This window comes from Callospermophilus lateralis, chromosome 10 (assembly GCF_048772815.1).
Source record: "Callospermophilus lateralis isolate mCalLat2 chromosome 10, mCalLat2.hap1, whole genome shotgun sequence".
Lineage (NCBI taxonomy): Eukaryota > Metazoa > Chordata > Mammalia > Rodentia > Sciuridae > Callospermophilus > Callospermophilus lateralis.
In genome coordinates this window covers 86,529,859-86,674,037 of record NC_135314.1, presented here as the reverse complement: position 1 = coordinate 86,674,037, position 144,179 = coordinate 86,529,859, and the positions used below count along the sequence as shown (strand labels likewise).

At 35.2% G+C, this 144,179-nt stretch overlaps 2 protein-coding genes across 3 annotated transcripts; one reads left to right on the top strand and one right to left on the bottom strand.

Annotated features, from left to right (window-relative positions):
• Positions 1-37,625: 37,625 nt before the first annotated feature.
• Pik3ca (phosphatidylinositol-4,5-bisphosphate 3-kinase catalytic subunit alpha) lies at positions 37,626-115,820 on the top strand. 2 transcript variants are annotated; one of them, XM_076867203.2, is made up of 21 exons: positions 37,626-37,782; positions 84,380-84,807; positions 85,341-85,550; positions 86,894-87,144; positions 87,894-88,139; positions 88,998-89,083; positions 92,582-92,687; positions 93,214-93,366; positions 93,493-93,627; positions 97,439-97,563; positions 98,487-98,568; positions 98,886-99,050; positions 99,260-99,363; positions 100,478-100,649; positions 102,866-102,966; positions 103,479-103,600; positions 105,025-105,103; positions 107,136-107,306; positions 107,699-107,816; positions 107,930-108,081; positions 108,818-115,820. In XM_076867203.2, the coding sequence occupies exons 2-21, from the start codon at positions 84,456-84,458 to the stop codon at positions 109,086-109,088; spliced, it is 3,201 nt and encodes a 1,066-aa protein (XP_076723318.1). In that variant the 5' UTR covers positions 37,626-37,782; positions 84,380-84,455; the 3' UTR covers positions 109,089-115,820. The 2 variants fall into 2 exon arrangements, with proteins under 2 accessions (XP_076723318.1, XP_076723317.1); XM_076867202.2 differs by having other exon boundaries at positions 102,860-102,966; positions 108,818-115,819.
• Positions 114,819-130,036, bottom strand: Kcnmb3 (potassium calcium-activated channel subfamily M regulatory beta subunit 3). Its single transcript, XM_076867204.1, has 4 exons — positions 129,975-130,036; positions 123,145-123,336; positions 119,202-119,400; positions 114,819-114,887 (listed from the first exon to the last, which is right to left on the bottom strand). The coding sequence occupies exons 1-4, from the start codon at positions 130,034-130,036 to the stop codon at positions 114,819-114,821; spliced, it is 522 nt and encodes a 173-aa protein (XP_076723319.1).
• Positions 130,037-144,179: the final 14,143 nt, after the last annotated feature.

Here is a 144,179-nt window from a genome sequence, read left to right as displayed (position 1 = left end):
AAGCTAAGAGAAATGTTTCCTCACTCTAATTCACCATCTTTCCCCTCCTCAATAATATTGAATCTTAAAATTTGGTCTGTGTAGTAACCATCTACCAAGATAGCCCCTAATGATCCAAACCTCCTGAAGTTCATATTCTTGTCTAATTTCATCCTATAGTGTACCAACAGAATATTACAGAAGGGTTGGTATCTCGTTTCCAAAGCTTGATTATAAAAGGCAGTAGAACTTCCTCTCTCTTCTTTCTTAACTCTCTCACTCAGGAAATCCAACTACCATATTGTAAGGACACTAAAGCAGCCCTGTGGAGAGGCATGGTAAAAAACTTGGACCTTCTCAAGAACCAGCTCTGTGAGAAGGAAGCCCATTAACCTCAATCAGCAGCCATGTGATGAACCATCTTGGAGGTGGATCCATCAGCCCCACTCAAGGCTTCATGTAACTGCAGCCACATGAAAAATTCTAAGCCAGAACCACACAGCTAAGCCACTTCGAGAGTCCTCATTCTCAGAGAAAATATTTGCTATTTTAGACAGCTAAGTTTTGAGTTAAATTGTTATACAGTCCTAGGTGACGGAAAAATCTGCTTCCCTTTTTCTTTTGGCTCCTAGCAACCCTAAATTCAAATATAAGGTTTACCTCTCAAATACATCAGGTTGAGTATTCTTTGTCTAAAATGTTTGGGACCAGTGTTTTGAATTTCAGATTTTTTTCAAATTTTGGAATATGTATTTGCATATACACAATGATATATTTTAAGATGGGACCCAAGTGTAAACACAAAATTAATTTCTGCTGCAAATATACCTTATACACATAATCTGATGGAAATTTTATACAGTGTTTTAGCATTTCTGCATTTTTGCTGGACCTGTTACAGGAGCAGGTATAGTTTTCCACTAGTGGCATCAAGCCATCATTCAAAAGGTTTTAGACTTTAGAGCAATCCAAATTTCAGGTTTTCAAAGTAGAAATACTTACCCTATACAGGATTCATGCATTTTTCAACTTTCACATTATATATATATATATATATATATATATATATATATATATATATATATATATATATTTTTAATTTTACTTCTTATTTTTATTTTTCTCTTATTTAATTTCTCCCTTTCTACTTATTTAACTGTACTACAATATATGATATAAGCCATCTCAAATAGCTTTTGGGAACAAAGTAAAATATTTTTATGATAAAATATAATCAGAGAAAGTTAATAGGATGTAAGCAAAGAATTAAACATAGGATTTTAGACCCAATTTTGAGGATTGCTTCATCATGGAAGAACTATGTTCTTATGTAAAGCTTTCCTAAAAGATTTGAATGTAAGTTCTATGTGTGAAAAAAATACAATTTAACAAAATTATATTTTATTTGAAATAAAGATTATATTTTTACCCTTTGATTGGTGATTTCCAATCACCAATCCCTAAAAATATTTTTACCAGTATGCTGAAAACAATGCAGTCAAGTTTCTATTAAATATATTGAACTTAAATTTGACCACTTATGTTGACTTGTGTTCTTCCTAATTTGGATGTATCTTCTTTAAATATGATGATACTGGTAGATAGTGGTTGCTTCTTCTGATGTTTGTAATCACACAATTTCCCCACTTTTCCCAGAATTTATGTTTTTGTTGAAAAGTTTTCTGTGCATGAAAACACTAAGTGCAGGCACCACTGCTGCTAGAAAAGTCCTGAGGGATGGCAGGGAGGTAACCAGGCAGGTCACAACCCTTAGGACATGTGAATGTTTGAAGGGGACTAAAACAACCTCTTCCTTCCATATACCCTTTATTTTCATAACACTAACTACCAAGGGAAAGTGCAACTGCCTTGCATCTCAGGTCTTTCCTTCCATCTCCTTGGTGGTTGCAATATTCCAGAGCAGTAGACAAGTTCTACCATGGTACTATGGAGACGATTCAAGAGATCCACTGATCCTTTCACATGCTAATGTTATCTGTAGCATGAAGAGTATATCCAGACAATATATACACTTTGTTTCAAATGCATAGACCATTAAAAGTGGTCTAAATTCATGGCAGCTTTTATATATTGTATCTTCTCCCAATTTCTAGATCCAAAAATAAGTAATTGCTATGAGATGGACATCTTTATGGGTTGTTGTTTTGTTTTGTTTTTGCTTTTAAAAGGGTGCCCTTGAGCCGATTTGAAGTCACTGGTGCTACATATATGCTTTTTAAATAGATCACAGGGGTCTGAAAGAAAAAAATAGAAAAGAAATTTTAATGAATGCTTTAAATCTTCTTTCCCATAATGTGAGACGCTGGAAAGAGTACTTAGCAGAGACAGACTTTCAATCTGACACAGAACCCTTTTTTATTTTCTTTATAAGGTACCATGGTTTTGATATATGATATTCCCCCAAAAGCTCTTGTGTTGATATGGAAATGTTCAGATGTAAAATGATTGGATTGTGAGAACTGAAACCAAATCAGTCTATTCCAGATTGAATGAACTGACTGGATGGTAATCTTGGGCAGGTGGGGTGTGGCTGGAAGAAGTGGGTCAATCAGGGCCCACCCTGGAAAAGTTCATCTCTGTGGCCCCTTCCAGACTTCCTCTCTCTGTTTCCTGGCTGCCACGAATGGAGCAGACCTCCTCTAGCATGCCCTTCTGCCATGATCTTCTGCTTCCCTTGGGCCCAGAACAATGGAGTTGGCCCACCATTGACTGAATCTCTAAGACCATGAGTCAAAATAAACTTTCCCTCCTCTTAAGTTGTTCTTGTCAGATATCTCAGTTACAGTGATGCAAAGCTGGTTAATACATAAGGGTAAGCAATTCCTTGTTGCTATCTCCAAGTGAAGCTCTATAGCATCACTTAAATAAAGTCTTTCTTTTTCTTATTTTCCCAATATTTTCAGTATTAAGTTTAATATCTTATTAGAAAATAGTAAGACCAGTAATAATAAACCACTCGAAACTCAGTAATTAGTTTATGAAAAAGAGCTCAAATTTCCATTAGGAATGTACATAGATGGCTACAACTGACAACTTATCACTGAGGAGTCATTTATTCTTTATCTCCTGCATGTTGAGTATTTAAATAATGACTGCAAGACTTCACTGTGCTTTTCATTACATTTCATCTGACTTGACCTTTATGTTCCCCCTGTGGAAAACTGTTTTCTATGAACTTGTGTCTTTCCCAATACTGGATATTGTATCCTTTTTAGCAATAGAATCACATGTTCAGACTTAATTTAACCAGTGTTTATATTTTGGGAAGATGAGGGATATATGCTTGAAAATATTTTGCTAGCTTTTAACAAATGGACCTAAAAAAAAAAGAAATGGCAACAAGTTAACCTTCCTGTATCTCCAATTCTTTCATGATTTTTCTGCTTCTTTAAGGACTGTCTTCCAGACATGGTTTGCTTCCCCCTAAAATCCAGAGGTTAAATAAAGCTAAGCAAATATCAGGGGGGGAAAAAACTATACCTTAGATACAGAAAGAAAAACAAAACAAAAAAACATACTTAAACACAGTGGTTAAACTTATTTAAAAAAAAAATGTAGCCCAGAGTGGCCTATGACCCTTAACCAATGTAACACCATCACTTAGAGTAGCAGCCAGGATTGGAATTCAGGTATCCCAGCACCAGTATAGTGTTTCTTACATTTAAAAATTCATGATTTTAGGATTCAAGATGGTGGGCAAGAGGGAGGCTACATTCTGTGTCATGCCAGGACCTAGGATTCAAGTAGTAGGAATCCTGTTTCTCTGCAAGTGATTAAAGGACCCCTGACAGCTGCTCCCATGCAGGAATCCCAGCCACCATGCCCATGCAGGTCTCCAGGCCTCAGCGACAGCGAAGAACTCCCAGCCATTAGTCCATGTAGGACCTCCAGGTACCTGAGCAGGACCACCAGCATCAGCACTTACAGGGCTCCTGGCCTCCCACCCATGAAGCAATCCTGGCAACCACTCCCACACAGGACACCCAGCCACTGCCCATGCACAGGACCTCTGGCCACTCCTCCCACCGGTCTACCAACATGGGGCTCCCCCAGTCGCTTCCATCGTGGGACAATGCAACCACTGCCATACTCCCCCATACATGGTAGCCTGCACCTGGGGATGCTGCACAGGGTCTGGAGACAGCTGCCAGCCACAACACTGCATGCCAGAGAGCTGCATCTCTGAACACACCACCCAACCCAAGCAGACACCCCTTTGCTGAAAGTAGCCACTTCCATCTTGTGACACCTGTATCGCCATCTTTAGTTGGGGCAACTCCCAGCTTGGGACACTTGATGGGGCTTAGAAACAATATCAAGGAGAGGTATTAAAACCCTGCATGGACACTATAAGCCTATAGGTTAAAAATGGTAAACCCTTGGATCTGCAGTGCTGGAAGGGAAGACACACAAACAACATGAAAAAACAAGGGAAGAAAGTATCCCCAAACAAACCAAGATACTACATTATTAGAATCCATGGCCAACACAACAGAAGAAATTACAGAGAAGGAGTTCAGGATATACATAATTAAAATGTTCTGTGAGTTAAAAGATGATATATGAAATGAAAAACAGGTGGCAAACGATAATTTAGATAAAGAGCTACATAAGCAAATACAGGAAACAAAAGATTACTTCAATAAGGAGATAGAAGTTCTGGAAAAAAAAAAAACACCCAGAAATTCTTGAAATGAAAGAAACAATAAACCAAATTAAAAACTCAATAGAAAGCAGGACCAACAGATTAGATCACTTGGAAGACAGGGCCTCAGAAAATGAAGACAAAATATATAATCTTGAAAAGAATGTTGGTCTGCCTGCCCTGTGCCACTGCAGCCCAGAGTTCCAGAGGCAGAGCCCACCCACCTGCCCCTCGCCACCCCACACCTGAGTTGAGAGCCACCCCACGATGGGGTTCCTTATTCACCAAAACGTGGCTCCACAGCCCAACATCAGGAAACATACAGGCTTGAGGCTGCCACCACCATGAAACTGAGGCAGCACTGTTTCCATTAAGAGACAACAATAAGAACCTGGTAAGACATCATCAAGGTCCCTGTGGCCTGGCTGCACCAGAGGTTTCTCTACTAGGGGTGCTAACAGTTATCCTGTTGCTGAGGTAACAGGAAGTCTTGTATAGGTTGCCTATTTCTTATTTCTCCTACTAACAGCCAACTTCCTATGATTATTCTCTCACTAGTCATACAATCTAATACCTCTATATTCTCACATCCTACCTCATAAACATCTCAGCCAACCCTCCAGGCCCCTCTTCCACCATCAGAAACTGTAAACCATTATGCAAACCTGTTGATTATATGGTTGAAGATAACCGAACTAATCATTTCTGTTTATAGTGACAAAATTGTAAATGTAAAAATAGAAGCTAACTGATATATGGCTGCAAGTTGGGTATATTGAGTGCTATAATATTGATCTCTCCCTTAAAAGAGAGGTATCGGTAACCTGTAGGCACACTATAAGACAATAGGGAAAAAGCTGTAATACCTCAGATCTACACTGCAAGAGAGGAAGACACATAGACATCATGAAAAAACAAGGGAGGAAAGTGCCCCAAACAAACCAAGACACTACAATAATGAATCCATAGATAGTGAAGTAGGTGAAATGTCAGAGAAGGAGTTCAGAATGTACATAGATAAATGATTTGGGAATTAAAGAATGAGCTAAGTGAACAGAAACTGGCAAAAATCAATCACTCCAACAAAGAGATAAGACAGCAAATACAGATTGCAAGAGATTACTTCAAGAAAGAGACAGAGATACTGAAAAAAAAAATCCAAACAGAAATCCTCAAAATGAAAGAAACAATAAGCTGATTTAAAAAACACAATAGATAGCATCATCAACATACTAGACTACTTGGAAGACAGAACCTCAAACAATGAAGACAAAACATACAACTTTGAAAATAAAGTTGACCTCACAGTGAAGATAGTAAGAAATCATGACAGAACACCCAAGAATTAAGGAATACAATCAAAAGACCAAATTTAAGATTTATTGGGATAGAGGAATGTTCAGAGATTCAAACCAAAGGAATGCACAATCTCTTCAATGAAACAATATCAGAAAATTACCCAAGCATGAAGAATGAATTGGAAAAGCAAATACAAGAGGCCTATAGGACATCAAATGTGCAAAATTACAACAGATATACACCAAGACACATTATAATGAAAATGCCTAGCATATAGAATAAGGATAAAATTTTAAGGCTGCAAGAGATAAAAATCATATTACCTATAAGGGAATACCAATTTGGATCTCAGCAGATTTTTCAACCCAGACTCTCAAAGCTAGGAGATCCTGGAAAAACATATATCAAGCTTTAAAAGATAATGCATGCCAACCAAGAATCTTATATCCAGCAAAATTAAGTTTTAAATTTGACCATGAAATAAAAACCTTCCATAACAAACAAATGCTAAAAGAATTTACAGCAAGAAAGCCCACACTATAGAACATTCTTGGCAAAATATCCACAAGGAAGAAATGAAAATCTGAAAAAGGAAGAACTACAATAAAAGAAAAGCCAACCAACAGAGAAACCAAGTCAAGCTAAATAACAAAAATGACCGGTAATACAAATCATATCTCAATAATAACCCTAAATGTTAATGGCTTAACATAGACATAGGCTGGTAGATTGGATTAAAAAAGACCCGACAATATGCTGTCTTCAAGAGAATAGTCTCATAGGAAAAGACACCTACAGACTGAAGGTAAAGGATTAGGATAAAATATACCATTCACATGGCCTATGTAAGCAAACTGGTGTTTCCATCCTCATATCAAATAAAGTAGACTTAAGCCAAAGTTAATCAAAAGGGATAAAGATGGACGTTTCATACTGCTTAATGGAACCATACATCAACTAGACATAAGAGTTATAAATATATATGCCCCAAACACAGGAGCATCTAAATTCATCAATCAAACTCTTCTCAAGTTCAAGAGTCAAATAGATCACAACACAATAATTCTGAGTAACTTTAACACACTTCTTTCACCACTAGATAGATCTACCAAACAAAAGCTAAATAAAGAAACTATAAACTCAATAATACAATCAATAACTTAGACTTAACTGATATATATAGAGTATATTATCCATCAACGAGTTAATACACTTTCTTCTTAGCAGCACATGGATCCTTCTCTAAAATAGACCATATGTTATGCCACAAAGCCAATCTTAGAAATACAGAAAAGTATAGATACTACCCTGCATTCTATCAGACCACAATGGAATGAAATTATAAATTAATGATAAAATAAAAAAACAGTAGCCACTCCAACAACTGGAGACTATATAATATGCTATTGAATAAACAATGGGTTGCAAAAGATATCAAGGAGGAGATTAAAAAATTCTTAGAAGTAAATGAGAACACTGATACAACATATCAAAATCTTTGTGAAGGCAGTGCTAAGACAAAAGTTCATTGCATGGAGTTCATTCCTTAAAAGAAGAAAAAGTCAACAAATAAATGACCTAACATTACTTCTCAGAGCCCTAGAAAGAAAAGAACAAATCAATCCCCAAAGCAGTAGGAGACAAGAAATAATTAAAATCAGAGCTGAAATCAATGAAATAAAAAAAAAAATTGAAAAAAATGACAAAACAAAAAGTTGGTTCTTTGAAAAACTAAATAAAATTGATAAACTATTAGCCATGCTACAAAGAGAAGGAGAGAGAAAACTCAAATTATTAACATCCGTGAAAAAGGAAATATTATGACAGACACTACAGAAATATAGAAGATAATTAGAAATTATTTTGAAAATTTGTCCTCCAATAAAATAGAAAATATTAAAGACATCAACAAATTTCTAGAGGCATATAATATGCCTAAACTAAATCAGGATAATATACACAATTTAAACAGATCAATTTCAAGCAAGGAAATAGGACGCCATCAGAAGTCGACCAACCAAGAAAAGCCCAGGACCGGATGGATACACAACTGAGTTCCACAAGATCTTTAAAGAATAACTAACACCAATACTTCTCAAACTATTTCATGAAATAAAAAAGAGGAAACACTTCCAAACACATTCTATGAGGCCAATATCACCCTGATTCCAAAACCAGACAAAGACACATCAAAGAAAGAAAACTTCAGATCAATATCTCTAATGAATATAGATGCAAAAATTTTCAATAAAATTCTGGCAGATCAAATACAAAAACATATCAAAAATATAGTGCACCATGATCAAGTAGGGTTAATCCCAGGAATGCAAGGTTGGTTCAACATAAGGAAATCGATAAATGTAATTCATCATGTCAATAGACTCAAAGATAAAAATCATATGATCATCTCAATAGATGCAGAAAAAGCATTTGATAAAATACAGTGTCCCTTCATGTTCAAAAAGGTTGAAAAACTAAGGATAACAGGAACATACTTCAACATTGTAAAGGCTATCTATGCTAAGCCTCAGGCCAACATCATTCTAAATGGAAAAAAACTTGAAAGCATTCCCTCTAAGAACTGGAACAAGACAGGGATGCTGTCTGTCACCACCTCTATTTAACATAGTTCTTGAAACTCTAGCTAGAGCAATCAGGCAGACAAAAGAAATTAAAGGGATATTGATAGGAAAAGAAGAACTCAAATTATCACTATTTGCAGACAATGATTTTATACCTAGAAGACCCAAAACATTCCACTAGAAATCTCCTAGAACTAATAAATGAATTTCACAAAGTAGCTGGATATAAAATTAACACCCATAAATCAAAAGCATGTCTGTACATCAGTGACAAATCCACTGAAAGTGAAACTAGGAAAACCACCCCCATTTACAATAGCCTTAAAAAAATACTTGGGAATAAATTTAACAAAAGTGGTTAAAGACATCTACAATACAAACTACAATATATTAAAGAAAGAAATTCAAAAAGACCTTAGAAGATGAAAATATCTACCTTGTCCTTAGATAAGCAGAATTAATATTGTCAAAATGACCATACTACCAAAAGCATCATACTGATTTAATGCAATTCCAATCAAAATCCCAATAACATTTCTCTTAGAAATAGAAAAAAAGCAGTCATTAAATTCCTCTTGAATAATAATAGACTCAGAATAGCCAAAGCAATCCTTAGCAAGAAGAGTGAAGCAGGTGGCATCACTATACCAGACCTTTAACTATACTACAGAGCAATAGTAACAAAAACAGCATGGCACCAAAATAGACTTGTAGACCAGTGATACAGAACAGAAGACACAGAGATAAACCCACATAAATGCAGTTATCTCATACTAGACAAAGGTGCCAAAAACATATTTTGGAGAAAAGATAGCCTCTTCAACAAATGGTGCTGGGAAATCCATATGCAGCAAAATGAAATTAAGCTTCTATTTCTCATCATGCACAAAACTAAACTCAAAGTAGATCAAGGACCTAGAAATTAAACCACAGACACTGTTCCTAATAGAAGAAAAGGCAGGCCCAAATCTCCAGCATGTTGGATTAGGCCCCAGCTTTCCTAATAAAACTCCTGTAGCACAAGAATTAAAAACAAGAATCAATAAATGGAATGGATTAAAACTAAAAAGCTCCTTCTCAGCCAAAGAAACAATCAGTGAGGTGAATAGAGAGCCTACAGAAAGGGAGCAAATTTTTACCACACACACAAGAGATACAGCACTAATCTCAAAAATCTTAACACCAAAAAAAAAAAAAAAGAAAGAAAAATAACCCAATCAATAAATGGGCCAAGGATCTGAACAGACAATTCTCAGAAGATGATATAAAATCAATCAACAAATATATGAAAAAATGTTCAGCATCTCTAGCAATTAGAGAAATACAAATCAAAACTACTCTAAGGGGGCTGGGGATGTGGCTCAAGTGGTAGCGCGCTTGCCTGGCATGTGTGCGGCCCGGGTTCGATCCTAGCACCACGTACAAACAAAGATGCTGTGTTCGCCAAGTATTAAAAAATAAATATTAAAAAAATTCTCTCTCTCTCTCTCTCCCTCTCTATCTCACTCTTTAAAAAAAAAAAGAAATATACATTAAGGGCAACCCTCCCATTGGGTCCCCTCTCACCCTGTGGGAGCTGTGTCTCTTCTCATTTAAATAAATCATACTCTTTAAAAAAAAAAAAAACTACTCTAAGATTTTATCTCACTCCCATTAGAATGGCAGCTATTAAGAATACAAACAACAAAAGTGTTGGCAAGGATGTAAGGGAAAAGGCACACTCATACATTGCTGGTGGGACTGCAAATTGGTGCAACCAACATGGAAAGCAGTATGGAGATTCCTTGGAAAACTTGGAATAGAACCACCATTTGACGCAGCTATCCCACTCCTCAGTTTATACCCAAAGGACTTACAAACAACATGCTACAGTGATGCAGCCACATCATTGTTTATTACAGCACAATTTACAATAGTTAAATTGTGGAACCAACCTTCAGTAGATGAATGGATAAAGAAAATGTGGTATATATACACAATGGAATATTACTCAACATTAAATGAGAATAAAATCATGACGTTTGCATGTAAATAGATGGAGTTGGAGAATATTATACTAAGTGAGGCAAGCAATCCCCAAAATCCAAATGCTGAATGCTTTCTCTGATATGTGGATGCTGACTCATATGGGGATGGGGCAAGGAGTATGGGAGGAATGGAGGAACTTTAGATAATAGGGCAAAGGGGAGAGAGGGTAAAAGAGGGGAAAGGGGTAGGAAAGATGGTGAAATGAGATGGACATCATTACCCTAAGTACATGTATAAAGATACAAATGGCGTAACTCTACATTGAATACAACCAGAAACATGAAAAATTGTACTTTGCATGTATACTATGAATTGAAGTGCATTTTGCTGTCATGTATAACAAATTAGAATACATAATTAAAAAAAAGAATTCATGATTTTAATGGTAGAAATGGGAAAGAAAAAATGGGTGGGGTGGGGGAACAGATAAAATATTCTACCATCCCAATTCTAATTTGGTGGCTCTTCTTTCTCTTCTGAGAAACCCTGAAAGGGCAGAAAGTCCTCCATTCAGAATCCTTTCCTTCATGGCAAGGGTTGGCTTTAAACACAACTTAATTTTGCTTTTGCTTTAAAAGTCTAGGAATTATACTATGGCAAACCTACCCAGTTAACATTTCTTTCAGAACCACAAAATAAAAACATATTTTCCTTATTACAAAATACAAAAAGAAAGGGAAGAGGGGAGGGAAAAAGAAAATAACATTATGATAGGCATATATGACAATTGTCTTATTCCATTCAGACTACTAAAACAAAATAGCTTAAACTAAGTAGTAATTTGTATACAACAGAAATTTATTACTCATAATTCTGAAGGCCAGGAAACTCAAGATCAAGGCCCCAGAAAATCTGGTATCTGTTGAGGGCTTGTTCCTCCCTAAATGGTACCTTTTTATATGTCCTGAGATAGAAGGATCAAACAAGTTCCCTTACGCCTCTTTTATGAGAATATTAATCTCATTCATGGGGGCTCTACTCTCATGACCAAATCACATCCTAAAAGATCCAGCTCCTAATACTTTTGCACTAGAGATTTTGTCTTAAAACAAATTTGGGGAGAATATAAACATTCAGACCATAGTACCAACAAAACCCAGTGAGTACATTAAATATCTTCTGATCTTATTTTCTTAGGGTTTAAAAAAATTTAATAAATAATATTATCTATCCATCTCATTTTTATATTTGAAAACTCATCATGAGGAAAACATTAATAAACTTTGAGCAGGTGGAGAAAGGAGCCCAGGACACAACTCACAGGGGAACAAATTGCACACATTCCATTCTATTACTTTAGAGTGTTTCTAATATTTCAAAAATTATTTTAATTACCTTTACTAGATCCACCATTTTTATTTTAATTACCTTTACTGGATCCACCATTTTTTAAATTTTATACAGTTTCTTTCAGTGAATTAGCTTTAACACCTAGTATCTAATCTCAAAAGTCATGTATTAAATAGACCATCACATGGCACTGTCCCACTTTTTATTGAAATTTTGATTATGTTTTAAATTTTTAAATGCACTATGAATGGGAGTAGCCCTCAAAAATCAACAAAATATTATTTTCATTAAAACAGCATCATTGGGCTGGGGGTATGGCTCAGTGGTACATGCTCGTGTAGCATGCATGAGACACTGGGTTCGATCCAGCATCACTATGGTCTGGGGGTGTGGCTCAGTGGCAGAGTGCTTGCCTCGCACATGTGAGGCACTGGGTTTGATCATCAGGACCACATAAAAATAAAGAAAGAAAGATATTGTGTCTATGTATAACTAAAAAAATTAAAAAACAGCATAATTATAATGCACTAATAAAAAAAGTGGATGTGTAACGGATGTGATTCTGCAATCTGTATACGGGGTAAAAATGGGAGTTCATAACCCACTTGAATCTAAAGTATGAAATATGATATGTCAAGAGCTATGTAATGTTTTGAACAACCAATAAAAAATAAATAAATAAATAAATATAAATATAAATAAATAAATAAAAATATAAACCATATACACAAATAAGTCAGCATCACAACTTCAACTATACTACACTAGATGGCAGCAAACAATTAAAAGGGCTAAATGAAAGGAATGCTTGCATTACCACATAAATATTGAAGCACCACAGGGAATAGAGAGATAGTAATATTTGGTAAAGAGAAATAAAACTTGTGACTCCTGAACACATTTCAAGTTTTATTATTTATTTACTTCTTCATTCAATAAACATTGGCAGATTATTAAAAAAATACTTAAGAGTTTAACAAAGGGCTATGAGAGTATTTCTTCTCTGCTGATTTGACAATTCTCATATACCAAGTAAAGATTTAATTTGCTGCTCTTATACACACAAGAACTGTATTTTTGTCTTTGAACACTCACATGTTTCCAAAGTTATAACTTCAATACATGGTAAATTCTCAGATTATACACTCAGCTACTTGCTGGTCTCCGGTTGTAACATGTACTCTCATACCTGGGCAGGTGGTAGATATAATTCTCTACATGAGCAATCATGGCCCAGTCCCTCCACACCCTCCCCACACACCACAGAGTCTATTCTTTTCAAAAGCTTTTGCTTTCACCAAGCCTTCCAGTGACCATCCTAACCATACCTGAACTCCCCCTTTCAAGTTTCTACAACCAATTGAGAATGCCTATAACAGTGGGAAGTTCAATGTTCTATATGACTGCCTCTTCCTCTAGATTATGAACAATGTGTCATGTTTTGACACATTTTTTCACATACTAGGCTTTCTATAAGACTTTATTGTGTGAGTTAAGTGTGTTACAGGAAATCAAGTCTCCAAGTGACAGATCTGATTATGCCTTACAAATGTGGGTGCCAATATCTTATAATTTGATGCACTAGAATACACATAAGTCTTATGAAATTGGCCAGCAATCCAAAGTAGAAAACTAGGCACTATAGTGCAAGCCTGTAATCCTAGAGACTAGTGAGGCTGAGGCAGGAGGATCCAAGTTTGAGGTCAGCCTCAGCAACTTACTGAGACCCTCTCTCAAAATGTAAATAAATAAATAGTGCTGGAGATGTAGGCCAGTGGTCAAGGTCCCCTGGACTCAATCCCCAGTACCAAAAACAACAAGACAAAAATAAGTAGATTCAAGATCTCCAAGATAGAGTCAAGGTTCGTGCAATACATTGATAATAAGAAGAAATAAAAGGTAGAAGAGAAGGAGAAAGAGAAGAGGAAGGAAGAAGAGGATCACTATGTCAGACACTATTCTAAGCACCTTTCCTCATTAAATTGTTATACTTTAAGATGGGCTTAATAAGTATTCATATTTTATAAAAGTGCCTCCTAAATTTTAAAAAATTTACTTAAGGTTATAGACAATTCATGATGGGATCCACAAAGATTCTACTGACCTTTAACTTTGAAAACTACTATTAGATTAATTAAACACTAAGTCCATTTATTGTCCAAAAATATGTAGGTTTTCTTAACATGGTCTTGTAACATCTTGGTTTACTTATCATATAGCATTAGGAACAGGAAAATTCAAGTAAAACCATATAGAACTACCATTGATTACTTTTTTTTTTTTTTGCAGGGATTGAACCCAGGGGTGCTCTATCACTGAGCTACATCCCCAGTCCCACACACTCCTGCCTTTATTTATTTATTTATTTATTTTTGAGACATGGTCTCACTAAGTTACTTCAGGCCTCACTGACTTGCTAAGGCTGACCTCAAACTTGAGATTCTCCTGCCTCAGGTTCCCAAGACATAGGATTATAAACTTGCACCACAGTGCCTGGCTATCACTGAGTACTTCTAATGTACACTCTATTAGAAGTCTTCATAGAAGTCTTTAGATTCAGATATGATGGTGCACACTTATAGTCTCAGTGACTCCAGAGGATAAGACAAGAAGATTCCTAGTTCAAGGCCAGCCTGGGCAACTAAGAGAGACCCTCCTATCTCAAAATAAAATAAAATAAATAAATAGGGAGAGGGATGTAACTCAGTGGTAGAGTACCCCTGAATTCAATCTCTAGTACAGAAAAAGAAGTCTTTGCCAAAGTTGGTGTGAATTAATGAATTTGAGTGCTGATAATAGTTGATTAAATCAGGTAGAAAGACTTTATATACTTAATGCTTTCCTTTATTTATGAGTGAGCCAAATCAACCAATCTCTGGAATATATTAATAGCTATCTTTCTGTTATGAGATATTTCTCTTTTCTTCCTACTTTATCTTTCTTGACTCCTGTAATAGGCATTTGCCATTCGTTTGTGTCCTATCCTCCCACCTCAGAATCTGTATGCTCTTCTCTATCTTTGACTTTTTGTCAATTAACTAGGAAGGAAGACAGGCAGGCAGGAAGGAAGGAAAGAAGGAAGAAACTTACTCAGTAAGCACTCAGTCTAAGGAGGGCTGAGGTTGTGGCTCAGTGGTAGAGTGCTTGCCTAGCATGTATGAGACACTGAGTTTGATCCTCAGCACCACATAAAAATAAACAAATAAAATAAAGGTATTATGTCAGTTAGTCTAAGGAATTAATTCAGTGAGCAAAAGAAATCTTTTAAAAATAAAGACTATTTACACCCAAAGAAATAAAAGAAGGTAGGTCATCTATGAAACAAGAACACAATACTATAAAAAGGAGCACTTGGTCCATCAACTGATGAATGGATAAAGAAAATGTGGTGAAAGGGAAGATGGCCGCGAAGGGAGTGCAGTAACTCCGAGTACTGCATCACTGTGAGGGAAAATGATGAGTTAGAACGGCTAAAAGCTATCTGGTTAGGAATTTCCAGCAAAATTGGGGTGCTCCAAAACCTAGTGGAAGGATTTTCATCGCACGAGGATCAGCTTCAGGGGCTCAAAAGCGAGCGATTTGTCCGTACGGAGCGCTTATTGTTCGGCAGATCGCCCTGCGGCTGGAGTCTGCGGAGCGCACTGGGAAACGACGGGCTGGTGGCGCACTGGGAAACGACGGGCTGGTGGCGCAGAGATACAGCGATGCTGATTCTGCGGGCTCCTGCCAGCTAGGCATTTGCTGAGCTTGGAGCTGAATTCTGGGTTGGAGACGGGGAAGGAAACGGTCCAGTTCGGTTCTCCACACCGGTCAGACCACGGAGGAAGCCAGCGGCCACCATCTTGGAGAGCTGACGTCACCATCCTTGTTTTTGACTGATTGCAGCTCTTTCAGCTATAGAACAGGTAATTTCAGGCTGACAATTGTCTGCGTCTCGCAGACAAATTGCTCAGACTTAGTGCTAAATAACACGCGGAAACTGCTTCTTGGAGCCTGCTCCTATCAGAACACGCACCGAGCCCAGAGCGGCGGAGCTCCGGCTACCGGAGCTGCTCTGGCCCAGGGCTATAGAACCCGCGGAAACTGCTTCTTGGAGCCTGCTCCTGTCGGAGCATGCACCAAGTCCGGAGAGGCCGAATTCTGGCTCCCGGAACTGCTCTGGCCCAGGGATAAAGAACCCGCGGAAACTGTCTCTCGGTCCGGGTCCTGCTGAATACTGTGAAGGCCAGAGGGGCGGAGCAGAGCTGCCACCAGAGCCCGGAACAGGCACAGCGACCCGCCGGCATGGTGTCGCGTCGCTCCGGCTAGAGCAGGGGCCGAACAGAGCCACCGCCAGAGCCCGGAACAGGCACAGCGACCCGCCGGCGTGGTGTCGCGTCGCTCCGGCTAGAGCAGGGGCCGAACAGAGCCGCCGCCAGAGCCCGGAACAGGCACAGCGACCCGCCGGCGTGGTGTCGCGTCGCTCCGGCTAGAGCGGGGGCCGAACAGAGCCGCCGCCTGCGCCCGGAGCAGGTCCAGAGACCCGCCGGCGTGGTGTCGCATCGCTCCGGCTCGAGCAGGGGCCGAACAGAGCCGCTGCCAGAGCCCGGAATAGGCCCAGCGACCCGCCGGCGTGGTTGTCAAGAATCCCCAATTGGAGTAGGGGGAAAGCAGATCCTCCACCCGCGTCCGCAAGGTAGGCAGGCCTGTGACAGTCTGGCAGAACAGCCCCAGCGGCCTGCCGGCGTGGTAGACACTTCACACCACTTGGGGGAGGGGCAGAGCAGAGCCGTTCCCCGAGCCTGGATCAGGCCCAGCGGCCCGCCAGCGTGGCAGTCACATCACTCCATTTGGAGTAGGGGCAGAGCAGAGCCGCAGCCCGCGCCCAGAACAGGCACAGCGACCTGCCGGGGTGGTAGTCACGACAACCCAATTGGAGAAGGGGCAGAGCAGAGCCGCCGCCCACGCCTGCAAGGTAGTCAGATCCGCGACTAACTGGTGGAACAGGCCCAGGGGTTCACGGACGTGGTGACGTGGTAGACACGTCACACCAATAGGAGGAAGGGCAGAGCAGAGCCGCTGCCCGCGCCTCCAAGGTAGGCAGACCTGCGACCGACCGGCAGAACAGTCCCAGCGGCCCACCAGCGTGGTAGACAGATCACCCCAATTGGAGGAGGAGCAGAGCTGCCGCCCGCCCCTGCAAGGGAGACTTTTCAACTATACAAGAGCAATATAAATATATAGGGGGAAAAATTTCAAAAACACAATAGTTTCACTAAGCAGAAAGAAACACGAGCAATATGAAAAGACAAGGAAAGAAAGGACCACAAGCAATGCAGGTCAACTCAACTTTAGAAGAGGTTATAGCTGCAGCAGATGGAATGTCAGATAAAGAATTCAGGATATACATGCTGCAAATGATCTGGAGTCTCAAGGAAGACATTAGACAGCAAAATCAGACAATGAAAGATCATTTCGACCACTTCGACAATGTATTACATAAACAAATCCAAGAAGCAAAAGATCAACTATACAGGGAGATAGAGGTAATAAAAAACAAACAAACAGAAATCCTAGAAATGCAGGAAGCAATAAACCAACTTAAAAACTCAATTGAGAATACTACCAGCAGAGTAGAACACTTAGAAGATAGAACATCAGACAATGAAGACAAAGTATTTCAACTTGAAAAGAACATAGATAGCTCAGCAAAACTGTTAAGAAACCATGAGCAGAACATCCAAGAAATATGGGATAATATAAAGAGACCAAACTTAAGAGTCATTGGGATACAGGAAGGTATAGAGGTCCAAACCAAAGGAATGAACCACCTATTCAATGAAATAATACGAGAAAACTTCCCAGACTTGAAGAATGAGACAGAATCCCAAATCCTAGAAGCATACAGGACGCCGAATGTGCAAAATCATAAGAGATCCACACCTAGACACATTATAATGAAGATGCCCAACATACAGAATAAGGAGAGAATTTTAAAAGCTACAAGAGAAAGGAAGCAGATTACATTTAGGGGTAAACCAATCAGGATAACAGCTGATCTTTCAACACAGACTCTGAAAGCTAGAAGATCCTGGAATCACATATTTCAAAAACTGAAAGAAAATGGGTTCCAACCAAGAATCATGTATCCAGCGAAATTAAGCTTCAGGATGGAAGATGAAATTAAAACCTTCCACGATAAACAAAAGTTAAAAGAATTTGCAGCTAGAAAACCATGTCTTCAAAACATCCTCGGCAAAACATTACAGGAAGAGGAAATGGAAAATAACAATGAATACCAACAGTGGGAGGTAGGAGAGTAAAGGGGGGGAAAATAATCAAAAAAGGAAAACAAACCATGTTTAGTAACATAAATAAACAATTATGGCTGGAAGAACAACCCATATCTCAATAATAACCCTAAATGTTAATGGCTTAAACTCACCAATCAAGAGACACAGACTAGTAGAATGGATCACAAAACAAGACCCAACAATATGCTGCCTACAGGAGACGCATTTGATAGGAAAAGACATACATAGACTGAAGGTGAAAGGTTGGGAAAAATCATATCACTCATATGGACTTAGGAAACAAGCAGGAGTGTCCATACTCATATCAAATAAAATAGATTTCAAGCCAAAGTTAATCAAAAGGGATAAAGAGGGACACTACATACTGCTCAAGGGAACCATACACCAACAAGACACAACTATCATAAATATATATGCCCCAAACAATGGTGCAGCTATGTTCATCAAACAAACTCTTCTTAAGTTTAAGAGTCTAATAGACCAACATACAATAATCATGGGAGACTTCAACACACCTCTCTCACCACTAGACAGATCTTCCAAACAAAAGTTGAATAAGGAAACTATAGAACTCAATAACACAATTAATAACCTAGACTTAATTGATATATATAGAATATACCACCCAACATCAAGCAGTTACACTTTTTTCTCAGCAGCACATGGATCCTTCTCAAAAATAGATCATATATTATGTCACAGGGCAACTCTTAGACAATATAAAGGAGTGGAGATAATACCATGCATCTTATCTGATCATAATGGAATGAAACTGAAAATCAACGATAAAAGAAGGAAGGAAAAAACATGCATCACTTGGAGAATGAACAATTGGTTACTAAATGATCAATGGGTTATAGAAGACATCAAGGAGGAAATTAAAAAATTCTTAGAGATAAATGAAAGCACAGACACAACATATCGGAATCTATGGGACACATTAAAAGCAGTTCTAAGAGGAAAATTCATTGCTTGGAGTTCATTCCTTAAAAAAAGAAAAAACCAACAAATAAATAATCTCATACTCCATCTCAAAATCCTAGAAAAAGAAGAGCAAAACAACAGCAAAAGAAGTAGAAGGCAAGAAATTATTAAAATCAGAGCTGAAATTAATGAAATCGAAACAAAAGAAACAATTGAAAAGATTGACAAAACTAAAAGTTGGTTCTTTGAAAAAATAAATAAAATCGACAGACCCTTAGCCATGCTAACGAAGAGAAGAAGAGAGAGAAATCAAATTACTAGCATACGGGATGAAAAAGGCAATATCACAACAGACACTTCAGAAATACAGAAGATAATCAGAAACTATTTTGAATCCTTATACTCCAATAAAATAGAAGATAGTGAAGGCATCGATAAATTTCTTAAGTCATATGATCTGCCCAGATTAAGGCAGGAGGATATAGACAACCTAAACAGACCAATATCAATTGAGGAAATAGAAGAAACCATCAAAAGACTACCAACTAAGAAAAGCCCAGGACCGGATGGGTATACAGCAGAGGTTTACAAAACCTTTAAAGAGGAACTAACACCAATACTTTTCAAGCTATTTCAGGAAATAGAAAAAGAGGGAGAACTTCCAAATTCTTTCTACGAGGCCAACATCACCCTGATTCCTAAACCAGACAAAGACACCTCAAAGAAAGAAAACTACAGACCAATATCTCTAATGAACCTAGATGCAAAAATCCTCAATAAAATTTTGGCAAATCGGATTCAAAAACATATCAAAAAAATTGTGCACCATGATCAAGTAGGATTCATCCCTGGGATGCAAGGCTGGTTCAATATACGGAAATCAATTAATGTTATTCACCACATCAATAGACTTAAAAATAAGAACCATATGATCATCTCGATAGATGCAGAAAAAGCATTCGACAAAGTACAGCATCCCTTTATGTTCAAAACGCTAGAAAAACTAGGGATAACAGGAACTTACCTCAACATTGTAAAAGCAATCTATGCTAAACCTCAGGCTAGCATCATTCTGAATGGAGAAAAATTGAAGGCATTCCCTCTAAAATCTGGAACAAGACAGGGATGCCCTCTCTCACCACTTCTGTTCAACATAGTTATCGAATCACTGGCCAGAGCAATTAGACAGACGAAAGAAATTAAAGGCATAAAAATAGGAAAAGAAGAACTTAAATTATCACTATTTGCAGATGACATGATTCTATACCTAGCAGACCCAAAAGGGTCTACAAAGAAACTATTAGAGCTAATAAATGAATTCAGTAAAGTGGCAGGATATAAAATCAACACACATAAATCAAAGGCATTCCTGTATATCAGCGACAAATCCTCTGAAATGGAAATGAGGACAACCACTCCATTCACAATATCCCCCCAAAAAATAAAATACTTAGGAATCAACCTAACAAAAGAGGTGAAAGACTTATACAATGAAAACTACAGAACCCTAAAGAGAGAAATAGAAGAGGATCTTAGAAGATGGAAAAATATACCCTGTTCATGGATAGGCAGAACTAACATCATCAAAATGACAATATTACCAAAAGTTCTCTATAGGTTTAATGCAATACCAATCAAAATCCCAATGGCATTTCTTATAGAAATAGAGAAAGTAATCATGAAATTCATATGGAAAAATAAAAGACCCAGAATAGCAAAAACAATGCTAAGCAGGAAGGGTGAATCAGGCGGTATAGCGATACCAGACTTCAAACTATACTACAGAGCAATAGTAACAAAAACAGCATGGTACTGGTACCAAAACAGGCGGGTGGACCAATGGTACAGAATAGAGGACACAGAAACCAACCCACAAAACTACAACTATCTTATATTTGATAAAGGGGCTAAAAGCATGCAATGGAGGAAGGATAGCATCTTCAACAAATGGTGCTGGGAAAACTGGAAATCCATATGCAACAAAATGAAACTGAATCCCTTTCTCTCGCCATGCACTAAAGTTAACTCAAAATGGATCAAGGAGCTTGATATCAAATCAGAGACACGGCGTCTGATAGAAGAAAAAGTCGGCTACGATCTACATACTGTGGGGTCGGGCTCCAAATTCCTCAATAGGACACCCATAGCACAACAGTTAATAACTAGAATCAACAAATGGGACTTACTCAAACTAAAAAGTTTTTTCTCAGCAAAAGAAACAACAAGAGAGGTAAATAGGGAGCCTACATCCTGGGAACAAATCTTTACTCCTCACACTTCAGATAGAGCCCTAATATCCAGAGTATACAAAGAACTCAAAAAATTAGACAACAAGATAACAAATAACCCAATCAACAAATGGGCCAAAGACATGAACAGACACTTCTCAGAGGAGGACATACAATCAATCAACAAGTACATGAAAAAATGCTCACCATCCCTAGCAGTCAGAGAAATGCAAATCAAAACCACCCTAAGATACCATCTCACTCCAGTAAGATTGGCAGCCATTAGGAAGTCAAACAACAACAAGTGCTGGCGAGGATGTGGGGAAAAGGGTACACTTGTTCATTGTTGGTGGGACTGCAAATTGGTGCAGCCAATCTGGAAAGCAGTATGGAGATTTCTTGGAAAGTTGGGAATGGAACCACCATTTGACCCAACTATTCCCCTTCTCGGTCTATTCCCTAAAGACCTAAATAGAGCATGCTACAGGGACACTGCTACATCGATGTTCATAGCAGCACAGTTCACAATAGCAAGACTGTGGAACCAACCTAGATGCCCTTCAATAGACGAATGGATAAAAAAAATGTGGCATTTATACACAATGGAATATTACTCTGCATTAAGAAATGACAAAATCATAGAATTTGGAGGGAAATGGATGGCATTAGAGCAGATTATGCTGAGTGAAGCCAGCCAATCCCTAAAAAACAAATGCCAAATGTCTTCTTTGCTATAAGGAGAGTAACTAAGAACAGAGTAGGGACGAAGAGCATGAGAAGAAGATTAACATTAAACAGGGACGAGAGGTGGGAGGGAAAGGGAGGGAGAAGGGAAATTGCATGGAAATGGAAGGAGACCCTCAGGGTTATACAAAATTACATACAAGAGGTAACGAGGGGAAAGGGAAAAATAATACAAGGGGGAGATATGAACTGCAGTAGAGTGGGTAGAGAGAGAAGAGGGGAGGGGAGGGGAGGGGAGGGGGGTAGTAACGGATAGGAAAGGCAGCAGAATACAACAGACCCTAGTATGGCAATATATAAATCAATGGAAGTGTAACTGATGTGATTCTGCAATTTGTAAACGGAGTAAAAATGGGAGTTCATAACCCACTTGAATCAAAGTGTGAAATATGATATATCAAGAACTATGTAATGTTTTGAACAACCAACAATAAAAAAAAAAAAAAAAAGAAAATGTGGTACATTTATACCACAAAATACCATTCAACCATGAAAGGAATAAAATCCTGTCATTTGAAACAACACAGATGGAAGCAAAAGTAATAAGCCAGGTGCAAAAGACAAGTACCACATGATCTCACTCATATGCAGAATCTAAAAGAGTTGATCTCATAGTTAAGCTTAGAATGATGACGATTATGAACTGGGTAGGGGGCATGAGAGGAGGTATGGAAAAAGCTTGATCAATGGGTGCTAAGTAGGATGGCTACAGATAACAGTAACGTACTGTATATTTCAAAAAGCTAGAAAAAGGAATTTTAAATATTTTTACCAAAAAGAAATAATGTTTGAGAAAACGTGTTTACAACATTATACAATGTATACATGTATCAGAAAATTATATGGCATCCATAAATATGTATAATTTTTATATTAGTATGTATAGTTAAAAATGAAATTGAATTTAAAAAGGAATACTCAATAGTAAGATGTGTTAGCTATCTGTTACTGTAAAACAAACTCCCCCAAAGTTCCAACTTTTAGCATTTATGATCTCACACAATTTCTGAGTCAAGAATCTGTCTAGGAGCGACTTAGCTAAGTGGTTCTGGCTCAGGGTCTCTCATGAAACTACAGTCAAGCTGTTAGCTAAGTTTCAGTTTTCTGAACATTCGGATGATTCTCTTTAAGATGATTTATTACATGGCTATTGGCAGGATACCTCAGTTTCTCAACACACAGACCTCTCTATAAAAATAGTTGTATAGTCTCACAACGTGGCAACTGGCTTCCCCAGAGCAAATAACCCAGAGAAAAAGCAGTCAGAAAGCCACAGGGTTCTTTATAACCTGCTATCCAAAGTCATACCATTACTTCCTCTCTTTTTTTTCCCCTTATTCATTAGATACAAGTCACTAAATCCTGCCCATACATAAGAGGAAGATTATTAGGCTCCACTTTTTGATGGAAGCATCAAAGAGTTTGTGGATGAGATAAATATAGCCCTAGGAAATTACAAATATGATCAAAGTATAACCATCCAAACAAAAATTCAATAGACATATTAAAAGGTAAAGTTTAAAAAGTTACCCCAAAAGTCAAAGATGATTAATATGAGAAAAAATAGAAAGAAAAATAGAGTTTTAATTCAGAAGCTAAAACTCCCAACTAATTGAAATTTCAGGAAAAGGGAATAAAGAAAATAAAAAGGGAAATAAGTAAAGGAAATTTTTCCCAGTACCAAAGGACACAAATCTCCAACTTCATAAAAAAATTTGCTACTACCAAGATGTATGAAAAATTATCCAGACCAAAGCACATGAATACCAGGAATAAAGAGAAAATTCTAAAAGCTTCCAGAATGGACAAACGAGTCATGTGCAAAGAACTAGGATAAGAATGGCACAGGATTTCTCAACAATATCACATCCAGGGAAAAAGAAAGAAAAAGAGGCAATGTTCTCAAAATTCTCAGAGAATACAATTTCTATCTTAATTCTGTTATCAGGTAAATTATTTCCTATGGATTGGGTTGTCTTCCTCTCCAAATTAATATGTTGAAACCCTAACCCACTCAGTCTCCTCATTTTCCCCCTAGTCATGTGAGGTCACAGCAAGAAAGCAGCAGTCTACAATCCAGGAAGTGAACCTTCATCAGACACCCTGGTGATTGGCACCTTGACCTTAGACTTCAAGCCTCCAGAACCATGAGAAATAAATTTCTGTTCTTTAAGTCCCCTGGTATAATTTTTGTTGCAGCATTACTAGACTAAAGCACTACTAATCATATTGTGTGCTAAAGAAAAATACTTTCAGACATGGAAGTTCTCAAAAATTTATGTCCCATCCTTTCTTTGGTTGTTCTAGAGATGAGTGTCATTAAAATGAGATGATAAGAAAAAGAAAAAGACAAGAAATACAAGAAGCAGGGGATTTGATATAGGATACCCACAAAGTTAAATCTCAGTGCAACTACTGTGCAACTAAGTTGATTAAACTAAAACATTTCAAACTGGAGGAGAAAGGAGGGCTCTGGGGAAAAACAGTGTAAGAGATAAATCATCTGACAGATCTTGCTGTGTATATAGTTGACTGAATGTGGGAAGAATTAGTAACAGATACACTTAAAATGAAACAAAACATGGAGTAATTTTAACAAAAACACAAAGGGTATGTAAAAATAAAATAATATACTCTATGGCTCAATGTAATCAATATTTATGTTATTTAGATGAGATTCTGACGTTAGGATATGATCAGTGAACACAGCCATGATCACTGAACATAGCCATTCACCTGAAAAATTATAGTTATGGGGTTTTTGTTGTTGTTGTTGTTTAATTGTATTGCAAGTTTCTTCCAAGCACCACCTAGAATTTCAATTCAATTCACTTGAGGTGAGGACTAAAGTTTTGTTTTTGTTTTTTTTTTACTAAGTTCCTCAGTTGTATTTAAAGACTGGACAAGTTTGGAAAACATTTGTATAAAGAATACTGAGGAGAGTGAGATAAACATCTTTATCCTTAAGTATCAACTTTCTCTAAAATTATGAGACATGTTTTTCTAATCTTCTGAAATAAATAAACCTATTTTTCCTCTGGGTGCCATAATTAATTAACCTCGTTTTATAGAATCTTGGTAGAGAAAGAAGAAAAGAAATTTTTAAGCAAACCTTTAACTAAATTTTGAGTCTCTTGTAGTGCTCTTCTCATGTTTGTACACAGGAATGGTAACCTGCTCTCTAGAAGTACTAAGGAAAGAATAAAAGGAAATGACTTAAACTACAGCAAAATAGCCTTAGGGTAAGGAAGTTTCCTGACATTGAGATTTGTTAAACACTAATATGGGTTTCCAGGGATATTATGAAATATTCACATTGGAGAGTTTTTAGAAAATGTTCCCCATATGTCTGGGTTTAGAGAATTAAAACTGCGGGGAAAAAAAAAAAAAAACAGCTGGGAGGGTTGAATACATTCATTTAATAAATAATTATTGAACTACTTACTAGGTACCCAGTACTATGATAGGTATTGAATATTTTAAAATAGAATTTTTCAAATTTTTTATTAGGGAATAGTGTATGAATTGATCTTCATCAACAACTTCTAATATATAATGTTTATTTGGATAAAAAGAATAAATCTCCTGGGTTAATTACACAACAAAATAAATTGTATTTACTAACAAAATGCATCAAGCTTAGAAAAATGGCTTAAACATTACAATTTATTATAAAATACACACATTTGCAAATTACATTTATAAAAATTTTCTGGAAGAAATGACTTCAATTTTCAGAACTTGCAGGAGTTCATCAAGGTGATAAGATACAGACAAATATACTAATTGGTAGCTTATTTTCTATACTTAGAAAATACAATGAGGAAAATAGAGTAGGGATCTGTTCCAAATAGCAGTCAAAATTATGAAATATCTACCAATAAGATTACAAGAAACATACCTTATGTATATGAAGAATCTGGTAGTAATTTACTGAAATATCAAATAATATTTGACATAAATGGAGAATTCCTAGAATGGAAAAATCAGTATTATAAAGATGTCATTTCTCCACAAATTAACTTAGAGATATAATCCAATTCCAAATAAATTCCTATGAGAATAGTATTGTGCTTCTCAGCTTTCTGCTGCTGTGACAATATACCTAAGATAAACAACTTGAAGGAGGAAAGGTTTATTTTGGATCATGGTTAAGAAGGAAAGATTTATTTTGGATCATGGTTTCAAAGGTTCAGTCCATGGTTGCTTGGCCTTGTTGCTTTGGCCCTATGGAAGCATAATATATCCTGGCTGGAGCAAGTGGAAGAGGAGGTTACTCACCTCATGACAGCCAGGAAATAAAGAAAGAAGAAAGGGGCCAGGGTTCCAATATCCCCTTCAAGGTCATCCCGCAATGGTCTAGCTTACTTCCACTATTCTCCAACTCCTAATGGTGCTACCACCTCCCAGTAGCATCACAGGCTGGCAAGCAAGGCTTTGTCATGGACTTCTGGGGGATATTCAAGATTCAAACCATAGCAGATAATTAGGTGAGATGATAAAACATAGAAAACCAATTTTAAATTTCTTTAAAAAGAATAAATATGTTAAAAATAGCCAGAAACAGGGCAACTTCCATTGGGTCCCCTCTCACCCTGCAGGAACTCTGTTTTTTTTCCTCACACAAGCCAAATTCAGGAGGTCAAGGGTCATATGTTTTCTCTCATTTGTGGAAGTTAGACAGGAAAAAGGAAAATAAGGTAGAGGGGGCAGTGATCCACATAAAAAGCAAAGGGAGATCAGTAGAATAGAGGAAAGAGACCAGGGAGTGGGAAGAGGGAAGGGATGGAGGAAGGAAGTGCTGGGGAGGGATATTGGTAAAATTATATTGTTATATTGTGTGCATGTGCTAAAATGTAACAGCAAATTCTACCATTATGAACAACTATAATGCACCAATTAAAAAATGTGGAAGAAAAAATATCCAGGAATAGATGTTATACTGACCATAGTACAATTTCTCTCCCCCCAAGGTACCACCCCAAAATTGCAATAATTGGGCTCTTGGATAAATTGACTCTTGGAAAGAAAATGAGAAAAATTAAGAATACCAATTAGGAAAAGAGAACAACAAATTTCTGAAAGATTAAAAACAGAGAGATAATAACAGAAAAGAAGAGGATGCTATAAGTTAAGATGACAACCAAAGAAAAGACATTGATTCACTTCACTGAACCTCTTCCAGGTTCAAAATATGGATAAACCAGGTACCCTAGTTGTGGGAATCCTAATAACTCACCACAGTGCAATGCAGCCTACTAGTCAAATAATACTATTCATCTTTTTTAGGGCCTCATTCTAAAATATAAATGGGGGCTGAGGATGGAACTCAACAACAGATCACATGGTTAGCATGCACAAGGCTCTAGGTACAATTGCCAGTAAAGAAAAGAATAAAAATATCCAGTATAAATAGACAGTTTGGGTAACCAAACATTTGAGGAAATCTTCTAACACAAAATGCGTGTTATAATTTGGACCTGGAATGTTCCCCCAAAGGCTCATACCTGTCCTTAGTGCAGCAATGTGCACAGGTAACACTTTTGGGGAGTGATTGGATCATGAAGGTTCTGGGATCATCAATGGATTTAATCCACTTATGGGTTCATAATTAAATGGACTATTGGGAGGTGTTGAAAAGTGAAGGAAATGGAACGTGGTTGGAGAAAGTAGTTCACTGGGGGAATACCTTGGAAGGACAAATCTTGTCTCTGACTTCTTCCTTTCTCTCTTCTTGATTGTCATGAGATAAGCAGCTTCAGTCTACCATGCTCCTTTTTTATGACATACTACCTCACCAGAACCAATGCAACCAGCTGGCCATGGACTGAAACCTCTGAAACCATATGCCAAAGTCTTTCCTCTTTTAAGTTGTTTTTCCTCAGGTATTTTGTTACAGTGATGAAAAACTAACTAATAATAATATACTGAAACAAACCAAAAAATGAGGTGGGGTGGGAAGACTCAGCTCAGATAAGAGAAAATGAATAAAGGAAAATATCCAGATATTTTGTTAGACTTCTTGGTAAGAAAAGGGAAGCCATAGCATATAAGAACAGAATGTTGTGTGTGTTTTTTCAAAGCAACAATTAGAAAACAAAACAAAAAATCTCTATAAATTTAAGAACCTAGTAATAAAGTTAAAAATTCAATATACCACTATTTATTAAATTCCAATTGTAGAATTGTAAAATACTGGTATACATAAAATAGATATCCTAGGTGTTTCCAGAGAAAATCAGCAAATGAAGCAATTGATTAAAGTCTTTAAAAGGGGGACAATTGATTTAGGCAAAAATCATCAGAGAATCTTAATATTTCAGGTGAAAATAATTTAGGAACAGAACAATCACATAATTAAGATTTTCTCCATATTCCAATTATTAATTGTGAAAAGGAAAATAACTTTCAGTAGAGAACTTTGGTAGATATCACCTAAATTAAGTGATCAAAGTTAATATCACAAATAGTGAAACAAACTGGTACTATGTGCCTTCTGGTGTGATGTATTGAAAGAAAACAGCATTTATGTAGTTACTGCTACAATATATATCCAGAGTCTGAGATGTGAGAAAAAATTAGGAATATATAAGAAATATCAGACAACCCCAAACTGAGACATGGTCTACAAAACAAATGGCTTATAGTTTTCAAAATGTCAATGTCATGAAATATTAAAAAAAAAAAAAAAGGAAAAGATCTGAGGAACTGTTCCAAATTAAAAACAAAATGCAATGTATAACCCTGGATTGGACCTTGGTTTATCATTTTGAAAATGTTATAAAGAGGGCTGGGTTTGTAGCTCAGTGACAGAACTTTCCTCACATAAATAAGGTCCTGGGCTCAATTTCAGAACTACCAATAAAGAAAAAGTTATAAAAGAAATTATATAAAAAATTTGTGGAATTTTAATAATGTCTGAGAATGAAAATACTGTAATGATGTGAAATTTTTAGATTTTCATGATTGTGCTGTTATATAAATGAATATATTTGTTTTTAGGAAAGACCCATTTCAATATTTAAAGGTAAAGGGATATGTTATGAAATTTACTCACAAATGGCTCAAAATTACAGGCACCGGAATGGCTTCTAATTTCATATTAGCAACATAGGAAGCTAAAAGCTGATGGAATAATGCCTCTAAAATTCATACAGAAAATTATTTTCCTCATAGAATTCTATACCCAACAGGTTCATTCTTTTTCTATTGTTGCATAACAGATAATCATTATTTCAGGCACCCATTTATTATCACATACCTTCCATGGATTAGAAGTCTGAGCACAGAGTGGCTGGATTCCTTGCTCAAACTATTACAGAGCTACAATCAAGGTCAGTTGGATGTATGGTGTCATTGGAGTTCCAAGCCCTTTTCCAAATTCATTGGGGTTGTTAATGGAAGTTGGTTGTTTGAGGTTGTATGACTGAGGTCTTTGTTTCCTTGCTAGCCTTCAGCCCAAGCCCAAGACTGCTCTTGGCAACTAGTGGTTATATTCAGAGTCTTGCCATGTGGCCCCCTCCTCTCATGACAAAACAATTTGCTTCATTCTAAGCCTAGCAGTAGAGAATCTTTAATCTTTAATGTTTCATCCTCTCTTGAATGGCTCACCTGATTAGGCAAGGTTCAGATAGGATAATCTGCCTTTTGATTAATTCAGTGTCAATTGATTAATAACTTATTCATGGGAATAATATCTCATAAAAGCACTATCCTCTCAAAGGAAGGGTAAATTCTTTGAGCTGTGGAATACCCAAAAACATTTTTATTTGATTCCAGTTGTTCAAAGCCTTAGTTGCAAACTGGAATTTACTTCATAATCACTCTTTCTCAGGAAGCTACTCAAAGAATATTCCTCTGAAATAAGGAAGCTATCAAGAAAGAGAAAAGGATAGGATCCGGGAAACAAGGATTCTACATAGGAAAATAGCAAAAGGAAGTCCAAGATGACAAACAGCAGGAGAATAGAAAGAAATCAGTCTAGTCTGGAGCAGGAGGAATGAAAGACTTCAGGATATGGTCTCCGAAAAATAAAAAGTAGAATTAATAGGTTATCTACTACTTATGAGCATTGGGGGAAGAAAACTAGTATAAGGAATATGACAGAATTGAATAAATTTTAAAAAACAGATACACAGAAAAATTATACATGTGATAAATGATGCCATTATTTTGAGAAAAATTAAAAGCTTTTCAAGAAATAAAAGTGTGCACTACTTGGCTCTGCGGTTAAAAATATTAATGTAGTCATATAAATATTGATATAGTCAAATAAATGTGTTGTTACATTTACATTTTACTTCAACAGCTTTTTCCCCTCAACATTATCTCTGAGCTCTAGCCGTGTTGCTATAGGTTGATTTACATGATCTAGCACACTCTTCTCCTCACACTAATCCCAATATTCTCTTGGCTTACTCCCACACTTCTTTCAAATCTTTACTCAAACTTCAATATGGATTTCCCTGACCATCCTTTTAATAATCAGCACCCCCAGCTTCCCAGTATCCTAACATACTATGTGCTTCTTTATTTTCCCTTAAAAAAAAAAAAAAAAAAGAAAGAAAAGAAAAGTAAGCTTCATGAAGGCAGGGATTCCTTCTCCTTTTATTACTTTATCAACTGTTTTCCAGTCTCTACATTGCTTAAGAGTATTTATTTTTTGTAAAAATAATAAAATAAATTTTCTGTATGTTGCCGCAGCCTGGCTGGGCACAAATCACCAGCCACTCAAGCAGGAACAAACTTTTATTTCGGAATTCACATGAATGCCACCCACGTGGCCCTCCCAGGAACACCACACACCAACCGGAACTCCCACCACCTGAACTTCACCAACCAACGCGAGCTCTCTGAGAACTCCAAAGTAGTGGGTGCCCAAGACAGACAGCAGGGGTCTATATACAATTGAATCAATCCAGCATCATCTTAATGGCTCACCTCTCAACCATTACTTCTGGCAAAATGCCAGGCATCATCCCACTCAGCTGTGGCCCTCAACAGTATGTATATTGGGGAAAAAAGTCTAGAAAGATTGTGCCAAAGTAATGATAACTACCTTTTACATTTTAGAAAGTCTTTTTCCCCCTTTAAATATTTGTATTGTTTTATAATAAATGTGTATTATTTTAAAAAGATTAAAGTAACATTTGAGTGAAGACTTTATATAATTACATTTGTCAAAACAATACTTAAGTAACAAAAGTGTTTCTATCTTATTATGTAATACTAAATATCAGGAAAGATATGGCTGAAATGTATACTCATACTACTGAATTACCAAAGTAAAGAAGAAAAAATGAACTTGTACATTCTTTGATATTCAGGTCCTTCTGTTTGGGGGTACATTAAAAAAGCACTTGGTTAAGTTCAAATTTTTATATTACCTCACATTGAAATATCCTTTCCTTCCAAACCTCATTATCCTACCCTTCTTACAAAATTGGCTGATTAACTATGAGAGGATTCAAACACAAAGTCTTGCTATTTCTTAGAAATATTTTAATAACAGCATGCAAATCCTTGGACTATACTGGGGCATTGGTACACTACAGGATTAATTTCAACCATTGCTACTGAGCATAAGAAAATTATTCTCTTTTGTGGTCAAGGTCAAAATTTGCTTTCTTGGAAATGTTAATTTTTTTTAATACAATAAACTGGTTATTCTTAAGAGTTTCACTCTATAAAAATATCTGCAACAGGGCTGGGGATGTGGCTCAGGGGATGTGGCTCAAGCGATAGCGCGCTCTCCTGGCATGCGTGTGGCCCAGGTTCGATTCTCAGCACCACATACAAACAAAGATGTTGTGCCTGCTGATAACTAAAAAATATTAAAAAATTCTCTCTCTCTCACACTCTCACACTCTCTTTTAAAAAAAAATCCGCAACATGTAAAAATATCAACTCACAAAAGGCATTTGTAAATCAGATAATCAGAAAACAGGAATTCATGAAAATAAATAGTTCACTAGATAGCTCAAATAAACTCATAAATTTTACTTGTGGAATTTATTCTATCTTATGTAAAAGAAAAACTATTTGCAAATGACCCATTTCTTCACTCCAAAATAAAATGTATTAAATTTGATCATACTTTTAAGAAATTATATGCACTTAATTGTGGGAGGCCATCACGTCACGTGACCACCATTTTTCTTTTCCTGATTGGTTGAACCTCTGTCAGTCATCCCCCCAACACTCCAATGATCTGGCTACTCTTCGTTGTTGAAGCTGAAGATGGTAGCCCCATCTTGAGGGTAGAAATAATGCAACCAAATGTGTTTTCATGCATGGGCGTGCCTTCCTACATCCCCAAGGATCAAGCTACGCTCACCTGATCCTTTGTGATATTATCCCTTGCCCTGTTTGGGATAGAATGTTTCATGGAAATGTCCTTTGTGTGTCCTCTTACTCTGCCCTTGGGTGTGGCCTTCCTAGATGTCAGTCAACTTGCTGAGAGCAGACATCATGAAGCTAGATTCAGCCCCTTAAAACCTGACCCCTTGCCTCATTTGTATGGCTTCTCCTCAATAAAAGGGGTCAGCACACTCTCTTTCTGCGGACCCTTAAGGTCAGAGGAGCCATCACAGCACCCTGAAAGAAAAAGGTATTTGTCTCTTGTGTGGTTTTTTCGCACAGCCCAGTTCCCGTGGAGTGACCCCTGAGTGTTTTTGTCGCATGGAACGCGACAAGTGGTGTTCCTGGGTAGGCAGGTTTGAGTGTTTAAGTCGCTGGGAACTCGACACTTAATGGCTGGGAAATGCAGATTTTATTTTCAACACATGACTACAGGTGACTTCTGGTGCCACACACTCCATCTGTATTATAGATCTGTTCCATTTTTAACAATTAATACATATATCAACATGTTTTTCCCACTGAATTTGATGCTAGAATGCAAAGTTGATGTAATACTTCATTCATTCATTCATTCAACAAATATTGAGCCCCTGTTATACATCTGGCACCTAAGTGATAGAAAAACAACATTGCTCTCCTACATCTAGTGGTATGACACATACTAAAAAATTACAAATAAACTATTTTTAAAATAATTCACCTCCTACATGGTATAATAGCCTAATTCTTCCTCTACAGCTCTGGATAAATAAAACAGCAATTATGTGAGGACTCTGAAAATTAAACATAAATGAAGGGTTCACAGAAGGTATCAAAACTTTGGAGGTACAACCAGTAGTTCCAATTTTCTCTATATTTTATTTTTTTAATCTCATGGTTTTTTCTCCCAGGAAAGGCCCTACTCCCAGAACTGTGCAGCAGAGTAGCAGCATGGCGGGTAGGGGCAAAAACTACAATGGAAACACATCTTTCTGGAAAAATAGAACCAGGAAAAAAGGCCTCTAAGGTATGGGGAACTTCCAGAGGAAAGATCTGTAGAGGGGGAATCCCCTAATTCTGTATGGAAACCTTCACAAGTCTGGAGCTCACCCAGAGTTTGTAAATGTTGAACAGATCAGAAGAAATATAGCAAAGATTTTGAGACTTGAACTAAAATGTAAACTACAGCTCTAGTGTCAGACTACCCTCTAAGTAACACATGCACAGGGCAGGCCCAAAGCAGAATAGAAAAGGCATTGAAAACTGAACTGAGATCACAAGATTCACTCAATCATGTTGATTGCCTACTAAAACAAACAAAACTTTAGCATTATCCAGACCTCAAGAGGACCCAGAATGAAATCAACATTACATTCAAATTTTATAATCCAAAGTAACTTGACACATTAAAAGAACAGGAAAATGTGCTCAATTCTAAAACAACAACAACAACAACAACAACAACAAAACCCACACAATCAACACACGCCAATACTGAGATGCCCCAATTGTTGACATTTTCAGAAAAAGAAAGATTGTAACAGCTACTAACTGTGGTCTCTAAGGTAAAGTCTAACAAACCTCAAATGAATGGAAAATACATATTCCTAGCACGCGCGCGCGCGAGCACACACACACACACACACATACACACACACACAAAGAACAAAACACCCAACATCATCATCAACAAAACAAAACAAACAAACAAAAAAACCCTAGTTAAAAATCTAACTTAAAAATGAAGAATTGAAAAATAATATTTTAAAGATAACTTGGTGGGTTCAGTAGCAAAACAGATATCAAGAGTCAGAAGTGACTTAGAAGATAGATTAACACAAAATATCCAGTAGAGACAGATATGAGGAACAATAAAGAGGAGAAAGTTGAAAAAAAATTAACAGTGCTTTAGAGCCATGTAGGACAATATCAAACCATCTAATACTTTGTCATTAGATTCCTGAAGAAAATTGGGGAAGAAAAAAATATTTGAAAAAATAATTGCTAAAAACTTTCCAAATTCGTTGAATTACATAAATTTATAAGCTCAGAAACTCAACAAACCCAAACAGAATAAATCATAGAAAATAACAACTAGAAATATAACCAAACCACTGAAAACCAAAAAAACTAAATCTTGAATTAATATAGAAAAAAAAAAAAAAAACGAATTGCATCCTATTTGAATGACCACAGACAGGTCCTGAAGATGATGAGGGAAAAGTGTTAAAGTACTGAGATAGAAAAAAAAACCAAAAAAACAGCAACAAACAATCCTTGTTACCCAGTCTTCTATAATCAGTTAAACTATCTCAGGAATTACAGTAAAATTTAAATGTTCTTAGAAAAATGAAAACTAATAAAATTTGTCAATGCTAAAGTTCTTTAGATTAAAGAGAAATTATAATAGAAAGAGTATAGTAAAGGAGTGGTAAGAGAAATGGAAAGCATATATGGTTGCAAGCATTCTTTTGACATTTTATTTGTATAATATTAACACAAGTAGACTTTGAACATTTATGTACAGTAGAACCCATGAAGCAACTACTAAGGAGAAGGAGAAAGAAGAGGAGGAGAAATATGTCTATCTCTCCAAAAGACAATATATAAAGTGTTTAAAAATGTTCAGCTATTTCAAAAGAAGGCAGAAAAGTAGGAACATTAAAACAAAAACATAGGGGACAAATAGAAATCAAATCACAAATAGTAAGCCTAAATCCTATACCAATAATTACAGTAAATGCAAATCATCTAAATACAGCAATTAAAAGGCAGAGATTGGAGGTTCTTTTAAAAAAGACAATATATGCTACCTACAGATAATCCACTTTAAATACACAAAAAAAGATAGGAGAAGATATAAAATGCAAACAAATCAAAAGAAAGCTGGAGTGGCTATTTAACATGAGACAAAGTAGATTTCAAAAGAAGGATAGAGAATGTGGCTCAATGGTAGAGTGCTTGCCTAGCACACACAAGGCCTTGAGTTTTGTCCTCAGCACCACAAAAAAAGAAAAAGAGGAAAAAATTGCAAACATTTCTTAAAATATGATGAAACATGTAAGATCAACAATCACTAAAGAAGCTAAAGGCATAGACTGTGAATTAAGTAATAAATGCTATTCCCACACCAGTAAATACTTTCATGTACTTTTTAAGAGGATGCATTCTATCCCGTGTTTACTCCTAGTCTGGAGGAAGGCACTGGTCTTGCATGGGTATGTGGGGAAGGCTCACTGGAATCCATATACAGGTGTGTAAATTTTTCCTCTTCGTGGGCATTTCTTTCTTGAATTTTCTTTACCTGCTCCCCTAACATATCATCCAATCATTTCAATTGCAAAACGACAGTAAATAACATATATATAATCTGTCAGTCATTGCTTCACAACAGGTATGCATTCCAAGAAATCTTTAGGCAATTTTGTCATGGTGTGAATACATAAGAGTGCATTTACAGAAACAAAGATGACTACATCACAATATGATAAAAAAAAAAAAAAAAAAGTCATACGTTCAAGTACCAGATACGGCACTTTCTGCTTTTAAGACATGATTTTATAGCAAAAATTATATAATTAGCATTATCTTACTTATTAAAAATAAATTTTAGAAAAATTTCTTTGGCGCGAATTTTCCCCACCAAGCACTAGCTGTTAGTATCTCCTAGAACTTTGTGCTTGAAAACACTACCTTAAGATCCTAAGATTTACCTTGACTATCAATTCAGTGTTGTTTTTAATTCTCTGCTCCTGAATAACGCAATGTTCTGAAACTACTGAAAACACTAGGTCAAGAAAAATATCGAGAAACATAAAACCCTAGAGTGTGAGATGAAAACCAGTGCTTAGCAAGAAAGAAAAAACAGGAAATACAGAAATATACTCAAGTGAAACTATGACCACACAGAGGATTGGGTCTCATATAAGATTGGGTTACAGACATGTCGTGTTCAAGAAGACTGGTATTGGTCGTTTTTGCTTCGGATGCTGAGTAGACTGTAACATCTCTAGAGCGGGACACTGCCAAATCCTATGGCCTTAAAAATTCAAGGGGGACGAGACGCGGGAGAACTTTTATCTCAGACTTCTGATCACCGCTCCTACCCCTTTTCAATACAATAAAAGACCACTAGAGGGAGAAAACTCAGAGAACAGGAGCCTTAGCAGTAACCTCAAAAGATTCCATTACTGTACTCTCACACAAAAAGAATGCTATGGTACGTAACACCGAGACACCAAACACCCGGAATCTAGTCTATAGCCAACATAGCTTTTCTGAAGCTTGTTGACTGTATGTGGAAAACAAACAAACAAACAAAAATTTTTCTGAATAGTCAAGGCGAGAATCCTAAAAATTAACTCAAATTAGGAGAAAAAAAGAGCGGGGGCACAGTAAAAGGTCTTCCCAAAGCGAGTCAAAGGATTGCAGAGGCCTGTGGCAGTGCGTTCTACCTTCGGGATGGGCTACAACCTAAACTAATGTTGGCAGAAGGACGCGCAGCAACTCTGTAATAAGCCTTCTTTACAGAATCGACAGTCACTTTTGGTTAGCCACTGACAGCGGAGGTTAGTCACCGCGCTCTCTTCGTTTTCCCCCAACTAATCTTTCCTCTATGGACATAAAAGTGAATAAACGCACTCGCTCCCAATAATCCTTTCTATACCTCTACCATAGCCTGCCCGTCGCTTGTAGAAACAAATATATGACACATACGCTGTCCTAGGATGACACAACACCCTCACTACTGCAGAAGACCAAGAGATACACGCCAAAAAACCCAGCCCCTCTGACACCCCCACTCCGGGCGGAAAAGCATAGCGCAGGCGCAGTAGCACGCTGTTGGCTGCTTTGCCCACTTCCCCCGCCTCCTCATCTCAATTTCACTTCCGTTCTGTTGCACATCTACTTCCGGGGCATTGCAGGCTCGGCCCCTCCTTAGCTCTAACCCTCCTCTGCCCGAGGGGGGGAGTCGAGGGGGTGGGGAAGAGTTCGTTGTTTGTTTACACGATGTGAGCGGAAAAAGAAACCAATAAAGTTTATTCTGGAAACAAAAGGAAAAAAAAACAGGGGCGACAGAGAAAGGAGACGGGGGCGGGGGCGTGTGGCGGGGGCTAGCGAGAACAGCGAGCAAGAAGGAGAAAGCGGCAGTTCCGGTGCCGCCGCTGAGGTCTCGGGCTGCTGCTACCGCGGCCGCTGGGGCTGGGGCTGGGGCCGCCGGCGAGGCAGGGCTCGGGCCCGGCCGGGCAGCTCCGGAGCGGCGGGGGAGAGGGGCCGGGAGGCGGGGGCCGTGCCGCCCGCTCTCCTCTCCCTCGGCGCCGCTGCCGCCGCCGCCGCCGCCGTCGCCGCCGCCTGCGGGGCTGGGACCCGATGCGGTTAGAGCCGCGGAACCTGGAGGAGCCCCGAGCGTGAGTATAGCGCGGACTGGCCGGGAGTGGCGCGGTGGGGATGGGGACCGGGTGGGTGCCGGGGACTCCTGGGCGCGCCCGCTGTGTTGGGCGGGGGCTACGGCCGGTCGTCTGCCAGCGTTGGCCCGCGGCAGAGTTCGCCTGCGATCGCCGCTCCCTCTGCCTCGTACGCCTTGCCTGCCCCTGGCCTCTCCCAGCTGCAGAGGCTAGGGCTCACCGCTGCCTCTTCTTTCTCCCTCCGGCCGCCGCCTCGCTCCTCGTTTCCTTCCTCTCCCATTTTTGGGGATGGGGCGGCTGGAGGCAGAGGAAGTGCACCCAGGGCCGCCGCCCCGGCCACAGTGGCTGGGTCTCGAGTGCCCCGCACGCCCACCCGGCCCGCGGGTGGCAGGGCTGCCGCGAGCACCGCGGCGTGAGGGAACTCTGAGCTCTTCAGAGGGGCTGTCACGCCCGAGTACTCTGGCCGCCCAGCCCGGCGACCCTGCATTCTCTCTTACTGGGTTTAAATCGCCCGGTAGGTGTATGGAAGGAAAACCTCTCCCCCCCACCTCACAGTTCCCCTCCCACCCTTCCTTTCGAGGTTGTTTTTTCCTTTTAACCAGTCAAACGTTTAGATCTTTCATTCATAGACCTGAGACATTGTCTCATGTGACTTGTGTCTTTACTAAGTCTTTTATGTGATGCCTGTTTCTTAGCTCCTAAGTGGCTCAGAAAGATAGGGTAGCGCCCAGGATTGGGCTATGTAAACAGCAGACGTTCAGCCAGTGTGTTTTGACCGCAGCTTGAGGGATTTATTTTAGGATGCTAGAGGAATAGTGGTGGTGGTGGCCAACCATGTTACTAGACTTGGGAATCGGAATCGAAAGCTATTTTCTTAGATGTCAGTAATTAGGGAACTGTTTACATAGTTATATAAAGGGTAAGGGGAGCACAACACAAGGGGGCTTTGTAGAACAAGTCTGCATGTTCTTTAATGAATTGGAGTTGTGATTTCATCTTCATGAAGCTTCCTCATTCCACCACTGCGCCTTTGTGCACATGCAGGGCATGGATTTGTGGGACGATGTTTTGTATCATAGTTTGTGGAGGCCCGGGGGGGGGGGGAACCCTAGAAAACTTGGGTAGGTAAATTTCAGGTAATCGGGTGATTTTTTTTACTGCGATTTCTGAACCACTTTCGACAGTGTTGATCGTATGTTTTCGTGCTTAAAAACTATATTCTCTGGGTATTTGTTTACTTTGCACTGTACAGAATTCGTTTATATGTCAGACTGCGTATTCTAAGGAAGGTCCTGGAAAATACTTAAGATACTATGTTGCTAAATTAGTTTCGTTAATCAAAACACTTTGTGTTTTTACTAATGGACCCTCAAAGAACTACAGTGTAAGATTTTCTTAGCATGACTGTATATGTAAATTTTAAAAAATTTTAACTGAAGCATTGAATTCTGGTTGGTAGCATAGATCACCATCTAAACATCACATGTTCTGGAAAATTATAATTATCAGATTAACTTTTCTTCAGTATCATCAGTCAGAATTATCTCGAGAGCCGTGTGTGTGTGTGTGTGTGTGTGTGTGTGTGTGTGTCTCCTAATGCACAAATGTGTGTTCAGTGTTTGTTTTTTTGTTTTGTTTTGTTTTGTTTTGTTTAACTTATGGTTTGGGACAGTGTTTGGGGGGAAATAAATAACTTTACCCAAGTTACTTGTGCAGTTTTCAAAACAGAATGTTTTTCCATTAAAATTACAAAATTGGTGATTGAAAGAATGGTAGCATGACAAAATAGAAATAACAACATGATGGAAATAAGAAAATAATGAATATTAATATTTTATAATCGATTAAGTATGAATTGAAAGGCAGTCCTACCAGTAGTAATTAAAGAATTTAAAATGAAACATATATAAATGCACAACAGTGATTTTATTTATCTAAAGTTCTTTTTAATTAGGCTAATTGGATATAACATTAAAGAAGTGAGGTTAAATACAAATAGTGTATGTAAACTGAAAATATACTCTATGAGAGTGTATATTCTCATGGAGCTAAATATATGTAATAGAAGAACAGTGACTCTGCCTGGCTCTATGCATGGAACAGTCCTGGAGGCAGAGCTTCCTTCCTGTCAGGATAAACTCCTCTCCATCCCAAATCAGTATTCCTTTAAAAAAATAATAATAAAATAAAAAACACCTACATTTAGAAATAAAAAACTTATGTGATATAAAGTAGAGCATAATAACTTTTTTTTTGCTTGAAAAGTTTACTTTGCAGCTTATTCCTTATTGTGCCCTTTACTAAATATTTTTAAACAATTGAGATTATCATGTAAAGGGCATTTGCTTTGTTGATCTGTTTATTTGAAGAGAGCTAACTTAGTCCCACTTGATCTTTTTAGCAACTAGAGTAGCATTAAAAGGATCAGTTCTCCATTTTATTTTTCTATAAATTCCAAAGTAGGGACAACTCTTCAAATGAAATGCGTTTCTTAAGCTTCATAAAAGATTTCATCTCCAGTGAAATCTTAAAATTTATGATCTTAAAATTTATTCTATTTTAGAATCATAAGTCTTTGGATATTGTGGCTTATGTTTTATTAGAACAATTGTCAAATACTGTAAAAGAGTTTTTTCTCTTGAGCTATATAACAATCCCATAGACGGGTATTACTATCCCTAGGACATGATATTCTAATCTGAGGTCGGACAATTAGCAGGTGACAGAATCATTGACAAAAGTAATGTTTTCTTACTCCTTTCATTCTGGTATACTACCTCTAGTCAGCTCATTTTTAGAACTGGAGAAACTAGGACCCAGAGAGGTATAATTACTTAAGATCACCTTTTCTGTTTTGAAGTAATAAATATGCATATGTAATTCCCTTTATAGTTTAAGAGTGCTTTCCAATCCTAGCTATACATTAGAATCATCTTGGGAACTTTAAAAAAAAAAATACTAGAACCAGGTCATCCCTAGAAATTCTGATTTAATTGGTCTGAAAAGAAGTCCAGACATCTGTTTTGTTTGTTTTAAAGTTCTGGTAATTCTAATAGATTGTAAAGCCCTGATATTCAAGGACCTTTATATGATTTGGTTCTTGCTTCTCTCTCTAGTTTCCTTTTACCTTGCTCCTCCCATGGCGCCCCTGGCCTTTGCATGTTGTCGTGTACAAATGTTTGTCATGTACATGTTTGTCATGTACAAATTTTCTGAAATATTTGTGCATTCAATTCTCCTTCCTTAACTATCTGACTTCTACTCATCTTTCACATCTACTCTGAAAAATCCAGGGTTAAGTGTCCCTGCTTCCTGTTCCCATGGCATCTTATACTCTCACTGTCATATCATTGACCTCACTGCATTGTAATTGCCCATTTATTTGTCTGTATCCTTCACTAAGCTGTAAATTCCATGACAGGGACTCCTTTCTATCTTATATGTGGCTGTATTTTTATAGCCAATCATGTCAGTACATTATAGGCTTTTGGTTAAATAAATAAATATTTTGGAGACAAGATTTCTCTCTATAATATGTGATAATTCATAAGCATCAATTAAATATTTATTCTTACCAAATACATTTAATATTTTTAGTCACTAAAATGTATAGCTTCAAATTGCCACACACATGAATTTCATTTGAAGACATTTGAGATGTTATAAATTATATCAAGAATGACGCTCTATCCCAGGCACAAATGCACACAGCCAAACACAAGAAGTGTTATTAGACACAGTACTGCACAGGAAATTGGGACATTTAAATTCAGATCCCCATTTCACCACAAACATTGTGTCTTTGGCAAATCTCATCCTTTTCAGGCTTTATCCTCATTTGTAACATAAAGGGATTATACTAAAATGTTCCACTTGGTTCTCAAAGATCTAGCCTTAAAATTCTGAGTACTAACAATATTAGCTTTGAAATCTGGTATGTCTTAGTTCAAAATCTGGTCCTTAAACTTACTGGCAGGATTTCCTAATCTGTATAATGGGGGTAATTGCTACTCAATAATGTTGTCATTGATGAATTAAATAAGATCAAGTTAGTTCTTGACCTGGATCAGGTACTTAGTAAGTGTTCATTTCTTTTCCCTTTAGGAGATGTGAAATATCTTAAATAGTATTTAACTGGGATAAAAGAAGATAGTTTATGTAATAAGTTCTGTTTTTCACCTTGCTAACTGCTAACACTGCAGGTGTGACTAGGGAGCAAAAACCACTTGACTTTTGGTTTCATTTTCTTAGAACCCTATTCTATTGCCAGACACCCTGGTGTTGGTCATCTTGCTTAGGAAGTAATTAAACCTGGAAATTTGAACATGACAGAATAGCAAGTACTAAGCCGTTGATATATGTATATAATGGGGGAGAGGAGAATCTAAATTGATGACCTTATACCACCTCCAAAGATAAGTAAAATCATACTTGATCATTCAAAAGAAGGACACAGATTAAAGTGATTCATTAAAAAAAAAAAAAAAAACCCAGAGACTGGTGAAATCTCTGTTTACCAAGCCTTAAAATTTGGATACCATTATTAAGTCATTTCCAAGCAATAAGGAAATATAGGAAAAAATGGTCTTCTGATTAGAGCCAGTTCCAGAAGATAGACACCAAAAGGGTTCCCATTGTCAGATTAGCAGTTGAAAGATATCAGCAAAGTTGCTGAAATTTTTTTCTACTTTCAAGCTATTCTTAGTTTTATATAGTGATTTTTAGCCTTTATTTATTTGGTAATATTGAGAGCAATTTCATGTAGAATGTATTTTTGCCTTGCTGATGTTCCTTGTTATCAATATTATTTCTCTATAAATTAAAATTACTTGCCTGAGTTTCCCTTTAAATTTATGTGAAAAGTGAATTTTATTAACACCTTTTTGGAAAAATATTGAAATAAAAATTTAAAACCATGGGTAGGAAATACTGAAGTATTAGGATGTAAAAGAGAAATAGACAACATACAGTGAAGTATAAGGTTCCAACTTGAAGACTGGAGGCTTCCATCAATCAAAATGGTCATTCGGGGCTGGGGCTGTAGCTCTGTGGTAGAGCACTTGCCTAGCATGTGTGAGGCACTGGATTTGATTCTCTGTACCACATATAAATAAATTAATTAAATTAAGGTCCATCAACTAAAAAAATGTCTTATAGCTATATTTCTTATTCACATTTAAACCTGTATTATGTGAAACAGTTGATCCTAATTAAGGAATTTTTAAGTGTTTTTCTTCCCCTCCCCACCTATATAGTTTAGGCAGTTTAAAGTTAAAATACTCCAATGAAGAGTTTGTAATAAAGTGGTGGCTTAGAGCTATCTTTTTTTTTTTTTTTTTTTGACCAAGGATAGAACCTTTGAGCATTCAACCATTGAGCCACATCCCAGACCTATTTTGTATTCTATTTAGAGACAAGGTTTCACTGAGTTGCTTAGGGCCTTGCTAAATTGCTGAGCCTGGCTTTGAACTTGTGATCCTCCTGCCTCAGCCTCCCAGCCTCTGGGATTATAGGCATGCACCACCACGCCCATCTGGCTTGGAGCTAACTTTTTCCTCAAACTTAATATTTCTCTAAATGAAGCGGTTATTATTATTATTAGCCAGCTCATGTCTAAATACTTGAGATGAAATTCCAATCCCAGACTGCTACTTTGTGTGTGTAGAATATATTTAGTAAAAAACAAAGAAGTCAGCACTGTGACATGAAAAAAAGCTGTATAGGATAGAATCATTGTGCTGTGATCATAACTCTTTCCTAACTCACCAGGAGTTAGAAAGATACAATGGTGTCTTATCAAGTACTGCAGAAATGTAGGGCAATTTTATAAAGGGGGTGTTATGCATAGATGTTTGAATGTTGTGTTCATTCTTATATTCTCAGCTCCTAGCATGGTACCTGAATATAAGCATTTTTTAATAGATTTATATTGGAAATCAAAATACTTTCCTTATATTTCTATCAATAGCTATACACTTTTTAAAAATAGTTAAAAAAAAAGGTAAAGATTAATTGCTGCATACTAGTCTTAGTTGATTATTTGTGAGTATAAATTTGAAGTATATAAGGAATGCTTTTCTGTAAGTTGTTTACTAGTTGCATGTTTCTTTTGATATTTGGTAACTTTTTAAACTAAGATTTATAAGTGAAGGAGAGGCTGTGTGTTATTTTGAAAAGAACATTGTATCAGATATCAGACAGTGTGGATTCTGTATTCGGTTATTTATTAGCTATTTGGTCTTAGATCTTGACCTTGCAGGACTTATTCCTCACCTACAAAATTCTAAGGTTTTTTACAATTTCTAAACTCTATAAGACTTCTAGTATGTAAAGTCTGTTTCTGATTTCAGAGAATAAGCAAGCCACTCCCTGGAGGGAAGATAGTTTATATCAGTTTATTGTATTTTCAGAAGCTAATTTTGTCTGCCTATTTGTACATTTTTGCGTATTTTAAAGATTTTGTGTGAAATTCTATGTCAGACAAAACTGACAATGGAAAAAAATAGAATGAAAGCTTTTTTCTTTCTTTTTGAAACTATTAGTGACTTTGGAAAACCTAACTTTCTTCTGCAGGTATAGTCATTTTGCTTACTGGCACTGGGAACAGTCAAATGACTGACAACATTGAGAGTAGGTCATCATTCCCTCCACACTAGCTGCCAGGGTTATGAAGGTCAGCAGACCTGTCATAGCACCCTTAATAGCCACTGGACATCTTCCTTGTTAAAGACTTCTAGGAAAATATATCCATAATTCCCTTGATAATCTATTGTACCACACAGTTTTCAGAGAATGTGTTGCAATTTTAGAAACATAATTCCAGAGGCACAGTAAACTCTTTTTCTAGGTCTGTCCTCAGAAAAATGTATGTAAAGATGACAAAAGTCATTGTCTTTGATCAAAAAGCATTGATGTTTATGCTGTTGATTTGTTGTTTTTATTATTGTTTAAATTACTTTCGACCTTTGAATATTTTTTTAACCAGCAAGCTGCTCAGGTAATGAGTTATTTTGAGTTATGTATTCATTTTTCAGCAAGCTAAGCAGATTTTTATGGCTTATTTTTCTTTGAGAGATCTTGCTTTTCTAAGTACTTTTCATGATGGACTTATTACAGTTCTAGACCTGAAAATGCTATTGTATTTCAAAACAACTGACTGCCATTAGCCTAAAAGTGAATTGTATTTTTTCCCTCTTAGGAAGTGAACTGGCTGGCAAGCTCAAAAACTTTGGAGTTTGTTTTTGTTTTGTTTGTTTGTTTGTTTTTGTTACTGGGGATTGAATCGAGCTACTTCTTTCAACCCTTTTTATTTATAGTTTGAGACAGGGTCTCTCCAATTTGCTTGGGGCCTTGCTAAGTTACTGATGCTGGCCTTGAACTTGTGATACTCCTGCCATAGACTCTCTAGCAGCTTGGATTATAGGCATGTGCCACCACCTACGTGCTGTAGTTATTTTTTGTTGTTGTTGCTTCTCAATCATCTAATCTGTGAATATAGATTTATAGAATATATCATCAAATGTAAAATCAGCATTAATGGGAAAAATATTGAAATTGGGCACTACTTATAAACTTTAATCTGAAATGAAATCATGCATGACAACAGAAAAAGAAAATAATTATATTTTGACACTTGTTATTTTTATGCTTATTAATAGCAATATCATTTTAAAGTTATTTTCCTTATGAAGGTTTTCTAAAAATCTAATGAGAATTAAGACCCTCATAGGCACGTCTTAAAGTATTTATGAAAGTAATGTTTGTATTCCTTTTTGTAACTATGTACTAGTTGTAAAAGTTGAACGTTACTTTTTAAAGCAATATTTATACTTGTTTTGATAATAACAATGGTAGTAAGACTCAGTGATTTACAGTATTAGTATTTTATAGTGTGGAAACTGGTTAGTTGTTTTTTTCTTCATTAGAGAGACCAACTCTAGCTTTCTTGGTTTATATTAACAGGACCCCAAATTTCCTCAAAATCATTTTGGATAGATCTAATGTATAGCTATAAACATACAGCTACATGTATTATGCTCTTCGCTTGTTGAGTATAAGTATCAGATACATAAGTTAGTACATTCTTACAAATATATTTTTCCCCCAACCAAAATTGGGGCAAGTAGTCAGATAACAGGAAAGAGTATTTGAAGTCTTACATAATCCACAAAGTACACTCAGTAGGCTTTTTAAATTTCTTTTTCTTCTCTTAAATGTATATCAATGGTTAAGAGCATGTGCTCTGGAGCCAGACTATTGAGATTACTAGTTTCATAACTTTGTGCAAGTTATTTAACCTGTCTGGGTTAATTATTATCTGCATGATGCATATTTTCTCATTTGTAAAAGAAAAGAATAATAACTAACTACATTATAATATTGTAACGATGACTGAATAATACATGAAAGCATTTAGGACAGTGTCTGGTATGTAGTACTCAATAAATATTTTTAAACACCTTGACAGTAAGAATTATGTCATATTCAACAATTTATTTTGGAGCTTTCACATTATATAGTAAATTGAATTTTATTTATTTTGAGAATTTAATAATGGATCCAGTATCTAGATAATGAATAATAAGGTTGCCTTCTGACAGGTTTAGAGTAGTCAGTCAGTTCTTCAGGGTTTTGTGTGTGGGTATGTTTGTAGTTATTGGTTTGTTTGTTTTGGTACTGGGGATTGAACCCATGGGTGCTTTATCACTGAGCTATGTCCCCAGCTTGCTAGCTCTTTCTTTCTTTCTTTCTTTCTTTCTTTCTTTCTTTTAATATTTTGTTTTTAGCTGTAGATGGACACAATATCTTTATTTTTATTTATGTATTTTTATGTGGTGCTGAGGATTGAACCCAGGGCCTCATGCATGCTAGATAAACATTCTACCACTGAGCTACAACCTCAGCCCCCCAGTCCTTTTTCTTTCTTGAGACAGGGTCTCAATAAGTTTGAGACTAGCCTTTTGATCTCCTGAGTTGTAGGCGTGCATCACTGTGCCTGGCTCGTTACACAGTTCTCTTAAAACTTTTAAAAAATTCATTTTAGCTCTGGGAATCTGAATTGGATTTCATACGTAATACTTAGAAAAATTATCATTAGGAGATTTAACTTGATAGAAATGAAAAATTAATGGAAGGTATTAAATAAAGGAGTGTGCATTTTTCACATCTATTCTGAGCTTCCTATGGTTTGATTTTTCTCCGTCTACTCTTGAACTCTCAGAATCCCCAGCATATATTTTAATAATACTCTACCACTGGAGCAGTTCTTGTTTTGTGCTACTAGGTGTTTTCTTTTTCTTTCTTTGGGCACTAAAGACAATACTCATGTCATACTGTTGCACAGTAGGTGTATGATGTTGCTTTTATACAGTTCTCATGTTCTTTTTAAAAGCTGCTTGTACTTATTTATTCCACTAGCTGTAAAGTCAATATTAAAGGTTTTTACTTTAAGGTGTACATAATTTTGGTTGTTATACAGTGCATATTGACTGGACTGCATACAAATTTTACACTTCATTAATGTGAAAATAAGGAATGCAGCCATGAGTTTTGATTATTAACTTGAGTACAGCCTTTAAGTTTTTGCCTTTGATAACTAAAATAGCTTACTGGTGCCACTGATACAAGTTTCTATGGCATTGTTACCTGGTTTCAGTTCTGTTGTTGGTACTTTATGTAAATGAGACTATTAGCTCATATTTAAGTTTATGGTAAACATGTTTATTACATATATGGATATATATGACTATTATATATGTGTGTATATGTATGTCTTCTTACCTTACACTTTTTAGCAGTTTTGGCTGGTGTTCTTTTGATTTTTTTTTTTTTTTTTAGGTATACATGACAGTACAATGTATTTTGACATATTATACATATATGGAGTGTAATTTTATATGTGTTATAAAATATACACACATATATATACATACACATACACACACACACACACTTTTTTTAAGAAATATATTTTAAAGAGAGAGGTGAGAGAGAGAGATAGAGAGAATTTTTAATATTTATTTTTTAGTTTTTTTTGGCGGACACAACATCTTTGTTTGTATGTGGTGCTGAGGATCGAACCCGGGCCGCACGCATGCCAGGCGAGCGCGCTACCGCTTGAGCCACATCCCTAGCCCACACTTTTTTTTTTAGTTGTTTAGTTTTTTGGTGTTAAGTTGATGGACCTTTATTTAATTTATTAATTTATATGCAGCACTGAAAATCAAACCCAGTGTCTCACACATGCTAAGCAAGCACTCTACCACTGAACCACAATCCCAGCCCATAGATCTCATTCTTATAGTTGTACATGATGTGGCATTTCACTGGTTGTGAATTCATGTGTGAACATAGAAAAGTTATATCTAGTTCATTCTACTGTCTTTTCTATTTCCATCCTCCCTCCCTTCCCTTCATTCCCCTTTGTCTAATCCAATGAACTTCTGCTGCTCTCACACTCCATAATGTGTGTTAACATACACATATCAGAACATTCAGACTTTGGTTTTGGGGGATTGGCTTATTACACTTAGCATAAAAATCTCCAGTTCCATCCATTTGCTGGCAAATGTTATAGTTTCATTCTTCTTTATAACTGAATAATAGTCTATTGTATATACATACCACTTTTTCTTTATCCCTTCATCTGTTGAAGAGCACCTAGGTTGGTTCCATAGCATAGCTATTGTGAATTGAGCTTCTATAAATATTGATGTGGCTTTGTCAGTGTACTATGCACTTTTCACATCCTTTGGTATAAAGTGAGGAGTGGGATAACTGGGTCAAATGGTGGTTCCATTCCAGGTTTTCTAAGGAATCTCCATACTGCTTTCCAGTATAGTGGTTGCATCAATTTTCAGTCCCACCAGCAATGTATCAGCGAACCTTTTCCCACACAGCCTTTTCCCACAATACAATTCACTTGTATTCTTGATAATTGCCATTCTGACTAGAGTGAGATAGAAACTCAATGTAGTTTTAATTTGCATTTCTCTAATGGCTAGAGATGTTGAACATTTTTTCATATATTTGTTGACCATTCATATTTCTTCTGTGAGGTGTCTGTTCAGTTCCTTTGTCCACTTATTGATTGGGTTATTTGGTTTTTTTGGTGTTAAGTTTTTGAGTTCTTTGTATATCCTGGAGATTAGTGCTATATCTGAGTTGTTGGGAGCAAATATTTTTTTCTCATTCTAAAGGCTCTCTCTTTATGTTCTTGTTTCCTTTGCTGTGAAAAAGCTTTTTAGTTTCATCCCATTTGTTAATTCTTGATTTAATTCTTGCACTCTAGTAGTGCTGTGGAAGAAGTTCGTTCCTGAGCCAACATGATAGAGAATTGGGTCTGCTTTTTATTCTAGTAGGTGCAGGATCTCTGGTCTAATGCCTGTGTCCTTGATCCACTTTCAGTTGCTTGGTGCAGGGTGAGAGCTAGGGATTCAGTTTTAATCTACTACATATGGATTATCAATTTTCCCAGCACCATTTGTTGAAGAGGCTATCGTTTCTCCAGTGTATGTTTATGGCATCTTTGACTAGTATAAGATGACTGTATTTGTGTGGGTTTGTCTCTTTGCCTTCTGTTCTATTGGTATTCATGTTCGTTTTGGTGCCAATACCATACTGTTTTTGTTGCTATATCTCTGTAATATAATTTAAAGTCTGGCATTGTGATGCCTCCTCTTATCATTTTTCTTGCTAAAGATTGCTTTGGCTGTTCTAGGCCTCTTATTTTTCCAAATGAATTTTACAGCTGCCTTTTCTATTTCTATGAGGAACATCATTGGAATTTTAATAGGAATTGCATTAAATCTGTATAGCACTTTTGGTAGTATAGCCATTTTGACAATATTAATTCTGCCTATCTAAGAACATGGGAGATCTTTTCATTTTCTAAGGTCTTCTTCAATTTCTTTCTTTAGTGTTGTGTTGTTTTCATTGTAGAGGTCTTTTACCTCTTTTGTTAGATTGATCCCCAAGTATTTTATTTATTTATTTATTTTTGAGGCTATTGTGAATGGGATAGTTTTCCTGATTTCTCTTTCACCTGATTTGTCATTGGTGTGTAGGAATGCAATTGATTATGGGTGTTAATTTTATAACCTGCTACTTTGCTAAATTCATTTATGAGTTCTCAAAGCTTTCTGGTAGAGTTTTTGGGGTCTTGTAAATATGGAATCATGTCATCGGCAAATAGGGATAGTTTGAGCTCTTCTTTTCCTGTTCATATCCCTTTAATTTGTTTGTTGACAAATTTCTCTGGCTAGGGTTTCAAGCACTATGTTGAACAGGAGTGGTAGAAAAGGGCACCCCTGTATTGTTCCAGATTTTAGAGGGAATACTTTGGCTAATGTTCTTGATGTTCACAGTAACTCATTCTTCTCAAGTTCATGATCCCATAATATATATCTGTCATAATCCAGGATAATTATAAAACCCACAGGCTTTTAAAAACTATGTAAAATGTTTCTGTTATTACTTTACATGGAGATTGCTTCAGAAAGCATCAGTAGTTTTAGGCAATAATCGTTAAAAAATTTACATTGTTATTTGATATATATATATACACATATATATATATGTATATATATATACATATTTATTTATTTATTTTAAGTTGTTGATGGGCCTTGATTTTATTCATTTATTTATATGTGGTGTTGAAAATCAAACCCAGTGCCTCACCCATGCCAGGCAAGTGCTCTACCACTGAGCCACAACCCCAGCCCCCATTGTTATTTGCTTTTAAGAATGATTTTTATTAAGCATATTTCCAAATAAAACTATAGAATCTTATTGCATAATAAAACTATAGTGGTGCATGCCTGTAATCCCAGTGGCTTGGGAGGCTGGGGCAGGAGGATCACAAGTTCAAAGCCAGCCTCAGCAACTTAGCAAGACCCTATCTCTGAATTAAAAAGGGAGGGAGCTGGACATTTGGCTCAGTGGCTAAGCACCCCTGGCTTCAATGTCTGGTAACCACCCTATCCCCCCCACTCCTCCCTGCCCCCATAAAACCAAACTATAGAATTTTGTGTCCTCTTTCTGAGATGGTATGCACAATAAAAAAAAAATAACATGACTTTGGACTGCCCTAGTACTTATCAAGAGTTTTTTTTCCATATTATGGAATTACGACTAATCTAGGCATTGAAGTTAGAAAGTAATAACTTACATTTGAACGTCATCACAAAGAATTATATCTAAAAAACTATGTGAGAACATTTTCTTGATTTTTCTGAATATATTACTGAGTATATTTTGAGTCCCCTCAAACCCAAACTTTAATATGAATCTGAGGAAGGGAAATATCATGGGTATTTAAATTAAAGGATTATTTCCCTTACTCCTCATAATAATACTTGAAAACACATGTAGTCTCTCCATTTCAAAGATTAGGAAACTGAAGTCCCACATCAGTACATAGGATTCCCATCACATTTAATTTACAGGAAATCATTTGCATATACTCAAACATATGACAAAACAATAATTTAAGTATTATAATCACATTCTACTAGTGAGCTTTTGCTTCAAAGTAGACAAGAATTTGCTGTCCAATCAGTTTGTCTTATTGCCTAGGTATGAACATCTCATTGTGTTGAATGTGATTCTGTTACCAAGACATGTAATGTTCATACAACGTGACCTCTGTTACACAGCCCAAAGTGCTCAATCAAAGAAACAGCAGTTTGTTCCTGGAAGAGAAATTGCTATTTAGGCTTGCTCAACCATTTTGTTTGTCTCCTAGGTGGCCTGCAGATATATGCCTCTAACAGGCTATCATCCGTGCATGTATATTCCCTTTGATACACACACCTTCACTCATGCATAAACCACACCCTTTTAAATACATATATTTCATATACTTCACATGTAACTTTGTTGTTTTTAGATTGCTGTATATACATTGTGTCTATGTACAAAATATTTGTGTACAAAGTAGTATTCAAAAACCTTATACATCTACTTTATGGGTGATTTAACAGATTTTTCAAGGAGAAAGTTGACCCTAAATATGCACCAACTGTATTTGCACAATCTCATTTCTAGAATGTAATACCCTGAAAATATCTCTTTCAGTCACTAGCCATTCATTAACAAATTTTCAGGCTCCTAAAACAGAAGTAGTTTGTTCAGTGTCACATAATTAGTAGACGGGTTAGTATTCTGGTTCTGGTCTAGAATCATAGCAAGCCTCATTAATATATCAAACCTTCCTTCCTCCCTCCCCCCCGTTTTGGAGAGATCATGTCTTCTTGGCCCCCTATCCATGTCTTTGATCAGCAAGCAAAAATAGCACATAGTGGCTTTTCTCTTTACAAAGGGAAGTTCTTGTCCACACAGTTTAGATAAGACATAAACTGGGTATACATATGAAGGGAATGAATATCATCTAAGGAAGTGAGAATAACTTATAGATTTGTCACATTATTTACATTTTCTGTCTTTAGTCTGTTTCTCTAGACAAAGGAATTAGCAGCACTGCACTCAGTGATTTCATATAATAAGTTCTGCCTGGTAGTGTTGAGGGTTTTTTTTTTTTTTTTTTTAAGCAAATCCATAAACTTAAGAATAGGCAGGAGAGAGAATCATAAATAATGGCAGGTCCACCGGATGAGATGTTATGAGATATTTACGATTTCTTAAATTCTGTTTCCATTTTGTTATAATGTGACTCAAGACTATTCCATCTGGGGAATGAAGCAGATTTTTCTAAAGTGCCTTTGAAATTTGGGCTGAGAAAATATTGTCGTTCTGTGTATATTTATATTTTTAAAAATAAGTAATTGAATTTATCCTATTTATTCAATATACTTCATGCTTGTCAGTATGCTAGACCCTTGATATATAATGATGAACAACACAAATATAGTCTGTGGATATAAGAGTCAACATTTTCCTTGAAAAAATTTGTTCAGTCACTCACAGCCAGGTATGGTGCTGTACACCTATAATAAAGTGACTCAGGAGGCTGAGGCAGGAGGATCACAAGTTCAAAGCCAGCCTCAGTGAGGCCCTAAGCAATTTAGTGAGATACTATCTCAAAATTTTTAAAAGGGCTAGGGACATGGCTCAGTTGTTAAGTGCCCCTGGGTTCAGTTCTTAGTACCATAAATAAATAAATAATAAGTAAAGTATTTTTAAATCATTCACAAAATACAATGTACATGGATTTTATATACAGTATTATACAGAAATGTTTTTGTACCAAGATATGTATACTTAACAATCTTAAACACGTAAGTTACCATTATGCATTATATTCATGCACTGAAAAGGCACACTGTACCCCACAAATATGTACAGTCACCATGTGTCAATAAATTAAAAGTAAAGAATAAACAGCCCTGTACTTCCATCAACTTGGGAGGCTGAGGCAGGAAGATCACAAGTTTGAAGTCAACTTTAGCAATTTATATATATAACTCAGGGGTAAAGCACCCCTGGATTCATTATCCACTACCAAAACAATAAAGGGGAAGGAAGGATTATAGAAAAAATCATGATAAAGTTATATATACAATATGTAAAATAGTTATAGTATTTAAGAGGATGTGGGTTTCTGTGTGAGGTGTACATCTGTGTATCATAGAAAATACACATGAACAGAAACTAATTTGTGGTTATATTAAGCCATTTTTGCATTGTTAGTAAATTTTACTTGGTAATCATAAAATATACCCAATATACTATTGAATTTTTTTGCTCCTATTTTACTTAGAATTGCCATTTTGTGTGATCTAGGTACAGTTTGAATCAATACAGGAAGATATGAATTATAAAGAAGAGGAATACTGAAAAAAAAATATAGTTCCCATTTTTGGCGTAATATGATTGCCTTCCTAGAAAAACCAGGAAATTATTGGAGGGAATAAGAAAAAGTTTGAAAATCAGTAGTTCTCCTTTGATAGTAATAATTGATAGCAAATATAATAGAAAATCATTTATAACAGAATTTTTAAAATTATAGTGGTGAAGAATTCATGAATCTTTGTGAAGAAACCTAAAAATTTTTATTAGAACACTGTGGGTTAGGGAGAGGAATATCATGTCCCTGAATGGGAAATTCAAAATATCATTTTTTCTCATTAATTTACAAGTATATAACATAATTCTCTTTTTAAAAAATATTTGAGAAATTAACTAGATAATTATTAATTTTGAGAGACTAAAACAGATGAAAGTGAGATAACTTTTGACTAAAAAACCAAGACCATTGACAGAAAGCTCACCCTATAGCCCTATCAAAAATCAAAATAGAATGTAAAATTAGAGTAAATAAGAGTTTGAGACTGGCATAAGCATTGATAGAAAAAAAATGATAAAAGGGAATAGAGATCCTAGAAACAGAAACCCTGTATATGAGAAAATCATAAGAAATCAGGAGGACAAGGGCATGGTGGTGCATGCCTATAATCCCAGTGACTCAGGAGGCTGAGACAGGAGGATCACAGTTAAAGCCACACTCAGCAATTTAGCGAGACCCTGTCTCAAAATTAAAAAAAAAAAAAAGAAAAGAAAAGAAAAAGAAATGTGTGAGCATGTGGTTCAGTGGGTGAGTGTTTCAGGGTTCAATCCCTGGGACAGAAAGAAAGAGGGAGGAAGGGAGAGTGGGAGGGAGGGAGGAATGGAGGAGAAAGAAAAGAAATGGGAGACTTAAAAATGTTTGGGGGGAGTGTCAGATATTTAGAAATATGAAATTACTTGAATCTTTATCTCATATACCAAAATAAAGTTTAGGTAGATTAAAGAATCAAATGAAAAAGTAAATATCCTTATATTAGTGTTTTTAAAAGTTGGGAGTTATTTGGGGGTTTTTGTTGTTGTTGGTTTTGTGTGTGTGTGTGTGTGTGTGTGTGTGTATTTTTTTTTTTTTTTAATTTCGGTTCCAGGCATTGAACCTAGGGGTGCTTAACCACTGAGCCACATCCCCATCCTTTTATTATTATTATTATTATTATAATTTCGGGACAGGATCTTACTAAGTTGCTTAGAGCCTTGCTAAATTGCTTAGCCTAGCTTTGAGCTTGTGGTCCTCCTGCCTTAGCTTCCGAGTTGCTGGGATTATAGGCATGTGCCACCATGTCTGGCTCATTTTAAAAAGATATTTATCTGAATTTGAAGTACTTACAAGGGGAAATTTCATTGTATTTGCCTGTTAAAACAGTGACAGTCTCTTTTTGCACCCCCATGCAAATGAACAAATTAAAAGACGTGCAAAGCAGAATTAGAATTCCCATAAAAATGCAACAGACAGATGTTCATCTATAATTTTAAAGTGTAAATACTTTCAGAAGTACCAGTTCTTTATAGACAAAAGAGCAAAAACTGAGAAGATGGGTTCATTTGCTAATGAGGAAATACCATCGTATAAGAAATGTTTTCTCCCCAACAGGTAATTAAAGAAGTAGAATTTTAAAATATATTGATATGATATTTTTACTTTTTGAATTAACAAGAATATTTTTCTAATAGTGCTTATAATCAAAGAGTACCATGAAATGTGCTTGTTTATTTAATTCCATTGATTGCCTAGATCGGTTCAACTCTTTTGGAAACCAAGTGGGCAATTTTTAGGCCTTTAAAATTAGCATACCTTTTGACCCAGTAATCCTATTTACATCATTATATAAGCAGTAATTTATGACTGCTGAAGTATTTAACACAGAAACTGTATTACATCTTCCATATAACTAGGTAGTCATAGAAAATGTAAATGAAGCATTTACAATAATTTAAGGAAGTGTTTTTGAAGCGAAGAAAGGAAGATACCAAAATATATCCGCTATATGGGTACAGCTATACAAAGGAAGAAACCAAAAAATATAAGCAGAAAAAAACTTTAAAAGAATATATCAAAAATGTTGATAATGGGGGGGGCGGGGTTGTGGCTCAGAGGAAAAGCTCTCACTTAGCATGTGTGGGGCACTGGGTTTGATCCTCAGCACCACATTAAAAAAAAAAAAAAAAACTAAATAAAGGTATTGTGTCCACCTACAACTAAAAAGAATAAATGTTTAAAAAATGCTGATAATGGTTGTCTTAGGCATATTTTTACTCGGTTTTGTTCATTCGTTTAATGTGCTGTATTTCCATTACATATAGGACAGTCTTGTGCTCATAATAGGCACTTCAGTCAGCTTAAAGTGAATGAACTTCTATAACATTCATAATTTACTTTCTCATTGAAAAGAATACAGTATAGGGGCTGGAGATGTGGCTCAAGCGGTAGCGGCGCTCGCCTGGCATGCGTGCGGCCCGGGTTCGATCCTCAGCACCACATACAGACAAAGATGTTGTGTCCGCCAAATACTAAAAAATAAATATTAAAATTCTCTCCCTCAAAAAAAAAAAAAGAATACAGTATAATTTGCATCTGTTAAGTGTAATAAGTACTCTAGAAAGTAATCTTGTTAATAATACTTAACGTTTAAATTTTGGTTTTGGAGTGTTTTCACAATCATCTCACCATTCCCGCCCCTTATTTATTTATTTACTTTTTTCAAAGTGCTGAATATCAAACCCAGGGTCTTTCACTTGCTGGACAAGCATTCTATTCTTGTGCTGTAGCCCCACCTTTTTTGTGACCTTTTTCTGTTCTAGTATAACAACATCATTACTTACTTAAATTAGAAAATCCTGCTAATCTTGACTCTGTCTTCCTTGACTTGCCAAATCCAACTGATCACCAGATTTTAGGTATTCTTTCTTAAAAATGTCTCTTGATTTTTTCTTTATCTTTTCTCATAATCATTCCCTTGGTTTAGTCCTTTCCTATATCACTGAAGTATCCCAACCAGTCTGTACATTTTGTTATCTCTTTTATACTTTTCACACTGCTGCCAAAATTATTAGACAAATAAATAACTAGCAGAATTTTATGTATGTGCTGTAAGAAATAAGCTTTAAGAAAGAAAGCCAGGGAGAGACTGACATGGCTTCTATACTGTGCTACAGTGATCCCTCTAAAAGACAAAATTGATCTGCTTAAAGCTTCTTAATTCCTTATGGCCTATATTGCTCCTTCTCAAACTTGTTATTTATGAGAATCACCTAGAGAACTTTTTAAAATACAAATTCCCTGGGTCCTAGAAATTCTAATTCAGTGGATCTATAGCCTGAGAACCTGAATTTTAATAAGTGTTTCCTTTTATGATCTCAAGTACATGAGGACAAGTTGTTAGGGACACTGACCTTGGGATGAAGTGAATCCTGATTAATTTACTATAATGCCCCTCACAAATTGGCATCAGCCCACTTTTTTATAGTCATTTTCTGCAGTTTCCTCTCATATAACATCATATAATCTAGCCACTGTGAATCACCTCAAACCCACCTAGATCTTTCAGAACTTCTGTTTGCTTAGAGACCCCTTTGCTATGGCTGTTCCTGCCCAGTAACTTGTTGACCTGGCAGCAAACACTCTTCAGTTTGTATGTGATCTGTGTAAGGTCTTTCTCTATGCACTCACAGGCAGAATCCATCTCTCCCTCCTCTGTCACCACTATTTATTACAAATACATGTGTTAAATTATGCTTACTTATTTACATATTTTCCTCATGAGCCTGAGGGCCTCTTGATTGTGAGGGATGCTACTTTATTTATCTTAGACCTCTAGCATAAGCCTGGCACATAGTAACTGCACAGTGAATATTTTTTCACGTGATTAGCAATTCAGTAAAGAAGGCAAGGGAGAAGTGAATTGTCTCATTTTCCATTGAGAACATTGGGCTTTTGAGAAATTATGAATTTGTCAGCCGTTATCCAGCTTTTTTTTTTTTTTTAATCTTTTCAGGAAGTCTGTAATAGCACAATTATGCCCCTCTTTTTTTTTTTTTTTAACATTTTGTGGCTCACATGTAACTGATCCATCATGTTTAAGGGAGAAGGTGTTTATTAAACTTTTTCATCATATTCACATTTTATAAATTAATGCCCATCCCTCCAGGACAAGAGCTGATTGCTGAATATTAAGCTGTGAGTATCTCACTTTCACATTCAACCTCCTGCATTCAGCTTTGTGCTGTTTATTTGTATCCTCTGCAGAAAACATATTGTGGGATGTCCACAAACACTTGTTTAATTAAATCAAACTGATACTTATATAGGGAACATTCGGCAACAAAACAAAAAGCTTTGTTATGTATAAGTATTCAGTTGGGTTTCCAAAGTAGTTTTGAAAGCTCAGTTTCCAAAGTTTAGATGTGGTTAGCCTTGCTGTAGACTTCTTTCTTAAGGTGTTGATGGAAGTCAGTGACCAGCTGCAAAGTTCGGATTCTGTATGCCATGGAATACATGTAGCTAGGGTTGAAACCAAATGTTAGCAATGAAATATTTAGTCCCAACTGTTCTTTTAAAAGAAACATTTTGGATAATTAGAGTCATCTTGTAATGTACTTATATCCAGCTGTCAGCTTTTTAATTTTTCTGCCAATATTTCTGGAACTGAAACCAAGAAAATGAAAGTTGGGGTGCCATGCTTTGAAATAAACTAAACACTTGGAAAACTATTATATCTTAGAAGATTTCCAAAGTTCCTCAGTGCCTTTAAAGATTTTTCTCAAAAGTAGGTATCTAATAATCATCCCCAATATTAAACTGAAATATATACTTTAGTAAATGATAGCTTTTGAGAAGTAGAAAATTGCCTCTATTAGTAGTCACTAGACTTGAGGATTATTAAAGTAAATTTGAGCATTCTAATTCTAGTTTTGAAATTATCTGCTACTCTTTCTCAGTTTTGTTACCATGTTTAATCAACATCTCACTGTCGTCCTATTCTCCGTTTCTTTAGCTTTTGTTATCTTTCTACTTTCTACTTTTTCTACTTTTGTTATTTTTCTACTTTATATTCAATTTCATTTCCTGTCACATTGGCTTTCAGAAATATTCCTGATTTCTTACTGTCAAGTCTTCTCCCACCCTTCCAGGAGAAGTACATCCTTTTTACATTGTCAAGAAACAATAACATTTACATTCTGTTGCATGCCTATACTGAAATCCTCTTATATTTTGACCATAGGTGAATTTTAATAGTTGAAACTAATAGTATCCATATAATTATGAAAACTTGTTTCACTTTACAACCAAGTGAACTGTTGTGCTTAGAATTCTTTGAATCCATGTTCAGCATCACAAAAAATATTCTTAGCATTCAGGTCACATGGTTTTGTCTTTTCATATACTCCAGATATTTCTCAAAATTATGCTGTTTTCTTCATTTTAGGTAGGATTTTATTGTATATTTCTTGTTGTTTCCTCCTGACTTTTTAATTGTCTTCCTTTTTTTCCTATTGTGAGATTCTTCACATCCTTAGTGCTGTCTGACTCCTCAGTTCTTTCATCTGTTGCTTAGAATCTGTTGAATTATTTTTCCTGAACACTTTCTAGTTTGGGCACAGATTTTGGTTTCTAGTTTGGGCTTATTACTTTTTATGATTAATCAATGTAAAACTATTCCAGGATTGCCTTTTCTAAATTATTTACCTGTGTTATTTGGCCATTGGGCCAGAATGTGATATTTTTCTCTTTCTTGACTTACCTTTACTAATAATTATTCAATTAAGTGCTTTAGAATTGGACCTGGGAAAGTAAAGCTTTGAGAACCTAATTGTCTGGAAATATCTTTACCCTTTTTTTTTTTTCTTTTTTCATTTTACATGATAGTTTCCAGGGTGTGAAATTCCTGGTCAGTTATTTTCCAACAGATTTTCATTACTGCATAGTTTTGTACTTCTGTTATTGATGAAATTAGTGTTGTTGTCTGATGATTTGTTCCTTTGCTTTTTACCTGTTCCCTATCCCTTGAATATTTTTAGGCTCTTTCTCATTTATTGTTCTGTATAGATTCTTCTTTTTCTTAGCATTCTTCTTAGTGGCCCTTTGATCCTAAACATGTCTCTTAGACTCTGAAATGTTTTTCTTTATGTCTTTAATGTCCCTTCTTCCATTTTTTTCTTATTTCATAACTCCAGGAAATATAAGGACTTGGTTATTGGACCTTCATGATTCATCACAGCCTTTTCCTGATTGTTTTCTTTGCTTATGTCTTGCAGTGTTCTAGCAGGTTGTGTGTGTGTGTGTGTGTGTGTGTGTCTAATTTTACAAATCTAATAGGTGACATGCTATATCATTTAATTTGAATTTTGATTATGAATAAAGATGTGCAGTTTTTAATTGGTCATTTACATTACTTTTTCTATGAATTCTCAATTCATGTGCTTTTTTTAAAAATTGTAGGTAGACACAATAATCTTTATTTTTTTATTTTTATGTGATGCTGAGGATCAAAACCAATACCTCCACATGCTAGGCAGGCCCTCTAACACTGAGCCACAATCCCAGCTCCTATTTTGTGCATTTTTAATTAGGTCCTTACTATTTACTCAGTAGAGATTTCTCCCTTCATAAGTGAACATGAGGATCACACAATTTTTACTAGTTCATCTTCTGGTTTTGTCTATGATAGTTTCCCCTTACATACAGGAGTTCTTATTGTATAGTTGCATTTATCAGTCTTCTTTTTACTGCATTGTTACTTAGAAAGGACTTTTTCATACATTATAAAAAGAATCATCTCATATTTTCTTATAGAATTTTTATGAATTTGCTTTTATGTAGTTTTATTATTTTAAGTAGGCTTTAGTTTCATGTATAAATTAAAAACCCACCCTTACATTTTAGGTGTGTAGCTATTCTAAAAGGTATTTTTCCTGTTGATTTGAAATTATCTTTATCATATATGTGTCTGTTTTTAAATTTTCTGTTGTAGGTTATTAAGCTGATATTTCATAAGCTGTATCTTATCATTGTACTCATTTTAGTTTTATGATATGTCTTTTATCTGTTAGGACTAGACCTTTCTCTTCCCCTACTTACTCCCTTATTCTAATTTTTCTTGGGTTTCCTACAGATTTTTTAACATTATACTCAGCATGTTTAATTCTACACATATGAAACCCAAACACACTGGAATTTTATTGGGATTATATCAACTGTATAGGTCATATAAAGAAGTCTTGAATCTTTGTGAGTGTATATCTTTCTGCCAAGAATGTGGTATTTGTTTTTCATTTCTTCAAGTATTACTTGGGAATATTTACAAATTTTCTTTGTTTATCTTAAAGCTTAAATTTTAATTTTTTTTCTTTATGTGACTAGTTAGTTCTACCAGGACCATCTATTAAATAATCCTTCCTTTTACCCCAATTAGAGATTTGTAGGGTTTTCCACTATACAAAATTGTATCAACAACTTGAGTTCATATCTGAACTTAGTTTTATTTCCTGGATCTGCATGGGTCAATACTATGCTGTTCTTTATTAAATAAGGTCTTAAGATCTACTAAAGCTAGCTTTTTCTGATTAGTCTTCATTAAAACGTTCAGTATATTAAAAGTTATTATGAAACTCCTTGCATTGTTTTAGAAGCTGACAGAGACCATATATACACTCAGAAAGAAAACCATAAACCAGTCTCACTTAAAATATTTGTTATTCTAGATTAAATATTAGCTAATAGATTTAGTACACACACACACACACCCACAACCAAATGGTATTTACTCTAGAAATACAATGGTATTTTAATATTAGGAAATCTGTAAAAGACATATTCTCTTCTCCCACACACAGTCTTAGTAAAATAAGAATAGCTATTTTTTTTTGACATATTAATTAACAGACATCCCAAATCAGAAAATTTAAACAGGTTAAATAATGAAAGACCCACATTCTTATTAATATCATGAATAATGCTAAGAATAATCAGTATACAATGCTAATACAGTTAAATAAGAGAAAATAGTCTAATAAAAAATCATGATGTGCAAATTTTGCATTCCATATCCATTTTTATTTGTCCTGACTGCCTACTTACCTCCTTCCCAAAGTGAAATCAATATTATTAACCTGACTAATTTTAGGAGAAAAAGTGTGAAGGAGGTGTAGGAATATATATTTATTTACATATACTTTTTAAGCCAGATTCTTAATTTTTATTTATTATATCTAATTTAAAATATTATCTGAGTCTGTAATTATATTCCCCTAATATATTCTTTTTCTTTCATCATCAAAATAAATGTGTCTTCCAGTTTTGTTTTGTTTTTTAAATACTTTTGGTTGTAGATGGACATGATACCTTTATTTTATTTATTTGTTTGTTTATTTATGGTGCCAGAATTGAACCCAGTGCCTCACGTGTGTTAGGCAAGCGCTTCACCTCTGAGCTACAACCCCAGCCTCCATCTTTTACCTTTGACATTGTGAGGAGGTTGGGTGGTTCCATTCTTCAGAAAGCAAACATCATACTATTGGAGTAGTCAAAATAATACTGTGTGTATGTCTGAAGATAAAGAGAGACATTTCAAAATCATAAAGAAATAGCAAACCAGGAAAATGTAAAAACTCTAAGTGTACTTAATAGAGGCATTAAATACATGGAAACAAAACTGATAGAATTGAAAGGGGAAATAGCCTATTCAACATTTTTACTCCTTTCTCAACAGCTAATAGAATAAGTAGACAAAAAAAAAATATGATACAGAAGACTTAAATAATGTCAGTCAACCAATTCAACATAATTGACATCATCAGAATACCTAGCAGCAGTAGAATAGACATTCTTCTTAAGTGCATTTGAACTCCATCAGGATGGGCAGAATAATGGCCCTCAAAAATTAAACGTGTTAATAAATATGAAAGATATGAAATAATGCTCAGTGTTCTGTAACTACAAAGTAGTTAAGTATCATTAATGGAAAGAAATAAGGAAAATTTTAAAATGTAGATATTAAACTATATATTTCTGAGTAACCATGTGAGTGCAAAAGGAATTCACTGGAGAAAGTAGAAAATATGTTTAGCCGAAGGAAAATGAAAATGGAACATATCAGAATATTTGGTATGTATCTAAAACAGTACCAAGGAAGAAATACAAAACATTAAATGCATATACTAGCCTAAAATCAATAATTTAAGCTACCTTGTGAAACTAAAAGAGAGAAAAGTAAACGTAAAGTAAGTAGGAAAAAAATAATAATAAAGATCATTACAGAAATCAAGCAAATATGAAAAATCAATAAAACTAAACACTGGTTCTTTGAAAAGTTTAATGAAATTGATAAACCTGTGGCCAAAATGATTTTAAAAAAGAGAAATGGGCTAGGGATGTAATTCAGTGGTAGAACACTGGCCTAGTATGCATGAAACCCTGTGATTGACTCGCAGAAGGGAAAGGGGGTGGAGAGAAAGAAAAAGATGTAAATTAATAGTAGTAGGAATAAGGGGCTGGGGCTGGGGCTCAGTGGTAGAGTGGTTGCCTTGCCTTGCTGGAGGCACTGGGTTGGACCCTCAGCACCACATAAAATAACTAAAGTAAATAATTTGGTGTTTAAAAAAATAGTAGGAATGAAATAATGAATATCATTGTATATGTATTAGGTACTGAAAGAATAAGAAAGGAGTATTATGAGCAACTTTACAATAACCAGTTTGACAACTTAGATGAAATGGACAAATTCCTTGAAAAACACAAATTATTGACATAGACTCCAAAGGAAATATAGAATCTAAATAGAACTATATAGAGAAAATAAATTGAATTAGTACATAAATCCTTCCAACATAGAAAATTCGGCTCCTAGTGGCTAGTTAGTAATTTCATCAAACACTAAAGGAAGAAAAAAAGTACAAATTTTCAGAAAATACAGAAGGAAGGATATTACAGTTCAGTTTATAAGGCTAGTATTACTAGATTCCAAATCCAAAACAAAGGCATCACAAGAAAAGAAAGCTAGTATCTTGTATTCCTCATGAAAATACACACACAAAAAAAAATTACTCATAAATTAACACAATTTAGCAGAATAGTATCAAAAAGGTAATACATCATGACCAAGTGGAATTTGTTCTAGTAATGCAAGGCTAATATAATTTTAAAAAATCAATTCAGTGTAATATACTGTTCTAGTAAGATAAAGTTGAAAAACCACATGATCATCTCAGTAGAGGTAGAAAAAGTATTTGATGAAACTCAACATAATAAGTAGAAACTCTTACAAATTAGGAATTGAAGGTAACTTCGTCAGTCTGAGAATGGATGTCTGAAAAAATCAACTAACCATTCATGGTGAATGGTTTTATGCTTTTCCACTTTAGGTCAAAATCAAGGCTAGGATGTTCGTTCTTATCCTTATAATGAACATCCTATCCTAGAAATTTCTAGCCAGTGCATTAAGAAAAAGAAAGAACATGCAGAATGGAAAGAAGAAAAAAACTAAACAGATGGCATGTAAATAAATCAAAAATTCTGAAGAATTGAAATACCCCCCCAAAAAAAACACCTACTAGAATAAGTAAAGTTAGCAAGACCATAGGATAAAAATAATAATTCTGTATTCTAACATTGAACAATTCAAAAATTAAAAACAGAGTCATTCACAATATTACAAATGAAATAGTTAGAAATAAATTTATCAAGATACGCAAAACCTATACACTGAAAACTATAAAATATTGCTGATAGAAATTAAGGACCATGTTTGTGAATAGTGCTAGAATGGCCAGTCTCATGAAATCAATCTGTAGAATCAGTGTAATCTTATTAAAATCTTGTCTGTTTTTTTTAAGATATTGACAAGTGGGTTTCTAAAAGTCAAAGATATAGCCATTAAAAAAAAATCTGAAGACTTATAGTTCCTGATGTTTTAGAATTGTTGTACAATTCAAATCATCAAAATAGCACAGTATTAGCATAAGGATAGACTTTTATAGGTGAATGGGAAAAAAATTTGAGAGTCTCAAAATTAGAACTATACTTAATGTAGCAATGTTTTGTGGGTTTTTTTTGTTTTTTTTTTTTTTTTTCATTTTGTTTCTTCCTTTGGACAATTGGTACATCCCATATGTCTTTTCCCTATAATTTTTTTTTTACCATATGATTTATTTTTTTTAGTCATACATGACAGCAGAATGTATTTTGACATATCCTATAATATTAATGAAATATGGCATAATAATTTTCTTACTGAACATTTTGCTTTGTATACTTGTTACTTTATTTGCTAATAAAAAACACATAAGTAATCTAAGGTATTTAGTAATTTTTGACAAAGGTGTTGAAGTAATAAAATGGCAGAAAGAATAGCCTTTTCAAAAAGTAGTGCTAGAATAATTGGCCATCCACATGAAGAAATTTTTAAGAAGATCCTGATGCTGTCTCCACAACAAGCCTGAAAAAAATCATTCAAAATGTGGCTGGGCACCAGTGGTGCACATCTGTAATTCAGTGGTCCAAGTCTGAGGCCAGCCTCTGCAACTTAGCGAGGGCCTAAGCAACTTAGGGAGAACCTGTCTCAAAATAAAAAATAGCAAGGGCTGGGGATGTTGTTCGGTGGTTAAGCATCCCTGGGTTCAATCCCTGGTACCAAAACATAAAATAAACTTGATTTTTGTGATGGTTTGTGCAACTGTATACATTTATCACAATTCATCAAACTGAATTTTAAATTATATCTCAAGTAAGACTGAAATAAAAAACAATATAGGCAAGTAGTTTTAAGTCAGGACCGAACATTTAATTAAAACAGTAGTTCATTACTGCACTTTCCCCCTAACTTGCCTTTCTTCTGGAAAAACACTTTCAACTACTTTAGCAGCTACTTCTGGTGTTACCATCTTAAAATAATGGACGCACTGCTCTCTGTTGGTCCACATTATCCATTAATTGCTTCTTATTTCACAGTTTCAACTCATTTCTATATCTTCCTTTGTCTTATCATCCTGATATATTTAATCATTATTGATTGGTTAAATCAGATTTAGCAGGAGGTTTTGTTATGTTTTTCTTTTTTGTTTGCTTGTTTTCTGCTGTACCTGGGTATTGATGCCATTGAGCTACATCCCCAGCCTTTTTAATTTTCATTTTGAAACAGAGTCTCTGGCAAGTTGCCCTGGCTGACTTGGAACTTTGGATTCTCCAGAGTAGTAGTGGGTCTACAGGTATGTGTTTCACCCAGCTTAGATTTTGTGTTTTCATTATTATGACCATATGCTATGAAGTAAATACTGCATAGGCTTATATTTTTTGTTACAACTTGACAATTAAATAATTGCCTCACCTTAAAATTTTGCTTAGTTACCATTGCAATTTGAATGTCTTCCCATAGGTTTTTAATCCATCTTCATCTTCTCAGTAACTATCACCTGTGAGATAACCAGTTCATTTTTTTTCCTGAGGTATCCTTGCTGGTACCTCAGTGTTCATGATTCCTCTCTAGGTCGTTTTATAGCTGTTACCTTAGACTTGTCTTTGATCTCATCCTGAAACTTCCTTATACCTACTTCCTGTGTAAAGAAGCTTTGATTCCTGTGCCCTATACCTTCATTTTACAGGAGCATTTCCTGTAGTTGCTTTCTGCAATGAGATAACTGGGAAAGTAAATTTTTGAGATTTTTACATACCTTAATATGTCATTTTCTACTCTGATAATTATACGACACTTTGTAAAATTCTAAGTTGAAAGTCATTTTTACTAAAAATTTTTAGAGTATTGTTTGCTTGGTGTCTTCAGGCTTCCAGTTTTGCTTTTTAAAGGTTCAGTGCCATTTTAATGGTTCAGTTCCTGATCTTTTATTTTTGTATTTCTTTTTATCTGTCTAGAAGTGATTTTTTTTTCTCCCTTCATGCCTGGTGTTTGAAAATTTTATGGTAGTGTACCTTGATGTGCGTCTTTTTTAAGATTTATTGTGCTGTGTACTCAGTTAAGTCCTTTCTGGACACTTGATCTTTAATTCCTGGAAGTTTTCTAGCTTTTTTTTTTTTTTTTTTTAAATTTTTAAGAATTTTCCCCAGTCTATTTTAATCCTCCTTTCTAGAACTACTAATTAGATATTAGACTTTCTGGTCTAATATCTAATATCTAATAAATACTAATTAGATATTAGACTTTCTTTCTGATTTTTACCTTTTCCTCCTATTACTCATCTCTTTCTTTTTATTCTGACATCTGGAAAATTGTTTTGTCTTTACCTTCAAACTTGGGATTACATTTTTTTTTTTTACATTTTATTCTGTTTGTTTTTGTTGGTTTCTTAAGAATGCAGTATTTTCTCTTAAAGTGTATTTAATATTACAGTTTCTTTGACATTCCCTCTTTATCATCTTTCTCTCTTGTGTTTTCTTTAGTCTCAGACTTTAATATTGGAAATTTTCTTCAAATGCATTAAGATGCTTAGTTTTCATTCATATTTGAAAGGCAGTAATAGATGATTAAAAACTCGATTTGGGGTCAGAGTTCTTGTCTATTGGTGAACTATGCCATCTGAAATCCCTAACTGTCATGATCCTTCTCTCTAGGTTGGTTAGTTTGGGATCCCCTTCTGAAGAAAATCTGGTCTCCAGTGTGGGCTCCTTATGTTTTGGAGCTAGCCTGAAGAAAATAAGGGGGGGGGGGGGAGAGGTGGTCATGGTCAGGTCTCACTGGATTTCCACATAATGCTCTGGTTTTAGTCACAACTTTATCTATGCCTACTTCTGTGCCTATTAAATTTTAAAGCCTCTTGGGTTTAGTGTTTCCAGAAGTTGCACATTAATTTCTAATTTCTGCAGGGCTGGGAAGTCTTTAACTATACCAACTGGAATTAGAGACCTGGAATTCCGTTGTGCTACCACCTCTCTAGAGACCTGGAATTCTAATCATTCTAGGAATCTCCCAGTCCTAACTCTTGGAATTTTGTGACAATTTACATTCTTCTTATCTACAAGCACTTAAATTTTAGTATTCTTAACCTCTGCTCAGTGATTTTTTTCATTCTCTGTCTCATCCTGCCTCCATACATTATGGCTTAAGGATTATAGGTTTTTTACTTCATCAGAAAAGGTGTTTTTCTTTTTCTCATCCTCCTTGTTTAGAAATAATTGAGGACACAAAAGTCTTTATTCCGGTATTTTAGAACCAAAGGTCTTTTTAAAACTTTTTTTTAACACACTGTTGTACAGCTTTTTCCCATCTCCTAACTGTGTCTTAGAGATGTGTTTCTGTCAGTACATTCTTTTTAACAGCTATATTATTCTACAGAATGCTTTGCTTTCATTTATGCAAACATTTCTCTTAGGAATATTCTTGAGTTTAAACTAAATGTTTAAACTAAAAGTTTAACTTTATGAACATTAGTTCTCCAAAGGGCTTACTGTTTTGCAATCCAACGAGTAGTGAGAGTTCCAGTTGCTCTACATCCTCATAAATATTTAGTGGTATCAGTTTTTTTCTTTTAAACTTTAGCTATTCTATTGGTATCTCACTATGTAATGAGAGTCACAACTTTACCTATATCTACTTGTGTTGGTGGATATTTTGGTTGTTTCTACTTTTTGTTTTCAGTGAATATTGCAGAAGTGAACATTCTTTAGCCTAATTTTTTATTAATTTTTTACAAATATACCCATAAGGCTTTATATCTAGGACTAAGATCAGCTAAGTCTAAGAATAAGTGTATTTAAATTTTGAGTCATATTGTCAAATTGTCTCTCCAAAAGTTTACATCCTCGCCAATGATCTGAAAGAGCTATCTTTGCAATGACTGGTTTTCATCAAGCTTAAATTGTTTTTTTCAATCAGATAGGGAGAAAATGGGACTCAGACATTGTTTTTATTTGCATGCTTTGTTATTTTCCTAGGCTTATTGTCTACTTAAGCTTTTTTCCCCTGAAAATTGTGTATTTGTAACCTTTTTACTCTTGCTGATTTGTCTGAGCTATTTGTAAATTACAAAAATTAGCCCTTTGCCACATGGGTTACAAATATTCCTTCCCAGTTTGCCAGTCTAATTTAGTTTATGGTACTTTTTCCAGACCAGAATCTTCAACATTTAATTGATAAGGTTAAAAAATCATTTTCTGTATGGCTTCTTTATATTATAGCATTAATATATAAAGCACAATTTTCCTTTTTATGAAGAATAATCAATTACAAGGTACAAAAGAAGAACCCAGGGCTGGGGCTGGGGCTCAGAGTGCTTGCCCAGCATACCTGAGGCACTGGGTTTAATCCTCAACACCACATAAAATAAAATAAAGATATCATGCTCACCTACAACTAAAAAATAAATATTAAAAAAAGAACCCAGTCAGCAAATTAATAAAAGAAATCAGTTATATAGAAATAAATTTAAGTCATAGAACTTATGTGAAGAAATCTTTTTAAACTACTAAGAAGGAAAATTTTCTTGGATAGGACACAAAATATCTAAACAAAAGAAAAATGTAGGATTTACTCAAAATTAATACATTTTGCTCATCAAAAGATAGTATTAGGAAATGAAATGCCTTAGAATGGAGGGAAAGTATTCGTACTTATAATAATTGATATCCAAAATGTATAAAGAACCTTTGAAATCAACATTTTTTAAATGAACTAGGTAATAAAAATAATGAGAAGACTCAGATGTTTCACAGAAGATGTACAAAAGACCTATAAGCACTTGAAAATATTTCAAAATTATTAGTCATCAGTATGTAAATCATAACCATAATGAGGGCTGAGAGGGTAGCTAAGGGTAGAGTATGTGCCTACAATTCAGTTTCCATCACCAAAAAACCAACAAAACACCAATGAACTCTAATTACATAGTGAGATACCAATAGAATAGCTAAAGTTTAAAAGAAAAAAACTGATACCACTAAATATTTATGAGGATGTAGAGCAACTGGAACTCTCATTACTGGTTGGATTGCAAAACAGTAAGCCCTTTGGAGAACTAATTTTCATAAAGTTAAGGATAACATTTAGTTTAAACTAGAGAACGTTCCTAAGTTTGCTGGTTTCCTAAGAGGATTCATAAATATGTTTTTATGTCTTACTATAACTATAGCAAAAGAATACAGAGCACAGTCAGCAAAGGCAAAAGTGAAGCAAAATCCAGGGGAACTAAACACAAGTTTCCAAGGGTCCTTTGCCAGTGAACTCATGCTTAATTCCCCTAGCAAATAATTTGACAACCACCTGTGAAATATTACATAAGTAAAGCAGAAAAGCTCATTAGAGATTCAGTATCCAGGGATTTTTCTGAGGCCAGATCACACCCTCTCCCTGGCACAAACCCAAAATTCCAGACTTCTAAACAAAAGCAGGTATTTAGCATAAATCACATTTTTGTAATATATCATTGAGCAACTCTTACCAGATTGGTGGTGGGGTGGGGGAAGAAATCATCCCCAAATCCAAAATTCAAGTTTCCAGACACTAAGGCCAGTCTTGCAATTAGACTCTTTTCAGGATATAACCAGTTCTTTTAAAGAATGTTAACTTGTTTCTGAACATCTTACAACCCAGTATTTGTCTCCCTAAGTATTTATCAAGAGTACTTTATTCACCTAAAAGAATTTCTTTTAAATGTAAAAACGTTGATAGCCAAAGCTGAAAACCGCCCATATCTTGGACAACTAGAGGTTGAATAAACAAGTTCTTGATATTTTGGAATACTACTTAGCAATTAAAAAGAAGTAATTACCTGAATGGAGATGTACTGTGGCTGTAGAATATCCTGCCATGTGTGAGCACCTGAGTTCCAACCCCAGCACCAAAAAAAATTAAAAGAACTAACTGTTGACAAAACTAACAGATTAAAAACATGAATGTAGTCACAGCATCACAAAAGAAAGTAAACAAAAACAACATACCAAGCAAAAGAAACCAAACACAAGAGTGTACATTATGTGCCTCAATTTATATTAAAGAGTCAGCAGACTAATATGTAATTATAGAAACAAAAATTTATTTGGGGAGGGGGTGACAGAAATTAATTGGAGAAGGGCACCAGGGAGGGAATGTTCTAGGGTAATAGAAATGGAATGTGTGTTTTGTGGTGCTTTTATAGGTATAAAAAGTTGTCAAAATCTAAGTATGTTCAGTTCATCAGATGTTAACTAAGTATAGTTTTTTAAAATAGCTATGAAAGAACACTGAAAATAGATAAGTGGATATACTAACTTGGCTAGGAAAATATCTAGCAAAGATGTCAGTTTTCTTTAAATTAGTATAAAGTGTACTCAGTCAAAATACTACAAGCTTTGCTTTGATCTTTGTTTTTGAATTTAACCAAGTGTCTCTGAAGTTCATCTGGAAAGATAAGCCAAATTTAATGAGACTGAAGGGACCTTAGAGAAGGCATTAGAACTGAATTTAAAGGATGAGTATGACTGAAATGGCAGCAAATAGAAATAGAGGTAAAAAAAGAACATGGACTCTGTTTACCCCCGACCCACCCAAAAAAAATCCATTAAAATTTGAGCTTAGTGGGAAAAAATAGAACATAATTAAAATGGTTGCTGAGACTTTGAATGTGAGGCATATTCTAGATATTAAGAGATTGACCACACTGATTGAGTTGAGTAATGGTATAAGTAGGTATGTGTTTTAGGTCATCAATTCCAGTGACACTGTGGGTAATAAAATGGGGAGTGGGAAAAATGAACATCGTCTGCTTTTCAGGCTTTTGGCATAGTTCTTACTTCTCATTTAATATGTGGTGCCGTTCTCATTCACGACCTGTCAGAAATCCTTTTCATTCATTCAAAGTGTACCTCACCCTTTCTTTTCCATCACTTACCCCTCCGCCTAAGTTACCAGTATCTTATGGAAAGCAATTTGCTTACTGAATACTTTATAGGTCACTTTTTCCATATCAGAGCTTGTTAAGTGAGGTCTAATAGTGATAGAGTGGGAGGAAAAAATGATGAATTTAAGAATGACAACGAGTGAAAGTGATATCACACAAGAGTTGAAAATGCTAAAGGTTCTAATCTTGAGAACTGAGAAAGATGATTTCATGGAGAATGTCCACATTTGAGTACTCAAGCGGAGTAAGAGGTATCAACAAAATAAATAATTAAAGGAGGTCTTAACATTATTGATTATTTTAACTTTTTTAATTGGGAAAATTTGAAGTAGGAGCTGTAATTAAACCATTTACAACATCAATATTTCCTTAGTTTAGTAAGAAGATATCTTTAAGATGAAATATAAATATGAATCTAAGAACTTTTGTTGGTTGGTTGGTTGGTTGGTTTTTTACTTGGTGCTGAGGATTGAACACAGAACTTCTCACATACTAGTAAGTCATGTTCTACCACTGATCTGTACTCAAGTCCCTGAGTCTTGAGAACTTTTTAACACTTAACATTATGGAAATAAATATCCACTTTTAGAATGATCTCTATGCAATTATTACAGTGATTTTGTAATAGATGCTCAAACAGGGAGGGAAAGATCAGGGTGAAGGTTGGCCTGAGAAAATGATATCCTGGCAGGACAGAACAAAAGAGCAGTACTGAAATAATTAGACTAAAGGTTGTTTTCCTGTCACCACACACCAGATATGGAGAGTAGTAAAAGCAGACAGATGGACAATTCTGCTAGTTTTGGAATGTGTGAAAAAAGAAAAGAAACATTCTGTTCCTTTTACTTAAAAAAGGAATTCCTAGGCTAAATTGCTGGTCTCAGTAATGAGTTTCATATTCTGACCAAAGAAACATTTTTTTTTTTTACCCTGGGGATAATGATTCATGCTCTTCTCAGAATTTTGCTTTTGTGGATACTAAAATATAGTTAAAAGTACTGCACTGTTAGGTGGAGCTAATGATATTATTGAGTATTCTAGTGATGGTTAGGAATGTTAGTATTGTAAACCCAGTTGTAATAAAGGAACCAAGCACATCTTAGTTAACTGATTCTAGGAGATTAAAAAGTACATTTAAAAAAAAAAAGCTAATTACTATAATTTGGTGGATTATGCAATGAAACTAGGACCTCTAATTACATTTTTAAAAAATACTTTATCATTTTGATAGGTTGGTGTCAAAAGGCAAATCTTCTTCCAATATTGGATGGGGTTGGTTTTGTTTTGTTTTGGTGGTGCTGGGGATTGAGCCCAGGGTCTCATGCCAGGCAATCTACTTCACTGCTGAGCTACATCCCCAAATCTCTCAACTTCCAGTATTGACAATATAGATACCTTTTCCCCCTGGGCCTTTTTTTTCCCCCTTACATCTCTCAAAATTAGTATGAGATTTTAAGAAATAGAGGTTTTAATGTGCCTTTTATGGACCATAATAAGTCACTCTTCGCTCAGAATTTTCACCATGTCAGGATATTGACATCACATGTTCATCTGCATAATTACTGTTATTGGACACATACACAAAAGGCTTTGTTAATGTCCCTTATAATGTCTTACTCCAACATAGGTACTTTCCCTTATATCTTCACTTGAATCTTTGCAGTCACTGCCTTTTCTTGGGTTATCTTGTTAGCCTCTCTATAGCCAGAGCTTAGAACTTTAGCTCTTGAAGTTCCCATTTTCAAAGTTCCTTACATCTCCCTTTGTGCCTTTTTCAATTTTAGCAAAAGTTAGCTGATGGATCATAATATGTGAAGCAGTTGGAAAAATAGCCTAAAGACATGTTGATAAGTTTTATAAGGAAGCAGTTCATGTAAGTAATTTTTTGACTCTATGCTTTTGGGTTGTCAACTGTTGGACTATAACACATCATTAAATAAAAACAGAAATATACTACTTACTTAGCACGTAAGTTGTTGTTTTTACTCAGTTACACTCATTTCAGTTCCTCATTCTCACTGTGTTCTTTTTTAAGGCACAGTATCTATAATTTCCATAAGATTTGGTACATTGTACTATAACAAGCATGAGTAAACAGTAAATGTTTGAAAAGGCAAAGTAAAGAAAATCTACTAATATGTCTCTCATGTTTAAAGGGATTCTGAAGTACCTCACCCATAGTGCATTGTCTTTAAAAGTCTGATTTTTTAAAATATCTATTCTTAACATGACTCCATATTGTTGTTGCTATCATTCATAGAACTCCTTTTCATATCTTGGCTGGGTGATGCTTGTGCTAAAATTATGCTGCCCTCTGTCTAATGACACTTCTGGGAGATCTTTCTTCCTTCGCTTGCCAAACAGCTATCCTCCATTACCTCAAGTTTTACTTTAGTGAAGTGCCTTTTTTCATAAGAAATCAAATACTGAAGAATGATTTAATCAGTATTAAAGTTGGTCAGTAATTGGTGACAATAGAGTTTTTCATTATTAGTAATACTGGGTTCTTCTGTTACTAACAGAAAAGGGGGCAGATGGCAAGCATTTAAATCAGAATATGATGTTATTATTTGATCTTTGTCATTTAAAAAGTATTTTTTTAAATAAAGTTTCAGTATATTTCATGTCTTTTATCCAGTGATATAATATACCTCTTGAAATGTATTTTTATCCATGGGTAGGTACAGGACATATTCACTGAGCAAATAATACAACATTTTGTATTCATTAGAATATAATTTGAAGAAAATGGAACATTCTTGATGTGAGCTCCTAATGGGTTTATGTCATTAAGTAAAAACTGAAAAAAAACTTGTTTGGGCCAATTAAAATAGACATTAAGTGCTCAGCTTAAGTAAAATGAAGTTTCAATGCACTATATATTTTGTGCTTTGTATCTTTTGTAAGAATGGCAAAAATGTAGTACGTATAATATAAGAGGAGAGGATAATAAGAGATTACAATAATAGCCTTTAAGAAAGGAAATCAGTTCAAGGACATAAGCTGAGATTGTGATATGGGGCAAAAGATAACAGCAAGGATAGGTAAATAATTAGACAAGAATGTAGGGGACCTAAATATCGATGTGGTAAATAAAGATACTCGGTACATTTACAGCCACGTTTTTTCAAGGCTAGAATCTAATCCTGGTTGTATATTAAATACTTCGTAATCTAAAATGTGTCCTAGGATGCTGAATACTCTGTTGCTTAATTATGTAATGCAGGTACATCAAGGACTATGCCTTGGGATGAATGAAACTAAAAGTAAGTTCCTAATATTTTGATACAAATTCAATAGATAGTGTCTGAAAACAGGTTTGTTTTCAGGCAGTATTTACTAAAATTGAAATGACAACAGAAAACTGGCATGACTCCTCCCTGTGCAGTATTGGTAATACATGTTCAAGAAGTACTTCATATTTTAAGCTAATCTTTTTATTTGATTCACTTACCAGCAGGTGGTTGCAAAGCAAATTGATGGGGAGTCCATTTACACCTCCTCCTTAACCTGTCAGGATTGGCAGAATCATCACCTTGATCACAGCAGCACAGTTCAGACCTTGTCATTTGATTTTGAAAATATTGTCCTTGCATCAGCCAATTAGGGCAATGATATATAAATCTTTGCTTTGCTCATTATTTGTGCCTTGGAGTATATAATCATAAACAGAGACACTGATAGCTGCCAGTCTGTAACACTTGGCCTCAGGAAATAGGGAACTCTATTGGAAACAGTAGACCAATAGAGTTTTATGACTGGTCCCTGCTTCTCTTCTCACAGAGTGTTTTGGCCTTCTGACAGATATTGCAGGTAAATCCTGTAAGTTTGAAATGTTGAATTAGAAAACAAAAGTGAAATAATAGTCCAAAACAAAAGAGATTTTCTGTAAAATATCTGGATGCAAATAGGTAAATATATTGTGTGTACTAGAGCCACCAATCAAAGGAGCTAGCTCTATTGAACCAGACTAGACTGAAAATCTTCTGTGGTTATAAAACAAACTGTAATATGCAAGGAAGTCACAGGTTCTACTGAGAAACCTGTAGCTGACCCAGGTTTCCCTTTGCTAGAATGGCAGCATAAGACTGCTATGCCAGAAAGTCTTTTCTTCATTATCAAGATCATAAGGTTAATCAGTGGGATGCAGGCAAATTTTAATGCATGTAGATATTAGTGTATCAGAAGAAATGGTACTTGAATATGAGTCACAGTACAGTCTGATCTATGTCCTCATGCCATGACGTAACAAAAATAAGGCAACCATTTTTGATGAAGAACTAAGGGAACAGTTTGAAACAGAGGAGGACTTTGAAAATGACCGTGTTCTTCCTCAATGCAACTAAGGATGATGTATCACTGATCTGTATTAAAGCAGAAACACTCTAGTTAGACCACTAACGCTAGTTAGACCACTTTGGCTTAGAACAAATATACATTGGGTTAGTATACATTGTTCTATTTGCTACTGAATACTAATTTCATATTATTAATTCTAGGGGTTTCCAAAGTGTTTTTAGGATCGTTTTGTATGCATTTGCTGTAGGTGGTGTTAAAGATGTTACAGCCGAAGCACTGGTTACACTCTGTGGAATGGTTAGCTTTTGCTATAAAGAGGAATCAAAGAATATTATATTAGAATAACAAAGGCAGAATATTGATGTATTTTTCCATTTGAAGTATTAGTCATTCTTCTAGTCTGTATTTTAAAATCATAATTTACCAAATACTCTCATCTTGATCTGCAAATGTAAATGGGGTGTCTAGAGTTCCCTGATTTACCATTTATTTCTGACTGCCTGTTCTTAGTTTTATGTGAAACTATGATAAACTGCCTTGTCTCAGGAAAATGAGAAAAGAAATATTTACTAGAAAACTTTTATAACTATGAAATTGTATGTTTTAAACTATATAATATTATGAAATATCTTGTATTTTCCACGTTGTAGAACTACATTTGTTTTTCCTCATATTCCTTTTTAACCTTTACTAATGTTTAATCTCCATTGGAACTTAAGTTTCAAGAAATTTTGTTCTACAATTACACACTAAAATTTGAATTTTTAAAGACCAAGTTAAGAAAAATAGTGATTACATAATTAAAGATTTTGTATGTTTTTTTGTGTGTCTACATAAAATTTTAAATTCATGATTTATCTAATAACCTTTTATTCTGCTGTTCTCACTGGTTTCTTTTAAGCCACCTTGTTTACATTTACTGATAATCAAAAGTCTACATTGTTACAGACATTACTCACCTAGGTCTTAATTATTTGTCATTATTTTTTAAAAAATTCATTATCACAGATCCTCCCTAAACCCATTTATGAGCCTCATATTAGGGAACCTTTGTCTTAACATGATGCAGTAAATTATTGGAGTGTGTTTTCATAATACTTTTCATAGCACTGTGAATATGAATTTAACAGTGAAAATAAACTGCAACTCTTACTAAAGGAATTTGAATTTTCTACATACTAGCCATGAGAACTTGATTTTCTACTGTAGGGTTGTAAAGGTCTTTCTGTCTCATTGAAGGCATGAGTTAAATCTGTTTTCCTCATGGTTGATTTGTAAAGGTCAGTGAAGGACAGCACTTTGAAAGAAATGGATAATATGCATCCTTCCAGAGCTAGTGTATATTACAGCTGTCCCTTTGGACTTACTCCAACAACAGCTCAGTGACTCTTGGAAAAGAATTTTAGAGGCCCTAACAGGGGCTTAGAAAATTGTATTGAAGGACACTTGTTTCCCATGTATCTCCACAGTAGTGAAATTTGTTTAAAATTATGCTTCTTATCTCCCAAATCCAATTGGTCTCATTATTTTTTATTTTTCTTTGCAAGGTATCTTCATCCATTTATGTCTTGCTATTCCTATTACTGCCTCTTTCTTCAGGCCTTTGTTGCATTTTCCCCTGGGATAATTTCAACAATTTAATTTTCTGTTTTCTCTTCTATGCTCTTAAAATTTTAGTATACACCTCCCCTATCCTGTTTTATACATATATGAATTTAGGTTGTAGTCAGAAGTCAAAAGTGAAGGTAAGAACATTTTGGTAAGAATGTGGTAGGCTACAGTAGAAATACCCCATAAAAGGCTATAACAACATTAAGGAGTAACTTATTCTAGAAATATTTTAAGTAAGAGTAATCAGACCATTGAATTATTAATCCAGGTATTAATAACATAGTTTCTGTAGCAAATATAGAGGAAAGTTTTTGTTCTCCTGCTCTAAAGATTCACTTGGCAATTTAAAAATTAACTAAAGCTTATTTTTATTTTTTATCAAGTAAAAAGACACAACTGAGATACAAAACCAAGTATTAATTTTTCCTATTGATCTGAGAATGAGGGCAGAAAGTATCTCCTCAACATTTATCTAAATATGAAAAAAAAAATCAGAAACAAGTATTTGTTTAAACAAATTTGTTTAAAAAAAAACCAAACATTTAAGCAACTTCTGTATTTGTGAAACATTGATATCTAGAAAACACAAGCTGATTGTTTTAGCCAGTTGTGACCTGTTAGGTTACCAATTGAGTCAGCTAGATATATCCCCTAAACTTGCAGATATAGGCTTCAAAATAGCCTTTTTATTTTTAATGACTTTATGGTGCAGATACAATAGTGATGTTTTAGAAACATAACTTTTAAATGTACTTCTGAAGTGAGAAAAGTCTCTGCTATCTTAGACTACATTTGTACGACCTTATAATCTTCAGACAGAAGCATATCCAGTGATGGCAGAGATGATGATTTAAGCTGTCTTGCTTGAATTATGGTCAAAGGAATTAGGGGTGAAAAAGAGCTAGGGAAAATTCTAACAACTGTCAAGTATGTAATGAGATAGAAAAAAACAGAATTGAGGGAATGAAGAAGATAATTTAGGAGTAATAATATTAGGAAGAAATTTAGAAGTATTTCAGAAAAGTTTGATATCTAAAGGAGCTCCCAGCACTTAGTACCCGATTAATTGATATGTGAAGTACTTTCAAGATTTTATCTTCCTGCCTTAAAATTAATGCTTTTCTTTTCCTTCTCCTTCTACAAAACTTAGGTCAAAAATGTAGACTTGTCATTGCAAAGAGAAAGGATTAGGGATGACTTCTTAGCCAGTGTACATTTAGAAAATTCTCCATTTGACATCAAGTAATTCTGATATCTTTTTAGGGATCAGCAAACTTTTTTTCTATGAAAGGTAGACAACAGTGTTAGGCTTTGCAGGCAATATGGTCTCTATAGCATCTGCTTATTCCACTGTTACAGTGCAAAAGCATCGTTGGCAGTGTGTGAAAAAAGTTTGTTGACTGTGTGTATATATGTGTGTGTCCCAGTGAAACTTTATTTACAGAAGCAAGTGGTAAGCTGAATTTGACCTGCAGGTCATATTTTGACCACCTTTCCCTTAAATGATGAAGTCTAGAAATAGACTTCTAATACAAATGGAGAAAAGCTATCAATTTAGTGATTAAAATTCAAGCTGTCAAGATGTTGGTCTTGAACTGAGAGTGCACATCAATGTATAAAATACTTGGATTGCATATTGCATTAAAAAACCTTCCATTATAAAAGTCAAGTGACAGTGGATAATCTGAGACTATTTTCTACTCTTCATGTCTGCCATTTGTTTTATTTTATAGAGTCTATTCCATCTGAGTAGTACTGTCCACCCTTCTGAGACTACTGATGCATACCCAACCATTTCCAAGAAATAAATGTAGGGTCAAGCCTTGTAACACCAGAATAAAAAAGGAAACAAACATCTCTCATTATCGAGGCATCTTGTCACATATTTTGTGCTCTTAGGTGGTATGGCAGAGTCTCACATCTAGTTATTTCTCTTGTTGGTCTTTAATTTATAAACTCTTATGCAGAGGTGTTCAAGTGTTGATGATGACCAGATATAAGTAATGGAAGGAGATGCTGCAGGTATTCAGGCAAACTGGCCTCAACTGAGAAGTGACCATTGACTGCTAGAAAGAAAGGAAATAGGGAACATTTTTTAAAGTACCATATTCACCCTGGGGTCATTGGTTTTAGGGCCAGAAGGACACTCCTCTACCCCATGTCTCATAATCATGAAGAGTTTTGTTATATTGAAAAGAGCATGGTAATTGCTATTTATAATGAGGAGTGTAACTTATAAAAGGAGTAAATTGTGAATTATGTGTACTTCAAAGAAAATAAGAATGAACTAATTGAAACAATTATTTAGATAATATAGAAAATTAGGATAAGCAAAACCAATTTATTTCTTGAGTTCTGGATAGTTGTGATTTGTTAGTATATGAATATTTAGTCCTGGAATTATGAACCAATATAGTGGATGCTTGATTTTTAATGTTTTAGTAAGTACATCTTTTATTCTTTGACCTCAAACCTCCCAGTTATCTAGATTAGTATTTCAAAAATTAATTTTATAATGATGTATTCTCTTCTGTTGCTTTTCAGTAAATCTTTTATAAGTAGAATAATATGCATTTAAATTTGTTAATTCCATCTTCTCTATCAGCATTAATTTTTCAATAGTCTAATTTAGGTCTTTTTATTTTAAATGTTACATACTCAGATTTTAATTTTAGGGTGTTTTCTCTAAATTTAGAGAACTGAGAACATATAGTTATTATACTACATTAATTTTTATAACCTATATCTGAAAAGCAATTTTTAAAGAAATCTGAGAAAATTTTAAAATCATGGGAAAATGTAATCTTTTTGCTTTTTTAAAAAATACTTTGGCTCCGGCAGTGGCGCACACCTGTAATCCCAGTAGCTCAGGAGGCTGAGGCAGGAGGATTACAACGTCAAAACCAGCCTCAGCAACTTAGTGATGCCCTAAGCCACTTAGCAAAACCCTTTCTCAAAATTAAAAATAAAAGCCAGCTGGGGATGTGGCCCAGTGGTTAAGTGCCCCTGGGTTCAGTTCCTGGTATCAAAAAAATAAAAATACTTTGGAGACTCTTTTTGACTCTTTTGTATGGTACTTTAGTGTACATCATAAAATTCAAACTCTCCAACATGGTTTTATTATCTGGCCCCTACCTGCCTTTCACCCCTTCTTCCTTGTCACATACCCCACCTGTTTCCATGAACTTTAGACTCAAGTAGTTAAAAAAAAATAGCTTATATTGCTAGTAATAGGCTGCATTCTTCTTTATGGTTTGTGACTGCACACTCAACTCTGGCAGCCATCTCGCTTGCCCTCCAGATCTAGCACTCCCACATTCAAGCCACTCCTGCCCTGTAAAATTCTGTAATCTGTAATGTTGTACTGAAACTTTACGCTCTGAAGCTACCCCTAACCTACTCAGGCTTTTCCATAATTCATATTCTATCTTGTAACAGTTACCACATGGTTAAAATTGTTTCCAGTACACCATGAATCTCTAAACAACAGAAAAGAACATATCTTCTTTACCTTTAATACTATACTTAGCCTAGAGCCTGGCATAAGTAGGTGCTTCTCAAAAAGAGAGGGAGGGAGTAGGATGCAAAAGGAGAGAAGAGATTCCTCACACCAAGCTGTAGCTAGCTGTACTATTTAGGAACCTGGGAAACTGGAAGCAGCTGTAAAAGCATCATGTCTGAGCCACTCTATATTTACTATTTCAGGCCTGTGTGCAAACCTTGCATGACCAGTGCTACCTTCAAGTACTAACATCTGAAACCAACATTGCTTTATGCAGCTCCTTCACTAGCATCCCCTAGTGAAAGAACCCAGCCTCTTTTTCCTATCTCTACCTGGTGCTAGCTCTGAATAATTCATAATAGCTTTAAAAGATAATGTTGACATTCAGGTTTGTTAATAATTATTTAGTATTTATTGAGTGCTTACTCTGTGCTGATGAAAAACACAATGATAAATGTGTTTTTCATACTACCTCACCTAATCCTCAGTGGTCCAGTGAAGTAGATGCTTATTATCCCAATTTAACAAGTGGAGGATGAGTTTCAATAAAATGAACTAAACTTCCCAGTGCCACACTGCAATTAACTAAGGAAAGTAAAATTTGAATCTAGTGAAATTTAGGGCTCATTCTCTTATTTACCACCATTGATTTACCCAGCCATAACTAAACTCCAGATAGTATCATGGTTATAGTAGATGCTTTAAAATCATCCAGACATGGATTCAAAGTCTATTTTCTGGTGGCAAATAATTTCATTTCACTCACCTTCAATTTCCTCATAAGTAAAATGGTAATATCCCTAAAAGGGGTATTACCTGAGTAAGTGCATGGTATATACTAAATAATAAAATGTTAGGGGATGTAGCTCAATGTTAGAGAGTTTAGCTAGTATGCATGCGGCCCTGGGTTCAAAAAAAAGTTAGCTCCATTTGCCTTTTCTATACTTCTGTATGCAAGCTCTGAGATAATGGTTTGTACAATGTAAGGCTTGGCACAAGAAGGCAAATAACCATTAGACAAGTAAGAAATTTAATGTACTCTGTCTTTTATGTAATTATTTCCATAGTGACCAACAGTGCTTGCCTTTTATGATCTCCAAATGTTTTATAGCTGTGATTGTATTTATTGTCTTTATGAAAAGGGTACATCTTGAGTATTTAAGACCTTTACAATGTTAGGGTAGAAAATCAAGTACTCATGGTTACTATGTGGAAAATTCAGGTTGCAGTTCATTTTCACTATTAAATTAATATTCATAGTGCTATGAAAGGTATTATGATGACAAATATGCTATAGTAGAATAAAGAATAAAATCAGTAATCTATCCAAGATGTCTCCTGCTTATGGAACAGGTGAGACTCTCTGGGTATGAAATAGTTGCCCCAGTAGTTCTATAACATAAACTTCTTAGCACTATTAAACAAAGAAAACCATAAACACAGCTGCTATTTTGGTGTGGCTTGTGGTTTTGGATTTGTTTTTTATTTGAACTTCTTTATGCAGGCAGATCATCATTTAAAAGTAGTCATTTGGCATTTTCCCTTGCATTCTTGAAATTTTTAATGTTTTAAAAAGCTTAGTTCAAGTCTCTTCTGAAATTGTGCACACAGATTGATCCATCTGGTCTTTTTACTAACCAGTGAGGTTTCTTTAACTTAAGAGGAAATGATTATAAAAATCCTGTCACGTCACTGTATTTTTTGTGTGTGTAAGTTTGAAGAAGAATATTTTCAACGATCAAAAAATAATTTTCTTATATTCATCATTGTCTTTTCAGTTAATCTTGCTTAATAGAGGTGGGAAGACAGCTAGAAAGTTCTGCTATTCCAACTCCTCACCCCCTTCATATTATTCATGTTACAACTTTGAAGCATATCATAATTACTTGTTTGCAAGTGAATATTGGCACAGCAGAAATGGGATCAAATTAGGGACTATTGCTTTCTTTAGATTACACTGTCTGTGAGGAGGAAGATGGATTATAGGAGTGAACAAAAATGCACATACACCCTTGCTGTGATCCAGACAAGAAATAGTGGTGGCCCAACCCAGGGTACTCCGAATGGTAATGAAGAAATATAGACAAATTAAAGAGAATTTATTGATGGGTTAGATATTAATAGGTATGGTATTGGGGAGTCAGGGATTGCAGGTTTCTGGATTGCATTATCCTTCTCAATGCTTTTTCATTTTGTTTGCCCAACTCCTGCTTATCCCTAAAGAATTTAGTTCATGTGAGAGTGCTTCCGGCCCCAACCTCAATTGAGGTGAATGACCACACTGTGTTTTTATACAATCTGGCACTTCTCTGTGATAGCATGTATTCTGTTGTATAACTATGAGTTTACCCCACAGACAACATACACATAACCTTTATACTCTTGACTTTGGTTATCTCTTGCTTGACTTTTGTTGTACCCTTATAGTTTAGCTTACCCAATAAAGGAAAACATAAACAGCAAGAAATAAACTTAAGTTTTGTGGGTTTTGATTATATCTCTCAAAAGAACCCCAAGATTGTTGAAGTCTAAGAATATAAGGGCCTTCAAGTTATAATAGCACTTAATAGTTTTTAAAATCATACGAGTTCTTCACACAGGTGGTTGGAACTGACAGAGTCATGGGTCATAGAATAATTCATTTCAATCAGAAAGAAGTATTAGGACTGAGATATTTGGGAAAGTGCGTGCATCATTGCAAATTCATCATAATACTCAAGGAAAATAAATTGATTATAATTTATTGTGAATATATACCTACATCATACTTTAAAAAATAGAATGGTATATCACCTAGACAAGAATCAGTACTCTCTAGTAAAAAGGAAGAAATTACAGATTGATTTTAAAAAGAAAGAGAAAGCTGGGTGGGCATGGTGGCCTCAGAAGGCAGAGGCAAGAGGATTGCCAGTTGGAGGCCAACCTCATCAATTTAGCAACACACTGTCTCAAAAAGGGTTAAGAATGGTAGAACACCCCTGAGTTCAGTCCCCAGGTTGGGGGAGGAAGGAGGGACAAAGAGAGAAAAGAAGAAAGGAAAGAAAGACCATATAATTTTTTATTACTGAAGATTGAGGTCTGTAAGAGTGGGAAAAGGATAAGAATTTGACTTCTGTAGGCTTTACTTACTTTTTTAAAGTTAGAGCAATGGATCTATGACCTAAAAAAAAAAAAAAAAAAAAAAAGATCCTTTCTGGTCCAAATTCTGATGCTCCATAAAATAATACCAAGTGATAAAGGTGTTAATAGGTGATGGGAATTTGGGCTTGAATTACAACTTATTTTGCATTCTTCCCATGGCCTCAACACTGTCTTCCTCAAATATAATGTTTTTAAAATTACTTTATTAGATTTAACTAAATACAAGTGGTTTTTATGACTTCTGTTGAAATCTGTTCTTTAAGCCCTAATTTAGGGCAACAGTCTTGATTAAAGTATTTAAGATTAATTAATACTTTACCTATTCAAGTCAATCTATAGAAAATGTGAATTTTTGCATTTAGCAATACTGTAACAGTATTTCTCTACAGTTGTTTCTCTTTTAACAGAAGTTTTCCTTCTTTCATTTAGGTTTTTGCTTTGGAACAGCCATACATCTAATTTCTTAAAGTAATTTTATATGTAAAACTTGTAAAGGATCAGAACAATGCCTCCACGACCATCATCAGGTGAACTGTGGGGCATCCACTTGATGCCCCCAAGAATCCTAGTAGAATGTTTACTACCAAATGGAATGATAGTGACTTTAGAATGCCTCCGTGAGGCTACATTAATAACTATAAAGCATGAACTATTTAAAGAAGCAAGAAAATACCCTCTCTATCAACTTCTTCAAGATGAATCTTCTTACATTTTCGTAAGTGTTACCCAAGAAGCAGAAAGGGAAGAATTTTTTGATGAAACAAGACGACTTTGTGACCTTCGGCTTTTTCAACCCTTTTTAAAAGTTATTGAACCAGTAGGCAACCGTGAAGAAAAGATCCTCAATCGAGAAATTGGTATGGTATAATTTTCAACTAGATGGCATTGTCATCCTATTCTAAAATGCAAATAACTGTGGAGCCTAACCATTGTCTCATTATTGAAATATCTTTGTCTGAACCAGTATCTGTATAATCTTAAATAAATAGCTTTCGCTATAAAAAAAAATCTTTTAAAATCTGAAGTATTTTTGACTATTGAGCTATAGAACTATTTTTAACACCTTGATATTCTTTAAAGTTTTATTTATGAAATACCATTTATAGGAGGACTTAAGATTTATTATATCCCAGTACAGTATTGTGTTGTTTTTCTAAAATAATTGCCATAAATATCAATATATTTATATGTATGCATATATATATATTTATATATTTAAAATATTAGGGATTTTATTGGCTATTGCTTTATGTATTCATCAAGATTTTTTTAACCGAGATAAATTCAATTCTTTTGTGACCTTTCTAATCTATATAGTCCATATTTGTAAGAAACTTGTTTATACTGTGTGCTTAATAAAATGTTACATCCTTTATATAATATTTCCAAGGTTTTGTTATCGGTATGCCAGTGTGTGAATTTGATATGGTTAAAGATCCAGAAGTACAGGACTTCCGAAGAAATATTCTGAATGTTTGTAAAGAAGCTGTGGATCTTAGGGATCTCAATTCACCTCATAGTAGAGCAATGTATGTGTATCCTCCAAATGTGGAATCTTCACCAGAACTGCCAAAGCACATATATAATAAATTAGATAAAGGTAAGATAATTTTTGGTCTACTGTAATTGTTACTAGAGTTAAATCTTCTACCGGTGTCTTTATTTCTTCTATACAGCCCTTTTTTTTTTTTTTTTTAAACCTAGTTAGATAATAAACTTCTTGAAGGAAGGGATTTCTTGTACTGACAAAATATACTTGAGTACTAAATATATAACTTGTATACAGTAAAAATTTATTGATTGAAATAATTGTATGGATATGATGCTGATCTGTTGGTGAATTTTCATCTCATTGAAACTGAAGAACTTTGAATTTGATATTCACTGTTTTTTAGAGTACTAACAGAATTAGAGCTGATTATCTTTTGATAGATAAAAGCAGGTATAACTAGAAACTTAATAAAAAAAAACTTCACACATTCTCATCATCATGTATTATATATACAAAGAAAAAATTTTAATATTAAGCATAATAATTAAGTCTTATCATAGTGATTGATAATATATAGGTGTACTGGACATTTAATGAACCCCTTTCTAGAATTAAGTGAACATGAAAATATGCAAGCTGTTTTAGAAATAAGTATTCTATCAGATAAATAATTGTTTTTCAAGGTAACAAAGTAAAAGTTCAGTTTGAAGTCATAGAATACCTTGCATGCTTTTATTAATGTAAAATTCTATTAGTAGAGTTAATTTAAGACACCTTATTTCTGTCTCACCCATATTATTCAAAGTAGTTTATTGCAGTGTAGCATAAGATCTTTCAAAATTCTTTTCTCCTGTAGCAAACTTTGTAAAATAGAGTGCTCTTTTCACTTGAAAATTTTCACCATATAGGAGAGTTGAAAAGTTGGACTCTGAACATAGATCTCATATTTTTAATCTTTTCATTTTCACATATTTTTCGCGGGGGTGCGGGGGAGGAGTACCTCCTGACTTTTTATCTTACCATCTTTCCTCCCATATCTTTTCCAATACTCTAATTCAGCATCTATAAGTCAGTTGTGCCATTCTTTCTTTACTTCCCATAGTCTTTCACCTTAGGAACTGTTGAATCTTTGAAACCATCATGAACTATTCTTCACAGGGATTGAACCCTTGTCAGGCAGTTTAAAATGTAAATTACCTTAGACTTAGGTGCTTGTGACCCAGTAGTTCCAGCTTTGTATGCTTGCTTTGAACAGAAGTCATGATCTGGTCTAGCATCCTGATCATACATGAACATTTTTTGTTTCTAACAGATATTTACCTGTATTTAATTAGAATGATTAGAAATCATATATGATTATGTTTAGAGTAATGGATAGTACATACTTGAAATTTGTCTTGAAAAATGAAATAGACATGATGATTACATCTAATAATGTTTTCTTGTTACAGGACAAATAATAGTGGTGATTTGGGTAATAGTTTCGCCAAATAATGACAAGCAGAAGTATACTCTAAAAATCAACCATGACTGTGTGCCAGAACAAGTAATTGCTGAGGCAATCAGGAAAAAAACTCGAAGTATGTTGCTATCCTCTGAGCAACTAAAACTCTGTGTTTTAGAATATCAGGGCAAATATATTTTAAAAGTGTGTGGATGTGATGAATACTTTCTAGAAAAATATCCTTTGAGTCAGTATAAGGTGAGTAACAAGTTTCAAAAATATTGATTTTAAATTTAAAAAGTAATCACAGAAGAATTGGCTTCTTCTTTTTTTAAAGGCATACCTCTTGAAAATTAGATAATAATAAATATTGGAAAATATCATTTGTAAGTTTAACTTTTATACTATAATTATTTAACAGAATGAAAATTTGGGTGGTTACCTAACCTCAAAATATGAAGTATTTTATAATTTTTATCCTCTCCCAAGTAATGGCAGTAGAATATAATTAAAATAGATATTTCGGGAAAAAAATTCCATGATCTATTATTAAGATGTATTAGTAATATGTCCCTACCCTTTCTGTTTATTAAGAAACAACTAGAGAAGTACATACCAAGTACTGATTTATAGTCCCAAGCAAAACATGGTTCTAGCCTTCAAGTTACTTACGGTCTAGTGGGGATTATAAGTAAGAAAATAGGCTATTATAATATGTGTACCATAGCATTTATATTAAAAATTTCTATCCTAACTACCATTTCAATTTAGTATCCTACTAATATTTGGGACTTAGGTGCTACAACCTAACTGCATTTAATTCCCCAATGTTAATATTTTAAATGTTACAAATAAGTAACTGGAAAGAAATGTGGTCTACAATGTTTGATTTTTTAATCACTTTTGCAAATCAATATGTAAATTCTCATAATACTCTTGCATATTGCTTTTAAAATGGAAAACCTTACAGGAAATGGCTTCTTTTCTCTTTTCTTAATCTCTTACAGTACATAAGAAGCTGTATAATGCTTGGGAGGATGCCCAATTTGATGCTGATGGCTAAAGAAAGTCTGTACTCTCAACTGCCAATGGACTGTTTTACAATGCCATCTTATTCTAGACGCATCTCCACAGCTACACCATATATGAATGGAGAAACATCTACCAAATCCCTTTGGGTTATAAATAGCGCACTCAGAATAAAAATTCTTTGTGCAACCTATGTAAATGTAAATATTCGAGACATTGATAAGGTAAGGTCAAAGGCTGATGTTATTATTTTATACAAGTAATTTTATATAAAGTTTTTTATTGAACTATACAATAGCCTGTTGACCTACAGTATGTTTTCAGATGACTAGAGAAAAAAAAACACTCAAATCTCAGAAAATAAAAATATATAATAATTTCTGTTTGAGTTTCCATCTACTCAGTTTTTGCATATCTCTCAGTCCTAAGTCTATAATTCTAAAATTGATAATTCTGAATTCTTAAAACCAAAAGTTTTATAGAACTAGTTTAGCAATAAAATCTAATCCAACCTAAAGTAAATCTTCTTATAGTCACTATTAATCCCACTTAGTGCCCAGTGTGGTAATTAACACATGCCTGCAATCCCAGTAACTTTAGATGCTGAGGCAAGAGGATTGTAAGTTCAAGGCCAGCCTCAGCAATTTAGTGAGACCCTGTCTCAAAATAAAAATACATAAATAGCAACCATCAAAGATGTAGCTCCATGGTAAAATGCCCCCGAGTTCAATCTCCAGTACCAAAATGATCCCACTTCGTGTGAATATTCATGTGATTTATTACAAAACATGTCTTTATAGGGTGCTGTTCCAGCCACCAAAGGTTTTAAGAAATACCTAATGTATACACCAATTTCTCTTTCTGGAGTACAACAACTCTGAATTAACATATCTAGCTAAAAGTGACTATGGGTCTTGGTAGCCTGATGTCTCCATCATTATTAATGGATGAAAACAACAGCAAACTTTGATCAATCTATATCAGTATTAATTTCTACATGTGAAGAAAAGGAGAACAGAAAAGCTTTATCTGAATACAAATTTTTATACATACTTATTTTCTTGCCCCCCCCTCCCCCACAGATTTATGTTAGAACAGGTATCTACCATGGAGGAGAACCCTTATGTGACAATGTGAACACTCAGAGAGTTCCTTGTTCCAATCCCAGGTAAGGGAATATTTGTGTATATTTCCAAAGTCACATTAGTATTTAGCAAGGTGATTAATAAAGTGAAATATTTTACGTCATTAGTTTTATGCAAATAGTATCAATTGAATATATACATACAGAACATAAAGACTTTTTGTCAAATGAGTATCGCTTGTAGGATCACTTTATTGATTCTAAAATTTCAGCCAAAGGAATTTTCTGATTCTCTTTTCCCATTGTTTCAAGGAGAAAACAGAATGTGACTACTGTTTAGTTCTGATGATTCTCCACATTAGATCAAAAACTCAGCATTTTATTTTATTTTCTCCTTTGCCATTTATGAGAAGAAATGAGAGTTGGTAAATAATTCCAGAGCCAGAATACTCTGAGGCAGTTTTCTTCGGATCAGTCCTAAGAATAGATACTTATGCATTCAGTTAAAGGGTCTTTGAGAACAAACCAATTTCTTAAAGGGAGAGTTATTGGAAATATTTTAAATTATTAGTGCCAAGAAGTATTGAAGAAATAAATGGTAGTATAGTTTAAAAGCTTATCATCCTTTTATTTGTCTGTTTTATAGAGTTTGGAAATAACAGTGTACCCCTAAATATAATAGTAGTAATATTTTAAGAGAACTCAAATTGGCACTGAAGACAGATTAAAGAGGATATTATAGAATAGCAATAGCACTAGCAAGTGACTACTCCAGAAGTACATCTCATAATGAGTTTAGACTTGAGTTCTAGAAAAATGAAAGAGAAAATTCCAATCTTGTAATTAAGTAATCTTTAAAAGCCCAGGTGATGTTTAAAGAGATAGTAGTCATCTTTACTAGAGGGAATAGATGTAGTTCCTCACCCTACCTGGACTATTATAGTCAAAAAATACATTATTCAGGTTAGAAGGTACATTGTAGCAACAGACACCACAGGATCTTTACAAATTTCTGCTAAAACAGTAGTTAATTTCCTATACATACTGCATGTCTGTCACAGGTTGGATGGAATTGTTATGAGAATAGAAAAATAGTATTTTGAGGAAATAATGGCCAGAATTTTTCCAAATTTGGTGAAAACTGTTAAATTTACCCATCTAAAGAGCTCAACAAGCTCCAAGCAAAGACCCCTAAATACAGTAACCCAAGGTACATTTATTCTAGTTATTTCAAGTACCAAAAATAAAGGTTAGTAAAATTAAAGGCAGGTTTACTTAATATAATATGATTAAAATGTTGAAATTTTAGCAAATTAAAGTAGGTGTTTAGAAAGGGCTATATTTGATTATCTTTTCTTCAAGAATTCTCTAGTCTAAAAGGTAAAATCCCAATGGAAGTACTGTGAAATTTTAAGTAAAAATTTTTTTAACTTTTTTGTTTACAAAAACAAAAAAGCAGAGGTATATGAACTTATTAGAAAGCAGATACTTAATGATTTCTTCATAAATGTACTAGTTATCCCTCAAAATTAGAATCAATTTAGACTGTATATATAAAACCATTTTTAAAAATAAAGAAAGTGATTTGTATGTATTGAATTTGGTTTATGTGTGTTGTGGAACGGATGGACTCTAGAAGAATAGAAAAATGTATTTTATTCTATTAGCTTAGTGCTAAAACTAGATTTCGAGGCTATAACTCTCTTAGAAAATGTATAGAATACTCCCCATTAATTTATGAGCAATTCTAGGAATTTAGAAGTGATAAAAAAATCATATGTGAATTCAAGTAGATATGCCTTTAATTTTTCTTAAATATTGTGGACTTTCTAAGTCCCACATTTCTTCTTCCTGTATTTCTGTAATAGTATGTATGTATGTATGTATGTATGTATTTGCCTTTAGAATTCTTGCATTTTAAATGTAAGTCTTCTACTATAAATGGATGATTTTGGTGGGGAGTGGGTACTGAGGATTTGACCTAGGGATGTCTACCACTGAGCTACATTCCCCAGCCCTTCTTATATTTTTATTTTGAGACAGAATCTCATTAAGTTGCTTAGGGCCAGCCTCAAACTTGCAGACCTCCTGCCTCAGCCTATCTAGCACCTGAACTTTTTATCATGGACCAATGTGCTGTTTTAATCCCTTCATTCAAATTATGTCATTTAATTTTATTAGATAGGTACTATTATTGGTTTTATTTCACAGATAAGGCAAAAAACAAGGCTCACACATTCGGTGGAACAGTAGAAATAAGGTCGTCTTCTAGGCAGTCTTGATTTTCAAGTACATATACTTTCCCCATTGCTTTTAAAATATTTTTTTAAATCTACTTATTATACATGGGTCTTTGCAAAAATGTTTACCAAATATAGACATAATTTCATTCATAACATCCAGTAAATTAAGAGAATTTGTTTTGAGTAATTTTTACCTTGTTATTTTTTATAGTGGTTTTTTCTTTCCATTTTATGAATATTAAGTTTTATTACTTCTTGTGAAGTTATTATTTTCAAATTCAAATATGTTCTTCTCTGTATTCTTCATCTTGTTTATATACTGACTTATTTAGACCAGTAGGTTATTTTGTATAAAACTACATTATACATAAAAGTAATTAAATACAACTATAATCATACTAATAAATTCTTGTTTTGTCTAATTTCTCTTTTCTATTTGATTTTTACAAGCAAAACTTGGATTTTTTACTGAAGTATAGCACACAAACATGCATGAAAGTATACAAATCAGACTTGTGTAGTTCAATGAATTATCATACTATAAATATCATATTCACTATACTGGTCAAAAAAACAAAACATTTACTAGCACTTGAGAAACCCTTCCTCAATATATTTATTGACTTTCTATCCTTTCCAAAGGTAACCTTGATTTCCCTGACTTCTACCAATTTAGGGTTAGTTTTGCTTATTTTCCAGTTTTGTATAAGTGCTATTCTTTTGTGTCTAGCTTCTCTTACCCAATAATTGTAGGATTTCATCCATTTTGTTCGTAACTGTTGTTCCATTTTTTTAGTGCCATATAATATTCTATTATGTGAATATAAAAATTTATTCTACTGTAAAAACATTTGGGTTATTTGCAGTTTGAGTATTATAAATTATTTTTCTATAAACATTCTGTGCACAAATAGACACAGTTTTATGGTTTCATTCTTAGAAGTAGAAATGGTTCATTGGGTGTAGTATGTATGTTCACTATTAATAGATTATGCTTTCAAAATTGGTTGTAGCAAATTTTACCCCAACTCTTAGTGTGTAGGATTTCCTATTAGTACTTTACCACCCCATAGTATCATGAGTCTTCATAGTTTTAGGCATTCTCATGTATAATGATGTCTCCATAAGATTTTAGTTTCCACTTTGTGTATGACAAATAATATTGACTACTTTTTCATGTTTATTGACCATTTAAATATAATCTCACAGATTGCCTATTCCAATCACTTTCCTATTTTTTGTTTGGTTTTTCTTTTTCTTGATGCTCTGTAGGAGTCATTTATATATTCTGGATAAAACTTTTTTGGTAAATTCTATTTTTCTTTAAAATTTTACAAAGGTGGAATGAATGGCTGAATTATGATATATACATTCCTGATCTTCCTCGTGCTGCTCGACTTTGCCTTTCCATTTGCTCTGTTAAAGGCCGAAAGGGTGCTAAAGAGGTAAAGTATTTCAGAAGGAACAATTAATTATGTTTACCTCCAAAAGCTCCTAATTATACCTCTGATGGAATAACATTATATAAAGTTAGAATTTTTCATTTTTAAAAAATCAATAAATCAAACCTATTTTAAGACATTAATAAATAAATGGATCATAGAAAAATAACATGGGAGAGCTTTAGAAATTTATTTATGATGGATAAATATATCCTGAGTTCATATTGATATAATTTTTAAATACACAAGTGACTAAATAATAGTGACTGAATCCAAATAATTGTATCATGCCTCCTGGATCATATTTCCTATTTATAATTTTTAAAAACATAATTTCAATGGGAAAGGAGGAAATAAACACATATGGGAAAAAGGAAAGAAACTGCTTAAATTTTGAAAAACCAATATGATTTTCATATTTCTGTTATAGAGACAGCCATTAAGATCTCTTTTCCAGGGGGAAAAATGTTTTGAGATTCACTTTATAATTTAATCTGTAGAATAGTGAATATTTTTTTTTCTTTTTTAGGAACACTGTCCATTGGCCTGGGGAAATATAAACTTGTTTGATTATACTGACACCCTAGTATCAGGAAAAATGGCTTTGAATCTTTGGCCAGTACCTCATGGATTAGAAGATCTGCTGAACCCTATTGGTGTTACTGGGTCAAATCCAAATAAAGTAAGCTTTTGTTATAAATTAGATGGTTTTTTTTTTTTAATGCAGTAAAGCACAATATTTATGTGCATGTATAGATACATATATTCTCACACATATATACATACTAATTTTTATTCCATCTCTTAGGAAACTCCATGCTTAGAGTTGGAGTTTGATTGGTTCAGCAGTGTGGTAAAGTTTCCAGATATGTCAGTGATTGAAGAACATGCCAATTGGTCTGTATCCCGAGAAGCAGGATTTAGTTATTCCCATGCAGGACTGGTAAGGGAAATAATTGAGTTTTTTAAGTAATTCCTTGTTAATATAACTTAGCATACTTATATCATTTTCTGCAAATATGTGTACATATTCTTTGTGTGGACAAGATTTTATAAATTTTAGTTATACTAACAAATACTATTGTGCTCTAGAATAATATTACAATAGAGAAAAAATTTCTTCATGTTGATATTTTTCCTGCAGCTCTGTTTCCTGTATTCAGAGCCCTAGCCCTCCTTCATTTGTTTAATAAATATTATTGAATACCAACTCTGTGTAAAGCACTGGAATAGGCAGAGGTAAAGTTGTAAACTAAGCAAACCCCATTAAGTATTTAGTCTAATGTTAATAACAGACATTAAAGAGACATAAGTAGAAATATAAGATTAAAATTTATGGTAAGCAGCATGAAGGAATAAAACAGTAGTATGATAACAAAAACCAAGGGTTGAACAAGGGAAAGGCTAATGTTTATTGGGTTCAAAAAAGATCCCTGAGATAGTAGCCTTGAAGTTGAGACTAAGGTTTAAATACTTTGTTAGTTGACCTTGGAAGCACAGGAAATAGCAAATCTTCACCACATTAGTCCTGGTTCTCCAGAAAAGAATGAATATAAAGTAAGTGGAACTTAAATATTGATCCAGTTGTTTAATCTTGGCCATAACTTTGAAACCACAAGATAACTGCATTCAAGGACCATTAACTGTCCCTTATTTCTCAAGGGCAAAGGTGTTAGAGTGAGAGGAGATATTTTTGTTCGTTGGTGTCTCTTTCTCCCATTTTCCAAATTTATCACTTTTTTTTTTTTTTTTTTTAAGCCTTGTTGTAGGTTATAGATAGACCAGCCAATGAATAATGGGCCAAGAGGTCCTGAAATATGCCCATCCTGGGCACAGTAACAGCAGCACAAAGATGCACACTTTATCAGTTTGTATCTCTGGTCCTAGTAAGGAGTTGATTAATTGCTTTTGTAAACTAAGTATTATATCTTTCCTGCATATATGATTTAAAAGATATGCGTTTCTTTTTTTAGAAGTTATAACTATTTATAAGGATTGATATTGTGTCCCTTGTATTCTTTATTACTAGAATTTTTCTTTTTAAAAAGTGCTTATTTTTATAATAGAATTAAACCTACCCTTTTCATTTACCATTTGGATCTGTTGGAAACTTTTTTTTTAATTATGTTTCAGAAAATGTTTTACTATTTCATCATCCTAGGAATTACTTCATCCTTATTCATTATTTTCATTTATACTAAAAAAGACTAAAAGGTATGAAAATACAGAAAGATATAATAGCATAGAAAGATAATACAGTAGTGATATAAATTATAACTATTATATAAAATAGACCCTTCTGTTTTCTTATGGCTTTGCCCAATGTCTTGCAGCATCTTTTTCATAGGTATAAATCTATAGACATTGTCTTTGCAGGATTTTTGTTCATTTGTGGTTTTTTATGCTTTCGTTGCACATAAATTTTCACTTTCCACCCACAATGACAAAATTAAAGAGAAAAATATTTACGATTACTAGATAAATCATAATAGGAATGTAGAGACAGACAGTAGGACTCTATAGTACTATTTTTTAACCTCAGTCCTACATTTTAGACCAAATAATTCTTTGTTGTGGGAGCTATTCTGTGTATTATAGTATGGACAGCAGTGTCACTGGCCTCTGCCCTACTAGATGCCAGCAGCATCACCACACCTAGTTGTGGCAACCAAACATGTCTCCAGACCTTACTAAAGGTCCCTGGGAGGTAGGGAGTTCAAAATCACCCCAATCGAAAAATACTTCTCTAGACTCTAATTATAATGGCGAAGTTTATCATATAAATGAAATGTCAGATGACAGATTCCTACGTGAATTTTCTCAAACTCAAGGCAACAATGAATAAACAATGTATTTTTAAGCACAAAAAGGAAGTTTGATATTCACATTCTGTTATTATTCACTGGTAATGATTTAATCTCGATATTCTGTGACAAGAATCTAAACACTCTTATATTTTGCATTATTATTTTTATCTTTTATGATGTTGAATACCAAAATTTACTTGAAACACTTTCTAATTGGACAAATGCAGAAGGCAGGTGACTAGAAGGAAAAGGGTAATGTAAAAATTTTTAAAGTTCCTTGAATTGATCATTCTGATGGTATTTATAAGTAATTATTTTGCAATTATTGAGCAAAGATGACCAACTTCTTCAACAAAATTACAAGCCATCAGTTTTCAGTGATTTTCATTTTGACAGTGTTGTTTATAATTTGACAAAGTTGTATTTCAAAACAAGGAAAATGTGGATAAAAATGGATAAAATATTAAATTGTTTTTATCATCACTACAAATTATTTTGTATTAAAAATATAAACAAAAATAAGTAAATAAAATAATCCCTTGGATGCAGATGATAAATGGAAATGATGACTTTTCCTAGTAAGTTGAGAGTTAAATAGTGTCCCTTGCCTGAATTATTGTAAATAGTCTTCTAACTTCCACACAGTGGCCAAAATAATCTTGTATGAAACATAAATTATAGCTTTTATAACTTAAATAGCTGTCACTAAAAATAAAATCCAAACTGTTTAGCCAGAACCATATATTTTACATGCTGTGAACTCCACCTTCTATCTATCTGAGTCTCCCTCATTTATTAGACACTAAGCTTACTGGCTTTCTCCCAGTTCTTCTATCAAACCATTCCTCATTCCCTCCTTGGGGCCTTTGCACTGTTTCCTCCATCTGCAATTGTCTTCCTGCTCAAAGGTGGACAGTTTCTTTTTGTCATTTGAATCACAAATCAAATATTATGCTCTATTTGAAATATACAGTCAACAGTAGCTACCCTGTAATTCTGTTATATAACTCAGCATACTTACATCAAGTATACAATATTTTTTCTTTTCTATTTATTTGATTTCCCACTTGAATGGAGGCTCTGTTAGTGCAGGGTCTTTTACTGTTTTGTAACTCCAGCAGCAAGAACAGGACAAAGCACATAGTACATATTTAGTAAATGCTTGTTGAATAAATATGTACAAATAGTATTTTTTCACACTGTTCAATAAATCAACAAGGTAAATACATAAAAAGCCATGTATCATGAATTTCTGCTTTCATTTGTAGCTTTGGAAGTTACTGTGGAGTGTATATTTGTTTTGAGCAATATACTAGTGATATGTATTCATAATTTTTAATTATCCAGTTAATATATTTTTATGTAAAGAAAACAAATATGTTACTTGGAATTATACAAAAAGTTACATTATTTTCTTTCCTGACATTCATTGTACAGTATTTTAAAAGGGTATTGCATCTCCCTTTTTCTCTTACTTATTTTTACTTTTTATATTTGAAACCTTTGCAGTAATTAAGGGTATGCTCAGGCAAGAAACATAAAAAAAAAAGTTTACATTTTTATTTTATCATTATACTATTTCTTATTCTTTTTTACCAGAAATATTAGATTAGTTCATCAAATGCTACTAAGAGAGCTCATCAGGAAAAAGGCTGAATGGTTCACTACTATACCCTAGTATTCCATTTTGGTCTTCCTTACTAACTTTGGCAGTTATTGTCCTAATTGTGATTGGTGGTAATATTAACCATGTTAAGTGACTGCATTTGTTCCACAAATACTGTCTTAGATTGGTTCTTCCCTGTTGCTGAAAATGCTGTGTTTGGGGAGAAGAAATTTTTAGTAGTTTATAAGTAGTGTAAAGTTTATTGAAAATTAATTTGCTTTTTGGGGGAATCATTAATGAATAAAGCAAAGAAAATCATCAGATATTGCTTTATTTTACAGAGTAACAGACTAGCTAGAGACAATGAATTGAGAGAAAATGACAAAGAACAACTCCGAGCAATTTGTACACGAGATCCTCTATCTGAAATCACTGAGCAAGAGAAAGATTTTCTATGGAGCCACAGGTAAATATTAAGATGGAGTTTCTCTGTTTTGTTTTTTTTTTTCTTTTATTACAGAAGACAGGACTGACTTTGGTTGGTCTTACTATATTTTTATCATACTTAGTACAAAATAAAGCATACATAATTTTTTTATGATTTTGAATTTTTTTAAACTTATGGGTATACATATTGTACTTACAGAAAAACATGCTATGTTAATACTTATTGTGGACTTTGAAGACTTTTAAAACTTAAAAAATTCTTTATTGGCTCTGGAAATTGAACAAGGCCCTATATATGCTAAGCATGTATTCTACCAGTCAACTAACTCCTCAAGGCATTTTTTAAACTTTTAACTGACTTTCCTAGGGGTTTTTAAAATTCAAGAAAGAAAATAGTTGTGATTTATTTGGTGTAGATATTATGATTTTTAGGAATTTACTTTTCATTGTTTTTTTCTTGAAGTCCTCAAAGTAATAGTGTAATACCTTATTTTCATGTAGGCAGAAATTACCTTGCTACATGTAAGTGACGTTGGTTTATTTAACTGAAGCAGTTGCAGTGAATTTCTGCAGAAAGTACATTAAAACATATTTTGTCTAGTAACCTCAACAGAAGTGGTAACTCTGTGGTGCAAGTTGTATAAGTAGGTGAATATGAGTGACCTAAAGAGTGATAACACATATACTTAATTTTTCTTAAATGTCAGCTAAATGTAAATACTATCCCATTTGGATTTCCTTTTGTCTTTGCCATTTTTATCATGTCTAAGTATGTAAGTAAATATGTATACAATTATTGTGTTAAACACTAGTTTCTTTTGATTTTAAAAAGGTATAGTAGTAATAATAAGTTTGGAACTTAAAGATTGAAGAGTTAGACACCTAGGCCTTTTGAATAACATGGAAGAACGTTTTTTTATTTTGTTTTGTTTTTCCCAACAGACACTATTGCGTAACTATACCCGAAATTCTACCCAAATTGCTTCTGTCTGTTAAATGGAATTCTAGAGATGAAGTAGCCCAGGTAAATGCATATTTAAGGTTATTAAATAAATGTTGCACAAAATTGGTACATTACTCAAATTGTTTTCTTTCAAAAAAACTACATAAATTTAAGAGATGAAATGGACAATTGGTTAGTTATGGTATATAGTAGAGGAAAAAACACTATTCACATTATTTTCACAAATAAAACTTGCTAGAACAATGAAAATTTTAAGCAAGTTTTAAGGTTTTTTATCCAAATGAACCCTAAAATCAACGACTAGATAGTGTTGAAGAAATTTTATTCACAATTATCCTTACTTTTAAAATATGATATATTGTCTTTCTCATACACAGATGTACTGCTTAGTAAAAGATTGGCCTCCAATCAAGCCTGAACAGGCAATGGAGCTTCTGGACTGTAATTACCCAGATCCTATGGTTCGAGGTTTTGCTGTTCGATGCTTAGAAAAATATTTAACAGACGACAAACTTTCTCAGTACCTGATTCAGCTAGTACAGGTAAAATAATATAAAATAGAAAATAATGTTTTATTCTAAAATTATACAATTTCCAAAATTACTGTATCAACTAGTTTTATGCTTTTAAAACAAATTCATTTTATTACCAATAGTATGTACTTTGTTTCTAAAATTTTTTCTTTAAATCCAGCTATGCAGAAACAGACCCTGATTCATTTGAGTTTTTGTTTGTTCTTTTAATTAACCAGGTCCTGAAATATGAGCAATATTTGGATAACCTGCTTGTGAGATTTTTACTCAAGAAAGCATTGACAAATCAAAGGATTGGGCACTTTTTCTTTTGGCACTTAAAGTAAGTCAGATTATTTCTCCACTGAATTCTTTCACTGTTTGTTACTTGTTTTCTATATATTTATATATTATACATCTAATAGATGTATAAATATGTATTACTAATGCACTTTTAGTTTTGGGTGGAATCATTTTCTATACTGAAAATGTATTACAGCAGTAATGAACTCTTCAACCTTTTCTCTTTGAAATTAAACAGTAAAAGTCAAAACTGAATTTTTTACATGAATGAAAGCTAAAATATTTTTTAAGGTTTTGATTCTACTTTAAGTAAAATTTGCTAGATGCAGATTATTGTTTCTATAGGTTTCACTCTATTATAGATTAAAATATTCCAAAATAAATAAAAATCTTAACTTGGATTCAGAACAATAATGTCAGAATCCCATGTTTCTTGCTAGAATATAAGGTTAAGTAAGAATAACAGGGCTGGGTTTGCGGCTCAGTAGTAGAGTGCTTGCCTAGCACATGCAAGGACCTGGGTTCAATCCTCAGCACCACATAAAAATAAATAAATAAAATAAAGTTACTTTGTCCAACTACAACTAAAAAATTTTTAAAAATTAAAAATATTTTTGTAGAAGGCAGTGTATTTTGTACTCAGAGTTAGAGGTCAGGAGCCATATTCTTTTAAATAAACTTAAATCTATGTCTAATGTGATTTTTTTCAAATCTTCAAATAAAAAAATGGGACCTAGACATTAGGTTAGAAATAACTTAAATTTTGAGACAGTGTAGAAAAGTGTGAATTATGTGCCAGAAACATCAAAGTACTCACTGAACTCTTGTATTTTGTTATTTCTGATCATTTTATTATTTTTTTTGTTCAATTTTTTTTGTGTGTGTTTTTATGTCTTTTGCTGAGGTTGGTGAATGAAAAGTAGTTTAAAATAAACCTAAAAAATGATTGTTTATTAAATGACATGTTCAGGAACTACTTGAAACTTGATTATATTTTTTAAATGATAAGATTTTAAATCATTTTATTGTGAGTAGGATTGTAACATTTATTGGACTTACAAAATGGGTTTCCTTATTTTTTAAGTTTATATATACTAATTTAATGCACACACATATATGTACATATATATGTATTTTTTTCATTCTTCTTTTAGATCTGAGATGCACAATAAAACAGTTAGTCAGAGGTTTGGCCTGCTTTTGGAGTCCTACTGTCGTGCCTGTGGGATGTATTTGAAGCACCTGAATAGGCAAGTTGAGGCTATGGAAAAGCTCATTAACTTAACTGACATTCTCAAACAAGAAAAAAAGGATGAAACACAAAAGGTGTGTGACTTTAATTTGTTTTTGAAACTTGAAATTTTCATTGCAATGTGTTAGGGTGGTTCAGAAACTTAGTGCATCTGTAGATTATGGTCCTTGGCATCAAGCCAACTAGGATTTAAATCCAGATTCCACTCTCTCTGCTGTGTAATGTTAAATAATGTTGCATACATTATTTAGGCTCCTAAGATTTCATTTTGCTCATCTGTAAAATGGGAGTATTACTTTTGAATCATAAGGTTGTTGTGAGAACTAAACTATATGCTCTATGCAAAGTACCCATTAGAGTTCCTAGAACCTGAGGTGCCCAATAAATGTAAGTCCCTCTTTTTTCCTTCCTTTCTTTTTATATATTCCTACGTATTTAAAATTATTCTTTCCTTATTCTTCCGTTTATTATCTTAAAAATGACTCTGAAAATGAGTGGAAAGAAGTGAGTTTTGGCATTTTTAAGTTTTAAATGGACTCAAAGCCGTTCAGCAAATATGTCACATACACTAATCATCTGCACCCTGGCTTAGTGTAGCTAAGGAATATGAAATGAAAAGGTTTTTCATGACCTTTTCCTATTCTCTATTCTTTGTTCAATCTAATCTATCACATCCTGCAGTGAAAAGTGAAATCATTCTTCACCTCTAGCAAAGTTGGGGTTGGAGTTAGGGTTAATCCCCTTTATTAGCAAGTCCCCAAAGGGCAGAGAACGTAAATGAATGGGTTTTTCCAATATCTTCATCAATATTACTGGAAGGAGAAAACAATTTTAAAAGAAAGTTGCTGTATTGAAAGTTACTATATTAATCTAAATATCATGTAGCATATAACTTAATTGGTTTTGTTGAAGTTCTGGTATATAAGTTCAAATATTAGTATATTAGAAAATAATTGTACTATTTCTGATGCTGCAATTTATAGATGAGGGACTGGACTGATTTGTAAGTACAAAATATATTTATTGTAACTGAGCTAAGAGGAAAGAAAATAGGTTTTAGATATATTTATAAATACAGGCATTTATTTTGTACTAGAGTTTTCTTATCCAAAATTGGTAATGATACAATAGCTTAGAAACATGAAATTCATTACCTTATATCATTATTGCCTTAAATGAGTTTGTAATAAGTAACTAAAATTGCAGTTCCAGAAACAAAATAGTTTCAAAATAGCAATGAGTGATAAAGTATGGGAAACACAGTGCTAGCAATAGAGTTGGCAGTGATGGGAAAAGAAATATCTTTACATCAGCAGTAGCTGTCTATTTTGTGATGAATAGATTTTCCAGCTATTTACGTATATATAGTAAGAAGGAAAAAACTTTAAAATTGCAGCATGAAGATTAATTTATTATGAATTCCTAGCTCCTAACATCTTTTTCCTAGCACACACTTAATGTTTTTTATATAAAATATATTTTAATGTAAAATTATTGGAATTAAAACAAAGTTGCTGATTAATCTGTTAGATGAAGGCTTCCTGAAATAAAATGCCTTGTATTACATGATAACTGAGCAGTTTGTACTCTGGGTTGAAAGGGTTAAAAAATGATATTTCTTTCTAGATACTTACTAGAACCTGAGTATAGTGTGAGACTCCATGTAGCAAAAGTTTTTACAACTTCAAGTTTGTTTTAGCATCACTAGACCTTTTTTCACCCAACAGAGAACATGAATGTGATGTTTTCTGAAAAGCCTAAAAGAAAGAATATTAAGGTAGCATGGTCTCCTCCTCTAGAAGAAGAGGCAGCAGATTTTTTTTTTTTCCTTAAAGGGCCAGATAATAAGTATTTTAGATTTTGCAAGCCATGTGGTCTGGTCTTAACTATTCAACTCTGCTATTCCAGTGTGAGGGCAGCTGATGTGTGATGAATGGGCATGGCTATATTCTAATGCAATTTGATTTACAAAATGTGGCAGCTGATCTGTAGGCAGTGGTTGACTAACTATGCTCTGGAGCCAAAGCATTGCCACCGTCACACACAGAGTTCATCCTCTCATGGGAAGGGTGCAAGTGCTGCCACTCTTTTCTGTCTCCCTGAGTTACGCTACTCTATGTCATAGAAATCCTTTTCATTATAATGAAGCCAGTCCAGAGCATGGATTCAAAGACTATGCAATACCGAATTTTCAGTGTATAGAAGAGATTAGAAGTTAGTTTCACCTTTACAAACTTAGTTTCTAAATTTGATTATGCTTTTTTTTTTTTTTTTTTTTGGTCAGGTACAGATGAAGTTTTTAGTTGAGCAAATGAGGCAACCAGATTTCATGGATGCTCTACAAGGCTTTCTGTCTCCTTTAAACCCTGCTCATCAACTAGGAAATCTCCGGTAAAATGCTTTGTTGGAAATTTTATTGATATATTAGAATAAGTACTTTTTGGATAAAATTTTGAGAAAAGTCAAAATGTCCCATAAAATAAGAATGTCCAATTATATACTCTTCCTTTCCCATTTCCTACCCTGAAAAATAGAAATAGAAAAATAGAAATAGTAAAATTATCTTAAATTAGAACTGCATTTATTAGAATAAATTTTTACTACTTTAATAATAAAGTTCAAGACCTTCTATGGTTAGAATTTCTGGTATCATAGTTAAGAAACTGAATGTAATATCTGTAAAATTAATGTCTCCCTGTATTGATTGAAAATTCATAATTACATAAACATTTAAAAAAGTATTTTTCTTTGTCTTAGGAATGACTTCATACTTAAAACTTAAGAAATTTTAAATTTTTTATATTTCAAAAAGTTATACTAGATACATCTTTTAGAGTAAATTTGAGAGTAAAAAGAATAATGAAGCAAAGGTGTACTAGTAAAGTGTTTTAATGATTTCAAAGGCTTGAGGAGTGTCGAATTATGTCCTCTGCAAAAAGACCACTGTGGTTGAATTGGGAGAACCCAGACATCATGTCGGAGTTACTGTTTCAGAACAATGAGATCATCTTTAAAAATGGAGATGGTAAGGAAAAGTATTAATGAGTTTATGATGTATGAATTTAGCTATCTTTTTATGCACAAAGTATTTATGAACCATGAAAATTATTTTTCAGATACACGTGTGATAAAATATAGAATATTGAGCAGATCTTCTAACTTTCATAATATATATAAAGATTCATGAAACGTGACCTCAAATATGATAATTCGATGTGCAGATGACTTAGAGCATAGGGAAACAGATGCAGGCAGATGCTTTTTCTCAGCTCCCTTTTTCTGCCTAAAGGTGGATCCTTCAAAAAGAACTCATTGGTCATGAATCTTATCAACCAGCTGGAGGTTGATCCCTACAGTTCTAAGTATGTGTAAACATTAAAAAAGAGGAAGTAGTTTTGCTCTACTAGACACGTTTTCTTGTTAATGATTATATGTCTAGAGGAGCTAAAAATGGCTTGCCTAACCTTTCTACATTCCTGCACTAGGCTTCAAATTAAATCAACATAAAACAGATTAACAAGAAAAAATATTTAGTTATGTATACCATTACACAAAATATGAACTTGAAAAAGAATCGGATGGATGAAATTTATGAGCATCCTGAGCAACAGAAAGGAATAGGAGGTTGGGGTGTCCACACAGTTATGGGAGGGTAGGAGAGCAATGGTATTATGAATAAAGGTTGTCTTGATAGGCAGATAAAAAAATATCTCTGTTAAAAAGTAATTTCAGAGTAACCCTCAGAAGAATAGGTGGTAGTCTATCTAGGCTTGTTGTCAACCTCTAGTTGTTCCCCTGGTTGAGGTGGCATTTTTTGAACCCCTTTAGAATCAGAAGTCCTGAAATCATTTTGGCATTTGCTGAACCATCATTTGAATGAATGGTGTGAGCATCCATTTATTAAATGACAATTCTATGTGGCAGTCCCAGGGATTATAGCAGTAAGCAAAACAGAGTCCCTGCCCTTTTAGAGTTTACAGTCTTAACAGAAAAAAGGGACATTAATAATAAATAATTACAAAAATAAAATTGCAACCATGGTACAAAGAAAAAGTGTAGTCTGCTAAGAATATAAAGAATGTCCCTAATTATGTAGAAAATAGGCTGTAGGGGGAAATGGAAAGATTATAAAGGGCTTTGCATTCTGAAATACAATTCAGTGGTAAATTCTGTTATCTCAGAACTTTAATGTAAACATGTTCATGTTTAAGGATTTGCAAAAATATTTTAAATATGTTTAATATTTTTGTGAAATATGTGCTCACTTATTCTGTTATACAAATATGGTAATGCAGGTACTTTGGAAGTGGGTTAAAGAATCAAAATATTGCTGTCTTATAAATTATTTTGAAAAGTAAATGTAGCTCTTAGTTTTCCATGTGAAAACAATGTAATACCCTCATTTCTACTGATAGCTTTAAGTGGTGAAACATATAATTTGAATTTCAGATTTACGGCAAGATATGCTAACACTTCAAATTATTCGCATTATGGAAAACATCTGGCAAAATCAAGGTCTGGATCTTCGGTAGGTAATCAGTAAGATAACCTGTATGTTAACTTGGGAAAAATACTAATAAATATTAATAATAGAACGATATATACACATACATATGTAGTAGTAATTAATGGGTTGATTATGCTTTGGTACTTTTGTTTGTCCTCTTACATGACTTAGACCAACTTATGATATTTCAGCAAAGTAAGAACCATTTCTAATAAAGCTAGTAAAGACTCTGCAGTTGTCCCTGGAAGGTCATCATTATGAAAAGGAAATAGGTGACACAAAAGCCCCCTGTTTTTATTCAGAAGTTGAGTTTAAATTTTCTAATCTTGAATCAGTTTTTCAACAAAGTTTTTGAAATAGACTAAAATTTTTACCAGTTTATTGGTTTCTGTCCAACTTTCCACAGTTATCAGATTATCTCCAAATTTTGTCATGCTTCATAAAGTGGGCATGAACCAAGTCTAGCTATAGCAACATGATAGATGAGATAGAAATAGCCAGTAATTCCAAATGAGGGCTTGTATATCTAATAGATAAGAGTAGCTAGTAAATAAAAGAGTATAAGTAACAAATAATAGTAATACCCTTTTATTTGCAAAAAAGAAAGTGGACATTTCAAGTAACCTGCTGAGGCACAAAATTAAGTAATCAATTTTGATTCTTAACTCTTTTTTTTTTTTTACTTACTAGTTCTTTTTAGTTATACGTGACAGTATAATCCATTTTGATACAATTATACAAGCATGGAATATATTTTATTCTATTTAAAGTTCCATTCTTATGGATGTATGTGCTGGTGGGATTTACTGATTCATTGCTTTCCTTTCCAAAGATAATTAATGTTATATGAATCACATTTCCTTTTTGATAATAATTTCCTGTGTCATGAAAGATGCCACCAGTACCACAACTCTCAGTATAAACAGAATGCAGAACTTCAAAGAGTAAAGGATCTAAGTAAATATCTCTGGTAATTATCACACTTAATTGTAAATTAGTAATTGCAAGAAAAATAGTTATTTAAAATACGAAGGAGTTTTCATTTATAATATTTTCTGAATACTTAAGTGAAATTTTTATTTGAAGTTTAATTTTAGTTAAAATTTACTTAATTTAAGTAAAATAGCATTTTTACTTGACAAAAGTATAATTCACTGATCCATATCCCCAGCTCCCCGCACCCCCCCTTTTTTTTCCGTATGTATGTATGTATGTATGTATTTTTTGAAATGAAAACTCCTTCGTATTTTAAATCACTAAGTTGCTGAGGCTGGCTTTGAATTGCCATCCTCATACCTCAGCCTTCCCAGCCCATGGGATTGCAACACTGTACCTGGCAATACAGGGTTTTTTGTTTCATAAAAGATATTATTTATATTGACACATGATGGTTTGGTTTTAGATGAATTAATAAAATCTGGTCAATTTTTTTTTATCATTTCTCATATGGAATATTTTCTCTCCTGCCCTGATAAATACATTCTTAAGATTTTACTCCAATTTATTCTCTTATTTTATGTTTCTTTTTTTTTTTTTTATCACTGTTGAGCATGCTTGTAGTTTAAAGAATCCTGATGGCTTGATTTTAAATGAAATTAATAAGTGCTTTTATTTTTATTTTGTTTTAATTTCTAATATCAAGAGATGTAAACCTCATAAATAAAAGTTCCTTGGGGTCCCCAGTAATTTTTACAAGCATAATGGAGTCCTGAGACAAAAACATGGGAACTGCTGCCCTAAAGCTTTACTTAAATGGAAATTAAACATCATTAAATTTATCCATATTTTAAAGTCATAAATGTTTATATTTTATTGCTATAATTTCTGAGTAATGTTTTTCTGATACTACAATAAGTGCTTTCTCAATTGAAGTCTGTAGTAAATAATTATACAATTTTGTGGATTTTCTAGAAATATGTTTTTTTTTTTTAAAAAAAAACCTTTGACAGTATAATTCAAATTTATAAATGGAAGATTCATGATTTGTCAAATTAAAATATTTGATGTACTAAAATTCCATTATTTAATTGTAAATGTGTTTCTCTTTTTTCAGAATGTTACCTTATGGTTGTCTGTCAATTGGTGACTGTGTAGGACTTATTGAGGTGGTAAGAAATTCTCACACTATCATGCAAATTCAGTGCAAAGGTGGCCTGAAAGGCGCACTGCAGTTCAACAGCCACACACTACATCAGTGGCTCAAAGATAAGAACAAAGGAGAAATGTGAGTGTTTTTATTCCGTTTTACTATGTTAAGTAAATTTTTGTTAGATGAGTTTCTTAGTGGTTGAATATATTTCTCTGAGTTAAACCAGAAGAAACAATTATACTTATTTCAGGTAAAAATATGCTCAACTTTTGAAATATAAGTTTAATGACATAAGTATTTTTTTCACCATGGTAGGAATTATACTTTGATAAGCAACATCTAGAAATTTCCGTAGAAACTCTTGAAAACTTCACATTTTCAAAATTCCTTAGATCTTTGGACATAAGTATTTCTTCCTTAATGTCAGTGATTGTTTCATTGTTTAGATAAAAATTTCGTATTTTCCGTTTGGCCTTGATCACTTTGTTTTCCACACCACTCCTGAGGTGTTTATCTCTTCTATATAGATATGATGCAGCCATAGACCTGTTTACACGTTCTTGTGCTGGATATTGTGTGGCTACCTTCATTTTGGGAATTGGAGATCGGCACAATAGTAACATCATGGTGAAAGATGATGGACAAGTAATAACTTTTTCTTTTTAAAATATTTTGATGTTCTTAAGCTAAATTTATTAATTCAAGATATTGTATTTCTGCATGTGTTGACCTATAACATAATTTCTTATTTTTGAAAGCTGTTTCATATAGATTTTGGACACTTTTTGGATCACAAGAAGAAAAAATTTGGTTATAAACGAGAACGTGTACCCTTCGTTTTGACACAAGATTTCTTAATTGTGATTAGTAAAGGAGCTCAAGAATGTACAAAGACCAGAGAATTTGAGAGGTAAGCTCAAGAAATTAAAAGCTCAAGATAAAGAGTTCTTGCTGCTCTATCAGAAATAATTGATATTGTTCAGGTAATTTAAGTAACAAATGTTGTTTAGCAAAAATTGAATGATGCTGTGAAGAATGAAAGTGAAAGGCAGTTTAATTTATTGGGCTAATTAAGGCCTAAAAGGAAAATAATTTCTAAACTTCATAACACATTCAAAGTTTTTACTTACTGCTCTTTAAATAATTGGACTCCATCTTCTCTGTATTGGCAAATAATAAATAGTGCTTAAAACATTTTTAGTCATGTAAGTTGAAAAGTCAAATTAACTATAACTACCATGCATATTCATATTTTTTCTTACTACCTATGATACATCATTTGTCTATCTTAGACCTTAAATTACTTTTTTAAAATTCTGCTTTATTTACAACTCTGTCTCTTGACCCTAGCTGAAATCCTAAAAGCTTTAGTATGAACCAGTTCTTATATATTAATAAATATTTATTAAGCTCCCAATGTGCCAGACATTGGTCTTTGTGTTTGTGATAAAACAATAAACAAAGTTTTTATCCTCATTGAGTTTACTTTCTAGTGGGGTAAAGGAAATAGAAGAGTGCTGACAAGGGGAGTGGGGAGAGGAGGGCTATTTGTCCAAGTAAGCCTCTCTGTGTGACATTTGAGCAGAGATCTGAAAGTATTAATACCATTTGCTTCATACTGACTGAACTGTTTTTACTGCTTATAGGTTTCAGGAGATGTGTTACAAGGCTTATCTAGCTATTCGACAGCATGCCAATCTCTTCATTAATCTTTTCTCAATGATGCTTGGCTCTGGAATGCCAGAACTACAGTCTTTTGATGACATTGCATATATTCGAAAGACCCTAGCCTTAGATAAAACTGAGCAAGAGGCTTTGGAATATTTCATGAAACAAATGAATGATGCACACCATGGTGGCTGGACAACAAAAATGGATTGGATCTTCCACACAATTAAGCAGCATGCATTGAACTGAAAGGATAACTAAGAAACTGAAAGCCTAATATCTGGATTCTACTCTGCACTGTTAATAACTATCAGCAGGCAAAGACTGATTGCATAGGAATTGCACAATCCATGAACAGCATTAGAATTTACAGCAAGAACAGAAATAAAATAGTATATAATTTAAATAATGTAATGCAAACAGGGTTTGATAGCACTAAACTAGTTCGTTTCAAAATTAAGCTTTAGAATAATGCGCAATTTCATGTTATGCCTTAAGTCCAAAAAAAAAAAAAAAAAGGTAAACTTTGAAGATTGTTTGTATCTTTTTTTAAAAAACAAAACAAAACAAAACTCCCCAAAATATATAGCAATGATGGAGAAAGAAAAAGAATGATCTTCTACTTGTCTTGCAAATGTTCTGTTTTGAAATGTGGATACAACAAAGGCTGTTATTGCATTAGGGCTAAGTAAACTAGAGCTTATGTTAAATTATGTAAGATTGGAAAAGAATGAAAATTTCTTTTTTTTCCCCATTGCTGATCAATTTGCAATTTGAAATGGATTTTTTGACTCCTTGTTTAATGAAGAAAAAAATGCTTTGGGTGGAAGGGACTCTTGCGATTTCATCAGAGACTTTTTCTTTTTAATAAATCAAACCTTTTGATGATTTGGGGTCTTATCTGCACAGTTTTGGAAGCAGTCACAAATGAGACCTATTATAAGGTAGTGTTTTTGTTGTTTTTTTTCTTTTTCTTTTTCTTTTTTTTTTTTTTTTTTGTTTTTTCATTGTTTTTTTCTGAACAGTATTTACAAGGATCTGACTCTTATTTCCTAGGGAAATTCTGGACTCCCACAAAGTAAAATAATCATCATAGAAAAAGAATGAGCAAGAATAGTATTTGTTCCAGAATTGTACAGTGTTCACCTTAAGTTGATTTTTTTTTCCTCCTTTTGCAATTGAACTGAATACATTTTTCATGCATGTTTTCCAGAAAATAGAAGTGAGTATTAATGTTATTAAAAAGATTATTTTTTTTATTAAAGGCTATTTATATTATAGAAACTATCATTAATATATATTCTTTATTTACATAATCTGTCCCATAGTCATGCATTGTTTTGCACCCCAAATTTTTATTGTTAGTAGCAGCATGGTTAACTTTTCTCTTGGTCTGTAGACGAGGCTCAGGCACTCTCTCATTAATACTAATTCCCAATGTATAACTACTTAAAGAAAACAGATTGAACTTCACCCTTTTTCCCTTTTATTTCTTTTTGTTTTCACATGAATCCCTCATCTTCCACCCTTTTATAGTTAAGAGTGGTTCAATCATATGAAATAAGTTACCAGAATTAACACAATTTAGGCTATCATCCTGATTACATAAACCCCTCTACTGAGGTATACTCATGAATAATACTTTAGAATATGAAAGAATAGAAACCATGAACTTTTTTACCTTTTTAAGCTGTTTATCCATATTTCAATGATAAAAATAGGATGTTAAACTATTTTTAAGATCGTTTCCCAGTGATCAGGTCTCACTTTAACCTCATTAAATCTCATTTGAGCACAGGACACATTCTAAAACTTTTTTTTTTTTTTTAAACAATCACCCAAGATGTAGGAACTAATGCTAGTCATCACTCTAGAATCTGATGTTTTACTCAGTATTTGAAATGAATGATTAATGTCCTAGGAGATAGCTTTAGCAAATGTCCAGGTGCCACACCAAAAAAAAAAAAAAAAAAATAGTGCAATAATTTACTGACAGTTTTCTAGATTAGGCATATTATTGGAGAACAACTTTATAAAGAGTGCACATTGTATACTCTAGTAAACAGCATCACTTTAAAAATATTCGTCTTCGAAATCAGATACTTATAGTAGAAGTCTTGAATAGTGAACAAGGGACTCTAATACAAATATTCTTAGTATCTGGCTGTTTTAGAACCCTTAAAGGGCATAATTATTGAAGATTTAGGTACTTCATTAAAGCATGTATATAATATTGCCAAGAAGAAAAATAAATTTCAAAATTAGAATTTATTTCTATAAACTGTCTTGGAATAGTTAAGCAGAATTTAAACTCTGTTTTAAGCAGGAAACCAGATATATTCTTTTGCAGATACAAAATATTTCATAACTTATTTAAACTTCACAATTACATTTTGTGTTGTTTAGCTTATATGCAGTTGATAAATTCTAACATCCCATCCTTTTCTATATCAGGGATTGATTATAGGAAAACTAAGTGAAATGGTACAAATATGAAAATTTGATGGTGGAAACTGAAGAATTAACAGAGAACTGTGTTTTACCCAAGTGCCAAAAAAGCCTTGAGCCTCCTTGCACAAAATTTATGATTTCTCCCTTTTTTCACAGTAGTTCCTATTATTACCCCTCTTTCCCCCAGAACCTCTCCATCATAAAAACACAAGCCCACATAGCTTACTTCATCGTTTACATTTATTTTCAAAAGTTACTACAACCAAATTAATTCTGTTTGGAGAAGTATAGACAAATTCTGTAAAGAATATAGATTAAGTGATCTAACTAAAAAGAAAGGAGGACAGGAAGTATTCAGAAAGGCAAGACCAAAAATCAAAAGCTGCATGGGGTGACGAGATCTGTTTCCAGGTACTTCAATATCAGAGAGCAGTTGTCATAGATTGGTCAGATCCTAGAGCTGACCATCCTTGTCATTGAATGTGATGTAACTGACTATTGGCTCTACAGTTTCCTTAAGTCACTTGAGAAGTACTCCTTCAATAATTATTTTGGAGGGGAACAAAGCTCCTCTAAAGAAAAAAAAAAAAAAAAAAAAAAGAAAACCTAACTTTAAATACATTGTAGCAAGAAATAATCAATTGTTTGAAAATCATGCTTTAACTTTTTACCATATTCTCAGCTATACAAAAACTTTTTTTTAGGATTTTTAGACTGCTGTTAATTTAAATCTGTTAATCTTATTGTGGGATTTGGTTTTTTAAAAAAGATGTTTCTAATTGGATTTTTTAAAAGAAGAGTGTAATTTGGTTGCTATTTTATGATAGAACCTAAGCTTTTTGTGGTTCTTAGTGTCCTCTGTAAAACTTAGTGTCAAAGTAATCAACTTCAAGTTTTTTCCCTTCTATTCTGCTTTATATTACAAGCCCATTAGGAAATGGGAACCTGGTGAATATATAATGAATTGTAAAATATTTTAATGTGTAACTTTTTCAACTGTGAAACTATGACTATTGGTTTTTTGATGAAAACAGCTGCTGATAAAGTATTTTGTGTTAAGTGTAGTTCTTATTAATCAGGAAAATGATGGCTTGATTAGACTGTGTATACCCTCTTTGAGTTTATTTTAAATGAATTGGTAATTTTCATATAGGTAAAACACAGTCCATCTGTGTTCTTTTTCCATCAAAAACTGAGTGGTTTAGCATTATAAGAAAAACTGTGAGCAGCCTATTTTAAAGGCACTATGGAAATGTCACAGCACATGAACTTGGATTTGTTCTTTACATAATGATTTTGTAAATCCGTTTAACTCATATTTGGATCAATAGTCCATGCTTGCCAACTCTTTGAAGAAATTTAATATCCAGCAGTATGTTAAAGTTAGGATGTGAACTTATCTGAGTATCATAAATTCTTGTTTCTGTGTCTGCACAAGCTACAGATCTGGGCTGGACCCACACACTCAGAGTCCACCTTAAAAAACTATTTTGATGTCAAAGACATCACTAAACTATTCAGTTTAAAGGCAATATGTGGTGTTAAAAGATTGTGGTGCTTCTCCTATTTATTTAAAGACAACTTTCATACTTCAGATGTTTTTGAGAAGAGGGAGGGGGCAGAACAAGGAGGAGATGTTTAAATAAATTACATTCTTTATATATCTATCCTTTCTGGATGGGGCATATCTAACAGAAGGCTGAAAGTTGTGAGAATATATGTGCAAACCATCAGGGAATCAACTCTTCATTGAGGATGGGATTGTGAAGGCCGAATTATAAAATTCAGCACTGACAGTATCCTCAGATAATAATTCTTGGTGACAAAATAACAACAGCTGGGCTGTTTTTTAAAGTAAAACACAAAACCATTTTAATTATTACATTAAAAATTGTAAATGTATCTTATGTGCCATGGCCTGGGAAGCCTGTTTTCTTTTCTTGTAAAAAAATTATTTCCACTCTCTGAAAATATTATGGGATTTAACTCAAGATAACTATGGTCCCAATAAAATTGGATGGGTAACTCTACCTCAGAAAGTCAATGGCAAAAAAATTAGATGAGTCACAAATCAATACTTCAGGCTCCTATGTTACAGAAGTTTTGCAGAGCACTGTGTTTATGAAGTCAAAACTTACAAAGTCAGAATTGGCATACCTTTGGTGCAGGAAACATTAAGGAAAGATGTTAGCTAAAATTTAATCATTGTTTAGCCATCTAGAGAAGGCTATAGTGTGAGGAGGTTCATGGTCCTAGGTTCTTGATTTGGCATTTTATGTTTATTTTGTTCTCTTTTCTTCTTTATTCATGAGTTTGGTATATGTTTTTTGTACACATTTCTGTTTGCAAACACTGCTAGACCTAGTCAAGAGGGATCTTTCATAAAAGATGTAAACAAATACATGGTTCTGAATTCCAGAAGAGTTTAAAGTTTATTAGGAATCTCCCAAGATGATATATTAAGTAACCGTATTTATCTCATTCAAGTCCTGCACTTGTTTTGCACTTCCTCCTTACTAGTGCAGTGCCACTCCTTCTTCTTGGTTTTATATATGTTCCTCTTCCAGCCATGATAGTTAGCAGAAAGCAGAAGGTGTGAGCCATAGGGGTATTTTCTGACTTGATTTTTACATGACTGCATGTAAGAGCTTTAGTGGGGAAATTGGGAGTAAAATTAGTCCATTGTATGTATAACATAGTTAGACTTAACTGGATTTTACTACCAACAGTAGACTCCATTCTTCATGTTGGTAAGTACAGAAAAAAGTATTAATATACAAGTCAGTGAATTTTATCTGCAACCTCATTTTATCTGTCACAATAATTTTGTGGCAGAACTAGGTATACTTTTGGTTATTGTTATTTTATTGATCCTTTTAGGTTAGCAAGGAGGGAGAAAACCTTGAGTGTTTCATATTAAAATATCTTTAATAAAACTAAACTTCTTAATTCTAGTACAGATTTCCAAATGTGGTCACAATCTGTTAATTTCATAAGAAAAAGTCCTTCATCAGATTTTAATTTATGCCCTTAGAGTAGATTGAGAACTTGGCCTTTATCTGACTCTAAAAATCTTTTTGGCTATGGAACCCAAGCTTTAAATTGCAGTTAATGGTTTCAGTCTTTGGACATAAATTTGGTTAAATAAAATGTTAAAGAATATGTCCTTTTGAAACATAATACCTTAGTGTCTTGGGAAATGTAATACTACCAGAAGACTACTGACACATCAAATGTTTATCTTAGATTCCTCAACAAGGAGCTCAAACCACCTTTTTAGCCCCATTAATTATAGCAAGTCTGTTTCTCTGTATTTTGTTCATTTAATGAATTGAAGTCCTGTGATATATTGCATTAGTTCAGAGACAGATGTTTTTAATGTCCCTTTAACAATGGCCCAAAAAGTATTTGACACAGCGAGATGCATGTGTTATTATATCAAGAATATAGGATAATACAGTATCACTAAATTTAAGACCTCTTCCCAGTCTTGCTGTTCATAGCAGGAAGTTTGGCCTGTGACTGCACTTATTGTTTGTGCTCATCAGAAACTGTCAATGTCTGCTTTTCTTTAACTTTGCAGTCTGTAACATCACGCTGTTTATTAAAAAAAAAAAAAAAAATTACCTTGATTTGTGTCCAAACAATCTTTAGTGTATTATGTAAACAAAGAGCTGTGATAATTCTATCTTGCCATTTCTTTTGAAAAGCAAACCAGTGTTGCTAATAATCAAAATTTAGCTGAATTTGATTGGAAACCTGAAACTATTATGCCTTAAAAGCCAATTTTTCTAACCTGGTAAAGTGATAAATATTAGAGAAATGTATGTTTAGATATTAACTTCCTTTAACTATAAATAATTTTATACTTGTACTTTAAGCAGACATATATGTATGTACACACAGGTATGAATGTATGTATGTATATATATAGGTAGACGGACTTTTTTCTTCAACAGTTGAAGACCAGAACTTAAAAGTGAAGTTAGAAACGAGCTAGTTTTGCTTTCCGTTATCATTAAACATTGCAAAGGGTAAGTCTGGGCTTTTCTTTGACCAGTAATACACATGGGCATTAATATTTAGTATTTATAAGCATTTAAGCATATCATTGTTTAAATTCTATTGATTTGCCAAATGGTTTGAACTTTTAAGTGACTTTGCTCTCCAAATATAATGTCTGTCTTTCCTGGGATGAACCAAGTAACCACATCTGAATGAAAAACAATAATTGAAGCATATGCTTTGGGTTTCAAATTGGTAGTTTTGATTTTTTTTTTTTTTTTTTTAGAAAAAAAACACAAGAATTGCACATTGTTGAGGCGAAAACCAGATGTATTAAGAAATAGAGATGCAACCTTCATTTGCCAGATGTATTAAGGAATAGAGATGCAACCTTCATTTAAGAAAACTACAGAATTTTCTTTTACATAATGATTTAAAATAGACATGCATACATATACTTTATTTCAGGGAAGTCTTTGGTATACAGAATGATTTTGTCATAACTTTAAACCACAAGTTCTGAACCTTAAATGTGTGTCACATTTAGCCAAGAGAATGGGGTGGGGGCAGAGGAATTCTCTCTGGCAGCACTCTTCCCTACCCTCTATACCCATTGTCCAATGAAAAGTACCAAGGCTGACTATGGGAACTCAAGTTTTTTTGTTGATGTATGTTTGTTTTTAGCTACAAACATTTTTGAGCACCACTACTCGATGTCAGAAACTAAGCTTTGTGTTTCATTGACTCTACCTTGTTTATGCCTTAAAAACATGAAGACATTATCCCTGTTGTGTACATAAGAGCTCAGAGGTTGAGACAGCTTTGCAGATTTGCCCAAGAATATGCATCTAAAAAGTTGTTTGGTAGCCTACAAACTGAAATGAATCCTACTCTGAGACGTTCTCTCTACCATTCCATACAAAAAAGAAGGTGAAACATCCAAGATCATTTGTTACTGGTCAAGTCAACATTGCTCTATTAAATTCAGTTTATTTACTAGTTTGTGGCTTGAAATTAATTGGTAAAAGGCATTAAACTGATTCAGAATCAGGAGTTTAGAGTTTGATTACATCTACACATAAAAGTTGCTTCAAAAATCTGACTTGTGGGCTGGGATGGAGCTCAGTGGTAAAGCGCCTGCCTAGCACACATGGGGCTCTAAGTTCAACCCCCAGCACCACTAATAATACTAAAAGTCTTATTCTATTGTCCATTATTTAAGACTTTTTGATAAAATTTTAAAGATATTTTGAGGCACACTGAAAAATCAAATTCTTTTTTTTTTTAAGTTGTAGATGGACACAAAGCTTTTGTTTATTTTTATGTGGTGCTGAGAATCGAACACCATGCCTCACCTGTGCCATGCAAGTGCTCTACTTCTGAGCTAAAACTCCAACCCACAAGCAAATTCTTTTCAACTCAATCTGGAAAGCACTTGTGGGAAGAATCTTGTGACACCATTAAAGTACAGACAACTGCTGACTAGCCCTGCGTCACTTTCCTGCAGTGTGGATTATCTGAAGTAGACGTTGAAATCCAATACAGGTTCTCTTCACTTTACATTTCTAGTCATTTCTCCTACTCCTGTCAGAATGTGCACAGAGTAAAGTGAGCTAATGAAAAGCATAATAAACTAGAAAAAAAAATGTTGTGGTACATGGCAAGGTTAAATATAATTAACTATAAACTTAGCTCTCTGGAAAGCTTTCCTCTTTTATCATGAATGGTGAAAAAAACTAAAAAATGGTAGGTCCACATTTTATTAACCATGATACATTTCTTTTAAACCAGGGATTAAGCCTGAAAAGGTTTACCTATTAAGCTACATCCCCAGCCCTTTTTATATTTTATTTAGAGACAAGGTCTCGCTGAGTTGCTTAGGGCCTTGCTAAGTTGCTGAAGCTGGCTTTGAACTCATGATCCTCCTGCCTCACCTTCAGGGATCACAAGCATGCACTACCACGCCCAGCTGATTTTTGGTTGTTGTTGTTGATGGACCTTTATTTAATTTATTTGTATGTGGTGCTGAGAATCAAACCCAGTGCCTCACGTATGCTAGGCAAGTGCTCTACCACTGAGCCCAACACCAGCCCCTCATTTTTGTCTTTCTATAAAGAATGAACTATTCTTTGCCAAGGATTTTTTTTTTTTTTTTTTTTTTTTTTTTTTGGTACTGGGAATTGAACCCAGAGACACTTAACCACTGAGCCATATCCCCAGGCTTTTTATTTTTTATTTTAAGACAGGGTCTCACAAAGTTGCTGAGGCTAGCCTTGAACTTGTGATACTCCTGCCTGGGTCTCCCTAGTCACTGGGACTGCAGGTGTGCATCACCACACACTACTAAGAATTTTTTTTTTTTTTTGGTAGAAAAATTATTGCGTGAACTATACTGCATAGAATTAGGCTGACAGTCAAGTGCTCTGTAGATACCTTGGTCATTTGTTTCCATACTGACCAATTCTAGCAAGGGCTAAACTTAGATACTAAGAATAGCTACCTTGAACTCATTTTGCCCTGTGTGCTTCCTTGGCTCTTATGTGCAAGGAGGTTTGGAGTAGAAAGGAGGTGAGTCTGTACATATTTACAGAATGAATAAAATACACAAGCTTTTAAAAAAATGTTTCCCACATAAAAATGCAATATGTAACTTAGGGTGGTTAGTCTAATTGGCAGGCAACCATACTTAGGTATTCAAATGCAGAAATTTCACTGTGTGAAGCCAGCGCTTTACTTTGGCCACTGTCTTAACATCTCTCTGCTCCTTCCTTTGCTTCTCCCCAAACTCCACAATTGGATTTGCTGCTGTCCTATAGAGTGTACTCTGCCACTTGCCTGATCTCTGACTGAAGTGCTATATTTTCCACACTGTAGGGACAGGCACTGTGTCAGTCTCACCATGCCAACAATCAGGGCACCACCTAGCAAAGTCAGTGAGGGCCAGAATAAACAATGGAAGACAACCATGTAGTTGTACTTTTTTATAAGAATGACATCTTCAGATTGTCCATCTGGATAGTAGAAACATGAAAACGGGGTTCCATTTTTGTGATCGAAGAATTCCTTTATGTCCAGGGCACTGTTGAGCAAATCGTTCCTATCTCGATGGCACTTAGGTATATAAAAACACTAGGAATATGGAGGAGAAAAAAGACAAGGACACTGTCACTAATACCAAGCAACAGCTTCAATTCTAAAGTAACTTCAGGCTTAAGCTTGTAGTGAAAAATTTCAGTCTTAGAAAGTGGTTAAATATTACATAGTTCATAGGGAAAGGTTGACAGGAGAGCACAGTGAAATGGCCATTTCCAAGTGCTAAGAAAAAAAAGTTTAAAGTTCATTACCATATCCATTAGGAACTTAGGGGACTGTGTTATGGACTAAAAATGTTTGAGACCTTAAAAATTATTGCATCCAAAATAGAAAACAACTCATCAGATTGAAATTAGTGCTTTAAGACATCAAAATGTAAATGTCAATCTAATGCAACTTTTATAATTAAGTGTATATGTAAATTTTAAGTCTTTTTAAGTGATTGTATAAGTTTAACAATACATTAAATTTCATAAGAAATCTTGTTTGACTGACTTAAGGTCAACCTTGAGTACATTTTAACATTTGTTGATGAGAGTGTGAGCTCCCCATATAAGACTGCCTACTGAAAACTGCTCAGCCTACGAATTTCAGATACCAAAACTGGAATAATGCCTCTCCTTTCTGTATACCCTATTTGTCCTCCAAGAATTCTGTAAGCTTCATTTATCCTGATTTGACCACTTTGGAAATGTTTGCTTGAAGGAAACAGATTTATCTCTACAGATGGCTCTAGGTTCTGCACCCTACTAGGACAGTCTGTCATGAAAGGGTGGTGGTTCTAAGAAATCTATTACATGAACTTTACATTACCTTGGAATTGATCTGAACAGCCTCTTCATTATAATGCAGCAGAGCTTTCTGACCTGAATGGGTAAGGTTCACAAACACCTGAAGACATGGGTACTTCCCCTGGCGTTGGCAGTCCATGCCACAGCTGAAAGCACAGTCCAACCAGTCCTCCATGATGTGCGTGTGGATGGTAGTGCAGTTCAACTCTTTGCGCTGAGTGCTTCAATAGGAAAAAATAAATACTCATCTCCTACTAGGAATCTTAGCTTCACATTTCTAATGTAGTAGCCCAAGGCATTTGTCTATTTAAAGGTTATAATGCAGGATTATTACAGAAGCCACGTAATGATCAAGGAGGGGGGTGTGGAGGACGTAGAGACGGGATAAACAGCAGCAGATGGCCCAGTTCCATCTCAATTCTGATCCTACTGACATATTTCTCACTATGCCAACCCTAAGATCCCCTTAGATTAATGGTTTTCAAAGCTCAGAATTACCTGAATGTGTATGGTAGAATTTGTGTACTCCAGGGCTACACTCCCAGAGATTCTGTCTTAATAGGTCTGAGGCCCAGGAGTCTGTGTATTTAACAGTATTTAAGATACAAGTATTTGGAGAAATAGACTAAGTAGTGTTACCCTAAGTGCTGTCACCAAGATTCACACTGTACACCCACTAGCTTGTCCTCATAACTGCCTTTGGAAGAGTCAACTATAAGGTTCAGTCAACATAACCTGCAGAAAGTTCTGCTAACAAGACACAGTTCCATATACCCACTCTGCTTCCAAACAAACAGCCAAATGCAAGCATACAAGGAATCTGTATTATAATACCTACCACATTTTTGTTCTCTGAAGTTCTTTTAAAGTCAGGAACTACATCTTGTTCATCTTTATGTTTCTTAAAGTGTAAGGCATAATACCTCTCCCATCCTAAATGCTCCATGAGGATTGTACTAAATTAAATTTTACTTGAAAAATAGTCCTTGAGAATTTGCACATGTACTACATACACGAAATGTCGTAGGTGCTATGGAAGTGGTAGGTAGATAAAGTCCCTGCCCTGAAGATTTTGTAGTAGTATTGAGAAAAGATCTATACAGATAAAATAATTAGAGAACAAGAGAGAGTAAATGAGACCAAGAGGAAATGCTGGAATTGTGTGGGAGCAGCTCGTCATACAGCCTCACACATCTAGGTGGGTCTCTGTTTATTTCCTCTTGCCTGAAACAAGAAGTTAGATTAGAAGCCTAAAAGTCAGAATGCTTGAAATGCATTGTTTAGTTAGATTCATATCACACTTCTTAATACCATTGACCATAAATAATCATTTTTCTTTATTAGTATAATAAACTGGAGACACACTATGCAGTTTAACCTGGCTGACCTCCAGGAGCTATGGAAGTGGTAGGTAAAGTCCCTGCCCCTCCAGAATAAAAACCCCTAGAAGTGGGGCAGTGAGAGCAGTGTGGGGGTGCTGTGACATAAAGGTGTTCAGGACACTTAGACTGCATTTGCTGGTTTCTAAGAGGGAGGACAATGAAGCCCAGGAGCCAGGACTTCAGCAGCCTCCTGAAAGTGTTCCAGAAAATGTTCTCTTCTGGAACAACTAGAAGGGAATGCATCCCAGCCAAAGCCTTGGTGTTAGCCCTGTGACACCTGAGTCTGACTTCTGACCTACAGAGATGTGAGAGGATCAATTTGTGTTAAGTTAACCAAGCTTATGGTAACTTGTTACAGCGACAACAGAAAACTAATACAGACACTCAAAATACTGCAAACCTTAAAAAAAAAAAAAATGGAGGTAGACCTAGAAAACTTGTTGGGCAAGTGAAAATCAAAAATAGAAAATAAAGTTCTTTTATAGGTTTAGCTCTGGCCTGCTGCTTCACTAAATTAATCTATCTACTTAACCTAGGCATCTTGGGATGCTTTCTTATCTCTTAGAACCTAAGTTCTCTAAAGCTGGAGCAAGTACAAACAATATGATTTGAATCTCCCCTTGAAAAGTTCAAAAAGCTCTGCTATAAAGAGTATGACATTCTGTCCTACACACAAGAGCCAGGTTAGAATCTCTCAACTGGAACCAAGAACATATTTTTGGGCAGGGGGCGCGGGACTGGGGATTGAACTCAGAGATACTTGACCACTGAGCCACATCCCCAGCCCTATTTTGTATTTTTTTTAGAAACAGGGTCTCACTGAGTTGCTAAGCACTTTGCTTTTGCTGAATCTGGCTTTGAACTCGCAATCCTCCTGCCTCTGCCTCCCAAGTTGCTGGGATTACAGGCATGCACCACTGCACCCAGCTTGAACCAAGGACATATTTAGGACTAAAAAGTAAACACGGGCTGGGGATGTGGCTCAAGTGGTAGCGTGCTCGCCTGGCATGCGTGTGGCCCGGGTTCGATTCTCAGCACCACGTACAAAGATGCTGTGTCCGCCGATAACTAAAAAATAAATATTAAAAAATTCTCTCTCTCTCTCTCTCTCTCTCTCTCTCTCTCTCTCTCTCTCTCTCTCTCTCTTTCTCTCTCTCTCTCTAAAAAAAAAAAAAGTAAACACATTCTTTCAATAGCATTGTGGGTGTATTTGTCTGCAGCTGTGACAAAAATCTATCATCACTGATGGGAAAATGAGGGATCAAGATCAAGAGGATGGGTAAGAACTACCAAAGTCTTCCTAACTACCATATTTTCTGGAGCAGAACTCTTTGAGATGGCACAAGATGAGAGAGATGAACTCATTGCCCTTAAGCATTCGCTTTATTACTTTAACCAAACAATTTCCAGAAATACTTAGAAAAGTAAACCTTAAATATGAGCAACAGTTTGGTGCCAGATTACAGGAGGTATCCTCAACCCATCTCCCAAATAGATCACATTTTTAAAAATAATCTGGTATGCCTGTTCATTTTCTCTCTCATTTTCATTTTCCCTCTCTCTCTCTCTCTCTCTCTCTCTCTCTCTCTCTCTCTCTCTCGCATGCACACACACACACACACGCACACACACGCACACTTACACAGATTCATTCAAATATATAGATATATGTAATTCAGTTGTATTTTTAAAATAGATGAGAAAATGGAGTAACAGGAAAAGGAGGAGAGAAAGCAATAAAGTCAGAATTGAGGTACAAGCATCAAACCTAAAAACCATCAGAGATCCCTTCTAGTTATAAGAACTGAGCTCTGAGCTTCCTAGCAGCCAGCTAGATGTATGATTCCTGGCTTCTACTGAATAAAAGTGAGCTGGTTGATTAGGAACAGAACCAGTTCTTCTGGTCCTAATGTCAGAGAGAATATTCCTTGGAATACTTATAATAGCAGCACCATATGTTTAGTGGATGGTGCCCTCTGCCTTTTCTCCTATCACTGGTCACTCAGGAATGGGAGAAGATGAATCTGGAAAACAATAACACAAGTAGGCCACTCACTCCCTCTCCCTCATTGGACTTCTAGGCCTTCTTTTCCCATTCTCCCTGGGCCTTCATTGCCCTTTCAATGTCCAAAGTAAAAGCATCCTTTGCTTTTACATGCATTTAATGGGAAGCAAGTTTAAAGAAAGGAAACTAATATTTATTGAGCAACGATTATGGAGTTGGATAGAGATTGTCAAATTCAAAAAACTTTCATTGTTTCCACAGGGAAGGATTAATATTTCCCATTTCCCTGAGAAATGACATTTTTAAATGGAGAATTTGTGACTTAAATAAATATCTAAGTTGTAGATTATGTTTGGAGGTGTATGGAAATGAGAGATTGAGTAGGAGAAGGATATCTTCCACATTCTTACCACTTTATTCCCCAAAACCAGCAGTTTTCCCGCAGGAAGAGAAGGAAAAGTAATTGCACCTTCAGAAGAGCAGAAACTGGAGAAATCTGCACCAGCCTTCCCAGCTTTACCACTGTGCTTGGGTTGGATCTGAATTGTAAACTCAGGATCTCTGACTCTGATTCTTACCTGAGCATGAAAGGCTTTAGGATGGTTGTTCCAAGCAAGAAGAACATTAGGATGGAGAAGGCCATCATTGCAAACCCTAGCAGCATAGCTCTGTCCTCTCCAGCACTGGAGTGCAGCTTCCTGTGCACCTCTGGTGGGTCTCCGTCCTTATAGTCTCTATATCTCTTCTTCACCGAGGTAGGAAAGGCTGTCCTTTGGAGGAAATGATGGGAAAGATTGAGACAAGCTCAGAAACAAGTGGCATTTACCAACATAGGGAGTAGGAGGATAATCCCATTTGCAACCCCTGAAGGCTATGAACAGGTTCAATGCAACACAACAAGATTCCCCTTTCAGAACTTGGTGGGAAGTCCATCTAAATAAGCTTCGATGGTGTTCTAGGACATATTTTTAAAGATATTGTAACAAACAGATCTGAGTAACGTGGTCTGGTAAACGGCTTTAGGGAATCTATCTAATCAATGACTAGTAAAGAATTACCTAAAAGTATTTCTTCTAATTTTGTTTTATATGAATAAGTGTTATAGACTGATTTATCTTTCAGGGATATTGCACATCTTTTCTGAAAATATTTTTTACAATCTCTTATGGATTCTGTTTGGTAAGAATGACTGAGAAGCTTCACTTTTAGAATTAAGAGCATCCTGAAACAAAAGGGTTTGTTTTGTTCTTTCATATTCGCGTGTGGGCAAGGCAGCACCCCACCAACTGCGCTCCCAGACCCATGGCTCAGCAGACTATGATTTATGAAGTTGTCCCTGCGGTCTTCTCCTGTCCACTTCTCCTCTCCATCTGCTTGCTGCTCTGCATAAGTGTCCCTGAGTTTCTTCTCTCTGCTCTGCCTGAGAGCCTGCTGCAACAAATGATGTGATAAATTACTTCACAGTGGAGTGTCTAGTGAACGGTAAAGTCCAACACAAAGGTCACAAACTGGTGGCCCATGGACAGCATCCAGCCCATGGATATATTTTATTTGGCCTTCTCTCTGGATTCTTTTATTTATTTATTTAATGTGGGATTAGTTGCTAACACTTTAAAATCATGAGATTGCCCATGAAAATGCTGATTTCTGACTTTTGAAAAACATCACAAGATCTACATTCCTACATTCAAACAGTTGAGGCCAGGCCAACCAGTGGCTGCCCTGTGGGCAAACTGTGTTCTCCAGTTTGCTACAGTCCCAGAATTTCACATGATAGTGTCACTAATTTGCCATCCCCTGCTCAGATGCCATTTGAGTCCCAGGGATAGTTCTACTTTAAGAGGCTTTATGAATTGATAAACCAAATAAATGCTTATAATTGTAAAAACTTAGGCTCCATAAAGCTGCCTGAAAACCTTACTAAATTTTAAAGCCATACAAAAACCTTATCAAGGGAATTGCTAGTCGCCCCCCCCTCCAAGTGTATTTCGTATTTTATCCCATGTTCTTGCCCTTTCCTCTCCCTTCACTCCTGCAGCATGTTCAGCCTCTAAACAGAGCAAGAGGAATGTCAGGCAATCCAAGGTGCCTTGGGAGCCCCCACAGGGGAGCAGTTGCTTCTAAAGATTGCCACTTTGGAGAATAAAAAACTTTATAACCCCTTTTGATACTTCATTTATCCTCTATCCTTCTATTCTGAGAGAATGGACACAGAAAAAAAACTTTCATAAAATTTGAGATAGAATATTTTTAATTTATCAGCAAATCCAATATCTTAGGGAAAGAGTTTTAGCCCTAAGGTAAAGTTTGGGTGTTTGGTATTGGTAGTTTCCAATACCAAACACCCTGCATGTTCCCTTTGCTCTGACGGTGGACATCAATTGCTCTGTGTCATAAGGTATGTGGAGATTTATTGCAAGATACCCTTGGAATCCATGGGTGAAGAGGCCTATAATGAGGCCTCCTGGCATTTCTAATACATTCACTAAATATGCCCAATTATAGTGGTGTGTTGCACGGAACTGGCATAACCTGTTAGATTCTGATCTAAGGTAGAAATCAGAACTGCTAGGATACTACAACAGCTTTCCTATTTTCAATATTTCTGTCTACTTTGTTCTAAGGCTTTCTGAAAAATTGGCAACCTCATAAATCCCTTGTAAAGAAGTTATATCATGTTGGGGGGAAGGGGTAACATAAAGTAGTCATTAAAAATTAACACATATGCTAAAGATAGTGGCTGTAAACCTGTAATAGCAGCTACTTATGGGGCTGAGGCAGGAGGATCATGAGCTCAAAGCCAGCCTGGGCAACTTAGAAAGATCCTGTCTCACAATACAAAATAAAAAGGACTGGGATGTGGCTCTGTGGTAAATAAAGGAAAGGGGGAGAGAAGGATAGGATGACATAAAGATAAAGGGAAGATCAGTAATTAGAAGAAGGAGATCAAGAGAGAGTGGAGGAATGGGTAAGGGAGGGGCAATGCAGAAAGAATTTGAAAAAAATCATGTTATGTGCATATATAAATACACAATGGGAACTTTACCTTTATGCATAGGCAAAAAGAACCGATCAAATATAAATTAATAGATGAGCAAAAGGCAATCTAATAGAGAAACGAGAATGGGAGAGTACAAAAGTGGGGGATCAAAAACTGAAATCAAATTCCATTAATGTATGAACCTGTCAGGATGAACCCAAATTCTGTATGACTATAAATCTCTAACAAAGAAAAAAAGAACCCTTGGGTTCCATTTCTAGTACTGAAATAAATAAATAAATATTTTTTTTAAAAAATTAAGTTAAATCTGTATCTAACATTTAAATAAATAATATTAAAGAGTAATATTAAATATTAAGGAGTAATAGACTCTAAAATATGAATAATCTAATATTAAATGAAACCAAATTCTAGTAATGAAAACTAAAGGAGTTGAAAGTAAAAACTTTGTGGGTATATTTAATAGTTAATTAGATACATCTGAAAAGATCATTAGTAAACAGAAAATGGATCTGAAAAACAGCCAAAGTGTAATGCACAGGGATTTTTAAGTGGAAAATATGGAAGGAAGGTTAGGAGACATAGAAGACAGGTTGAAAAATGCCTAACATGATAGCTGTTTGGAGCCCTGTGGCATAAAATAAAAAGAAATTCACACCTACACAGAGTCACAGATATATTGCACTCTTACAAAAGGCCGGGGTGGGGGGGGGCGATACTTAACAGAAACCAGAGAAAAAGACAGTATGATTTCAAAGGACTGATGAGCTTCAAAGGACTGATGAGCTGAGAGCTTACTTCTCTATAACAAGAATCCAAGCCAGAGGACAGGAATGTTGTCAATACACTGAGACAAAGTAACTACAAGTTTCTATACCCAGCAAAAGAATTTCTCAAGCCCAAGTGTGAAATAAAAAATTTCAGACACACACGAAACTGAGTTTGCCCTCCTAGACTCTAAAGGAAAAGGTCAAGTATTTACTCTAAGCTGAAGGAGAATAATCCAGGAGGCAGAACTGAGATTTCATCAGAAATGAAGAACAAATACAGAAATAAGTAAGTAAAGACATTGACTCTAAAAAATGATAATATTCATTATTTTTATTACTATGGAAATGTTTGGGACAGTTAAAATACATGACAAGAGTATATAATTTGGAGGGGGTAACAGTGCTAAAGTGTTCTAAGTGGCTAGAAGTTGGGTGGGTGGAGATAAAGATATTGAATTTACTTTGATAAGTTCTGGTCTGCGTACTAAATTTCTGGAGTAGCCCCTAAAAGAATAGAAATAGGAGACATAATTTCCAAATTATTAGAAGGGAGGAAATCAATCCAAAAGAAAGCAAAATGGAAGAAAAATCTCTCATGGAAAAGGCAGGACAAATAACCTGATAGAATAATGTTATTCTATCAGTATATCAGAAATTATACGAAATCTAAGAAGATTAAAAGATGTTAAAAGATGAAGACTGTCAGACTAGATTTAAATATGTTTATATTTTTACAAAAGACACATCTGTGTATTCACAGATACAGAAAAGCTGAGATTCAATACACAAAGTGTAACAAAAAGCAAGCCGATATGAACCTTAAGATTAAAGGCTTTGTTAGAAGTAACAATAGTAACATTGATTAAAAAAACTTTAATTCACCTGGAAGATATAACAATTCTAATTTGTATATACCTAATAACATTGCCTCATTGACAGAACTATAAGAAGAAATAGACAAAATCCACTATCAGATTATGAGATATTTTTATACACTCTTTCATTGTAATTGAGTAATTGATAGCTCAATCAGAGAAGTCAATAAGGAAAGGGGTCTGAGCAAAGTTATTAACAAGCCTTACCTACATAATAGATATTACTGTCCCCTGCAGAATGCAGTCTTCTCAAGCACATAGGGAACATTTATGAGACCTGACCACAAACTTAGCTGTAAAGAAAGTCTCAAAAACTAGCAAAGGATTCATGAGAGCAACATGCTTTTGTATGCTCATTGTATGAAACTCAGAAAATATAAGTCTAAGAAAGAGGAAAAAATAACCCCACAATCCTTTAGAGGTAATTCCTGCTCATTTGCTAGGTTATTCCTGCCTTTTTCTATATTGTTTCAAATGAATGCAGTCACACTAGATAGAGTTTAGGGGTTTTAATCTTATATTATTCACTTGTTTCCTATGTCATTAGTTATTCTTTGTAGCCATTCTATTGGATACATAATATTCCATCAGGCGGATATTCCATAATTTCCTTAACCATGTCTTCATTGTTGAATATTATTACATTGTTTCCAGTTCTCAGAGACCACAAACAGCCCTATAATTAACTTTGTGATGTTTACCAACACCTTTCATCCAAGGACCTCAAAGCACTTACAAATGATCTAATTCTCTCTCAAGTCAGTGATGTCAGGGAAGGCAGTTTTACTTCTTTGTGCTAGTAATACATCTCCATTTCTAACCAAGGTATTTCCTGGAAATGTTTAGTCATAGTCAAGGCAGTGTCCACCCTGCTGGTCCTCTGCATAGCAGGTAGGACCGACTTTCCCACCAGACCTGAGCACAGCACAGTGCATTCTGGCTCAGCCTGAGGCAAACTCGATGACAAAGCTCGAACACGCTCATCTGGGTGTGAGCAGGACAGAAGCCAGCAGCCTCTCCCTCCAACACTGAAACTTGTGCAAGAAGTGTTCCTTAGAAACATGCTGTGGCTCATCAAACTTCATAATTCACCCAGTACTTACTTCACATGCGTATGTAACTCCTAAGCATGGGGTACATTAAATTAATATCTCCCTGTAATTTGTTTTTGTTGCAGAGGAGACTTTAGCAATTACTGTTACCCTTCCATCTTTTAATGACAAAATTATTTAACAACTTCTTTTGAAACAGCAAAGGAGGTTGAGTAAAGTCAACATGGTTCATCAAGTTCAGCAAGAGGAAAGAGCAATCATTCAATTGTGCGTTTCGGAAAAGAAAATGAGATGCTACCTTGCTTTGGAGTTAATATGACTCTCTTTATATCTAGTTAATTGGGCTGTGAACAGGGCATTAAAAACTTGTTTTCTTGCATGTTTGCGTTTGATCATTTGCCATGCAGTGATTCACTTTAATTGTCTACTCATAAAAGCATTTGTTCATTCCTAGGAGAGAAGAATCGCTTTCTCCTCCATGCTCTGACCGTTCCTTCATCCCCAGACCTCACCCAAATCCCTATATCTCCCTCTTCTCCTGTTTTTTTCTCTCTCAAATATCCACCAGAGTAGCTAGAAGATAGTGGTGTAGATAAACGTGATGACATTGCAATCTTCAGTGCTTCCACTTTTTAAGCTCCAACTCCACTTGAACCTCGAACAAGATCATCCAAGTTTTCAGATAGTGAACTTGGTTGTGACTAGTACCCCACCCCCACCCCAAGAAAATGCTGGCATGCTTTTATTCTTGTTGTTTGAAAACCCTCAGGCATTGCTCTTCTCTGTTTTGGTGACCACTGCTAACTGCCTCACCACTCCAACCCCAGGGTAGTGGGGAGTGCCACTTCCCTAAGGGCTCTCAGCTCCTCTGCTCATCATTCCCCTGGGGAGAAAGGGGTGCAGAAAAATGATTGATCTTACTTCCCCTTTAAGGAGTGGAGGAGGGTGGCTAATAACAATAGCTAAAATGTACACAAAATCTGATGATCTAGTTCAGAATGCTCAGAGAGTAGATCACTGTGCTAGGGCATGTGGGCTCTCTTCCTATCTCCATTTCAGAGATAAGAGGTGGAGACAAGTTAAGTCACTTGCCCAGAGCCATACACCTAGTTAAGTAGAGCTGGGCACTGAATCCAACACAGTGACTGGAAGGACTCACAAATAGGACCAAAATACTGGTGTCATTTCCTCATTCCTTCATTCAACCAAGAGATATTGACTGCACACTAACTATGTGCTGGGCCATATTCTAGTTCTGGGATCCAGGGGGGAGTTATTGGTCTCCAATAACTTGAAAGCTAGGGAGGAATTCAACCAGAAAGGATGCAGCCTATGATGTCAGCATTGCTGGGGAAGCCCCAGAGGTACCCTGAGAGGCATGGCAGGTGGGCGTTTTCAAAGCACAAACACCAAACCCAACCCCCAAATTTATTACAGCCAGTGGCTCACACCTGTAATCCCAGTAGCTCTGGAGGCTGAGACAGGAGGATTGAGGTTCAAAGCCAGCCTCAGCAAAAATGAGGCATTAAGCAACTCGCTGAGACCCTGTGTCTAAATAAAATACAACATAGGGCTGGGGATGTGGCTCAGGGGTTGAGGGCTCCTGAGTTCAATCCCCAGTACAAAAAAAAAATTATTATAGCCCCCCCTTATAACAATTTCTTCCATAAGATGCCCGTTATAGGCTGAGAGACTCTGGTGGTAACTTACCTCCCCTGGCACCTCCGGCTGCCCTGGAGTGTGATTTGAACGGGGATGCTGAAGGGCTGCATGAGGCCAGGGGGCTGGCCAAAATGAACTCCCTTCACCTGAGTCATGCCCTCTGAGGGCACAAGAAGGGTGAAGCCTAAGCATCAACGGAAGTGGAGTCCCAAAGGGAGTTCCCAACCCCCAGCATAGCAACAGCCATCAGAAGCCCTGGCGCTTCCAGAGCTGTCAGCCTGCTAGAACTTTCTGGAGAGGTGGGAACTGGGGGCAGCCTGGCCCGCGAAGCTCTGCAGATTCTGGCAAGGTGAAGCAGTCATTCCTAGATGCTCAAAAAGAATCTGCTTGGTTTTCTACAGGCTTCTCCCCACGGGTGCCTGGTGCCTGCCTCCACCTTATCACTGGTGTTTCCGCTTCGCCAACTGGGTACATCGTCATAGAGACCAAAACACTTGTGGAAAGTTCTGAGACCCAAGAGGCCCTATATAACTGGTGAGGGACATACTCTGTTCAAGGTTTATAAGAAGAGGAAATCTTTGGCTTTGGCCACGTTTCCTTTTTTCACAAACCGTCTTAGCGTGCAGGCTTAGAGAATGTTTTTTCCAGTTAATTGCATGTTCTAGTTATAAGAATTAGCTTTTATACCATAGGTGACTTCCCCAAGTTTCAAAATTCAAAAAGCTATAAAATAATTTGCTATTAAAACTATCTCAAGGTCTAAAAAAGCACTATTTTAAACATCATTTTATCTTTGATGATTTAATAGGCTTTTGAGGCTGGGCATAGTGGCACACGCCTGTAATCCCAGAGGCTAGGGAGGCTGAGGCAGAGGATCAAAAGTTCAAAGCCAGCCTCAGTAACAGTGAGATGCTGAACAATTCAGGGAGGCCCTGTCTCTAAATAAAATAGAAAATAGGGCTGGGGATGTGGCTCAGTGGTAGAGTGCCCCTGAGTTCAATACCTGGCGTGCGCATACACACACACACACACACACACACACACACACACACACACACAGCATTTGAGGATCTTTTCATACTCCCAAATTATGAATGTTAATTACCATTACACAGCATTGCTTCCTGAGATGTGGATGATAAGAGTGTCAAATAAACTTTTGCTCTGTTTGGTTTTTTATTTTGTTTTGTCTGGCTTTGTTTTTTGAACCTAGGGGTGCTCTACCACTGAACTGCATCCCCAACCCTTAGCATTTTTATTTTGAATCAGGGTCTAAGTTGCTGAGGCTGGCCTTGAACTTGTAATCCTTCTCCCTCAGCCTCTCAAGTCACTTAAATTGTAGGCATGTGCCTGGTTTGAGACATTTTTTGAATCAAGGCAAAATTATCTTAGCATTTTCCAAAATGTTAGTGCAAACAAGAACATGAGCATAATCTCCTATGTAAATAAAGCTATATAAACTGTTACTTGAAGACATTTTAACATCATTTAATGAAAAATATTTATTTGTATATTTCTAATTTGGGTAATTATTCTGTTAAGAGTTGTGGACTAGATCCTCTGTAAGATATTAGTTTTTAGAGAACTGAAGCAATTTAGAATAAAAACTGATAGCAACTAGAGTTTTTTCTTCTGCCTGGTACTTCCACTTTAGCCTTTATATATGACAGATTTTCTTGTTTAGATTTAGATGTGCTTATAAATTCTCCTGAAACATGAAACAACTCCCTGGGAAGAAGTGAATGATTTGCTGCTACTTTTAGGTAACTGAGTCAACCTCAGAAATACAGTAATTTTTTCAGCCAATGAGACCCTTTCTTTCTTTTTTTTTTTTTTCTTTTTCTTTCCTTCAGAAGGGCTGTGACCTAGACAAGGCTGGTCCCAAACTTCAGAGCTGAAGCAATCCCCTGCCTCAGCCTCCTGAGTGGCCAGGACTACAGGAGTACCCTACCATACCCCTTTCTTTGTACCCAGATCTTGTACCTGCCTTTATAGGAACCTTCAAGTCATTCCTTTCTTAAAGCTCTAGTTCCTATGAAAGAAATAGTCATGCACAAATCTTTAAAAATTCATTGTAAAATGGAATGAGAAAACAAAGTAAGTTTTAAAAAAATCACTTTTACTCCTAATTTACAAGTTCAGATGGGTCCTGATGGATTCTTTTTGGATCCTGACAAGTGTGGGCCTAGTTATTTCATGGATGTAGTTGTCACAGCTGGCTGTCTGAAACTGACCTCAAATCTAGCCTGTGTATGGTTCTGTCTTTTCTTTTCTTTCTTTTTCTTTTTCTTTCTTTCTTTTCTTTTTTTTTTTTTTTTTTTTTTTTTTTTTTTGTGCTACTGGGAATTGAACCCAGGGAAAGTTATCACTGAACTACACCCTCAGCCCTTTTTATTTTCAATTTTGAGACTGGGTCTTGCCAAGCTGCTGGGGGTCTAGCTAAGCTGCTAAGGTTTACCTCCAGTTTGCCATCTCCTCAGCCTCCCCAGTAGCTGTGATTACAGGAATGCGCCACCATGCCCAGTTCCCCTCTTCCTTTTTAAATACAGTCAAGAAAGGGAGAAGAGTTAACATCACCTCTTGTCCTTTGACTGTTTTCCTTCACTTGGTAACGTCTGGCCATTCTGTTCACCAGTGTACACCTACTCCCCTCTCAACCCCTATCAAAGCCCACTCCATACACATACTTCATCCAGGACTCTTGGCCCATGTCCCGAGAAGAACCCAGAGCAGTGGGTATGAATTGCAATCCCCATGTGTCCGTTTGGCAACACGGCAAGGCTAAGCCAGATAGAGTTTGGTGATGAGAGACACCAGGCCCTCACATCAGGATTCCTGGTCCCCAAGAGTCTCTCCTTAGCTCCCAGCATCCTCCTCCTTCTGATTCACTGGCAATCACATCCTGCTCCATAAAACAACAACAATAAGTCATCTGTCAACCCAAAATGTGGGTCTCTAGCCCTGAAACTTTGAGTGCTAGGTTCAAATCCAAGCTTTGTAACTTCAAGTAACCCTTTAAAAATTTTCTGCCCTGGTTTTCTTCAGTTAAAAGGGAGGAAATAAAAACTCAGCATGAGCCACATGAGTACGCTAAGTCCAAGTGTCCATAAACTGTTGTGAAATCTATATATGAAAGCAGCTATTATTGCACAATGCTATCCTGGTGGAGTCCTGGCTCCAAAGTCCCAGTCATTTATTTTGCAGTTAATAGATGCCTTTCTCAAGGGAAGAAAAGGACCCTCTCTCCTTTTCACCATGATGAAGAAACTACTTCCTCATTCTTTTTCCATTATCTCAGTTGCACGCTACTTATTACAGCTAAGAATTCTTTTGTTGCTGAACTTCTCCATGTTCATGAAAACTATGTCTGTTTTCACATTGAGAGATGCACAAGTCATTTATATCCTAAAAAGTATGCAACAACTCATGGTCTCTGTTGTTTGTGTGTAAGGGAACAAATAAACCCTAACTGTACAGTCATCAGGATGGGGAATTTTTGCTGATGCAAGCAACAATTTAAACTGTCAAAAGTAAAGTCAAGCAGGGTACTGGAGTGCATACCTGTAATCCCAGTGGCTCAGAAGATTAAGACAGGAAGATTGCAAGTTCAAAATCAGCCTAAGCAACTTAACAAGGCCCTAGGTAACTTAGTACGACTCTGTCTCAAAATAAAAAAATAAACGAACTGGGAATGTGGCTTAGTGGTTATGTGTCCCTGTGTTCATCCCTAGTACCAAAAAAATAGAGTAAAGTTCATATCTGATCTTACATTCTCTTTGTAGGAAAATAATAACAAAAAGGAAATATGGTTTAGGCCACACACTCCTGAAATCTTAGCTGGGACTTCCCTTTCCATTATCCTAATCGTTATCTTCAGCCATCTTTGTTCATGAACACTTGACCCTAAGAACTAGGCCCACATCTGAGATACCAGCATCACCTCTCTGTAGATGTTTTTCCCTCTGAGCAAAACTAATGGCTAACATTTATTAAGCACTTAGTATTAGCCTAGCACAGTTCAAGGTTATCCATCCATTCATTCATTATGGGAGCCTTTTCTAGAGCACAGAGCTATGCTGACTCATACCACCTCATGAGAAGCAGGGAACGGGACCTATCCTGGCAAGCAGACAACTCAATGGACAGTTGAAGCAGAAATTAATAAAAATGATAAACTAAATTGTTAGATATTTTAACAGTCCTCAATTTATGATCTTGTTTGAAAGCCACTGTGACCAAATTTTCACCAAGTGGCTCTGGGTAACAGACATTTTATAATATTATAAGCCAAAGTGTATTGAAGTGGTTTGAATATGTGGTGTCTCCCAAAAGCTCACAAGTGTGATAATGCAAGACCAGTAAAAGGTGAAATGATTGTAGTAAGAGAGTAATAACATATCAGTGGATAATCCACTGATGTGGATTAACTGGGTGGTAACTGTAGGCAGATAGGATAGGGTTGGGGAGGTAAGTCATTGTGGCATGGCTTTAGGGTATATGTTTTGTCCCTGGTGAGCCATGCTCTCTCTGCTTACTGGCTGCCATGTCCTGAGCTGCTTTCCTCTACCACATCTGCAATGATGTTCTGCCTCAACTTGGACCCAGAGCTATGAAGTCAGCCCACCATAGACTGAAACTCTGAAACCATGAACCAAAATAAACTTTTCCTCTTCTACATTGTTCTTGTCAGGACTTTTGGTGACAGCAGTGAAAAGCTGACTAAAATAAGGTAATTGTTCACTGCATAAGTGGTACTGAAATCCAAGTTTGACCTATTAAATACAGACTCCTAGGCCCGATCTCTAGTGTTGATATTAATAATTTGTGTGTAGGACCCAAAACCTAATTGTTAAAAGTCCTTAATACAAGTGGTCTGTATTAGGGTTCCCTAGAGGAACAGAATCAACAGGAAATATAAATATAAAAAGTCGATTTATTAGGTTGGCTTATGCAACCAGAAGCTGGATAGTCCACAATGGCCGTCTGCAAGCTGGAGAGCTGGAAGAACCAGTAGCTGTAGACCAAGAGGCTGAAGCTTCAAAACAAGAGGGATCAATGATGCTACCCCAGTCTGAGACTGAAGGCTTCTAGAGAATCACTGGCAGAGTGCACTTTGAAAGAGCGAAGAAGTGAGAGTCTGATATCCTCGGAGGGTCTCAGCAGCAATCAAGAACCCATTAAAGAAGAATCAGCTTTTTTCTAGGGCTGCTCCCTTGTTCTTTCCATTTTTATTCCATCCAAGCCATCATCCTATTGGACGGTGCTGCTATCCCACATGCCAATCATTCCTGGACACACCCTCATCAACATGACCATAAGCCTCTTAATTATCAGCTTAATCCAATCAAATTGACAATTCAAATTGACCATTACCTGGTCCTATATTTAGACTTTGAGAAACACTGGGTCACATGCAGTTAATAGGCCTTGGAGACCTGACCTTGGACACCTGAACAACATTTCTGATCCCAGATATTCCTGCCTCTCTGGAACTCAGTTTATTCCTTTGTGCAATATAGAAGTTGCAGAACATGATTTAATAGGCTTTAAGTCTACCTTTAAGATCCAGTGAAGAATCTGAACCCGTATTTGTTTGCAAGGAATAAGCATCTTCTCTTTAGTAACTGTGATGTGCAAAAACTTGCCCTTCAGCTCTGAGTGGTGGTTCTCAGCTAGCAAGAGGAGCAGAGAATCCAACCATTACACCTCAGCCTCACTTTCCTAGACAAGTAGTAATAACTTTAGTGCCCTGAGCAACTATGTGCCAGGCATGGTGCTCAGTGCTCTGGGAACATTATATTCTTCAGCCATAAAACCTATGGATGTGGGTACTGGTACTCATTCTGCAGATGATGACACAGAGAATCAGAGAGGCTGAGTTATTGCCATAATTAAACAGCAACAACGAGTAGGGTCCAGTACTCCCAGAACATATCATATTCAAAAGCCCCTGCTTAGGCCAGGGGTGCTGGCACACACCTGTAGTCCTAGGAGGTTGAGGAAGATCAACTGAACCCAGAAGTAAGAGGATCATCTGGGTGACACAGAGATGCTGTCTCTTAAGAAAGTAAGAGAGAGGGGAAGGAAGGAAGGAAGGAAGGAAGGAAGGAAGGAAGGAAGGAAGGAAGGAAGGAAGGAAAGAAGGAAGAACGGACATTAATATTCTGCCTCTTTACTTGGTAGCCTAGGATATGTGTCTTACTCTCAAGGAACCTACCCTTTTATCCCCAGAATGTTGCTGGCCAGGTCTTCATATCAATGAAAGCATTCATAGCTTCTGAGAAGTCTGGATGTCTTGATTACTAGATACATCTATTTAGATAAATTCTTGTTTCTGACTTGATGAAGTCCCCATTTCTTGGCAAGTGATATCTGGCCATCCATTCTAAGGCATCCTTAAAAACTATAGAGTAACTCCTGTTAATAAGAACCCCAATAATCTGAATTCTCCATCAACTGAAGTTGTTTTATTTTTTATTATTATTATTTTTTTTAGTTTATGAGGAGAAAAAGATGAATAACAGCAAAAGGAGTTTACATCAGGTACCTAATTTTTAAATTAAGTATTTCCATGGACTGAAACTCTGAAACCATGAACCAAAATAAACTTTTCCTCTTCTGGAGGTCAGCAGTGAACAGTTAATTCTCCTGTTTCAGGTAAAACCAACTGGTGGTCAGTTTGCTTCTGACCCATGGCAGATACCTTTGTGTCTCAGTTGGCTAGCTCCATAAGGGTCGAAATTGTGTTTTATTCCCTAAGGTATTACCAGCTTCTACACTAGTGCCTAGCATAGTTGCTCAGTAAACAGTCCTTGATGATTAAACAAGCTAGACACTGCCTCAAAAATTATTCTGCACATGGCATTAATCCACTTCCAACAAGGGGTAGCTTGAAAGATCTTCCTCTTTTATCTGCCACATAAGAGGATCTGGCCAAGCAGTGAGCTTCTCTCCTGACTGAGTTCCCTTTAATGGTTGTCAAAGGGGATGGTGCTACCCCCTAGTGGGCATTTTGGAAATCTGTGGAGTGCTTGTTGGATGTCACCATGATCAGAAGGGCACTGCCACATTTAAGGAGTGTGGAGTGAGATGTGATAGGCCTGCAGTTTGCCACGAAGCCCTAAGAATTGCCCGAGTGCCATGGAGCTTTAGGTGTCCCACGGGAAGTTCATGGAGATGCAAGGGCTGTTCATCAGGTAGGGGGTGTGTGTAGTTCAGTAAAGTGCATTGGATAGATGTGATTCCCCAGAGAAAGAGAAAGAAAGGAGGGGAGAAAGGAAAGGCTATTTATACTGATCTGAGCTAAAGCCTAACACCATCTTACATATACACACAGGGAAATTATGTTTGAGTATCTTTTGCTTTTTTGCAATATCCACTAATTTCTCCCAAATTTCTGCTGTGTAAACTCAGAAATTTGCACTCTGTTTAGTGCAAAAAAAATTGATGAAAAGTTCTTCACTATTTTAGGAAACCACATCCCCATCAGCAAATTTCTTCATGGTATTTGAGTTGCCAAAACAATAACACACACCCAAATCAGCCGTTTTCTGCTGTCACACACTGCACTTGCTCACTTAGATGTTAACATCAGAGTATTTTATTATATTACTCTTGTATTCACATGGAGAATTATGTATTCAATGAAAATTTCTTTAACTTAAATTTTTCCTACATCTTACAATTGGACATTACAAAGGTAGGTTACACTGCCTATGAACTTCATTTCAGAATATTAGTGTAATTGCTAATCGGGACTAAGGCATTGGACCCCACTGTTTTGATGACTGAGAAAGTGGACAATCATGTTTCAGGATTTTTTCAAAAGCTTGATTCATCATTTTTTTAGACTTTTTTTTTTCTCCCAGTACCAGAGATTGAACCCAAAGCCTCATACATATTAGGCAAGTGCTCTGTCACTGGGCTATATATATCCCCAGTCCTTTCTGAATTTTATTTTGAGCAGAATCTCACAAATTTGCCCAGATTGGCCTCAAACTTGCAATGCTCCTTGCCTCAGCCTCCTGAGTGGCTGGAATTGCAGGTGTGAACACGGCACCCAGCTCTTCTTAGGCTTTTTGATACAGTATGTCAGCATCTTTCTTGAGCCAAATGGGACATGTCTACTCAAGTGGCTCCATCATCTCAGTTGGCTCATTTGTGGTGCTATGGGGTAGATTTCAACACTGCAGAAACCCACACAATTCCTTCTCTGAAAACACCCAGACATGTTTCTGAGTTCATGTGCCTTGCTTTCCCCATCCCCACCATCAAGCACCATTATCTGTGTGTCCATTTCCCTGGTCTCGCAGGACCTGCCGTACGAGGTAGGCTCAAAATAAAGGCATGAATAAAGAAATGGCCCCTGAAGGAATTTGTGCCAGAGATAATGGAGGGAAAAGAACAGAAGTAGGGAGGCAAAACAAGCAGGGAGGTTGTCTGCATTTGCATCCCAAGATGATTTAAACAAAAAAATATTGCTTTTGTTCATCAAATATCAGGAGCATTTGGAACATTTGATGTGCTATGAACATTGTCTTTTTTTTTTTTTTTTTTTTTTTTTTTGGCACAGAGGCTTGAATCTAGAGGCACTTTCCCACTGAGCTACATTCCCAGCTCTTTTATGTATCTTTTCTGGAGACAGGGTCTCGCTAAGTTGCTCAGAGCCTCACTAAGTTGCTGAGGTTGGCTTCGAATTTGGGATCCTCCTGCCTCAGCCTCCCAAGCTGCTGGGATTACTGGTTGAGCTACTTCAGCATCCCTCCACTCTTCAGAAATGTTTTTTTTTTTTTTTTTTTTTTAATCTGGTGGCCTATGAATCTGCACCACCCCGCCTTTCATCCTCATTCCCTCCCAGAGGAAAGGGTTTCCCTGCTTTTCAGGAAGCATTTTCATCCTTTTGCTCCCCTCCCTTCCCAAATCTGCAAGACCTACATCTTCCCTTCTCCCTGTCAAAACAACCGCACTACCCCTCTCTGCTCACATCAAATTGAGCACTCCAAGAGTGTGTGTGTGCACACGTGCGTGGACATGTAATCTTCATTTACTGTTTCATTCGGCTTTTCCAGCTACCAGCTAAAGGAATGAAAATAATATTATTTCTATGTTACAATAAGGAATCTGGGAGACTGAGAAACTTTTCCAAATCCTACAGCTAATAGAGGGATCAGGGTCCAGCCAGCTCCCCTGTGGCTGCCCCCCCCCCCCCCGAGAAAACAGCTATGGGTTTTGGCTTCTATTTCCCCCATTTTCTGTCTCCTAAAATCCAAATGGCCTGACTTCTCTACCCCATCACTGTAAATTGCTTTTTGTGAGGTTAATAACCTGCCAATAATTTATCTATTCTAATGCATTTTAATAGAAATTTAAAATAACGAATTTCAAATTATTTTGTTTTTAATTCACTAATCACCTCTACCAATGGTTCTGGTTCTCAATCTTAGCTACATCTAGATCACCCATGGACTTTTTAAAATTTGCACTTTATTTTTAATAGATGATACTTAGCCATAGTCCATGGTTCTATAGTGAAGACTCTTCCTTCTGTCCTTGTCACCCAGCCACTTACCCCCTCCCCAGAGACAATCAGTGTCAGTCACCAGTTTTAAGTGTGACTGGAGTTTTTTAAAAATATAAATCATTCTCTAGGAAGCTTAGATTTAGTAGGTCAGTATTTTGGAAAGCAAATGTAATTATTATACACTAGCAAAATTGAGATCCCTAAACTGTATGTGAAGCCGTTTTTTAATGACTTGGCTCATAAGGTAAATGTGCTCTATCATTTGGAAAAATGAAACCTTCCTCCATCTCTCTCCAGCAGAGAACCCTTCAATGCCTCCTCATGATCGTCAGCAATCTTGCCAAAACTGCCACAGAATTGAACGGATATCCTCTGAATGGGTTTTTATGGTCAAATCCACTTGGGAAATGCCCTATTACAATGTCCAACAGGAGGAAATGCAAAAGGCACATTAGCATATGCCCCACTTAGCCTCAGCTGAATCCAGTGAGGATTGAGAAGTCTGGTTTACGGTATGGGCTTAACAAATGTTAATTACTGTTCTTATTTATCACTCTGTCCTATGTCCTCTAATACCCTGCAGTTTCCTTTCTGGGACTTTTCTCACTTGCAGTCACCCAATAAATTGTGCGCAATCATTTGTGTAGTTCTTTCTTTCCAGATTGGCCTGCAAGTGTTACAGGTATCTAACAGTGTCTGTTTGTTCTCCAGTTTATTCCCCTACCTAACACAGAATGATGCTCAGTGCTGCATAAAATATATAGCAACCAGCCAGGCACAGTGGCACATGCCTATAATCCCAGTGCCTCAGGAGGCTAAAGCAGGAGGATCACAATTTCAAGTCCAACCTGGGCAACTTAGTGAGACCCCAAGCAACTTAGCAAGACCCTGTCTCAAAATAAAAAGGACTAGGGATGTAACACAGAGATAGAGTGGCCCTGAGCACACTCTCCAGATTGCAAAATAAATAAATAAAAATAACTTTTTAAAAAAGTAGATACCTATTAAACATTATTAATGTCTTTTAAATTAGTGTTTCCCAAATTTGATTAACTAAAAAGCCTCTCGTTTCACACAAGAGAAATTATCACACAGCACAAGTATTTCTTACTTGGATGCTGAATTTTGTCAAATACTTTTTCTGTACCGATTGAGATGATCATGTGGTTTTTGTTCTTTATTCTTTGTAAAATATTACATTAATTAATTTGCATATGTTGAACCATCCTTGTATCCCAGAGATAAAATCCCAGTCAATCATTTTTTTTTAAACTTTTATTTATTTATTTTTATGTGGTGCTGAGGCTCAAACCCAGTGCCTCAACGTGCTAGGCAAACACCCTACCACTGAGCCACAACCCCAGCCCCCCCAAGTCAATTATTTTTAATGTAGTGCTAAATTTCATTTGTTAATATTTTGTTGAGGATTTTTGTATTATGTTCATCAGAGATATCAATCTATAGTTATTTGGGTTTTTTGTTTGTTTTGTAACGTCTTTATCTGGCTTTGGTATCAGAGTGATGCAGGTCCCATATGATGGATTTGGAAGTGTTCCCTCTTTTCCAATTTTTTGGAGAGTTTAAAAAGGATTATTTTTTTTATGTGCTTGTCATCTGGTCCTTAGATTTTCTTTGTTAGAAATTTTTTGGTTATTAATGCAATCTCTATATTTGCTGTTGATCTGTTCAGATTTTCTATCTCTCCATGATTCAGACTAGATTGGTTTATGGCTCTAAATTTATTCATTTCTTCTAGGTTATCTAATTTGTTATTCATAACAGTGTCCTATGATTCTTTTTAATTCTGTGGCATCAGTTGTAATGTTTTCTGTCTTCTTTCTTTTCTCCCCCTGGTACTGGAGATTGAACCCAGGGATATTTTTACACAGAGCTATATTCCCAGCTACATTAGTTTTTATTTTGAGATAAGGTCTCACTAAGTTGCTAGGGGTCTGCTCAAGTTGCAGAAGCAGGCCTCAAATTTGAAATTCTCCTACCTCGGCCTCCCCAGTTGTTGGAATTATAAGCATGCACCACCACGCCCAGCTTTCTCTTTTATTTCTCATTTTATTTGCATCTTCTGTCTCTTTTTTTTTTTAATTAAGACTTGAATATTTTATTTAACTTTAAAAAACCCTCAATTTTGTTGATTTAATTTTCTATTCTTTATTTCTGTTTTTAATCTATTTTACTTTTTCCCTCTGCTAACCCAACCCCTCAACAACTAGGTATAAAAGAAATTTATATAAACATAATAAAGACCTTATATGAAAAGCTCACCATAACATCATACTCAACAGTGAAAAACTGAAAGCTTTTCCTCTAAAATCAGAATAAATCCAGCGGGGTCATTCTTGCCACTTACATTCAACATTACAGATGTCCTAACCAAAGTAATTAGGTAAAAGAAATAAGTAAAAGGCATCAAATTAGGAAAGGAAGAAGATAAATTGTCTCTATTTGTAGATGACACAAACTTAAATATAGAAAACTCTTCATATGCCACTCAAAAAATATTATAACTAAAAAACAAATTATGAATAAAGGAAACCAAATCAACATACAAGAATCAGTTGCATTTCTATGCACTAATGGTTTAGATAAGGAATATGGGAACCATCTGGAAAATCCCTAAAAGTTCATGTGTTGAAAGAGTTGTCCCCACTGTGGCAAGGCTAGGAGCTGTCACTTTCAGAAAATGATTGGATTGTGAGGACCATAACCTCATCAGTGAATTAATCCATTTGATGGATTAATAATTTGAGTTTACTACTGGGTGATAGCCATAGGCAGGTGGGGTGTAGTTGGAGAAAGTAGGTCACTGGGAGATTGGCCCTTGGTGACTATATCTGATCCTGGCCTCTTCCTCTCTCTCTCTCTCTCTCTCTCTCTCTCTCTCTCTCTCGCCCCTTCCCAGCTGCCATGAGCTAAGTAGCTATTCCCCACTACCCCTCTTCCATCATGATATTTCTGCCTTGGAGCCAGACAGACATGGACTGAATCCTTCAAAAATGGTAGCCAAAATAAATGCTAAGTTGTTCGTATCGGGGATTTTGGTCACAGTGATTAAAAAGGTGACTAACACACTGTCCAAAAAGAAAAAATTTAAAAACTATTTTATTTACAATAACATCAAAGAGAATAAGCATATACAAGGGAATATTACCCAGCCTTAAAGAAGAATGAAATTATAGCATTTACAGGTAAATGGATGGACCTGGAGATTATCATGCTAAGCAAAATAAGCCAGTCCCAAAAACAAAAGGCTGAATGTTTTCTCTGATATGCATATGCTAATTTACAATGGGGAAGGATGTGCTAGGGAAAAATTGAAGTACTTTGGATTAGGCAAAGAGGAGTGAAGTGTTGGGAAGGATCCGGCGATAGGAAGAACAGTAGAATGAATCAGACATTATTACCCATGTACATATATGATTACAGGACCAGTGTGATTCTACAACATGTGCAATCAGAAGAATGAGAAGTTATATTCTATTTATGTATGATGTGTCAAAATGCATTCTACTGCCATGTATAATTAATTAGAATAAAAAATTTTCAAAGTAATAATAGGGGCTGGGGATGTGGCTCAAGCAGTAGCACGCTCGCCTGGCATGCGTGCGGCCCAGGTTTGATCCTCAGCACCACATATAAACAAAAATGTTGTGTCCGCCAAAAACTAAAAAATAAATATTAAAATTCTCTCTCTCAAAAACAAGTATTAAAAAAAAACAAAGTAATAATAAATAAAAGAGCTGGACCAGGGGGAAAACGAGAGAATAAGATATTTATGAATAAAATTGTGAAAGCCTATATGCTAAAAACTATAAAGTATGGATGAAAAACACAAATAAACATTAAGATATCCTATGTTCATGGATTGGAAGACTTAAGATGGTTTAAATGTCTCTACTACCTAAAGTAATTGACAGATTCAATGAAATCCCTATCAAAATCCCAGGGATTTTTTTTTTTTACAAGAACAGGAAAAAAAAATCCAACATTTATATGGAAACATAGAGACTCTGAACAACCAAAAAATATAGATAGATAGATAGATAAGAAAAATGCTGGAAACATTACATTTTCTGATTTTAAGATACATTAAAAATCTGTAGTCACTAAAATAGTGTAATCCTGGTGTAAAACTAAACATGTGGATCAATAAATAAACAATAAATCATCCTGTAAACAGTATTAACAAATTGAGTCCATAAACAAACCCACATATATATATATATATATATATATATATATATATATATATATATGTATATATATATATATATAATCAACTGAGCTGACAAGGGTGTCAAGAACACACAAGGTGGGCTGGGGATACAGCTCAGTGGAAACTGTTCACCCAACATGTGTGAAGCCCTGAATTCCATCGCCAGTGCACATGTATGCACACACAGACAACACACACACACACAATTACTGAAACAATATATGATGAAAGAAGAATCTTTTCAACAAATAATGTTGGGAAAACTGGATGCCCATTTGCAAATAATAATAATAATAATAAATAATAATAATTAATGCTTATCTTATACTATACACAAAAATTAAAATGAAGAAAAAATTTAAACATAGGGGCTAGAACCATAAGCTCCTTTGAAGAAAACACAGGGGAAACTTCATGGCATTGGTCTTGGTGATGATTTCTTAAGGGTGACACCAAAATCACAGGCAACAAAGTTAAAAAAAAAAAAAGACTACATTAAACT

Coding starts and splice junctions, on each gene's coding strand:
- Kcnmb3 (XM_076867204.1), bottom strand. CDS start 130,036: ATGCAGCCCTTCAGCATCCCCGTTCAAATCACACTCCAGGGCAGCCGG. Junction 119,401..123,144: donor CTAAAGCCTTTCATGCTCAG/GTAAGAATCAGA, acceptor TTCCTATTGAAG/CACTCAGCGCAAAGAGTTGA. Junction 114,888..119,201: donor CTGTTCAGATCAATTCCAAG/GTAATGTAAAGT, acceptor TTTAATAAACAG/CGTGATGTTACAGACTGCAA.
- Pik3ca (XM_076867202.2), top strand. CDS start 84,456: ATGCCTCCACGACCATCATCAGGTGAACTGTGGGGCATCCACTTGATG. Junction 107,307..107,698: donor GATAAGAACAAAGGAGAAAT/GTGAGTGTTTTT, acceptor TCTTCTATATAG/ATATGATGCAGCCATAGACC. Junction 107,817..107,929: donor TGGTGAAAGATGATGGACAA/GTAATAACTTTT, acceptor TATTTTTGAAAG/CTGTTTCATATAGATTTTGG.